Below are 138532 nucleotides of genomic sequence, written 5' to 3'. Positions count from 1 at the left end.
TCCACAACTTCCAGTTATGAGAGAGGGTGAAAACTGCCATCTCCAGGAACTCGCATTTGGGTCACATCCATATCATACCTTAAAAGCAGACCCCTGTGGCCAGCGCATCCCCCCCCCCCCGCTGCCGCCAAGAATTCTGGGAACTGTAGTTTGTTCAGGATGCCGAAAGTTGCTAGGGGGCCTACAAACACCCCAATTTCCCCTCCCAGACTGATTTAATGGTCAGTTTCTCTTCTCTGGGAAAGTAAAACACTTGTTGTTGTTGTTTAGTCGTTTAGTCGTGTCTGACTCTTCGTGACCCCATGGACCAGAGCACACCAGGCACCTCTGTCCTCCACTGCCTCCCGCAGTTTGGTCAAACTCATGCTGGTAACCTCGAAAACACTATCCAACCATCTCGTCCTCCGTCGTCCCCTTCTCCTTGTGCCCTCCATCTTTCCCAGCATCAGTGTCTTCTCCAGGAAGTCTTCTCTTCTCATGAGGTGGCCAAAGTCTTGGAGCCTCAGCTTCAGGATCTGTCCTTCCAGTGAGCACTCAGGGCTGATTTCCTTCAGAATGGAGAGGTTGGATCTTCTTGCAGTCCAGGGGACTCTCAAGAGTCTCCTCCAGCACCAGAATTCAAAAGCATCCATTCTTCGGCCATCAGCCTTCTTTATGGTCCAGCTCTCACTTCCATACATCACTACTGGGAAAACCATGGCTTTAACTATACGGACCTTTGTTGGCAAGGTGACCATCACTATATCCCATAATTTCACACTCTACAGATTTACAATTCTACAAATACCTCAATAATAAAATTTCATTGATTGACTTCCAAGATTAAATCTTGTAGCAGCATGGGTGTTTCCGATGCTGCTATAGCGTCAGGGCCAAATCGCCTTTGCAAATATGTGTTTCACTGGTTAATCTGTACTTGACTTGCAAAGCCGTATATTCCACAAATTTGTAATTTGCATCAATTAATTGATTCAATGGCAAACCGCTTTGATTTTTTGTAAATTTTTTGTAAATTTTTATTACCATCCACCAGTGTATAAAACTTGTGAAATAGATGATCTGAAGGATCTGTTTAAAAGATTACCTCTCTGGAAGGTCCTGAAAAGTCTAATTATCCTGACCATTGGCTACACCTGTGACTCTCAGGTGAAACTACCAGGTAGGTTTTCCCCCCAATCAATCACATCCTGTCCATTTCAGGCTGCAAAGTTAAAGTGGATTCCTTCTATTTCCAAAGTGTGTCAGACTTCTTGCAATAAAGGAAATTGATAGTATATTGGAAAGTTTGGGGTGACTATTAACCAGTGCAACATTTTATAACCCTCCCTGCAAACAAATACGAATGAATAATGTGCAATAAATAGCCGATAGCATTTCATCTTGCAAACGAGCCACGGGCTGCAATCTCTCTCTCTTTTTTAAAATAAATCATTTTTATTAATTTTTGCATATGTTTTCCAAACAAAACTTCACATCACATCATCTTCATTTTGGCTATTATAGCCTGAGGCTTCCATCAATTCTGTCAAGTGATTTTCAAATCTGCTATCTATTCTTGCGTTTTGTTATTATAATCAATGCTTTTCAACTTCCTTTCTGAATTATTTCCTTCCGAAATCGTTTTACAATAATTTATACAGTCCCCCTTACAAAACTTCTTGTAAACCTACAAGCGAGGTTACATTAATGCAATTGTCTTTCAAATAATTTATATATTTCTACCAATCCTTAAGAAAGTCCTGGTCTTTCTGGTTTTGAATTCTCCCAGTCAACTTTGCCAGTTCTGCATACTCCATCAGTTTTATTTTCCATTCCTCCTTTGTTGGTAATTCTTCCTGTTTCAATCATTGGGCTAGTAATACTCTCGCTGCTATAATTGCATATAAAAACAGATTTTTGTCTATTCATTTCAGTACCTGCAATGCCAAGTAAAAATGCTTCTGCTTTCCCCCCCACAAATGTATATTTAAACATTTCATTCATCTCATTATATGTATCATTTCCCAGAAGCATTTTACTTTCTTACAATCCCCACCCCATGTGGTAAAAGGTACCTTCTTTTTCTTTACATTTCCAACATTTATACAGTTTGGCCAACTTTACTGGTGTTACGTACGGGCTGCGAGCTCCTTGAGGAATTTTGAGGAATTTTGCTTTTTAATTTTTCTTCTTTTATGTGTCAAATGTGTTGAATACTAAATGGTAAAACCTAATAATAATAATAATAATAATAATAATAATAATAATAATAATAATGGGAGGTGGCTTCTTCAGTGGATTAGAGCATATTGGGGAACCTGTCTTTCAAATACTCCAAATGACCTAGTTCTCTGTCCAGTTCTGGGCAGCACAATTTAAGAAGGAGATGGACAAGATGGAAGGTGTGTAAAACCTAATAAAAATTATTAATAATGAAGAGTCCTGCGTTACAGGGGACCAAATGAGCCTTGGACTCCCTTCAAACAATTCTACGACATGACGGAAGGCAGATAGTCTGTAAATGAAATAAATTTACATGTGGAATGATATTTTTTAAACCAGCAGCTGTAGAAATAATTGTTTATTTGATTATATTACTAACGTAATTACCTGGATGTAGTTGAGGCTGTGGTTTTTTTTGGGGGGGGTAGGGGGAAACTGTATTTGATTGCTTGTATTGGATTATATGTTGTTAAATTCAACTAATAAAATATGTTTTTTTAAAAAAAAAAATGAAATTATTTCCAAAAGCGGCAGGTGATTCTGCGCCACAGCTGTCAACGTTTCCCTTTTTTTAAGGGAAATCCCCTTATTCCGAATAGGATTCCTCGCAAGGAAAGGGGAAAGTTGACAGCTGTGTCCTGAGCACAGACCATACGAGGTCCTGTGTGAGTGCCTGGAGGCGGTTGGCGGATGGATGGCGGCTAACAGATTGAGGTTGAATCCTGACAAGACAGAAGGACTGTTTTGGGGGGACAGGAGGCGGGCTGGTATGGAGGACTCCCTGGTCCTGAATGGGGCAACTGTGCCCCTGAAGGACCAGGTGCGCAGCCTGGGAGTCATTTTGGACTCACCGCTGTCCATGGAGGTGCAGGTCAGTTCTGTGTCCAGGGCAACTGTCTACCAGCTCCATCTGGTACGCAGGATGAGACCCTACCTGCCCGCAGACTGTCTAGCCAGAGAGGTGCATGCTCTGGTTATCTCCTGCTTGGACTACTGCCATGCGCTCTATGTGGGGCTACCTTTGAAGGTGACCCGGAAACTACAACTAATCCAGAATGTGGCAGCTAGACTGGGGACTGGGAGCGGCCGCCAAGACCACATAACACCGGTTCTGAGATCTGCATTGGCTCCCAGGACGTTTCCGAGCACAATTCAAAGTGTTGGTGCTGACCTTGAAAGCCCTAAATGGCCTCGGCCCAGTATACCTGAAGGAGCGTCTCCACCCCCATCGTTCTGCCCGGATACTGAGGTCCAGCTCCGAGGGCCTTCTGGCGGTTCCCTCACTGCGAGAAGCGAAGTTACAGGGAACCAGGCAGAGGGCCTTCTCGGTAGTGGCACCTGTGGAACTCCCTCCCACCAGATGTCAAAGAGAAAAGCAACTACCAGACTTTTAGAAGACATCTGAAGGCAGCCCTGTTTAGGGAAGCTTTTAACGTTTAATACGTTATTGTATTTTAGTGTTTTGTTGGAGGCCGCCCAGAGTGGCTGGGGAAACCCAACCAGATGGGTGGGGTATAAATAATAAATTATTATTATTACTATTATAAAAAAAACCCTGCGGGTTTTAGGACCCTGGGGGAATGAGGGCAGGACAAGGCGGGTCTTAATTGCTTGAGTCAGCTGACTGTGGGCGGAGTCAGAAAGCAGTATAAAAGGACAATCACTTGGCTCTCGGCTTCATTGCGTACCGGGGCTGCAGCTATGGGGCAGGAGTTTGCGATGGGGCTGCTTTTGCTGTGGGGCGTTTTTTTCTGCCAGGGGGCTTTTGCTGACCCCCAGAGTCCTGCCTGGTGGCAGCCAGAGACCTCGGATAGTGACCCCTTGCCCCCTTCCTCTGTTTTTTCCAGGGCCGCTCCTGCTACGCCCCATGCCGTGAAGGTTTCCTGTGAGCCCCATCGCCTGGTGGTGGCCGTGCACCGCGATCTCTTTGGGGTGGGCAGGCTGGTGGCCCCCACAGACCTGACTTTGGGGGCAGCCTCTTGCGCCCCGGTGTCCTTCGCCGCTGGCACCACCGACGTGGTCCTCTTTGAGGCGGGTCTCCATCAGTGTGGCATCACGGTCCAGGTGCTTTGGGTTCTCTGGGATGGAAGGGTTGGGGGGGGTTGTGGGTTTTTTGGGAGGGGTGGGTCCAGCTTCAGGGGTGCAGCTCAAAAATGGGGTGCTAGGGGGTGTTGAGCAACATGGGGCAGAGCCCCCTGGGAGGGTGGGTCTCCCAAGCCAGCCCCATGGAAAGGAGCAGGAGGCTTAATTTTTATATAGCATTTAATTATCCTTAATTAATAACTCTTTTCATAATCTTTCTTGTAATATTTCAAATACTCCACCTCACAAAACTTCTTCTTTTTTTTCTTATTTTCCAAATAGTTTTTTAAACAAACAAACTTAAATCTTCACCTTATTAAATCAAACTTAATTACATTGTGACCTCACAAAACTTCTTGCAATCCTACTAGCTTAATCTGTCTTGCAAGGGCTAAACTCAGTGATTGCTGCATTGATGGGAGTTTACTAAAAACAAGGAATTGTGTTTTTGTCAACTTTGGGTTTTTTTGCCTCAACGTTTATACGCAGTAGTGTCCAAACTTTTTTTCAAAGAGGGCCAGGTTTGATGAAGCGAAGGGCCGTGGGGGCCGACCAAAGTTGTTGACTTTTTCTGGGATTGAAGTTGTTGGGCTTTATTTAGGATTTTACCCCAAAGGTGTTGGGCTTTTTTTTAGGATTGAAGTAGTTGAGGTTTCTTTAGGATTTTACCCTGGGAAATTAACTGCCTCAAGGGCCGGATTAAACCGGCTTTTGGGGGCCGGATTAGGCCCCCAAAACGGACTTTGGACACGCCTTGTTTATAGCATGAGTAGGCAAACTGAGGCCCGGGGGCCGGATCCAGCCCAATCGCCTTCTAAATCCGGCCCACGGATGGTCTGGGAATCAGCGTGTTTTTGCATGAGCAGAATGTGTCCTTTTATTTAAAATGCACCTCTGGGTTATTTGTGGGGCATAGGAATTCGTTCATTCCCCCCCAAAATATAGTCTGGCCCCCACAAGGTCTGAGGGACAGTGAACCGGCCCCCTGCTGAAAAAGTTTGCTGACCCCTGGACTTTATAGGAATGCAAGAAGAGGCTTTGCAGGATCGGGCCACCAGCTAGCCCAGCGCCCTGTCCCCACGGCGGCCAACCAGACGCCCTTACTGGGAAACCCGCAGGCAGGATTCGAACCCAAGACCCAACGCTCCCCTCCTGCGTTTCCCGGCCACTTTCATTGCTGCCTCCAGCTGTGGGGTAGCCACTCGACGATAGCCTTAATCCTCCACAAATAGCCTTCTCCTCCCTGTCTCCCCCTCAAAAAAGAGGCTGCAGGATCAGGCCCTTGACGGCCACAAACAGCCCTTTGCTCCTCCATGAATTTGCCCAGTCCTTGCCATTTCAGTCAGCAGTCGCCGCCGCCACCTCCTGTGGCAGGGAGTTCCGCAGGTCAACCCTGAATTTTAATGTTGTATTTTAATCTGGTTTTTTAAGTGGCGTTTCAATCCATTGTTTTATATCTGGTGTTAGCCGACCTGAGTCCGGTCTTGGCTGGGGAGGGCGGGGTATAAATATTATTATTATTATTATTATTATTATTATTATTATTATTATTATTATTATTTAATATTCCGTTGGAAGCTGCCCAGAGTGGCTGGGGGATAAATAAGTTGTTGTTGTTGTTGTTAATAATAATAATAATAATAATAATAATAATAATAATAATAATAATTAATAATAATAATAATATTTATTTTCTTCCTGAGCCCCATAGCTTTCAGTGGGGCTGGCTGGGAAACCGTCCCAGGGGATGGGGGCCTTTCGGTGGGGCCTAATCCTTTGCCAAAAAGAGCCAGCAAGGAGCCACCTTGCTTCTGGGAAAGCTAAAAGTTCTCAGGATGTACGGATCCTGCAGCAAGTCCTATTAAGAGCTCTGAAAGTCGACCCATCTCCCTTTGCTTCCAGATGACTCCGGAAATGCTGATCTACCGAACGAGTCTCTTCCACAAGCCGTCGCCTTCCGCCAATCCCATAATAACCAGGACCAACGCTGCAGAGATACCCATTGAGTGCCACTACCCCAGGTGAGGAAGGCTGCCAGTTGGGTGTGGGGTGAAGCAAGGCTTTTTTCACCTTTGCAAGCCCTTGGCTTTTGTTCATAGACTTGCAGAATTGTAGGATGTGAAGGGCCCTCCAGAGGCCATCCAAACCAACCCCCATCAATGCTAACATAGCGCCGCTTCATGGGTGGGAGAGGGTCTGGAAAATTGTTCCTGTGCCTTTAAAAGAGCGGTAGATCAGGCAGAAATCTAACAGGTGAAGTTCTTGCCCTAATAATAATTATTATTATTATTATTATTATTATTATTATTATTATTATTATTATTTATTATTTATACCCCGTCCATCTGGCTGGGTTCCCCCAGTCACTCCGGGCGGCTTCCAACAAAACACTAAAATATTAATAATAATAATAATAATAATAATAATAATAATAATAATAATAATAATAATTTATTTATACCCCGCCCATCTGGCTGGGTTTTCCCAGCCACTCTGGGCGGCTTCCAACAGAATATTAAAATACAACAAGGCCTGAACCAGGCAGAGGGCCTTCTCGGTGGTGGCTCCCACCCTGTGGAACTCCCTTCCACCAGATGTCAAGGAAATAGATAACTATCTGACTTTTAGAAGACACCTGAAGGCAGCCCTGTACAGGGAAGTTTTTAATGTCTGGTTATTTCTTGTGTTTTTAATATTTTGTTGGGAGCTGCCCAGAGTGGCTGGGGAAACCCAGCCAGGTGGGCGGGGTATAAATAATAATAAATTAGCATGGGGGAAACGGAGAGAATACGTCACAAAACAGTGCCCTAAAATACATCCCTGGCCTTGTTTTGATTAATATCTGCAGGAGACTTTGTGGATATCTAAGTTATAATTAATCTTAATAATTATTCATAAAGGAAATGGCTTATAAGCAGTAAATAAGGAGGCCAGATACAAGATAAATGAAGTCTTTTATTTGGTTGTTTGTATTGTTGTATGTTATATTTATTGTATTTCTGTATTGGGGAGGGTTTGTTACGTTGTAAAAAAAAGTTCCAATAAAAATTATTTTATTATTATTATTATTATTATTATTATTATTATTATTATTAATTATTAATTTATTCTGGTGCTCTTGGGAGCTGGGAGCTGCCTCCCATCAACCCCTCCCAGCCTGCTGCATGATGGGAGTTGTAGTTCAGCCGCATCCAATGTGCTACAATTCCCAAAGTACCCTGGGCAAGAGGTCTTGCTAGTTAAAGCGCTCTGGGAATTGTAGTTCTGAGAGAGAGAGAGGGTTCTTTCTCCTAACATCTCTTGGCCCCCTTAGCAAACTACAACTCCCAGAATTCTTTGGGGGAAGCCTGGATGGTTTAAAGTGGTCCGATCCCTCTTTAAATGTCTGTGGGTGGAGGCCTTTAGCTCCTCCCATTATTGGCTGTGGCTCCTCCCGCTGTGGAGGATCCCTACCTTCTGCCCTGCCAACCCCAAAGGCGGAGCAACCCCCTAGATGTCTGGGAGCAGCAAGGGGTAATGGGCGGATCAGGAAGCGATTTCTCGCTCCCGAGGGTGGCGGGTCAGTCTGGATGGTATCTAGGTGCCCCACGGTCTTTGGACTGAGTTCTCAGCTGCTTCTCTCCCCGTTTACAGGAAAGGCAATGTCTCCAGCCTGGCCATCCGGCCCACCTGGGCTCCCTTCAAGTCCACCGTGTCGGCCGAAGCGAGGCTCGGGTTCTCGTTGCGACTCATGAACGGTAAGGAAGAGGGTGGATTCGGGGTGCGGAAAGGGCCTAGCTCACAGCCCCCAAACAGGTCTGGTTAGGATCCAGGGCTGCCGCGCACCAGGGCTTAAAAGATGCAAAGTTGTGCGTTAGCCCAAGTGTCCTGCCTCCGACAGGGGACAGCCAGATAACCCCCAAAGCCTATAAACATCGCTGTGGTTTGCGGTCTCCGAAAATGGAATTTCTGCTTGGCCGTTTTGGCTAATAGCTCTTGAACGTAGGATAGCTGCGTCGGCCAAGGTTGCAGGTTCGAACCCTGCATGAAACAGCTGCATATTCCTGCCTTCCAGCAGGTTGGTCTGGATGACCCTCGGGTCCCTTCTTCACAAGCTCTGTTTAGCCCTTTCACTCCTGAAGTTCCTAACCTTTGCTGCTGTTAGGGCAGCAAAATTGTTTTATGAAATGCTGGCTTCTTTCTTGAAGCCGGTAGAAAAAAGACAGTCACGGAACTGCGAAATTACACATGAAATACCATGAAAATCCCTGAAACGAGAAGTAATCGACTAGAAATATTATCTTCTAGAATTAAACTAAATAACAAAAATCAAGAAGTTTAAGGGAAAAATTAGAAAAACCCAGAACTGAACAAAGCCTTAACGGGACGCCGGCTACAAACCTCGTTTCACTGAACTATTCAGTTTCCTCAGAAGGAAATAGAGAAATCATAAACCTTAAAAGTTTGCGTTAAGTTATGAATTAAAAATCATTTTAAGTTAGAGCTTAATAATTACTTCACTATTAATATACTTCTACTTAATTGTATTTCGCTTCAACAATCCCTTTGATAAAATACATATTTTGTGATGTGCAAATGGCTTTTGATACCTGTCACGTCCATAAATTATTTCCGGTAATGCTTATTGATTTTCATACAACTATAACACATACTGTAAAACAAATAAAACAACAAAAAAGAAGAAAATAAAGCAAATAGCAGTAAAAGATACAACATCAAACACATAAACAATACAAATTAATTAGTTAAACTTCCAACCTCATAAAAATATTACTTGACTTCCTCTAGTCCCTCCCATTTGAATTTCCGTGTAACTAAATGTAGCAGTTTTCCAATATCATTATTCAAAAACAATATTCCAATTGTAGTCAAATTTCTTAACTTTTCTTTTTAGGTCCATAAATTACCATAAAGCATATATTCAACAACAAAAAAAGCGAGAATTTGTTGTTGACAAAGGACAGCTGGACATAGAAAGGGCCCCATTACCTTCAGTAGCTCAGGGCCTCATCCATCCTAAATCTGGCCTTCAGGGACCCTCCCTGCCCAGGCTCAAGTGGCAGGCTGTTCCACAGGCTTTGGGCCACTGCAATGAACCACGCTGTCAGCGGGAAAAGTTTATTTCCTTTTCTCTTCTGATACGCTTGCAATTAAAAAAATAAAAAATGATTAACGCATCCATCCTCTCGCGCCGCCAAGATGACTGGAGCGGCGAGCGGCTATCTTCTCGCTTCCAGCTGGGTGAGATCCTGCACCTGCAAGCCCAAGTCACGGCAGAGAACCACCTTCCCCTAAGGCTCTTTGTGGACAGCTGCGTCGCCAGCCCTGAAGCCACTCTGGGGTCTACGTATGCCATTGTCGACTCCAACGGGTAAGGAAATACCTTGCATGAGTGTTTTATTTCGTAAGTTTTATCATAGAATCGTTGGATTCGAACCCGCAACCCTAAGATTCATAGTTTTGCGCTCTACCAGGTGAGCTATCCCCAGTCTGGCTTCTATCCTGAATACCGTATTGGCCCGGATATACGCCGCGCTTTCTCCCCACTCCAAAAAAATTCCGACCCTGAAAAGTTATTAAAGCGGGGCTTGAATTCGCGACCTAACAAAAAATGGCTTTTTCCGATATCGCTGCTGGAACAGATGTACGTTAAAACGGAACAGAAAAATGGTTTCGTTGCCAGTTTGCGAGCTTGAGTACCTGTGGAATTGTCGCAATTGAATAGCATTTTCCATTTTAGCCGATTGTACGGTAACTTTTCTGGGCTTGCGAGACCGAAGGCTTAAATTGGCTCGGAGTTACAATTCTACCAACCGCAGCGATTTTGGGAGCGGCTTATATTCGGTTATTCTCATTTTTGCGGCTTATTTGTGGGTGCGGTTTATAGTCGAGCCAATACAGTAACAACAACAACAATTCTCTGAGCAGTTCACATACAACGGCATTACCCTATTCATTTAAAAGCAGCCAAAAAACCCAAACAAATTGGACTTTTAAACTGATAAAATGTCATAAAATTAACAAAATGCAGGCCAAGTCACCTTCATTGTCCGGGTGCTGGCTTGCCAAAGCGGAAAAGAGATCTGAGGGTGCATCAAGTTGTACAAGGGAGGTGCCTATCTAATATCAAGTGGCAGGGAGTTCCAAAGACCACATGGGAAATGGATGATTAAAGTGCTCCCTGAATGGGGGGAGACGGACTTCCCAAAGCCAGGAATCCCTGTTTCAGCAGCGCTCAGAGCAAAATTGTTATTTCTAGTACCCTCTGAGACTTTGCTTCTGTTGTGATTCCTGCCTTGCGGCGGGTTGGACTGGATGACCTCAGGGGGTCCCTTCCAGCTCCCTCACTTGGGAACATAGGAATATGCCTTCTGTCTGGCTAGTAATCTCTTGCCCAGCAATCTAAAGGCCCCAAGCAGAAAAGCCACTTCCCCGCTAAGGTCTGTGACTTGGGGGATAGAGCGTTTCTTTTGTGTGCAGAGAAGGTTCTGGGTTCGAATCCTGACGGCATCTCTGGATATGTTGGGACTTAAACCTCCCATCAGCACGGTGCGCGGCAAATGGTGCTTCCTAACACGCCTAAAGAATCACAGAGGTCTTATCCAGCCTTCTTTTGTCCTTCTGCTTTGGAAAAATCCACTCTTTAGCGCTCAATCGGCACAAACAGGCAATTCTGGATTGATGTTTGCTCTGATTTAGCACGAAAGAGCAGCTTTTCCTTTGGAAAAGGAAAAAACCCACTTAAATCGCAGGGGAAAACCTGATAAAATCTCAATCCTGTATCCTCAGTGCTGTATTTTTAACTCTCGATTGGGAGCCGCCGAGAGTGGCTGGGGAAACTCAGTCAGATGGGCGGGGTATAAATAATAAATTATTATTATTATTATTATTATCCAAGGGAAAAGGTAGGTGGGAAATCTAGCGTAAAGGCCTACCTCGAGGAGTCTCTGGAAACAGAAATCCGCCATAAGAATTTCCTTTCCTTTTCACCCGAAGGGTGGTCAACAAATTTAATAAATTTAAAATTTAATAAATTTAATAAATGAATGAAATCTGGGGGAAAGTCAATTTTCCACCACCCTCCAGTCCCCAAAGTCGGTGACGATTTCTCCCCTTGGCGCAGGTGTCTGGTGGACGGGAGGCAAGAGGGCGTCTCGTCTGCGTTCCTCGCACCCAGAGTCTCCGAGGAGACGCTACGTTTCACGGTGGACGCCTTCCGGTTTGCTGGGGACTCCAGGAATATGGTGAGCAGGTGGGGTTTGGCGGTGTGGGAGGCCTTATCTGGGCCCACAGGTCTGTGGGAGCGGCGTCCCTAGAGCTTTCGTCCACCCGGCGTGGATGGGAGTTATAGTTCAAAGCGCCCGGTGGGCGACAGGATGGCCTAGGTGGGTTTTGCAAAATGGACTGCACTGCCCCCTGGAGGCAGCATCGTTACTTGCACGGGTCAGAAAAAGCTTCAACTGGGTTTTTGCAATTAATTCTTAAAATCTTTACTCATTTTTCTTTTTCATTCATTACATACATCTCAAATTCTTAACATATAGTATATATTTCTTCCTCCATCCCCTCCTAGCCTTTCCCAACTTCGGCTTCAGAAAAAAGTTATTAATAACATAACATCAAACCTAAAGACATAAAAGTATTTACACCATAATATTTCTCTATCTCCTAAACATTTTCTAATACTAATAATGTGAATGTTTATTTAAATCCTGCCATCAAGTCTATCGACTTTCTTTGTTTCTGCAAGTATAATATGAATGGTTCCCATTCTTTTTCAAAGTCACTGTGGTCGTTTTCTCCTAATCTGTCATTTTTGCCAATTCTGCATAGTTCATCAACTTCTCTTTTGCAATTAATTCTTAGCGGCTGGAATTTTATTTTATCCCTTAGCCGAATCACGCAGACCGCTATTATTATTATTATTATTATTATTATTATTATTATTATTATTATTCTGAGTGTTTTATTTTTTATCGGGGATAGTTTTATGGAGCCAAGTGAAGCTGGGTTTGGGATCCACTGACTTAAATGCTATATAAATCATCTAAACTAAAGAAATCAAACAGTTGTAGGGTAAATGGAGGTCCGATTGGGTCGAGGTGGGTTTCCCCCACTCCTGATGGGCAGCGCTTGTGGGCGTCCCATGCCCTATGCAAGCCCTAAAATTAGAGAGGCAGTGTAGTGCAATGGTTAGAGTACTGGACTAGGACCTGGTAGAGAGCAGGGTTCGAATCCCCGCGCCAACTAGGCCAGGAAGCTCGCAGGATGTGACCCTGGGGGCCGGTCACTGCCTCTCAGCCCAACCTCTATCCCACAATGTTTTTGGGTGGGGATCAAATGAGAACTAGGGCCTCGGAGACCCGGGTTCAAATTTCCACGTGGCCAAGAAGCTCACTCACTGGGAGCCGGTTAGCCTTAGCCTATCTCGCAGGGTGGTTGTGGAAAGGGGAAACCATGCCTGTCTCGTTGAGTTCCTTTGAGAAAAAGGCAGGATATCCATGCAATTAATAAAGATGCAACCAGTTGATTGACACCTGTTGCCACTGTCCCCTCGCCCCAAAAGCCCTTTTTAACCTTTTGCCTTCTCCCTTCCAGCTGTACGTGATTTGCCACCTCAAGGTAACGCGAGCCGACCAGACGCCAGATGTCCGGAACAAGGCTTGCTCCTTTGACGTTGCCAGCAGCACGTGAGTCGCTTGCGAGACATACTGGTATCTTCCCCTTCCTGAAGCCCTTTTCACTATTTACAGGGCCGCCTCTCCTGGTCTGCCCCGCAGAGGACCTTAAGGTCCATGAATAACCATAGTTTAGAGGGCACTAGGGACGCGGGTGGCGCTGTGGGTTAAACCACAGAGCCTAGGACTTGCCGATCAGAAGGTCGCGGTTCGAATCCCCGTGACGGGGTGAGCTCCCGTTGCTCGGTCCCTGCTCCTGCCCACCTAGCAGTTCGGAACTACGTCAAAGGGCAAGTAGATAAATAGGTACCGCTCCGGCGGGAAGGTAAACGGCGTTTCCGTGCGCTGCTCTGGTTCGCCAGAAGCGGCTTAGTCCTGCTGGCCACATGACCCGGAAGCTGGACGCCGGCTCCCTCGGCCAGTAAAGCGAGATGAGCGCCGCAACCCCAGAGTCGGTCACAACTGGACCTAATGGTCAGGGGTCCCTTTACCTTTACCTTTAAGATTAACAAAACCAAGGAAAGGTGTTGTTGTTGAGTCGTTTAGTCGTGTCCGACTCTTCGTGGCCCCCTGGACCAGAGCAGGCCAGGCCCTCCTGTCTTCCACTGCCTCCCGCAGTTTGGTCAAACTCATGCTGGTCCCTTCGAGAACACTGTCCCACCATCTCGTCCTCCGTCGTCCCCTTCTCCTTGTGCCTTCCATCTTCCCCAACATCAGGGTCTTTTCCAGGGAGTCTTCTCTTCTCATGAGGTGGCCAAAGTCTTGGAGCCTCAGCTTCAGGATCTGTCCTTCCAGTGAGCACTCAGGGCTGATTTCCTTCAGAATGGAGAGGTTTGATCTTCTTGCAGTCCATGGGACTCTCAAGAGTCTCCTCCAGCACCAGAATTCAAAAGCATCCATTCTTCGGCCATCAGCCTTCTTTATGGTCCATCTCTCACTTCCATACATCACATTGCTTTTCTCCCTGTACCTTTACAGTTACCAAAACCAAGGAAAGGTGCATCAAAGCTAACTATCATCTTTATGGCCCAGGATGCCTGGCGAAGCAAAAGGCCACTGGTCTGTGTCCTAGAATGCTTATAGGTGCCTGTCAGACGTAAAGAAAGCAAATGGCAGAGGTGGAGAGGCTTGTGGGATTCGGTCAGAAACTATTGTCAATGAATCAAACCCCGTCAACGCAATGCTTTCATCGCGGACACAATGGCTTGCTTCATTTTTCATAATTCGTCATAGCAATCCCACCTGACCCCCACATTAAAGGTAAAGGGACCCCTGACCATTAGGTCCAGTCGTGGCCGACTCTGGGGTTGCGGCACTCATCTCGCTTTATTGGCCAAGGAGCCGGCATACAGCTTCCGGGTCATGTGGCCAGCAGGACTAAGCCGCTTCCGGCGAACCAGAGCAGCGCACGGAAACACCGTTTACCTTCCCGCTGGAGTGGTACCTATTTATCTACTTGCACTTTGACATGCTTTCGAACTGCTAGGTTGGCAGGAGCTGGGACCGAGCAACGGGAGCTCACCTCGTCGCGGGGATTCGAACCGCCGACCTTCTGATCGGCAAGTCCTAGGCTCTGTGCTTTAACCCACAGCGCCACCCGCGTCCCTGATCCCCACATCGGTCTTCTGCAAAAAGGATCACGGGCGTTAAGTGGAGGTGGGGAAGGGGGATCTGCCTGATCTTTAATTCTCTTCCCATTTCTCCCCAAAGCTGGCTTCCTGTTGAGGGACCTCGAAGCATCTGCAGCTGCTGCGAGGCGAGGAATTGCGACCGGGTGCCGGCAGAACAGGCCCCCAGCTTCCTTCCCAGACCCCGAGCCGTGGAGATGAGCTGGCAAAGAAGTCTACCAGGTGAGTGGGTTGTCTGAGGGCTCGGAGGTCGTCTCCTCCAACCCTGCCCCTCCTCACGCCTTTGGTGTCCTCCCCGTATGCATTACTGGGGGTTGAGCGGGATGATAATAATATTACTAATAATAAAAATTATTGTTTATACCCCGCCCATCTGGCTGAGTTTCCCCAGCCACTCTGGGTGGCTCCCAATCGAATGTTTAAAAAAATACAACATTAAATATTTGAAAACTTCCCTAAACAGGGCTGCCTTCAGGTGTCTTTTAAATAATAATAATAAGAGGGTTGGGCAAAATTCATGGAGGAGCGAGAGGGCTATCGATGGCTACTAGTCAGGATGCCCACGCCCTGCCTCTGAATCCCAGTTTCTGGAAGCTGCGGGAAAGGAGAGAGGGGTATTGAGTTCGAATCCTGAAGATTTACCCATCACAGGCCTCTAGTTGGCCACTGTGGGAACATTGGACGTTCGTAACTGACCTGTTTTGTGGCTTCCTCCTGACCACAGCCGAGCTGACCGCACCGCAGGCGCACCTGACGCTGGGACCCTTCTTTGTTTTCGACTCTCCGGAGAACTCTGCAAACTTCCCCGCAGACCCGGCCGGCGCTCAGAAGACGGGAGTGGAAGGTAAATGGGCCTCGCAAAACAGATCTTCTTCTCCTTTTCTAGTTTCTCTTCCTAACTTTCCAAGAAAGGAACTGGAAGATGCTTCCTCGGTAGTTTTTTTAGGGTTTGGTTTCCACCCTCGGCCATTTCCCTGGAAATGCCTTTTTCTGCTGACTTTAAAATCTGAGCTTGCTTCGGCCAAAAACTGCTTTTGGAGCATTTTAACGAAAAAATTATGGTGTGTAAAAAGCAGGAAGTTTGTGGCGCTGCCTCATAAGACGCACGGGGGGGTCATCCAAGGAAGCAGAATTCTGGTTTTCAGGACAAAAAGAGACGCAGCACATAATTTGACCCCCGGAACTCACCGCCACAAGATTAGCGATGGATGGTTTTTTTTCAGGCAAGGAGGGTGAGGTTTGGATGGCTGCTCGTTTCATAGCTGTCAACTGTCCCTTATTTGGCGGGACAGTCCCTTATCCCAGCACCGTGTCCCGCTGCTGTCCCTTATTGATGATGTCCCTTAAATTTCCCGGGTTTCAAAGGAAGCAGCTCCTCTCCTTCCCTCCCTGCTGGCCAGGGAGGAGGGAGGCTCCAACTGTGTTGCTTGGCTGCGTTGCTCACCCAATAAGGAGTCTGAGAACGACTGGGGGGTGGAGCTTGCATGCCTTGTGCCAATCAAATCGGCCGCCTTGCCTGGGGACTCGCCTTTGCTCAGCGCTTCCCAGCGGAGAGGGGATGGTGGTTTTCCTTGCTGCATCCCCTTTGCTGGGTTGCTGCGCTGTGGGAACCACCGCTTGAGGCTTCTTTGGGCTGCTGGCTGGGCTTTCTGCCTTTGGCTCGGAGGGGCTCAGAAGTTGAAGACACCTGTGCTCTGAAAATCCCTTCTTTTGGCTGCTGATCCCTTATTTTCGAGGCTGCTGGTCCCTTATTTTCAAATCTGTAATTTGACAGCTATGGCCTGGATGTGAAGGGTGTGTTTTGATTCCATTATTGGAGGTGGCACGCCCTCAGAGGGTCGGTTTTTGTGAATCTCGGGCGAGGAGAGGGGTGTTGCAAACTGGGTCCCATTTGCAGAATTCCTTTGGGGGGCACCTAGGTAGCCCCGTGCGAAGGGCAGGATCCTGGACCAGCCGAATGGCGCAGCGATTCTCGTCAAAAATATCCAGAGCGCCTTTTCGTTCTTTCAGTGTGTGGCTAGATCAGGGGGCAATGGAGAAACCCAAAATGTCCGGAAAACTGGAATAATTCTGGTTAGCTTAGTTAGATTGCAATGTGGGTGCCAGGTGGGTCTCTATAGGGAAGGCGTTCAATAGAGAGGCTGTTGCCATAGCATAAAAAGACAAAAATATATTTTCTCTGCCCTACCTCTGAAGGAGGGGCACTGCGAAAACTTGTAGAGTGGTACCTTGGTTCTCAAACAACTTGGAACCCAAACACTGTGTTATGTACTGAGTTGAATAGGATCCGGAATGCAGCAGTCTGATTGGCCCTAGAACAATAGGATTCAGAATGCAGCAGTCTAATTGGTCCTAGAACAATAGGGTCCAGAATGCAGCAGTCTGATTGGTCCGCAGGAGCCACCCAATCCAGCTCCAGGTGGATGTGAATCCGCAACCTGATTGGCCTACAGGTGAATCCCGGAATTAGCCAATCACGTGGGGCCCATTGTGTAAATAATGTATATAAAGCAGACCTTTTGGGGGAACTTCCATTCCTCCTCAGCACTATGAGCTGAATAAAGAGCATGAAATCCACACTCGACTCTGAGTATATTTCACACTGCAAACCCGGAAGTAAGTGTTCCGGTTTGCGAACATTTTTCGGAAACCGAACATGCTCAATTTTGAGTGTTACACTTCCAATTTGAGTGCCACGCTTCCATTTTGAGTCTTACGCTGAGGTCTGTCTGCTTTTGCTATTTACGGTATTTTGCATTTTTGATATTGCTGCTTTTTTTGTTTCGTTTTTGTGACTGTGTGGAAACCCAGTTCAGCTACTGATGGATTGATTGTGTGACTGCAGTACATTGTTTATTGCTTTCATTTTATAGATCAGTGGTCTCGTTGGATAGTAAAATTCATGTTAAATGGCTGTTTCAGGGGTTGTTTTTAAAAGTCTGGAACGTTTTGCGGTGCTGGTCTTGACCTTTAAAGCCCTTTGTGGCTTAGGGCCCTTGAATTTACAGGACCGCCTCTCCTGGTCTGCCCCACAGAGGACCTTAAGGTCCATGAATAATCATAGTTTAGAGGGCCCTAAGGAAGTCAGACTATCCTCCACCAGGGCCAGGGCCTTCTCAGTGGTGGCTCCCACCTGGTGGAATGCTCTGTCCCAGGAGACCAGGGCCCTGCAGGATTTAATCTCCTTCCGCAGGGCCTGTAAGACAGAGCTATTCCGCCTGGCCTTCAATTTGAATTCAGCCTGATCTTTTATTCCTCTTCCTTCCCTTTTTATGAAGATTACCCGCTCTGGGATCCCACAGCTAATTCTCCCCTGGCCTCCTCGCTGGCCCAAATAGCACTAATTTAGCCACCTAGCCCTGCTGATCTAATGTTTATTCAATGGATTTTCCCCTAAATTGATTTTTGATTCTTAAATTTATTGTTATTCACGCTTTTATACTGTATTTTATGCTGTTTTTTGTTGTATCACAATTAAGTGTTTTAAATTTGTTAGCCGCCCTGAGCCCTGTTTTCTGAACTGGGAAGGGCGGGGTATAAATAAAAAAAATTATTATTATTACTATCTATGGGAAGGCGCGCCTTGGTTTTGGAACATGCTTTGGTTTTGGAACGGACTTCCGGAACGGATTAAGTTTGAGAACCAAGGTACCGGTGTATATGTCAACTCAGTCGGTAGAGCACAAGAATCTTAAGGTTGTGCGTTCGAATCCCACTCTGGGTAGAAAGATTCCTGTACGGCGGAGGGTCGGACAATGACTCTTATGTGATTCTGGGAAAGGGATGGCTTTATATTTTGAAGGCAAGGGGAAAAGAAAACCCAGCACTATCTGATCCGGCGCAGTAGGGCTTCCAATTTTCATTCTGCGCCCAGGAAATTGCAGAAGATGCAATTATCTCCAAGATTAATTTGGGAAGCCTCAGAGCTCCCTCTAGTGTTGCGGAGCTGGCACTGCCAGAAGCAGGATTTAAATGGTGTTTCCGAATATCGCTAGGGAGGGAGAGAGAGGTTCAATTCAGGTCACCCTGGAAGACGAACGGACTCAATTTGCACGATCCGAAACAAGGCGAAAGCCGAAACGCAGCCCCCTCTGAAATAATAATAATAATAATAATAATAATAATAATAATAATAATAATAATACATTTTATTTATACCCCACCCTCCCCGGCCAGAGCCGGGCTCAGGGCAGCTAAAACCAGTAAAATTACAGTAAAAACATAACGGGGTGGGGGAAACCAAATTAAAATACAGGTTAAAATGCGATTTAAAATGAAGCCTCATTTTAAAATAGCTGATAAATCAAAACTATAAGGGGAGGGAAACATAAGGGTCAGACTGAGTCCAAACCAAAGGCCAGGCGGAACAGCTCCGTCTTGCAGGCCCTGTGGAAAGATGTCAAGTCCCACAGGGCCCTAGTAATAATAATAATAATAATAATAATAATAATAATAATAAATAATTACCCCACCCATCTGGCTGGGCTTCCCCAGCCACTCTGTGTGGCCTTCAGCAAAATATTAAAATGTTAGTCTCTTGTGACAGAGCGTTCCACCAAGTCGGGGCCAGTACTGAAAAGGCCCTGGCCCTAGTTGAGACCAATCTAACCACCTTGTGACTTGGGACCTCCAAGGTATTGTCATTTGTGGACCTCTCCATGGGGCATACCAGCCTGAGTAGCGGGTAAAAAAAAAATGCATATGCTGGGGTTAATCGTGCATAAAAATGCATATGTTGGAGAAGAAATTGGAAGGGGCCTGAGGGTCATCTAGTCCAACCCCCTGCAATGCAGGAAACTTTTGCCAAATGTGGGGCTCGAACCCACAACCTTGAGATTCAGTGTCTCATGCTCTTCCAACTGTGCTGTCTTATGTTAGCTATATTAGTTATATTATTATTATTATTATTATTATTATTATTATTATTATTATTATTATTATCAGTGCTTTTTCCTGGGGGTACACAGGGGTATGCACACCCCTAAACATTTTGCAAATCTTTGTACAGTGGTATCTCGTGTTACAGACGCTTCAGGTTACATATGTTTCAGGTTACACACTCCGCTAACCCAGAAATAGTACCTTGGGTTAAGAACTTTGCTTCAGGATGAGAACAGAAATTGCGCGGCAGCAGTGGGAGGCCCCATTAACTAAAGTGGTGCTTCAGGTTAAGAACAGTTTCAGGTTAAGAACGGACCTCCGGAACAAATTAAGTACTTAACCCGAGGTACCACTGTAGTTTTGTTCGTTTACTATATTTACTCTTCCTGATTTGAACTATAAAATGGTGGTTTTGAGTCGAAATGAGAGTACCCCTAAACATTTTATTTAGGAAAAAACCACTGATTATTATTATTCTATCAATATATTATTGCTTTACGGTTGTAGGTGACCTGGTGAAATGTTTCTGTGGGGCAACTAATCCGTATAATCACAGGGTTGTATTTTTTTTGAGGGACGGACCGGCATTGAAATTAACAAACCTAAATTAAGCAAGTCCAATAATGTCAACACGTCTGCACTGAGCAGGGTCTGCGCTGGGAAAATGACCGATAATACAGTGGTGCCCCGCAAGACGAAATTAATTCGTTCCGCAATTTTTGTCATCTAGCGAATTTTTCGTCTTGCGAAGCACGAAATCCCATAGGTATGCATTGAAAATCAATTAATGCGTTCCTATGGTCAAAAAAAGTCCAAACAAAGCCAAATTTGGTACAACAACAGTTTATTAACTGCTCTTTAAAGTCACACATACTGTAAAGAGCAGTTCAAAAATTGAAGGGAAAATAAATTAACTTTATAAACAAAACATGTCTTTGTTTTTAGACAAAGAAAACAAAGTTGCGAGATGTTTTCGTCTTGCGAAGCAAGCCCATAGGGGAAATTCGTCTTGCGAGGCAAATCGAAAACGGAAAAACCTTTCGTCTAGCGAGTTTTTTGTCTTGCGAGGCATTCGTCTTGCGAGGTACCACTGTAATTATAAATGCGGCATTTTTTTCCTTTCACGTAAAATTTTATTTTCAAATGAGACTGCATCTGGCTTTGTTGTTGTTGTTTAGTGGTTTAGTCGTGTCCGCCTCTTCGTGACCCCCTGGACCAGAGCACACCAGGCCCTCCTGTCTTCCACTGCCTCCCGCAGTTTGGTCAAACTCATGCTGGTCGCTTCGAGATCACTGTCCCACCATCTCGTCCTCTGTCGTCCCCTTCTCCTTGCGCCCTCCATCTTTCCCAACATCAGGGTCTTTTCCAGGGAGTCTTCTCTTCTCATGAGGTGGCCAAAGTAGTGGAGTCTCAGCTTCAGGATCTGTCCTTCCAGTGAGCACTCAGGGCTGATTTCCTTCAGAATGAAGAGGTGTGATCTTCTTGCAGTCCATGGGACTCTCCAGAGTCTCCTCCAGCACCAGAATTCAAAAGCATCAATTCTTCGGCCATCAGCCTTCTTTATGGTCCAGCTCTCACTTCCATACATCACTACTGGGAAAACCACAGCTTTAACTATACGAACCTTTGTTGGCAAGGTGATGTCTCTGCTTTTTAAGATGCTGTCTAGGTTTGTCATTGCCCTTCTCCCAAGAAGTGGGCGTCTTTTAATTTCGGGGCTGCTGTCACCATCTGCAGTGATCATGGAGCCCAAGCAAGTAAAATCTTTCGCTGTCTCCATTTCTTCCCCTTCTGTTTGCCAAGAGGTGATGGGCCCAGTGTGCCACTCTCAGATCAAGCTTGAATTGCTAGCTTTCTTTGCAAGCCTCTGCTTTCCATCTCTTCCCCCACCGACAGATGGATGGATAACTTGCTCACCCTGGTCTAAGGGGTCAGGCCGCTGCTGGCTGCCTCCGTGACAGATCGCGTGCACTCTCTGAGAAGTCGGTGCATCGCAGCTGACAGCTCCACACCCTGGGATTTGCCCCCGTTTATTTACATTTTCAAAAAAAGACTTTTTATTGCAGTTCTGCGCAGAGGAGGAAGTTGCCGCAAAATCATAGTGTCTCTCTCCCTCTGCCCCGTGATGCAACATACCGTATTTTTCGCTCTATAAGACACACCAGACCACAAGACGCACCTAGTTTTTGGAGGAGGAAAACAAGAAAAAATATATTCTGAATCTCAGAAGCCAGAACAGCAAGAGGGATCGCTGCGCAGCGAAAGCAGCAATCCCTCTTGCTGTTCTGGCTTCTGGGATAGCGGCGCAGCCTGCATTCGCCCCATAAGACGCCCACACATTCCCCCTTACCTTTAGGAGGGAAAAAGTGAGTCTTATAGAGCAAAAAATACGGTAATTTCAGAGAATCCCGGCAACTGGGGGAAAACGCACTCTGAAGCAAAGAGTGGACACAAAATTAGAATTACAGTGGTCCCTTGGTTCTCAAACAACTTGGAACCCAAACGCTGCAAACCCGGAAGGAAGTGTTCCGGTTTGTGAACTTTTTTCGGAAGTCGAACATGCTCTGTTTTAAGTACCATACTTCTGTTTTGAGAGAGATAAAACTTTATTCGCATTCGCCAATGGCCATAGCAACAATAAAACATCACAGTATATGCAGAAAAGGAAATCTGCTATAAAAGCACAATTTAAAGTCCTGAATCAGCCGTCAGTTAGTGGCCCTTATTCTGATCGCCCCTACTATGAACCTAGCAACCTTTGCTGTTGTCTGCTCATTTTGATCTGATAGAATAAATGACATTGTGGCAGTGGTTGAGCGCCCTGGGATGGTTAGTACGAGTGGGGTGATGATCTCGTTCCTCAGGTTTTTGTGTTTTTTTTTTGAGAGTACAAGACAGGAGAACGTGTGCCGCTGTTTCGGTGCTACCATCTCCACAGGGGCAAAGACGTTTCTCAGGCGGGATCTTTTGGAATCAACCCTCAAGTACCGCAGATGGCGAAACATCCACAATTTTGTTTCTCATGGTTTTTACCGATAATTTTATTGCTTTGTCCTTTTGGCAAAGGACAAAGTTGAGGGGTCCCTTGGTTCTCAAACGCCTTGGTGCTCAAACAACCTGGAACCCAAACACTTAAAACCCAGAAGTAAGTGTTCCAGTTTGCGAACTTTTTCGGAAATCGAACGTGCTCCGTTTTGAGTGTTATGCTTCCAATTTAAGTGCCACACTTCCGTTTTGAGTGTTACGCTGAGATCTGTCGGTTTTTGCTATTTATTTTGCATTTTTGCGGCTCTTTTGTGTGACTGTGGAACCCAGTTCAGCTACTGATTGATTGATTGTGTGACTGCAGTACCTGCAGGGGTCAGCAAAAACAAAGTGAATATTTCAGAGAAATTTGCAGGGAAATGCTGATGTTTTGTCCTTTAAATTACAAACCTTTCTGATGGACCAGGCTAGTGCCTGAATGAAACGCCTTCCTTGGTTCGTATTTCAAGTTCTACCGTTCTTGCCACTTTCAAAGCTGTTTCCTTCGATCACATTTGTGGCATTTGTGGATTCTGAGTTGCCACAAGGCAGCCTATTATTGGTCACAGCTATTTATTTTCTTATAGATTAGGTGAAGGTTTGTCCGTGTGTGGCAAGTAGTAATACATAAATACTTCATGCTATGAATCTGCTGCAACCATGTGTGAGTAAGGGTGTGTAAGAATAATTTCCGTGCAATATTCCTTTGCTGGTTTTTATTGTGTTGCAATAAAAATATTGTCTTCCTTAGTGGTTTCTGCAAACTGTTATTCTGAATAATACTTTTTTTATCGGGCATGGAAAGGGGAATTGCGGGTGAGTTTATGGAACCAAGGACGTGGGTGGTGCTGTGGGTTAAACCACAGAGCCTAGGACTTGCCAATCAGAAGGTCGGCGGTTCGAATCCCCGCGACGAGGTGAGCTCCCGTTGCTCGGTCCCTGCTCCTGCCAACCTAGCAGTTCGAAAGCACGTCAAAGTGGAAGGAGATAAATAGGTACCGCTCCGGCGGGAAGGTAAACGGCGTTTCCGTGCGCTGCTCTGGTTTGCCAGAAGCGGCTTAGTCCTGCTGGCCACATGACCCGGAAGCTGGACGCCGGCTCCCTCGGCCAGTAAAGCGAGATGAGTGCCGCAACCCCAGAGTAGGCCATGACCTGACCTAATGGTCAGGGGTCCCTTCACCTTTTTATGGAACCAAGAAGGCGGTGGCCAAAAAAAGGTTTGTGAAATAATGGTTCATAAAATTATGCCTTGCATGGAGAAAGTAGATACAGAAGAGTTTTTCTCTCTCCCTCATAGCACGAGAACTTGGGGACATGCAATGAAGGCTGAATGTTGGCATATTCAGGACAGATGAAAGTCCCCTCTGCTCATAGCTAGACTGTGGAACTCCCTCCCACAGGAGGCAGTGATAATTGCTGACATGTTGTTGTTTAGTCGTTTAGTGGTGTCCGCCTCTTCGTGACCCCCTGGACCAGAGCACGCCAGGCCCTCCCGTCTTCCACTGCCTCCCGCAGTTTAGTCAAACTCATGCTGGTAGCTTCGAGAACACTGTCCCACCATCTCGTCCTCCGTCGTCCCCTTCTCCTTGTGCCCTCCATCTTTCCCAACATCAGGGTCTTTCCAGGGAGTCTTCTCTTCTCATGAGGTGGCCAAAGTCTTGGAGCCTCAGCTTCAGGATCTGTCCTTCCAGTGAGCACTCAGGGCTGATTTCCTTCCGAATGGAGAGGTTTGATCTTCTTGTAGTCCATGGGACTCTCAAGAGTCTCCTCCAGCACCAATTGCTGACATAGATGCCTTTAAACATAGGGCCTTCTTGGTGGTGGCGCCCGCCCTGTGGAACACCCTCCCACCAGATGTCAAAGAGAACAACAACTACTAGACTTTTAGAAGACATCTGCAGACATCCCTGTTTAGGGAAGCTTTTAATGTTTGATGGATTAGTGTATTTTAATATTTTGTTGGCCGCCCAGAGTGGCTGGGGAAGCCCAGCCAGATGGGCAGGGTATAAATAATAGATTATTATTCTTATTATTAAAAGAGGATGAGGCTAATTCACGGACGAGAAGGCTATCGATGCCTCCTAGCCACAATGGCTCGGCTCGTCCTCCACGTTCAGAGGCAGCGATTCTTCTGAAAACCACAGGAGGAGAGAGGGGTCTTGGGTTCAGGTCCTGCTCAGCTGGGCCGTCCGGTTGGCCACTGTGAGTGAAGGATGCTGGACGAGACTTGTTAACGTTTAAGCAAAAGAAAAAGTTGAGGCCCCTGGCCTGATCCTGCAGATCTCTTTGTAAAAAGTTTTTATGAGCCGCTGCTCTCGACAAAACACAGCTCCTTTTTCTGTTTCTTGGCAGAGTTCATGCCAGCGATGGAATCGAAGGTGGATGTAATGAGAACCCCTGTGCCCTTCAAAGACCCGGGAAGGTCTGCCAACATCTCGGAAGAGAAGGAGGATAATCCTGAGCTGCCGTTGGATGGTACGTGCCGGGCGATGGTGTTGATAGCACAAGCTGTGAAAAAACACACATTGCCCTGAGAAGGAAGAGCAATTCGATTTAGAAGCTAGGCTGCTGGGTTTTATTTAACTCCCTAAAGCGGTATACGGAAATAGCATTAAAAAGAACGAGGCAGCGTTGCAGAAAGAGGAATGATGAAAGAGCGTGGCCCAAACTTTGTGGATCAGGGGGGAAAGTCTGGGTCAGCAGTTCCCAAATTCATGGCGGAGGGCTCTGGGGGGGCTATGCTCTGGCTCAGTGGCATAGCGTGGTTTGCTAGTGCCCGGGGCACAAAGGGGGAACAGAGCCTGTGCGAACCCAGCGCACACCGGCAAAGTGACCCCCACAAGTGTTGGTGCTGACCTTGAAAGCCCTAAATGGCCTCAGAGGCCCAGTATACCTGAAGGAGCGTCTCCACCCCCATCATTCGGCCCGGACACGGAGGTCCAGCTCCGAGGGCCTTCTAGGGGTTCCCTCCCTGTGAGAAGTGAGGTTACAGGGAACCAGGCAGAGGGCCTTCTCGGTGGTGGCGCCCGCCCTGTGGAACGCCCTCCCTTCAGATGTCAAGGAAATAAACAACTATATGACTTTTAGAAGACATCTGAAGGCAGCCCTGTTCAGGGAAGCTTTTCATGTTTAACAGACTATTGTATTTTAATATTCTGTTGGAAGCCGCCCAGAGTGGCTGGGGAAACCCAGACAGATAGGCGTGGTATAAATAATAAATTATTATTATTATTCATGATACTTGGCCAACTTTCCTTGAGCAGACCCAAGCGTGGCAGCCAATGCTTTCTAATTCTTTGCAGTGTACCTGAGGAGAGGCCCCATCTTCATCAGTGAGGCGGAAGAGGGATCTGGGTTTCCGGACTTAATAGAAGCAGTGAGGCCAGGTACGGAGTCCCCCCAGAATTGCCTTTATTGATACGTGCTTGTATGTAGCATTTGAGAGCAGGAGAAGGTCGTGCCTATCTCCTGGGTGGCAAGATGGCCGAGTCCATGCAAAAGCTCTGCTCCAGTTGCTCGAGTTCTGCAGAGCGTTGGATCGTAGGGTTGGGAGGGACCCCCAAAGGTCATCCAGTCCAACCCTTCGATGCAGGAATCTCAGCTAAAGCATCCGTGACTGATGGCCGTCCAACCTCTGTTTAAAAACCTCCAAGGAAGGAGAGACCATCACCTCCCAAGGGAGCTAGTTCCACTGTTGTTGTTGTTGAGTCGTTTAGTGGTGTCCGACTCTTCGTGGCCCCCTGGACCAGAGCACGCCAGGCACTCCTGTCTTCCACTGCCTCCCGCAGTTTGGTCAAACTCATGCTGGTAGCTTCAAGAACACTGTCCCACCATCTCGTCCTCTGTCGTCCCCTTCTCCTTGTGCCCTCCATCTTTCCCAACATCAGGGTCATTTCCAGGGAGTCTTCTCTTCTCATGAGGTGGCCAAAGTCTTGGAGCCTCAGCTTCAGGATCTGTCCTTCCAGTGAGCACTCAGGGCTGATTTCCTTCAGGATGGAGAGGTTGGATCTTCTTGCAGTCCATGGGACTCTCCAGAGTCTCCTCCAGCACCAGAATTCAAAAGCATCCATTCTTCGGCGTTCCACTGTAGAACAGCTCTTAATTCTCTGCCCCTTCCTCTTAACTGGGTGGGGTGTTGCATTCCAAAGGGAGGGGAGAGATTCCCAGTTATCAAGGGACACTCAGGTGGGTTGGACAACCGAAGCATCCCTGGCACACGGCCATCCAAGCTCTGCTTAAAGCAAGGTTACCAGGTTTTTTCCAAAGAATCCAGGGACACTTTTTTTTTTAATAAGAGAAAAAAAGTAATTAAACAAAAGTTACTTAAACAAGAGGGGACACAGGTAACACCAATTCGAATCCATTGCTTCGGGTCCTGCCCTCTGGATCTGGGTTCGAGTTCTGCCCCAGAGCTCTCTTTGTGCCAAAAGATGGCGCAGCTCCTTGGACTAACCTGCCCCTTTCTGCCCCCGCAGAGGCAAGGAAAGCGCTGGAACTGAAGGCTGAGGTTGTCACGATGACCATCGAAGGTGCCGTCTCCAGGGCGGAGAACCGTACCACCTCCAGGACTGGGGAACTCACTGCCACTACATCGACAGCTGCCCCCAAAACAGGTGAGGCAAGGGGCTTCTGCAAATGTGACTCTGGACCTTGTAGTCTCGGAGTTTGGGATATTTTTCGGCGATGGTCTTCCATAAACAAGGTTTTAACAATGAGTCCGCAAGTGACTGTGGAGGCCAATTCTGGATCCACACGTCCTTCCACAGTGGGGACATCGGTTTCCGGGCGGGAGTTGATCACGGTGTGAGTTTGCCAAGCGTGCCTTCCTCCTAGCACATTTCTCCCTTGCGTCCTGAGTTCGAGTGTCTTCAAAGCCCACAACACCTTTGGTAAAGGCTGTTCTCCAACTGGAGCGCTCACAGGCCAGTGTTTCCCAGTTGTCGGTTTTTATACTACATTTTAGATTTGCCTTGAGACAGTCTTTAAGCTTCTTTTGTTGACCACCAGCATTATGCTTTCCATTTTTAAGTTGGGAACAGAGTAGTTGCTTTGGGAGACAATCGGGCATCCGCACAACATGGCCAGTGCAACAAAGTTGATGTTCAAGGATCATTGCTTCGACACTGGTGATCTTTGCTTTTTTCCAGCATTAAAGTTGACCCCTGACCATTAGGTCCAGCCGTGGCCGACTCTGGGGTTGCGGCGCTCATCTCGCTTTACTGGCCGAGGGAGCCGGCGTACAGCTTCCAGGTCATGTAGCCAGCATGACTAAGCCGCTTCTGGCGAACCAGAGCAGCGCATGGAAACGCCGTTTACCTTCCCGCCAGAGCGGTACCTATTTATCTACTTGCACTGGTGTGCTTTCGAACTGCCAGGTTGGCAGGAGCAGGGACTGAGCAACGGGAGCTCACCCCGTCGCGGGGATTCGAACCGCTGACCTTTTGATCAGCAAGTCCTAGGCTCAATGGTTTTACCCACAGCGCCACCCGCGTCCCCAGTAGTAGACTAGCATTAGAAGAAGAAGAGTTTAGATTTGATATCCTGCTTTATCACTACCCGAAGGAGTCTCAAAGCGGCTAACATTCTCCTTTCCCTTCCTCCCTCACAACAAACACTCTGTGAGGCGAGTGGGGCTGAGAGACTTCAGAGAAGTGTGACTGGCCCAAGGTCACCCAGCAGCTGCATGTGGAGGAGCGGAGACTCGAACCCGGTTCCCCAGATTACGAGACTACCGCTCTTAACCACTACACCACACTGTCTCTCACACTGGCCTGTCTTCCCAAGTGAACTTTGGGTGTACCTGACCCGGCCGCCCCATCTACTAGTAGCGGCTAGTCTCACAAGCTGATGTGTTAAAGCTATGGCACAGCTTCTGTCTCCAACGCACCTCATTCCTTGCCCCCTCTCTCGCTCCAGGGTGGATGCCCGATTTCCAGTTCTGTGCCATGGTGGTGCTCATCATAGAAGCCACCGTTCTGCTCATCCTCTTGGTCATTCGCCTGTGCCCCAGACACTACGGCCGTCCATGTGTTTCAATGCACAACGAGATCCAACGTTTTTAAGCATCTTCCATGCAAACTGTTACCAAATAAAGCACTTTAAAGAAAATCACGTACGCAGCACCCTTTTGCAGTTTCCGCTCATTTTTGGGGATTTGGGAGGAGGGATCTGAATCCATGAATGCAGCCTTCGTCCCCAGGCTGGCATTATGGGGGACCCATAGCCAAGGTTTTTCTACCACATAGCAGTGCAGTGGTACCTCGGGATGCGAACTGGATCCGTTCCGGAGCCCCGTTCGCATCCTGAACAGAACGTAAGATGTGACTGTGTTGGTCGCGTTTCGCCGCTTCCGTGTGACACGATTTCGACTGCCTGCGCGAGCGGCGAAACCCGGAAGTAACGCGATCCGTTACTTTGGGGTCGCCGTGGAGCGCAACCCAAAAATACTTATCCTGAAGCGTATTTATCCCGAGGTATGACTGTAATGGGGATGCGGGTGGCGCTGTGGGTTAAACCACAGAGCCTAGGACTTGTTGATCAGAAGGTCGGCGGTTCGAATCCCCGCGACGCGGTGAGCTCCCGTTGCTCGGTCCCAGCTCCTGCCAACCTAGCAGTTCGAAAGCACGTCAAAGTGCAAGCAGATAAATAGGTACCGTTCCAGCGGGAAGGTAAACAGTGTTTCTGTGCGCTCTGGTTTCCGTCACGGTGTCCCTTTGTGCCAGAAGCGGTTAGGTCCTGCTGGCCACATGACCTGGAAAACTGTCTGCGGACAAACGCCGGCTCCCTCGGCCAGAAAGCGAGATAAGCGCTGCAACCCCATTGTCGCCTTTGACTGGACTTAACCATCCAGGGTATGACGTGGGTGGCGCTGTGGGTTAAACCACAGAGCCTAGGACTTGCTGATCAGAAGGTTGGCGGTTCGAATCCCCACGACGAGGTGAGCACCCGTTGCTCGGTCCCTGCTCCTGCCAACCTAGCAGTTCGAAAGCACCTCAAAGTGCAAGTAGATAAATAGGTACCGCTCTGGCGGGAAGGTAAACGGCGTTTCCGTGCACTGCTCTGGTTCGCCAGAAGCGGCTTAGTCCTGCTGGCCACATGACCCGGAAGCTGTACGCTGGCTCCCTCGGCCAATAAAGCGAGATGAGAGCTACAACCCCAGAGTCGGCCACGACTGGACCTAATGGTCAGGGGTCCCTTTACCTTTACTGTGAATGTAATACTGGACCACCTTGAGTCAGGCCACAACTGCTTGTGAGTCCTGATCCCGCACTTGCATATATCCTCCGACATTTCTCTGATGAAAATAGGGACGTCTTACTCAGTGCTATTTAGAGGTGCCAGAACTCACCATGAACGCCTCCCTTGATCTGTTATAATGGCAGTGGTGCCCACCTGAGACGTGCCAGAACTGAAAAAGTGTTCTGGTCCTATTCCATATTCATAATTTTATTAGTTATACCCCACCCATCTGGCTGGGTTGCCCAGGGGCCAGCAGACTTTTTCAGCCATGGGCCGGTCCACCGTCCCTCAGACCATGTGGGGGGCCAGACTATATTTTGGGGTGGGGGGGATGAACGAGTTCCTATGCCCCACAAATAACCCAGAGATGCATTTTAAATAAAAGGACACATTCTACTCATGTAAAAACACGCTGATTCCCAGACCGTCTGCTGGCCGGATTGAGAAGGCGATTGGGCCAGATCCGGGCCTTAGTTTGCCTACCCATCAGGCATCACCATTGCTATACTCTGACACCTGCTAAAAACGGACCTACCCAGATATTTAGCAATCTGTACATTCATCTTTATCGTCAACACCCTAATAGTGAAAGATTCATTCTATTCCAAATTTGCAAATTTCTTTTATTCTCTTCCCAAGTTTTTAAATAATTACCTTTTACAAATTTATATTATGTTAAATTATACTCAACCTTTCTTTCAATCTTTAAAGCAGATACGTCTTGTAATTTGTTTTTACTCTCATCATTCATATTTTTAACCAAGAGTTTAGTTTAATCGTTATTGATCTGAAGACCTGCTATCTCGCCATTTTTAAAAAATCTCTTGTAATACTTTTGGGATTGACTCTATTGGTTCTCCTACAGATATATGGTGCAAGTTTAAATCTGTTTTTAGCCTCCTGTCGTTTTATATTTTCAAAGGTCGTGGTTGTTAATTTTGCCGCTTGATCATTTCATACACCCGATGAAGCGGTGTAGAAAATGACAGGAAATAAATACATAAAGGCGTCCAAAGAGAGGTCGGGCGATCATCTGTCAGGAATTCTTTATAGCTGAGATTCCTGCATAATTGCAAGGGGGTCAGACTGGATGGCCTTTGGGGTTCCCTCCACCGCTTGTTAGAATCCTTCTGTCTCGAGAGTGAGCGACCGGCCCAAATTCACGCCTGCTAAGCTTTCTGGCTGAATGGGGATTTGAACCCCCTTCTCTCCTAGATCCTATTCTGACACTGTCACACCAATTCGAATCCATTGCTTCGGGTCCTGCCCTCTAGATCTGGGTTCGAGTTCTGCCCCAGAGCTCTCTTTGTGCCAAAAGATGGCGCAGCTCCTTGGGCTGACCTGCCCCTTTCTCCCCTCAGAGGCGAGGAAAGCACTGGAACGGAAGGCTGAGGTTGTCACCATGACCCTCCAAGGTGCTATCACCAGGGCGGAGAACCGTACCACCTCCAGGACTGGGGAACACACTGCCACTGCATCGACAGCTGCATCGACAGCTGCCCCCAAAAAAGGTGAGGCAAGGGGCTTGTGACTCTGGACCTTGTAGTCTCAGAGTTTGGGATGTTCTTCTTCTTCGGCGGTCACTCGTAGCAGAGTAAGATAGTCTTCCATAAACACGGTTTTAACAGTGAGTCCGTAAGTGACTGTGGAGGCCAATTCTGGACCCACACGTCCTTCCACAGTGGGGACATAGGTTTCCAGGCGGGAGTCCATCACGGTGTGGATTTGCCAAGCGTGCCTTCCTCTTAGCATGTTTCTTCCTTGCGTCCTGAGTTCGAGTGTCTTCAAAGCCCATGACACCTTTGGTCAAGGCTGTTCTCCACCTGGAGTACTCGCAGGCCAGTGTTTCCCAGTTGTCAGTGTTTATATGACATTTTTTAAGGTTTGCCTTGAGACAGTCTTTAAACCTCTTTTGTTGACCACCAGTATTACGCTTTCCATTTTTAAGTTCGGAATAGAGTAGTTGCTTTGGAAGACGATCATCAGGCATCCGCACAACATGACCAGTCCAACGAAGTTGATGTTGAAGGAGCACGGCTTCGACACTGGTGATCTTTGCTTTTTTCCAGTACAGTGGTACCTTGGGTTAAGAACTTAATTTGTTCCGGAGGTCCATTCTTAACCTGAAACTGTTCTTAACCTGAAGCACCACTTTAGCTAATGGGGCCTCCTGCTGCTGCCGTGCCAACGGAGCACGATTTCTGTTCTCATCCTGAAGCAAAATTCTTAACCCGAGGTACTATTTCTGGGTTAGCGGAGTCTGTAATGTAACCTGAAGTGTATGTAACCTGAGGTACCACTGTAGTAAGGTAAAGGTAAAGGGAACCCTGACCATTAGGTCCAGTTGTGGCCGACTCTGGGGTTGCGGTGCTCATCTCGCTTTATTGGCCGAGCGAGCTGGTGAACCAGAGCAGCGCACAGAAACGCCGTTCACCTTCCCGCTGGAGCGATACCAATTTATCTACTTGCACTTTGACGTGCTTTCGAACTGCTAGTTTGGCAGGAGCTGGGACCGGGAGCTCACCCCGTCGCAGGGATTCGAACCGCCGACCTTCTGATCGGCAAGTCCTAGGCTCTGTGGTTTAACCCACAGCGCCACCCGCATCCTTTTCCAGTAGTAGACTAGCATTAATTCACCTGTCTTCCCAAGTGAACTTTGGGGTGTACCTGACCTGGCAGCCCCATCTGCTAGTAGCGGGTAGTCTCATAGGCTGATGTGTTAACGCTGTGGCACAGCTTTTGTCTCCAACGCCTCTCATTCCTTGCCCCCTCTCTCGCTCCAGGGTGGAGCCCCACCTTCCAGTTCATTGCCATGATTGTGGTCGTCACCGAAACCACCTTCCTGGTCATCCTTGCGGCTGTGCACCTGCGCTTCAGCTGGACTCCCCATCCATGTTCTTCAGCTCAGCACGACATCCAACGTTTTTAAGCATCTTCCATGCAAACTGTTACCAAATAAAGCACTTTAAAGAAACACATGTACGCAGCACCCTTTTGCAGTCTCTGCTCATTTCAGGGATTTGGGAGAAGTTCGTGGCTCTGTCCTGGGCTCCATCTTCAAGGTCTTTATAAAATTCCTTAGATGCAAGAATTTAGCAGGTGCTCATTCAATTTGCAGATCACACCAAACTGGGAGGGGTAGCTAACGCCACAGAAGAGATAATTGAGATTCAAGGTGGCCTCAACAGATCGGAGGACCGGGACAAAACCAGGGCTTTTTCCCCAGCGGGAACTGTTGTAAACAAAAATTGCCCTTTTCCCTTATGAGGTACCCAAGAGCCCATATAGAGTCCTTACATAGGTTCCCTGTTGGTAGGAGAAGGTTTGTTGTTGTTTAGTCGTTTAGTCGTGTCCGACTCTTCGTGACCCCCTGGACCAGAGCACGCCAGGCACCTCTGTCCTCCACTACCTCCCGCAGTTTGGTCAAACTCATGCTGGTAACCTCGAAAACACTATCCAACCTTCTCGTCCTCTGTCGCCCCCTTCTCCTTGTGCCCTCCATCTTTCCCAGCATCAGTGTCTTCTCCAGGGAGTCTTCTCTTCTCATGAGGTGGCCAAAGTCTTGGAGCCTCAGCTTCAGGATCTCTCCTTCCAGTGAGCACTCAGGGCTGATTTCCTTCTGAATGGAGAGGTTTGATCTTCTGGCAGTCCATGGGACTCTCAAGTGTCTCCTCCAGCACCATAATTCAAAAGCATCAATTCTTCGGCGATCAGCCGCCTTTATGGTCCAGCTCTCACTTCCATACATCACTACTGGGAAAACCAGAGCTTTAACTATACGGACCTATAACTATAACAGAGGCCAACAAGAGAATATTGAGAAGCAAAGCAGCTACTAAGCTTGATCTTTATTGAACTGTTGCAACAGGGTGCTCCCCTCAAACGCAGGAAAGGAGGAGGAGGACCCAGAACAAAGGTGTGCCCGCCCTTATATAGACATTTTAAATTCCCTGCCCTGGAGTCCAAGACCACCCTCAGAAACATCATACATACATCACAGAAAAAGCGGTCTACAACAGAAATTTGAATGTTGTTTTTCTCCTGTCCTTGTTTATCTCCTGTCTGGCAGGTTATTTGATTGGATTGCCTGGGTAGCCTGGCCAGTCTTTTGTAATGATAAATACTTAATTCCTGAGCCAGGTCATGGGCTCACACTATTCAAACACAGACATACCCTTCAGACAGGATTTGTGAAGGAAAAGACAGTGGGGAGGCTTTTCGACTTTGACCTTGCAGAGAAAACATTTGGTCAGTTTGGGAATAAAAAATGGTTCCAGATCGGTCTTCCTGTGCTGATCTATGTACGTGCTTGGTTGGTACGTGTGTGGGTGTCCATTTGGCAGCTCTAGTAACACCTCTATCACTAAAGCAGGTCTTGGAGGTTCCGGCGTGGGCACTTTCACTGCTCTTTGGCCTGGCTGCTGTGCCCCGACGGTGGCAGCCAGGCGCTGGCTTTTACTTGCTCCTTGCCTTCCTCCTCTTTTCCCCCAACAGCTCCCGCCATCCCTTGCCATTCCTTTCTTTGTGGGCAGACCCTGGCAAAGTGACCTGGCTGTTGGCAGAGATAACATTTCTTGGCGCTCTTCCCCTCCTTCTTCCGCCCTTCACTGGGATTTGAAACTGCGCGCGCCCGCGCTGTTCCAATTTCCATCGGCTCTGCCGGCGGGAAAGGTGGCTCTGGAATCTCTGGAATGCTGAAATCCCTCCAACGTTCCCCCTTCCCTTCCCGCTTTTCCAACGCTCTCGCCTCCTGGCGTGCTCCTATGGTCAGCGCGGATTTGGTCAGCTGGTCCATAGACTCCGCCCTGGGCGCCCGGGAAAGTTCATCTTTCACCCCCGAAGAAAGCCCCTCTTCGAAAAGCATTTGTATGGGTTCCGCTGATAGATCCCACCCCAATTTATGGATCAACATGGATCAACTCAGTCCAGTACTCACGGACAGATCGGCTCCCCTGTTTACAAGCCATTAACTGTCTGCGCACCACTCCCTGCTCAATGTCGCTGGAAAACATCAGGTCCATGGCGCGAAAAAACTTCCTCGTGTCCTTTAGGACGTCATTATTCACTGCCATCAGGGGCCTAACCCAGTCTTTCGCCCCCGCTTCGAGATGGCCAATCACAAAAGCCACTCGCGACTCCTCGTCGGGAAAGTCATCAAACTGCAGATTGAGAGCATATTGCATCTCTGTCCTAAAGGCGTGATAGTTCCTGGGATCCCCCCCCCAAACTTCTGCACCAATCCTGGCACCTTTCTTGCGAGCGGGGTGGTTTTTCCCTTTTCTGCATCCTGAGCCCTCCTCTCCTCGAGCCTCGCCGTCTGCAGCGCTAGCTGGACTTCCAACACCCTGTACCTTTCTTCCAGGCTTGGACCCGCTCCAGCTCCTCCTGCTTCTCCGGTTTCGGCTGGGTTGCTCATGATGCCTCTCCCTGCACAAGCTGCTTTCAGGGACTGTTGGATTGCTGTGATGGGATGATGAGCTGCTTGTGCGTAAAATCCTAGTCCCTCAGAGTTTGGTTAAGTCCGCAAACCTCTGTCTATAACGGAGCCCCTTAAGCATGGCTCCGTCAGTCGCTAGCAGAATCCGACAGTGGGCGCTTACGGAATCTCTTCCAACATAAAAGCTCCTTAACGGAAATGCGTCTTCTGGACTCTCGGCGCGACAGTTTCCGGCGAGGAGTGGGTGTCCCTATAGGAGGTCCTGAAACCTCCCCACTGTTTTCGCTGGAAGTGTCTCTGAGCCATCCCTCCGACTCACTTTCCCTTGGAGCTCCTTCTCTCCCCCTGCTGGTTCCCTCCTCAGCTGCTAAGTCTCTCCCAACCTCTGTGAGCCCTTCCACCTCCTGTCCTTCCGATGGCAGTTCCCTGACAGTACGCTTATGAACGTTACCATATATCTAAGACCATAAAATTCCTATCACATAATAAAATTCCTTGGATGAAAGAGTTTAGCAGGTGCTCATTCAATTTGCAGATCACACCAAACTGGGAGGGGTAGCTAATGCCGCAGAAGAGAGAATTGAGATTCAGGGTGGCCTCAACAGATCGGAGGACCGGGACAAAACCAGGGCTTTTTCCCCAGCGGGAACCTGCCAGAACTCAGTTCCGGCACCTCTCAGGTGGGCGCCATCGCCATTATTAAGAGGACAGGAGAGGTGTTTATGCTGAGTTCTGGCACCTCTTTTTCTAGAAAAATACCAGTGGCCAAAACTACCAAGATGAATTTCAAAAGGGACAAATGTCAGGTTCTGCACTTAAGCAGAAATAACCAGGTGCACAAATATAGGATTGTGGGGGTGGGGCACAGGGCCGGATTTAGTTTTGATGAGGCCCTGAGCTACTGAAGGTAACGGGGCCCTTTCTATGTCCAGCTGTCCTTTGTCAACAACAAATTGTCACTGTTTATTGGGTTGAATATACGCTCCATGGTAGTTGATGGACCTCATAGGTAGCTAAAGCCATTTGCACATAACAAAATATGAATTTTATCAAAATAATTGTTGAAATGAAATGCAAGCAGTCCATGCAGAATGTAGGCACCCTATATATAGAAAGGAGTAAACCAGTGATATTTTAGGGAGCAGGCGAGCAGGCGGGGCCCATGACTTACATCACAGGAGCCCACACAACACGAAACACTGTTGCTGTATGTAGGATTTGTTTGTTTTTTATCTTATATTTTGGAAATGTGCATCCAGTTCCCCCCCCCCTTATTTTTTTGGGGGGGGCCAAGAGAGTGGGGGCCTAAGCTATAGCTTGTTTAGCTTATACTTAAATCCGGCACCGGGGGGTGATGCCGAACTTTTCTATTTACAACAGTGGAGGGCACCTAGCTTGCCAGCAGTGCACGTGAAAAGATCGAGGGGTCTTGGGTTTGTAACCACTAGGAAAATTGTATCTCTGTGGGTGGAATAGGGGCCTCCTAACCAACCACGGGAATCCCCTGGACTACAAGAAGATCCAACCTCTCCGTTCTGAAGGAAATCCGCCCTGAGTGCTCACTGGAAGGACAGATCCTGAAGCTGAGGCTCTAATTGGCTTAAATATTCTGAAATCATAGAACAAGATGGTGAAAAAGTAAAATTGCAGAGTTTCGAGAAACTGAAGTCTAAGGTGAGAGATTGGTTACATTATCGACAGATAAATGAAGTATTTAAACAGGACAGAAAGAAAGGCTTCCAAGTGGAGAAGTCAAAACTAGAAACAGAACTGTTAGAACCCAATACTAAAAACTTGTCAAGAATGTACAACTTGCTGTTGAAATGGAATACCCAAGATGAAATGGTGAAATCTAGCATGATTAAATGGGCACGGGATATGGGGCATGACATTGAGCTTGCTGACTGGGAGCAGTTATGGACCACTGGTGTTAAATTTACGGCATGTAATGCCTTAAGAGAAAACATTATGAAAATGATCTACAGGTGGTACATGACTCCGGCTAAGTTAGCAAAGATCTATCATCTGCCCAATAACAAGTGTTGGAAATGTAATGAAACGGAGGGAACCTTCTATCACCTTTGGTGGACCTGCCCGAAGATTAAGGCTTTCTGGGAAATGATCTATAATGAAATTAAAAAAGTTCTGAAGAGAACCTTTATTAAAAAACCAGAAGCCTTTCTCTTGGGCATGGTGGGCCAAATGGTGCCAAAGAAGGATAGGACATTTTTTATGTATGCCACAACAGCAGCAAGAATCCTTCTAGCAAAGTATTGGAAGACGCAAGATCTACCCACGTTGGAAGAATCGCAGACGAAGGTGATTGATTATATGGGTCTGGCAGAGATGACTGGCAGAATTCGAGACCGGGGGAAAGAGGCGGTGGACGAAGATTGGAACAAATTCAAAGTTTATCTTAAAAACTGTTGTAATTTGGAAAATTAGGGGCTCAGGGTAATAAGAGATAAAGAACTACAGTTGTATTAATAACTTATGGAAGTTAAATTTATGAAATATAAACAAGTTTATTACGAAAGGGTTGCTGAAAAATCTTGAAACAAGAATGCAGAAAAGGGGTGGTACGGGGAAGTCGATTTTGTGTTTGTTTATGTTTTTGCTTTGTTTCTTTTGTACTTATGAAAAACTAATAAAAATTTATTTAAAAAAAAAAAGAAAAGACCCTGATGTTGGGAAAGATGGAGGGCACAAGGAGAAGGGGACGACGGAGGACGAGATGGTGGGACAGTGTTCTCGAAGCTACCAGCATGAGTTTGACCAAACTGCGGGAGGAAGCGGAAGACAGGAGGGCCTGGCGTGCTCTGGTCCAGGGGGCCATGAAGAGTCGGACACGACTAAACAACAAACCAACCACGGCTCCCAGGATTCTTAGAGTGGAATCAAAGCATTTTAAATGTACGAAAGTAGCCTGAAAAACAACTTCCAAGAAGTAAGAAGATGCTGTCCTAAGCCTGCTTAACCACTTCCTCTTCACGGAGTCAGCATTATTCAGAAAATAATAGAATCGCAAACCTGTTTACGAGCAAGAGGAAGGGAGCAGCGTCAAACACTTCCGCCCAAGTTATGAAAAAGTAAGGCAGTCAAAGCAACTAGCTGCCACACGTCACCCACTTGGCCGTGACTGTTGCTATTTTCAATCCTACGCTGGCAAATTCCATAGCTTACAGATTTGAAAATAAGGGACCAGCAGCCAAAATAAGGGACCTGCAGCCCTCCAGTCTTCCTGTCCTCCTGCAGTCTGGTCAAACTCATGCTGGCGGCTTCGAGAACACTGTCCAACCAACTTTGTAACCAGAGGTTCAACTGAATAGAATCTGAATCACATGCACCACAAGGCCTATGCAGCCTCAACTTAAGATGGCTCCCCGGCCTGGCTTTGCACTGCAAAGTTTGCAGCAGCACGTGCAACAAAATGGCGTCCAGCATTCAAAAAACCCCTCAGCTTGCATTAACTAGCCACACACAAGGCATGCAAGCTCCACCCCCCAGTCGTTCTTAGACTTCTTATTGGGTGAGCAACACAGCCAAGCAACATAGTTGGAGCCTCCCTCCTCCCTGGCTGGCAGGGAGGGAGGGAGAGGAGCTGCTTCCTTTGAAATTTAAAGGACATCATTTAAGGGACATCCATCAATAAGGGACAGCAGCGGGACATGGCGCTGGAATAAGGGACTGTCCCTTCAAATAAGGGACACTTGACAGCTATGAAATTCAGGTTTTGCCATTGTGGTTGATTGGCAGACCTTGTGCAACAAACCTGGACCATTGTGCAATAAGGAGATTGCTTCCCTTTCCAGGATTTTCGCTTTCATCTCCACGAACAGTACGGAACGGATCAGGGCCGACGGTCACTCCTTCCTACCCTTGCTTTGGTGTAAGGTTTTAAGCGCAGACCAGTTCCTCACACACTGGGGAAGATGGGAGTCTAAGAAGCAGCAGGATTTGGGCTCTCCTAGTCTGAATCTGAATTGGAAATGGTTTTTAAAAAGGTGTTTTTGTTGTTTCATCACTTGTCACTTGCTGTCCTGGGACAAAGCGGGCAGGATATAAATATAGGAAACGAATAACTGCAGGGTCTATAAAGACCCTCAGTTTGTGGATTAGGTGTGGGCACCTGATGAAACTGTTTTCATGAGGAATGTTAAACAGCCTGCCATTTGGTGTGTTATTCTCAACACCGAAGATTGGTCACTATAATTGTAATTAAGCCTTTGACGTAATGATCACAGCCTGTATCCTTTTGCTTCCCTCACAGCTTACCATTTTCTCCTTTTGGGGGGTCTGCTCTCCTCTTATTCCTCCTCCCCTCTCCCAATTAACCTCCGTCTCTAGGGCTTAGTAAGCAATACCCAACCTCAGCCCAGGAGACAGAAGTCATAGCCCTGACCAGAGCACTACAACTCTGCTGGGTGCAAATAATAATAATAATAAAAGTTATTATTTATACCCCGCCCATCTGGCTGGGTTTCCACTAAAATACAATAACCTATTAAACATTAAAAGCTTCCCTAAACAGGGCTGCCTTTAGATGTCTTCTAAAAGTTAAGTTTGGTAGCAAAGTAAACAGATACACAGATGAGGGTGAAGGAAGAAACACTGGGGTGGGCCGCCCCATGGCATCCCTGGGGGGCCGCCCCAAAGTCTCAGGTTTGGGCCCTGATATCTCAAGGTCTGGATGCTCCTGAGCCAGCAACCTTCTCTCCACCTCATTCATTTCAAGCTTGCAAGCTCCATCCCAGCGCAAACATGGAAATGGTAGCACAGACTATGGGGTGTCTGCCCCTCTCCCAATTAACTTCCGTCTCCAGGGCTCAGTGATGGGAGGGAGTGCAGAGGAACAAACAAACACAGAAACAACACATGTATGTGCACCCGCCCTGTGTATTTTGATCGTTTATTTTGTTTTGACATCTCAGAATTAGAGGTTTTAATGAGGTTTTAATGGGGGTGAAAGAGGAGAGTGCAAAATATGGTCTGAAGCTCAACATAAAAAAAAACCCGAAGATCGTGGCCACTGGGCCCATCACCTCCTGGCAAATAGAAGGGGAACAAAAGGAGGCAGTGAGAGATTTTACTTTCTTGGGCTCCATGATCACTGCAGATGGTGACAGCAGCCACGAAATTAAAAGACGCCTGCTTCTTGGGAGAAAGGCAATGGCAAACCTAGACAGCATCTTAAAAAGCAGAGACATCACCTTGCCAACAAAGGTCCCTATAGTGAAAGCCATAGTTTTCCCAGTAGTGATGTATGGAAGTGAGAGCTGGACCATCAAGAAGGCTGATCGCCGAAGAATGGATGCTTTTGAATTCTGGTGCTGGAGGAGACTCTGGAGAGGCCCATGGACTGCAAGAAGATCAAACGCATCCATTCTGAAGGAAATCAGCCCTGAGTGCTCACTGGAAGGACAGATCCTGAAGCTGAGGCTCCAAGACTTTGGCCACCTCAGGAGAAGAGAAGACTCCCTGGAAAAGACCCTGATGTTGGGAAAGATGGAGGGCACAAGGAGAAGGGGACGACAGAGGACGAGATGGTGGGACAGTGTTCTTGAAGCGACCAGCATGAGTTTGACCAAACTGCGAGAGGCAGTGGAAGACAGGAGGGCCTGGTGTGCTGTGGTCCAGGGGGTCACGAAGAGGCGGACACGACTAAATGACTCAACAACAACAACAAGTACACAATGGCCAGTTCTCTGGCAACAACATTGCCAGGGGCCACCCCTGGGTCTCCAAGTCTTTCCCCCCAAAGAATTCTGGGAACTGTAGTTCACCCCACCCAGCACCCCAACAAACTTTTTTATGCTGCGAACCCTAACCCTGAGATCCTCAGCTAAATGGCGGTATACAAATGTAATTAATAATATGTAATAGTTTCCACAGAATTCTGGACTACAATTCCCGACAGCCCCTGCCAGCGCAGGTGTGCTGGATCCCAGGGGCTGACGGGAGTTGTAGTCCGAAAAGCACCTTGAGGGCAGCAGGCTGGGGGAAACCGGCTTTCGGAATACTAGATATTGTCTCCGTATGTGGGATTGTTACGCTCCTGTCGCATTGATATTTATATGTTTTCATTCTTTTAGGGCCCCCCGTTCTCCAGACGCTGATGGACTACAGCTCCCATCGGCCTCAGCCGCAGCGGCAAGCCGCGAGGGGTGACGGGAGTCGTAGTCCGACAGCGCCCGACGGGGTCGCCGCCTCAGGGTTTATGGCAGCTGTGACGTACAAAGAACGCGACGCTGCTCGGAATCTGCAAATGCCCGGATGCAGAGGCTTGCGTCGTGACGTCACTCGGCAAGGAGAGGTGACGCGACGTTGCCCCGCCCCGCCCACCTCCATCGGCGTGGCCCCGCCTAGACGCCGGCTGATGACGCCTTTGGGCGGCGCCGGCAGCCGCGGCGGCTCCTGAGGAAAGGAGGCGGCGGCGGCGGCGCTGGGAGGCGAGGCGTGAGAGAGAGGCCTCTGCCGCGTCCCGCGCCTCTCTCCCCGCTGCGGGACAAGGTGAGGCGCCCCCCCGCGCGCTGAGGGGCCGGGTCTCGTCCCTGGGCCTCCCCGGCCTCCCTCACCGCGGGACCCTCCTCTCCTCGCCCCCCAACCCTCCTTTCCCGTCGTCCTCTGCGGCTGCCCCCCTCGCCCCACACCTCGCCCAGGTTAACCCACCCGGTTATCTCCCCGGCCACGCCCCCTCCCCTCCCCCTCTTTGTATTGGGCTCCCCCCCCACAAACGCTGCCCAGCCACGCCCCCTCCCCACCCCCCACCCCATGGGGTCTTCTGGGGGACTCTTGTTCCAGCACCGTGAGAGGGGCACCTAGATTCCCTTGCAGGCAGGACTCGCCCCCTTCTTAAAGGGCTGAGGGAGGTCAGGGTGCAGGACTGTGCAAGGGGTGGGGGTGGCAGGGAAACTTGGCCTGTTTGTGTCTGGAGAAGAAATTTATATGTGTGTGTGTGTGTGTGTGTGTATATATACATATATGTGTGTGTGTGTGTGTGTGTATATATATATATATGGGACGCGGGTGGCGCTGTGGGTTAAACTACGGAGCCCAGGACTTGCCGATCAGAAGGTTGGCGGTTCGAATCCCCGTGACGGGGTGAGCTCCCGTTGCTCGGTCCCTGCTCCTGCCAACCTGGCAGTTCAAAAGCACCTCAAAGTGCAAGTATATAAATAGGGACCGCTCTGGCGGGAAGGTAAACGCCGTTTTCTTGCGCTGCTCTGGTTCTCCAGAAGCGGCTTAGTCCTGCTGGCCACATGACCCGGAAGCTGGACGCCAATAAAGTGAGATGAGCGCCGCAACCCCAGAGTCAGCCACGACTGGACCTAATGGTCAGGGGTCCCTTTACCTATATATATATATATTTATCTGCTTGCTGCTCAGTGAAGGGGAAGAAGGCATGGCGGGGCAGTGGTTAGAGCACCTGCTCTGCACGCATTGCAGGGGGTTGGGCTGGAGGACCCTGGGGGTCCCTTCCAAGTCTACCGTTCTGTGGTTCAATGCAGGAAGTCCTGGGTTCAACCACCAGCGGCGTCTCCAGGTAAGAGGAGGAAGGAGCCTCCGGGAGGAGAGGACTATGTTGATGGCAGGAGGGCCACTGCTTCGGCTGCATAGTCGGAGGCCGCGATGGTTCTGAATGCTGTTTCTGGAAACTGCTGTAGAGGAGAAGAGCACCACTGCAATTACATTCTGCTTACGGGTTTCTCATTGGTCGGGTGCTGTAAGAACAGGGTGCTGGGCTAGGTGATCCAGCAGGCGTTTCTTCCGTTCTTAGGAAACCCTGGAGAGTTCCTGTGTGTTGTTGAGCCAAAGTGCACACTTCTGGAGGGAAAGGGAATTGGCTCGGGGGTAGTGCATGTGCAGAAGGTCCCAGGTTTGATCCCCAGCAGGGTCTTGAGGTAAGGCTAGGAGAGGCTCCTGCCTGAAACTATGGGATGCCACTGCTGCCAGTCAGAGTACTGAGCTGGATGGAGCCCCCCAAAGGTCTGAGTTGGGCACTTTCCTACCTTCCAGTTGGGACCACAGCAGGTCCTTTGCATTCAGAAAACTTGCTGTCTTAAGCATCTGCAGGTAAAAGACTCTCAGGTGGCCGGATGTCTCCGCCAAAGCAAGGCACTGTCAGTCAGAGTAAATGGCAAGACGGTGTGATTTGGTTCCCTCTCCCCTTTGCACTTCACCCTCCCATCCTTAGTCCCATACTGAAAGCCAGTATAGGAGAGAGAGAGAGAGAGATGGAGTTACACTCTCCTATACAGTGGTACGGGACGTGGGTGGCGCTGTGGGTTAAACCACAGAGCCTACGACTTGCCGATCAGAAGGTTGGCGGTTCGAATCCCTGCGACGGGGTGAGCTCCTGTTGTTTGGTCCCTGCTCCTGCCCACCTAGCAGTTCAAAAGCACGTCAAAGTGCAAGTAGATAAATAGGTACTGCTCTGGCGGGAAGGTAAACGGCGTTTCCGTGTGCTGCTCTGGTTCGCCAGAAGCTGCTTAGTCATGCTGGCCACATGACCTGGAAGCTGTCTGCGGGCAAACGCCAGCTCCCTCGACCCATAGAGCAAGATGAGCGCCACAACCCCAAAGTCGGCCACGACTGGACCTAATGGTCAGGGGTACCTTTACCTTTATACAGTGGTACCTCGGGTTAAGTACTTAATTCGTTCCGGAAGTCCGTACTTAACCTGAAACTGTTCTTAACCTGAAGCACCACTTTAGCTAATGGGGCCTCCTGCTGCCGCTGCGCCACCGGAGCACGATTTCTGTTCTCATCCTGAAGCAAAGTTCTTAACCTGAAGCACTATTTCTGGGTTAGCGGAGTCTGTAACCTGAAGCGTATGTAACCACTGTACTGGCTTTTGCAGAAAACTGAGGGTTTGACCCTAACCTCAGTTTCCCGGGTTACACTTCACTCGGCAAACCGAGGTTTGTGTCAAACCCTCAGTTTTCTGCGATGTCCTCTTGAGTCTGCATTCTTCTACCCCCTTTGCGTGGCATAAGAAGCACCTGTTAAATCAGGCCAAAGAGGACCATATCTAGTCCAGCATCCTCATAGCGGCTAACCAGATGCCTGTGGGAAACCCAAAAGAAGGACCCGAGCATCAGAGCGCACTCTCCTCCGATGGTTTCCAGCAGCTGGCATTCAGAAGGAGGCAGGGCAGAGGCATCATGGCTACTAGCCATCCATAACCCTTTCCTCCTCCATGAATTTGTCCAATTCTCTTTGAAAGCTATCTAGGTTTACAGCCATCAATGCCTTCGGTGGGAGCAAGTGCCATAGTTTTAAGTATGTGTTACGTGAAAAAGTCCTTTTATCTGTCCTGTAACTAAGTTAATAATGAGGTACTGGCCCCCTTGCCTAAGGCTGGGGGGGGGGGCAGGGGGAGGTTGGCATTCGTTGAGCCAGGAAGCCCATCCAAATTTTGCTGCTAGCTCCTGCACCTTCAGATATTTCGGTTGAGCTTTCCAGCCCTGGTTTAGGGACCGTTTTGTTCAGCTCCCTCTTTGGCAGCGGAGTTTTCTGTCACGGGATGTAACGCCCACACCTTGAGTGAAGCCAGCCAGGTATAATGAGCAAGCAGTCCAGTTGGCAGGGGAATGCCAAGCCATCTCAGGTGTGTGGAAAGCTTTCCCCCTAATCTGCCTGAAACATGCGAGACTAGTTTAAAAGGAGCCAGGAATCAGTATTGGGAACTGTGTGCGTACCCCTACTTGAGATGCAGAAGAAGAAAAATGGAGGAACAAATTCCCAAACGGTGACTCAAACTGGAGTCACATTTTACAGATAAAGGTAAAGGTACCCCTGCCCGTATGGGCCAGTCTTGACAGACTCTAGGGTTGTGCGCCCATCTCACTCAAGAGCCCGGGGGCCAGCGCTGTCCGGAGACACTTCCGGGTCACGTGGCCAGCGTGACGAAGCTGCTCTGGCGAGCCAGAGCCGCACACGGAAACGACGTTTACCTTCCCGCTAGTAAGCGGTCCCTATTTATCTACTTGCACCCGGGGGTGCTTTCGAACTGCTAGGTTGGCAGGCGCTGGGACCGAGCAGCAGGAGCGCACCCCACCACGGGGATTCGAACCGCCGACCTTTCGATCGGCAAGCCCTAGGCGCTGAGGCTTTTACCCACAGCGCCACCCGCGTCCCATTTTACAGATACCTTTGTGCAAATATCTTCAGGGGCAAACGTTCTCCCTTGCTTTGAAAGGGAAGGAAAAGGGCATTGAGTTATCTGAACTTTTCATTATTTATTGCCTTTATATACAAACTTTCTAAGTAGCTGAAGGTAGCATATATTGTTCTCCCCATCCCTGTTGGATCATTGCAACAACCTTGTGAGGGAGGTTAGGCTGAGAGGCAGCCACTTCCCCAAAGTCACCCTGTGAGAGCTTCATGGCTGAGTGGGAATTCAAACCCTGGTCCTTCCCACCTCCTAGTCTTGACACTCTTGACACCACACTGGCTCTCAAAACATAACTGCCAGCGTACACCGAGGGTGGGATTTGAACCCATGCTCTCAGAGCCTAGTCCACTGCCTTAACCACTGAGCCACCATGTGTGCAGAAAGGGTAGTCTTGGAGGTATGCAGTCCAGCTTCCGACGTGCTTTGGTGTTTGTGGTTTTTCTTAAATACATTAAAGCACTGTCTGGTCTTCGTGGATGCAAAGTTATTTGGAAAGGTTGCTTGAAGGCAAGCGGGAAGGGCCAGGCAGGAACTGGGTCTTACATCCACCTAAGTATTCCTGCGTTCTGTACAACGTCTCCTGCCTGTGCCTGATTCTAGTTGTGCACACTATGCTAAATCAGCCGTCTCCATGCGTCCTGTCCATGCGCCTGGTTTTCACAATGCGGAAGCCCCTTCTACTCTTCTCCCATGACCGTAATGCAGATCTTCTTTTCTCTCTCTCTCTCTCTCTCCCCCCGCAGCCGCGTCGGCACCATGAAGGAAATGTTTCAAGACGAGAAGTATTGGGGGGGCCCGTCCCCCAGCCTCCGCGACCCCACGGGGCACCGGGACAAGCTGTGCCGCCCCTCCCAGGAGTGGGGCGAGCCGGAGCGCAAGCACGGCGGCTGCTTCGAGGGGAACCGGCGCCTGGCCTACGCGAAGAAGCAGCCCCTGGGCTTCAGCCCCTCGTCCTCCGCCAGCGAGGAGGAAGAAGGGAGGTGGGACCTCCCCTGCATGTCCGGCTGGGAGGTGGCCGGCGTGGGCCCCTCCCACCCAGCCCAGAGCAAAGCCGGCAGGGCGAAGATCCCCCGGAGCGGGGGCCGGGCCTGGCCCTTCGACGTGGCCGCGGGGTCCAGCTCCCGGAGGCGTCCGCAGCTCCTGGGGGCGCCGAGGGCACGCTGCTTCCGCCGCCAGCGCCGGCGTGCCCTGCGGGCCTTCCGCATGCTCCTCTACGCCAAGAGCTCCTCCCTGGCTTTCCATTGGAAGCTGTGGGGCAAGATGGCCTCCAGGGGGCGCCGGCGGGGAGGGGGAGCGGCGGGGGCGAAGCGGGCCCGGTCGTCCCTGTCCCTCTCGCCCGGCTCCCAGCCCGACGACGACCACCTCCCTCTATACAAGAAAAGCTGCCCCCTGCGGGAGGAGGACTGCCGGGGCGGGGCCAAGCGCAGGCCCCGCCCCGCCCGCTTCAAGCCCCGCCCTCCCGAGCCCCACCTGGACTACGACTTGGACGGGGCTTTCCCTGCGTCGTCGTCCTCCTCGCCCCCTCCGGCCTCTTCTCGCCTCAGCCTGCTGGGGGCCCTGATGGACGACGCCTCGCCCTACCCTCAGTACGTGGAGCTGCAGAGGGTCAGCTTCGACAAAGACCCCGGAGCCGCCGAGCTGGAGGAGGAAGCCGTCGGCCTGCTCAAGTACCCTGGCGGAGGGGCCCACGCCTCCCCCAGGACTAGAAAGGGCGGAGAGGCGGAGCACAGCCTGGATGGAGACGGAGGTAAAGCTCATGTTTAGCCGCTGCCCTTCGACCCATCCTGGCGTTGGTGGTGGCTAGCTAATAGCTAGCGCTGTGTGGATTTTGTGTAGCGTGCTGCGTTTCTTGTTTATTCGTGTATTTATTTGGTATTTATTTTATTCGGCCAAAAAAGGCTCCCAGAGCAGTTTGCGCACAATTGGAATGAGACCATCCCTACCCGCAGGCTTAGACTCATAGCAAAAAACACAACAACACACAAGGAAAGAGGGGCAGGGAGGGAAGAGGAAAATAAAAGCTGACTTCCCATTTCCAAATAATAACAACAACAACAACAACAACAATTTATTATTTGTACCCCGCCCATCTGGCTGAAAACTTCCCTGAACAGGGAGGGTGCCACCACCGAGAAGGCCCTCTGCCTGGTTCCCTGTCACCTCACTTCTCGCAGGGAGGGAACCGCCCGAAGACCCTCGGAGCTGGACCTAAGCGTCCGGGCTGAATGATGGGGGTGGAGATGCCCCACTGGCACAGCTCAGGGGCAGGAGGTGCCTGATGGAGCTGGGCAAAGCCGATGAAAAGAGCCTTCCCCGTCCCTTCTCTCCCACTGGGGCATGACTGCTGAGGGTAGGGGAAGCCTACGGTATCTGGTGGAAACTCCTTAGGGAGCCCCTTCCTTTCCTCCTCCTGCTTCGCTGAAGAAGAGGAGTTTGGATTTGGTATCCCGCTTTATCACTACCCGAAGGAGTCTCAAAGCGGCTCACATTCTCCTTTCCCTTCCTCCCCCACAACAAACACCCTGTGAGGTGAGTGGGGCTGAGAGACTTCAGAGAAGTGAGACTGGCCCAAGGTCACCCAGCAGCTGTATGTGGAGGAGCGGAGATGCGAACCCGGTTCCCCAGATTACGAGTCTACCACTCTTAACCACTACACCACACTGGCTCTCAGTGAAGAGGCGCTGCACTGCTCTGCTGAATCCAGCAGAGCTTGAGGGAGAGCTGCACAGCGCCTCTTGGTCTGCTGGCTTCCCAGCGAAGCAGGATGAGGGACGGAAGGGGCTCCGTCCATCCCTCATCGTGCATCGCTGTGAAGGCATCGGAACAAGAGGCGTTGCGCAGCGATCCCTCTCGCTGTTCTGGCTTCTGGGATAGCTGCGCAGCCTGCATTCGCTCCATGAGACGCACACACATTTCCCCTTACTTTTTTAGGAGGGAAATAGTGCGTCTTATAGAGCGAAAAATACAGTGTTTATAGATGCTACGGCAGAGGAGACAATGCACATCTGTTTACGCAGTCGTTACAAAGACCAAGTGGGATGCCTGTGAATGGGGTGGAGGCAGGTGGCAGTCTGTCCTGGCCAGGTCGATGGAGAAGGGGTGTTGCTGTCCCTCCTCTTCCTTAGGGAGGTACCAGGTGGAGAGTGCTGATGACAGGCTCAGTGGTAATAATAATACTAATAATAATAATTTATTATTTGTACCCAGCCCATCTGGCTGGGTTTCCCCAGCCACTCTGGGCGGCTTCCAACAAAGATGAAAAATACACAAAAATGTCACATATTAAAAACTTCCCTGAACAGGGCTGCCTTCAGATGTCTTCTGAATGTCAGGTAGTTGTTTATCGCTTTGACATCTGATGGGAGGGCATTCCACAGGGAGGGTGCCACTACCGAGAAGGCCCTCTGCCTGGTTCCCTGTAACTTGGCCTCTCGCAGTGAGGGAACCGCCAGAAGGCCCTCGGAACTGGACCTCAGTGTCCGGGCTGGACGATGGGGGAGGAGACGCTCCTTCAGATATACTGGACCAAGGCCGTTTAGGGCTTTAAAGGTCAGCACCACTTTGAATTGTGCTCGGAAACGTACTGGGAGCCAATGTAGGTCTTTCAAGACCGGTGTTATATGGTCTCGGTGGCCGCTCCCAGTCACCAGTCTAGCTGCCGCATTCTGGATTAGTTGTAGTTTCCAGGTCACCTTCAAAGGTAGCCCCACGTAGAGCGCATTGCAGTAGTCCAAGCGGGAGATAACCAGAGCATGCACCACTCTGGCGAAACAGTCTGCAGGCAGGGAGGGTCTCATCCTGCGTACCAGATGGAGCTGGTAAACAGCTGTCCTGGATACAGATACAGATTTGACCTGCGCCTCCATGGACAGCTGTGAGTCCAAAATGACTCCCAGGCTGCGCACCTGGTTCTTCAGGGGCACAGTTACCCCATTCAGGACCAGGGAATCCTCCACACCTGCCCGCCTCCTGCCCCCCAAAAACAGTACTTCTGTCTTGTCAGGATTCAACCTCAAATCTGTTAGCCGCCATCCACCCTCCAACCACCTCCAGACACTGAACTTCCTTTCCATGGCAAAGGTTTCAGGTTCAATCCGTACCACCTCAGATTTGGACTGGGAAAGATGGCCCCCTTCAAGGCACTGCAAGGTTTTCTCAAACTCCCGCAGTTGTTGGACATAGTGATGCCAAATTCTCGAGAATAACCTTTTGGAGAATATTCTCGATTAATGAGAATATTAGAGAATTTTCATTTAATATAGGCGAATATTCATTTTAATGCATTGAAAATGATATTTGTTAACGTACTTGTTCAGATGGCGACCAAAAACTGTACGGATACTTTTATTCAATGGGGCGACGCAGTGAATTCACATTCTTTGATAGGCCTAAATTTGAAGCGACCACCATAATATCAATCATACCGGCTATATAAGAGATCACAAAAATTGTAACATTACACATAAAACAGTACAGTAGGCCTACTGCAAATACAAGTAGTTCCTAAAACTGTAGTTGTAGGCCTAAATTTGAAATGACAATATTAATACTGCACACCGGCTACAAAAAACTATAGCATTAAACTTGAAATATTATTACAGTAGGCTCATAGAAGGTCAAAAACTGTATTTTGATTACAGCTCGACTTATTATTTACTAGATTTTACAGTTGTAAAACTGGTTCTTACATTAGAATTTATAGTTTGTGGAGAATATTCTCCGGAGAATTTTCTAGCAGAGAATATTCTCACCTCACATCACTAGTTGGACTACAACTCCCATCATCCCTAGCTAGCAGGACCAGCGGTCAGGGATGATGGGAGTCGTAGTCCATACCCAAGTCTGAGAAACACTGCTCTTGAGAGCTGCTTTCCCTAGGAGTAAATCTTAATGAGCTTAGATGGATCAGTTGTCTGAGTAATAAGGCAACTTCTTCCTTATATTCTTAAGCAGCAGGTACCGTACCAGGTATCGCTCAAGAGATCTAAGAAATCAGTGCAGTTTCAGAGTTGGTGGTTAGAATCAGTGCAGCTTTGAAACGTTCGCTCTGCCAGGGCACAAGACCAGGCAGTGTGTCTGGAGGTCCTGGGCTGCCCGGACGACAAGGCCCCCTCTCACTTTTCCCAAAGGAAAAGCAGAGCAAGACGTTAGGCACCTGCCTGGCTCCAGGATTTGCCAGAAGGAGACTCTCATTTCGAATTTCTCTCTGCCATCTAAATGGCGTCCAGTTGCATCCAAACACAGATTAAAAAAAAACCTGGTCTTTGATCTCAGGAGCAGTCATGAGAAATTTGGTTAAGTCCTCCTCTGTTGTCTCCCAGGATAGGCAGAGGCCAATCAAATCTTAAGAGGCACCCAGTGCATAGCAAAAAGGCAAAACAACAAAAATATTCACTGTAGTAGACTATCGGAAAGTGCCCAGCATTGCCCAGGAATTCTGGGGGTGAGGGGGGGAAATCCTGAGATTTATAAATAGATAATGTACCGTATTTTTCGCTCTATAACACGCACCAGACCATAACTCGCACGTAGTTTTTAGAGGAGGAAAACAAGAAAAAAAATACTCTAAACGAAATAGTGGATATATGATTTTTGTGGTTCATGCTGTGGCCACAGACATGTGATCTGACAGTGAGTTTGGAGTAGCCCAATGCAAAAATCCTCAGAATCCATGTGGATCCATGCTTTGTAACCACGGAGGAGGGAAGGAAGGGGAACCATGGATCCTCTGCTCACGGCTGCAGCAGACCCCCCCCCCCCGGCACCCGCAGGCATTCGCTCCATAACACGCACAGACATTTCCCCTTACTTTCTAGGAGGGAAAAAGTGAGTGTTATGGTGCAAAAAATACGGTAATTTGTTAGTTTCTACGGCTGTGCATGGCACTTACCTGGAGAATACCTGGCCAGGATCTGGTCCCGAATCAAACAGATTCCATTACCATGGGGGCCATAGATGAGAGGTCGCCTGACCCTCAGCACTGGACAAATGGGGGCAGTAGTTGGTTTTTCTGGCCTCCCACCCCTAGTCCTGAGGTTAGAGCTCCTCTTCCTACCAAACCAGTGCACAGCCCTATTTTGCTCTATAAGACTCACTTTTTCCCTCCTAAAAAGTAAGGGGAAATGTGTGTGCGTCTTATGGGGCGAATGCAGGCTGCGCAGCTATCCCAGAAGCCAGAACAGCAAGAGGGATTGCTGCTTTCGCTGCGCAACGATCCCTCTTGCTGTTCTGGCTTCTGAGATTCAGAATATTTTTTTCTTATTTTCCTCCTCCCAAAACTAGGTGCGCCTTGTGGTCTGGTGCGTCTTATAGAGCGAAAAATACGGTCGTTTATTTTCATATTTGGTTAAAAATCAGTGCAGCCCTGAACGTTCCAGCCCACCATCTTGGTCGATGATAACCTCAGAGGTGTCAAAATCGTTTGGAATCGTCTTGGTTCAAAATGGGTTGGGGCAGTGTCCAAACACTGATGAGAACAGTCTTCCCCCGCCTCGTCGCTCCACGAGACAGGTGGAGAAACCGCTTTCCGAAATGTGTAGTAGTTTTGGGGGGTGCTGCTATTAACATCTGTGGGTCCCTGCGAGGCCTCTGAAACCCTCCCGCCTCTCTCTCGCGCTGCAGGCCCCATGGACGCCCTCCCCAACGGCTTTGCCTCCCTCACTCCCGACGGCGACCTCTGCTCCCTCCCCGGAGTCACGGACGCCACCATCCTCATCAGCAACGTCTGTAGCATCGGGGGCCACGCGGCGGAGGAGCTCTTCCAGGGGCCCCGGGACAAAGACAGGCCGCTGGATCCTTCCGGGATCAGGCTCGAAGGCGACCTGGCCGCTGAAGAGAGGACCGGCGAGAAGGCAGCCCAGCACAGCCCCCTGAGAGAAGAACACATCACATGTGTGCACAGTAAGCAGAGGGGGCCAGAATGGGTGGGTGGGTGGGCAAGCAGATGAAACAGTCCCCTCCTTCTCCCCCCCACATGGGATCTCCAAGGCTATTGTCCCTAGACTGTCTTGGACGGTGGTGGTTGCTTCAATCTGGCTCCAGGCCCAGCTGGAGGAGGGAAACAGCCTTGGGTGCTCCGGGGGCCGTGGGGGAGTCCTGTCTGGTTAGTTTCCTCAGGCCTTTTAGCAACATTTGCTACCCTCGGCTACGATACGATACTCTTTATTGTCATTGTCCCATACAGAACAAGGAAATTGAAAATCTACAGCAGACATTCAGAAACCAACAAGCCTGCTATCCCAGCCTGGTTAGCCCCCTAAAAACTCTGATACCCCATAATTAAATACAATGTACTCCCATAGAGACTACCTTACACTGCGATGAAAACCAAAAATCGCATTTGGATAGAAAGTGTTTCTCCTGCGGCTAGTCCTAGTCTCAATAACCCTTTACCTTCTTCCAGAAGGCAGAAGCTGAAAGAGATCATTTCCGGGGTGCGCACTATCCTGCGCCATCTCTGCAGCTTTCTTCCTCCTCGGGGAAAAACCCACAAGAGCCGCACACATGCTCCACGTGGCTCTTTAAAGGGAGCGCTGAGCAGAACCTCCCGCCTGCATTCGCTCCATAAGATGCACACACATTTCCCCTTACTTTTTAGGAGGGCGAAAGTGTGTCTTATAGAGTGAAAAATAAAAAGGTAAAGGTACCCCTGCCCGTACGGGCCAGTCTTGACAGACTCTAGGGTTGTGCGCCCATCTCACTCAAGAGGCCGGGGGCCAGCGCTGTCCGGAGACACTTCCGGGTCACGTGGCCAGCGTGACAAAGCTGCATCTGGCGAGCCAGAGCCGCACACGGAAACGCCATTTACCTTCCTGCTGGTAAGCGGTCCCTATTTATCTACTTGCACCCGGGAGTGCTTTCGAACTGCTAGGTTGGCAGGCGCTGGGACCGAGCAACGGGAGCGCACCCCGCCGCGGGGATTCGAACCGCCGACCTTTCGATCGGCAAGCCCTAGGCGCTGAGGCTTTTACCCACAGCGCCACCCGCGTGTCTCATAGAGGGAAAAATACGGTAATACAAAAAACAGGATTGTGTATTTAGGACTTCCCCTGGCCCCATCTGATCTCCTTCCCCAGCAACTCACTGCCTGCTTTATCGTGATATGGTGAAGGCAATAACTTTCCCCCACGAAAAAAGCACATAGAACTGCAGAAGGAAGCTGGAAGACCAAAGCGCGCTCTCTCTTTCTCTTTCTCTTCCTCCCACTTCCTCCTTCAGCAGAATGTGCTTTACAAGGCTTGGAAGAGAAGCCAAGGACAGGAAGCTCAGTGGGCAAGAGGGGAGAGGGGGGAGGAATCCGGAGGAATGGGAAGAGAGGCAGAAAATAAGGGAGGCATAGAAGTCAGGGAAGGGAGAGAGTGCAAAAGGGAACACACACACACACACACACAATTTCTTTTAAAATGGATGCTCTTAAAATTGCGCACCCCCCTCAGTGGCTGCTCTCCTTCCCATCCAAATCACAGATCAAATCTATCTCCATTGACGGAACACTACAGATCACAGCTTCAGGGCTTTTTAGCTTTAAAAAAGGTAAAGGGACCCCTGACCATTAGGTCCAGCCGTGACCGACTCTGGGGTTGCGGCGCTCATCTCGCTTTATTGGCCGAGGGAGCCGGCGTACAGCTTCCGGGTCATGTGGCCAGCAGGGCTAAGCCGCTTCTGGCGAACCAGAGCAGCGCACGGAAACGCCGTTTACCTTCCCGCCGGAGCGGTACCTATTTATCTACTTGCACAGGTGTGCTTTTGAACTGCTAGGTTGGCAGGAGCCGGGACCGAGCAACGGGAGCTCACCCCGTCGCGGGGATTCGAACCGCCGACCTTCTGATCGGCAAGCCCTAGGCTCTGTGGTTTAACCCACAGCGCCACCCGCGTCCCTGTGTTTAGCTTTAGCATAATGCAAAAACACGGCTCCTAGGGGCTTGAAATTATTTTCAAGGGATCCCCCGCTAAACAACCAATTCCTCATGCCCACAGCTGTCTTCCGTTGTTTATTGGTGGTTCTGCTCTCCTTGGGTTTAATAATAATAATAATAATAATAATAATAATAATAATCCTGAAGCTTCATGAGGATCTGTGCCTTGGACCAGGGCTGGATCTGTAGTTTTGTTCCCTGTGCAGACTACAACGTCCGCTCTAATTTGATGGCTTGTAAAACAGGACGCGGGTGGCGCTGTGGGTAAAACCTCAGCGCCTAGGACTTGCCGATCGCATGGTCAGCGGTTCAAATCCCCGCGGCGGGGTGCGCTCCCGCTGCTCGGTCCCAGCGCCTGCCAACCTAGCAGTTCGAAAGCACCCCTGGGTGCAAGTAGATAAATAGGGACCGCTTACCAGCGGGAAGGTAAACGACGTTCCCGTGTGCTGCGCTGGCTCGCCAGATGCAGCTTTGTCACGCTGGCCACGTGACCCGGAAGTGTCTCCGGACAGCGCTGGCCCCCGGCCTGTTGAGTGAGATGGGCGCACAACCCCAGAGTCTGGCAAGACTGGCCCGTACGGGCAGGGGTACCTTTACCTTTACCTTTAAAACGGGACAGCTAAAATGAAGTCCTTCGTGCAACGGAGTCAAGCTGTGGAATCCTCTCCCCCAGGAAGGAGGGATGGCCAGCAATGTGGATGGATTCCTAAGAGGTCTAGACAAATTCATGGAGGAGGAGAAAGCTATCGATGGCTTCTAGCCAGAATGGCTGTGTCTCTGCCTCCACAGTCGGAGGAAGCAATGCTTCCGAAGGCCAGTTGCTGGAAAACGCAACAGGGGAGACTTGCTCTTGGGGTCGGATCCTGCCTACAGGTTTCCCACTGGGGCATCTGGCTGGCCGCTGTGAGAACAGGATGCCAGGCTGGAGGGACCATTGGCCTGATTCTGCAGGGGTTTCACGACAAACACAGATTAATTTTATTTATCTGTGCCATAAAATTTACACACTGCCGGATGGTAAAAAAAAAGAAAACAGCCCGCCAGCAACAGCCCTCAGAGTGGTTTGTAAAAAAAAGATAAAGCAAAGTTATTGATAAGAAAAATAAGCATTGATAATTTAAGATCAACGCACACAGAAAGTAATTGAATCACAGGTGTACAATACAGTGGTACCTCGGGTTACATACGCTGCAGGTTACATACGCTTCAGGTTACAGACTCCGCTAACCCAGAAATAGTACCTCGGGTTAAGAACTTTGCTTCAGGATGAGAACAGAAATCGTGCTCCGGCGGCGCGGTGGCAGCAGGAGGCCCCATTAGCTAAAGTGGTGCTTCAGGTTAAGAACAGACCTCCGGAACGAATTAAGTTCTTAACCCAAGGTACCACGGTAATAGAATATGGTATCGGAATTTGGAATTCAAGAGGTTCAGTTTTAATTCTGCTGGATATGACCTCATACTGGGACATGCGCACGCGCACACACACAGAGCCCTGTCTCCCATCCACAGAGAGCCCACTTCCTTTTAATATTTAAAACGGGCTTCTGCACCTCCAGGCTATTCTCAGGGGCGCCCAAGCAGTGTCCATCCCTCCCACAATAAACTCTGTGGCTTGGCTCCCTTCAGCCTGCCAGGCTCCCGTGGCTTCAGGTTTCCCCTCCTGTCGTTTCTGCCAGACATCCTGGACGAGTTCCTGCAGACGTACGGCAGCCTCATCCCCATCAGCGTGGACGAAGTCGTGGAGAAGCTAGAGGACATCTTCCAGCAGGAGTTCTCTACGCCCCAGAGGTAGGGCCTCTCTTCCCACTTGGGGGAATTCGACTCCTTCCCCTTCCACTCTGTCTCCAGGTGTGCTGGTCCCGGGGGGGGGGGGGGGGTTACCGTGAGGCATGGTCAAAGTCCGGTCCTGGGTCGAGGGTCTGGAGACTGTCCACCAAGGGGGAAGCGGGGACCAAAGCAAGAAGCCGGGCGTGATCGGGAACTCCGTGAAAACAGGTCTGGGTGCTGGCAGAAACAGGTTTCCAACGTCGCTGCTCCCGCAACCTGGGACTGGGCTGACTGGCCTTTATCTCCTCTGAGGCCAGGGGCGGTCCCGGCCCACCGGTGACCCGCCTCTCCTGGCCTGGAGGCGAGCACTCCTCCTGAGAGAACTTAGTTCCCTCTGCCTCTCTGTCCTGAGCCTCTGCAGCTCAGGAGAGGCTGGAGGGTTACTGTACAGAAGTCATTTTCGGTCACATAGAACAGCAGGATAAAGGTAAAGGGACCCCTGACCATTAGGTCCAGTCGTGGCCGACTCTGGGGTTGCGGCGCTCATCTCGCTTTACTGGCCGAGGGAGCCGGCGTACAGCTTCCGGGTCATGTGGCCAGCAGGACTAAGCCGCTTCTGGCGAAGCAGAGCAGCGCACAGAAACGCCGTTTACCTTCCCGCCGGAGCGGTACCTATTTATCTACTTGCACTTTGACATGCTTTTGAACTGCTAGGTGGGCAGGAGCAGGGACCAAGCAACGGGAGCTCACCCCGTTGCGGGGATTCGAACCGCCGACCTTCTGATCGGCAAGTCCTAGTGTGCTGGTCCCGGGGGGAGGTTACTGTGGGGCGAGGTCCAGGACCTGAGTCGAGGGATGGCAGACAGTCCTCCACGGGCGAAGCGGGGTCCAAGGCGAGGAGCCGGGCAAGGACAGGAACACTGAAGGAACAGGACTGGATGCTGGCCGAAAGAGCTCTTCAACGACGTTGCTCCCGCAACCTGGGACCGGGCTGACTGGCCTTTATCTCCTCTGAGGCGTGGGGCGGTCCCGGCCCACCGGTGACCCGCCTCTCCTGGCCTGGAGGCGAGCACTCCTCCTGAGAGAACCCAGTTCCCTCTGCCTCTCTGCCCTGAGCCTCTGCAGCTCCGGAGAGGCTAGAGGGTTACTGGACCCAGGGGCAGCTTCACCTTCCCCTGACAGGGCTGGGAGAGGCGCACCTGCAGGCAATGGGTCCTCCATCACCTCCGGAGCCAGAATGGATTCACCTGGTGTCTGCTCCTGAGGACCCGGCACAGGTGAGGGCCCTTCAGATTCAAGCCCCTGCCCCGGCTCAGCCGGCCCTGGAGGCGGGGACTCCTGTGCAGGCTGGGATTCCTCAGGTTCAGCCTCTGAGTCCGAATCCCAGGCCATCACACCAGGCAGGGGAGTGGCAGAGAGAGCTGGGTGAGGGCACCCAGTCTCCAGAAATCGAGGCTCCGCATGGCTTTATAGCTGATTGTGAGGAGCTCATTCAGCAGGCCTGGGTTGTTTCTTTCAGCGCCTGGGGCTAAGGTGGGCACCTGATGCCCAGGGCTTAGTAATTTTACAGACCCGACTTCCTCGAGTGGCTTCGGTTAAGACTCTGCTCTGTTTACAACATGACTGCATCTTGCGGGCGTTTGGTTCCAAGGGTTAGGGCGCACACACAAATATTGCGTGCAGTGGTACCTTGGTTCTTGAACATAATCCGTTCCAAAACCAAAGCGTTCCAAAACCAAGGCGCGCTTTCTTGTAGAAAGTAATGCAAAATGGGCCAATCCGTTCCAGGCTTTTAAAAACAGCCCCTAAAACAGCAGTTTAGCATGAATTTTACTATCTAACGAGACCATTGATCCATAAAGGGAAAGCAATAATCAATGCACTGTACAGTGGTACCTCGGGTTACATACGCTTCAGGTTACATACGTTTCAGGTTACAGACTCCGCTAACCCAGAAATATTACCTCGGGTTAAGAATTTTGCTTCAGGATAAGAACAGAAATCGTGCTCTGGTGGCACGGCAGCAGCTGGACACCTCATTGGCTAAAGTGGTGCTTCAGGTTAAGAACAGTTTCAGGTTAAGTACGGACCTTCGGAACGAATTAAGTATTTAACCCGAGGTACCACTGTACTATAAAATGAATAAGGCAGTATTGTAGATGATAAAAATTAAAACTATTTTTTTTCTTACCGGCGCTGATAATAGTCATTGTTCGGATGGGGGGCTTTTATCCATTTCCGGAGTCACACAAACAATCAATCAATCAATCAATCAATCAGTAGCTGAACTGGGTTCCGCACAGTCACAACAAATTAACCGAAAAAGCCTCAAAAATAAAAACTCAAAATAAATAGCAAAAACAAAAGCGCCAAACTTGGTCCATTCCAGAAGTACGTTTGACTTCCGAAATGTTCGAAAACCAAGGTGCAGCTTCTGATTGGTGCAGGCGCCCCGGGAAACAATAGCCGACAGCCGCATTGGATGTTCGGCTTCTGAAAAACGTTCGAAAACCGGAACACTTCCTTCCAGGTTTTCAGCGTTTGGGAACCAAGGCGTTTGAGTATCAAGGCGTTTGAGAACCAAGGTTCCACTGTATACCCAAATTCTCGGAGCCGTCCCCCGTGGCACTTTTGTTCTCACGGTGACCCTCTGGGGGTCTCTCTTTCCGGACCCTGCAGGAAAGGCATGGTCAACCAACTGATCCAGTCTTACCAACGCTTGCCGGGCAATGCTATGGTTCGGACCTTCCGGGTCACTTATAAGCGCCACGTGGTCACCATGGACGACCTGCAGACCCTCTACGGGCCCAACTGGCTCAACGACCAGGTAGGCTGTGCTTTTTTGTTCTGAAGTGGCTGCTAGAAGCCCTGTAGCCCAGGGGTCAGCAAACTTTTCCAGCAGGGGGCCGGTCCACTGTCCCTCAGACCTTGTTGGGGGCCGGACTATATTTTTGGGGGGGAAATGAACAGATTCCTATGCCCCACAAATAACCCAGAGATGCAGTTTTAAATAAAAGGACACATTCTACTCATGTAGAAACAGGCTGATTCCCGGACCAGATTTAGAAGGCGATTGGGCTGGATCCAGGTCCCGGGCCTTAGTTTGCCTTCCAATGCCCTGATCTGTAGGAACTCTGATGCAGGAAATACGGGAGCCCTCTCCCAACCAGTTGTTCAGTGAACCCCCAATTAGAAAGGACCTCTACGAACAAATTCGTAACAAAGCGTATACAGTGGTACCCCGCAAGACGAACGCCTCGCGAGACGAAAAACTCGCAAAACGAAAGGTTTTTTCGTTTTCGAGTTGCCTCGCAAGACGAATTTCCCTATGGGCTTGCTTCGCAAAACGAAGCTTGCCCCGGGGACAGCGGATCTTCTCTTTTGAAGCAAGGGGCGGCAGGGAGATCGCTTCTCCCCACCGCCCCTTGCTTCAAAAGAGGTCTGCCCCCGGACCTCTTTTGAAGCAAGGGGCTGCGGGGAGATCGCTTCTCCCGGTGCTCCGAAGCGGGGTGGGGGGGGCGGGAACACCTGCCCCAGCCGCCGGGCTTCGTAGCGCTGCTGCGAAGCCGGGCGGGGGGCGGGAACACCTGCCCCAGCCACCCCGCTTCGGAACGCTGCTCCGAAGCGGGGTGGGGGGGGGGCGGGAACACTTGCCCCAGCCACCGGGCTTCGTAGCGCTGCTGCGAAGCCGGGCGGGGGGCGGGAACACCTGCCCCAGCCACCCCGCTTCGGAACGCTGCTCCGAAGCGGGGGGGGGGCGGGAACACTTGCCCCAGCCACCGGGCTTCGTAGCGCTGCTGCGAAGCCGGGCGGGGGGCGGGAACACCTGCCCCAGCCGCCGGGCTTCGTAGCGCTGCTGCGAAGCCGGGCGGGGGGGGGGGCGGGAACACCTTCTGAAGGCGGGCGGGGGGCGAAAGTCTTTGTCCCCCCTGCCTGCCTTCCCAGGGGCTTTTAAATCGCCCCGGACAGCGGAGAAGTCCTCCGCTGTCCCGGGGCGATTTTAAAATGCCGCCCGCCAGCATTTTAAGATCGCCCGGACAGCGGAGAAGTCCTCCGCTGTCCCAGGGTTTTTTAAAATGCTGGGGGTGGGAAGAAAAGCCCTTGTCCCCCCCCCCCCCAGCCTTCAGAAGAGGTCCGGGGACAGTCTGTCCCCGGACCTGGTCTGAAGGCGGTTTCCCTAGGAACGCATTAATTGATTTTCAATGCATTCCTATGGGAAACCGTGCATCGCAAGACGAAAAAACCGCAAGACGAAGAGACTTGCGGAACGAATTAATTTCGTCTTGCGAGGCACCACTGTACGGGGTGCTTCTACACAACACACAAAGAGTCGTAAAGCATTCTCCATCGAGGAAGTTCACCGATCATGGGATGTGAAATGTCTGACTCCACACTGGTATCAGCTTATATAAAGGTAAAGGGACCCCTGGCCGTTAGGTCCACTTGTGGCCAACTCTGGGGTTGCAGCGCTCATCTCGCTTTATTGGCCGAGGGAGCCGGCGTACAGCTTCCGGGTCATGTGGCCAGCAGGACTAAGCCGCTTCTGGCGAACCAGAGCAGCGCACAGAAACGCCCTTTACCTTCCCGCTGGAGCGGTACCTATTTATCTACTTGCACTTTGACATGCTTTCGAACTGCTAGGTGGGCAGGAGCAGGGACCGAGCAACGGGAGCTCACCCCGTCATTGCGGGGATTCGAACCGTCAACCTTCTGATCAGCAAGCCCTAGGCTCTGTGGTTTAACCCACAGCACCACCCGCGTCCCTCTATCAGCTTAACTGGGGTGCCCCAAAATGTTTGGTCTCAACTGTCGCACTTTAACCCCCATCGCCTTGGCAACCAGGCCTTCAGTAGGGGCTGTTGACAGTCCAGTCCCTTATCTTACTTCCCTGTCAAAGATCTTCAAGGAGAGATGCTGGATTATCTCCCCCCCCCCCCCCCGATGGTCACTCAAGAGCAGAAATAGCAAAACATCCTGGCTGGCCTTGTTGCTTGTGCCTCTCTTGAGGTCAGATCAGGAGAAATAAGGAATGCAGCTGTAATGGTTCTAGGGGTTGCTTGTGCGTAAATCGGCACCACACCTGGCTGGTTGCCTGAGTGAACCCTTTCTGTCTGGACAGCCACTCGCCCGTGGCTGTCTCAATCGCTGGCAGAATCCGTCAGTGAGCGTTTCTTGAACTTCTTCCAGCAAAGAAGCTCTTTGACGCCTAGTCTCCGCCTACTTTCCCTGCGCAGAAACCTTCTGCGCAGGGAGGGTGTGGGCATCGGAGGACCCGTGCTCTCCCCACTGGTCCCCGGCGAGGAGTCTTGGAGCCACCTCGCCAATTCCCCCATCTGCCCCCCTTCTCCACTGGTGCTACGCTGATTTCCTTCCCCAGAAGATGGGCTGCTTCTCTCCCTCCCGGGACGCTCTTCGGAATCCCTCTGGAGCCCTCCCTCTCCCTCTGGCTCTGATGGCAGTTCCCTGACAGCAGCGTAGGAGGGGGAGGCAGGAGAGTCACAAAACGCAGAAACGCAGGCCGGATACATTCTCTGGGAAAGGTTAAAAGCGATCAACGCTGAAACAAAACCTGTATCAAGAATTCAATAATCAAATTCCAGATTTTTTTATATCGCTGTGAATGGATGTATAAATGCTATCTGGCATAATAAATCTGTAGGGTGGAGCCTAGCAAGGGGTCCTGCCGTTTCCTTTGAGGAGGAGATGGAGGAGATTAAAGAAATATTGTCTGTTGACCCCTAAACTATTTGCCTCCTTTTTTTCTGGGCAGGTAATGAACATGTACGGGGACCTCGTCATGGACACAGTGCCAGACAAGGTGAGCATCGCTATTAACCTCCCAGTGGTCTTCGAGCGAAGGGAGGCATATAACTTTAATAATAATAATAGTTTTTCACGATGCCTGAAAGGGAAGCCTTACATGCAGGAACAGCGGTGCTCTCCCTGCTTGCGATTCCCAGGACATGCTATTCAGGGGTGTTTACTGCCTCCGACAGGACACAGCCATTGCGGCTGGTTTTTATTTATTAAATTTGTACAACCGCCCCTTCACCCATAGATCTCAGGGAAGTTTACAACAAAATTACAAAAAGTGCGATGAAATGATAGCCTCATCCCCTGTGATTTTGTCTGATTAAAACCATCCAAGCCGGTGGCGTCCGCTGCCTCCTGTAGGAGAATGTCGCAGTTTGTTCCTTGCTGAAGTAGCTCCTCTGCCGGAGCTCAGTTAGGCACAGACCAAGAAAGAGGGAGCTTCGTTCTTCCAGCAGGTGAGGGTGACCTGACCTCTCTGGCGAGTCACGCTAGCAGCAGCACTCACCTCATCCTCTTTGTGGCCATGAGAAAGGAGGAGGACGACAGGGAGAGACTAAAAGAGGTGAGAGGAGAAAGGCTGGCCCGTGGGATTATACAAGGTGCCATCCTGCGCTAAAAAGAGGGTGCTGGATCTGGAAAGGTTGTAGACGGTTTGAGCCGATGGACCCGAGCGGCTGTCATTCTCCCTTATCACCACTTGGTGGTGCCCGTGAAACGGTCACCAACCTGCCGCAGCCTTTGCAAACCTCTTTATTATTATTTACAGTATCTACCGTATTTTTCACTCTAAGACGCACCAGACCACAAGACGCACCTAGTTTTTGGAGGAGGAAAACAAGAAAAAATAATAATTCTGAATCTCAGAAGCCAGAACAGCAAGAGGGATCGCTGCGCAGCGAAAGCAGCAATCCCTCTTGCTGTTCTGGCTTCTGGGATAGCTGCGCAGCCTGCATTCGCTCCATAAGAGGCACACACATTTCCCCTTACTTTTTAGGAGGGAAAAAGTGAGTCTTATAGAGGAAAAAAATACGATACATTTATATGCAGGCAGCAACCTTTTTAGGTGTGTCCGATATGTGCACGACTGCTCGCAAGCACATTGCACTGAACCCAGAAGTGAGAGGGGTTCCAGAACGTGACCCCCAAGCAAATTGGTCGCTACTTGCGCCACCTTTTTGTCAAAGGAGCTCAAAGTGATGTACAGTGGTACCTCGGGTTACATACGCTTCAGGTTACAGACTCCGCTTACCCAGAAATATTACTTCGGGTTAAGAACTTTGCTTCAGGGTGGGAACAGAAATCGTGCTCCGACAGCGCGGCAGCAGCGGGAGGCCCCATTAGCTATGCGACGGTCACCTCCAGGCTTGACTACTGCAATTCGCTCTACCCGGGGCTGCCCTTGAAGCTGTCCCAGAAACTCCAGCGGGTACAGAATGCAGCAGCGAGGCTCCTCACGGGGTCTCAGCCATGGAAGCATATTCACCCAGTGCTTTTCCAGCTGCACTGGCTCCTGGTGGAGTACAGGGTCAGATTTAAGGTGCGGCTTTTGACCTTTAAAGCCCTTCACAGCCTAGGACCCTCGTACCTACGGGACCGCCTCTCCCGGTCTGCCCCACGGAGAGCCTCAAGGTCCATAAATAGCAACACCCTAGTGGTCCTGAGCCCTAAGGAAGTTAGATTGGCTTCAACCAGAGCCAGGGCCTTTTCAACTCTGGCCCCGGCCTGGTGGAACGCTCTGCCTCATGAGACCGGGGCCCTGCGGGATCTGATTTCTTTCCTCAGGGCCTGTAAGACAGAGTTGTTCCACCTGGCCTTTGGCTTGGAGCCAATTTGATTCCCTCCCTCCCTCTCTTTCTTTTTTCTTTTCCTTTCTCCTCCTGCGATGAGGCTACATTTTAATATTTTAATGTTTCAATATTTTAATGTTGTATTTTAATTTTGTTTTTAAGTTGCAATCATTCTTCTTGTTTTTATTATTGCTTGTTAGCCGCCCTGAGCCCGGCCTTGGCTGGGGAGGGCGGGGTATAAATAAAAATTAGTATTATTATTATTATTAAAGTGGTGCTTCAGGTTAAGAACAGTTTCAGGTTAAGAACAGACCTCCGGAACGAATTAAGTTCATAACCAGAGGTACCACTTGAACATGGTTCTCCATTTAATTCCCGCAAGAACCCTGTGGGATACGTTAGGCTGTGAGAGGCAGCGACTGTCCCAAGGTGACCCAGTGAGCTTCACGGCTGAGTGGGAATTTGAACCCTAGTCTCCCAAGTCCTAGCCTTCTAACCGCTACACGGCGCTACTGCCTCTGGGCTGCGAGAGTGCCAGATTGGCACAGGCTTGTATACGCACTATAAATGACTGGGATCTAGCAGGTTGGTCCAACTTGGGGGGTGGACACCCCCCTCTTCCCGCTGCTTTGACTTCCTTCCTGCCTTGATGCTTCCCTCCCCTTCGGCCCCACACTGTGCCGCCTCTTTCATGGACCCAAAGCGACTTTGTTTTCTCTTCCACCAGGTTCATTTCTTCAACAGTTTTTTCTACGATAAGCTACGAACCAAGGGGTATGAGGGAGTCAAGCGCTGGACCAAAAACGTGAGTGGCTTCCAAGAATTCTCTACTCCAGTGCTTTTCGCAGGGTGTAGGAGCAAAGAGCGAAAGGGGGGGGGTCAGATTTATTTATTTTTAGAAAAAAACACACCAAATAAATTATATACCACTCGATTTAGGGAGGGTGGAAGGCCTCAGAGGGGTTTCCGAAGAGAATGAAACAATAAAATCACCAGTAAGAAGAGTGAAAGCAACCATTGAAATGTTCAAAAGATTAAATCAGCAATAGACTAAAAAGAGAATAGAAAATACATCCACATTCTAAGCATCTGGGTGGGCCAAGCTGGCAGGAGATGAAGGGAGTTGGCTACCCAAAATTGACAAATACTGAGCTAGGGAAGGGCCATAGATTGGTGGTAGAGTTGCCTTGCAAGCAGAAGGTCCTGGGTTCAAATCCTGACATCATCTTCAGGTATGGCCGGGAGGGACTCCTTGCTGAAATCCGGCAGAGCCGCTGCTGAGCTAGTGTCAGGAGTGAGCCGGCAGCAAATAGCACTGTTCAAGTTGAAGCTTGAACACAATCTGCACGGACTTGGCTGAGCGGCAGGCCTAATGAACACAGCCGCTCACCCCTGGCAGGTCTTGACCCATGGATCAATTGCTGAGACTGAAATCCCCCACCTTCCCCACAGCTGCCTCAGTCCCCTCCTCTCCAGGGAGACAGGTAAAGGTGAAGGGACCCCTGACCATTAGGTCCAATCGTGGCCGACTCTGGGGTTGCAGCGCTCATCTCGCTTTATTGGCCGAGGGAGCCGGCGTACAGCTTCTGGGTCATGTGGCCAGCATGACTTAAGCCGTTTCTGGCGAACCAGAGCAGCGCACGGAAATGCCATTCACCTTCCCGCAGGAGCGGTACCTATTTATCTACTTGCACTTTGAGGTGCTTTCGAACTGCTAGGTTGGCAGGAGCAGGGACCGAGCAACGGGAGCTCACCCCGTCGTGGGGATTCGAACCGCCGACCTTCTGATCAGCAAGTCCTAGGCTCTTGTTACAAAGAAAAAGCACTCCTAGACGTTCCATTGTTGTGCCCTTAACTTAGATTTAAGGTGCCATTGAGCTTCTAGCTTTCATATCTCAGTTTCTAACACTGCTCTGAGCCTTCTTCCCTTGGGGGTTCCCCAGCTAGTTCCCTCCACCATTTCTCTGCGGCCAACCAATCTGTGACAGATAGGAGGGCGAACAGTCTGATTCTGTTCAAGGCAGCTTCCAGTGTTCCTATGAACCAGAGGTCTGGCTTTCACAAAGGGATCTTCAATCCCCAAAGCGTGCGTCTGAGTAGGACAGAGACAGACCCAGAGTCTGGGACTCTGGAGAGCCCCTGCTGCCAGTCTGTGCTGGCAGCACTGAGCTGGAGGCTCCGAAAATCTGAGGTCATACGAGGCAACTTCCTGTATTGCCGAACGTCCAAGAGGAGGGAACGCAGAGGGTTGGACTGGATGACCCTTTGAGGTCCTCAGGGGACGGTGGAGGCAGAGGATAACTTTTTGGGAAGGAGCTGCTGAATCTGACCCAGTGTGCCTGCCCCTTAACAGGTGGACATCTTAAATATTTAAACTTCAGAATAGCTTTGGAAGTGGATATAGGCTGTAGGGTTAGAAGTAGAAGACAGGGTATTTCAAAATAGTATTATTTGTGAGTGATAAAATGTGAAGCTATTTTAAGTATGGTTAAAAAAAAAAGATGGTTATGATATATGTAAAGTGCTAAAGATGAAGTAAAATGAAAATCGGATAGGTGGGACTTGGGGAAGCCAACAACAATGTTTAGAAAAATAAGGATTGTTTGTCTTTTCTGTCTGTGTTTTTTATTTGTGTAATTTGATTTAAACTGATTTTATTGTGAATTGATTTTAGAATGCTGTACAGTGGTGCCTCGCAAGACAAAAAGAATCGGTTCCGCAATTCTCTTAGTTTTTTCATCTTGCGAAGCAACCCCATTAGCGGCTTAGCGGATTAGCGCTATTCGCGATTTAGCGGCTATTAAAGGCTTAGCGGCTTAGCTGCTAAAAGGCTATTAACGGCTTAGCGGCTTAGAAAAAGGGGGGGGAGCGGGGGGAAAATAGCAAGACTAGCAAGACGTTTCGTCTTGCGAAGCAAGCCCATAGGGAAATTCGTCTTGCGAAGCAACTCAAAAACGGAAAACCCTTTCGTCTAACGGGTTTTCCGTCTTGCGAGGCATTCGTCTTGCGGGGCACCACTGTATTATTTTACTGTTGGTAGCCGCTCTGAGCCCGGCTTTGGCTGGGGAGGGCGGGATATAAAATAATAATAATTATTATTATTAGTAGAATAATTTTTTTTTGGAAAAACAAACAAACAGGTGGACATCTTCAACAAGGAGCTCCTCCTCATTCCAATCCACCTGGAGGTCCACTGGTCTCTGATCTGCGTGGAAGTGAAGCAGAAGAAAATCACGTACCTGGACTCCCAGCGCACCCTCAACCGGCGGTGCCCCAAGGTACGGGGCTGGGAGGCCGGGCCATAAGCAAGGAGCCCCTTCCCTTCCTCCTCCTCCTCCTCCTCCTCCTCCTCTTCCTCCTCCTCCTCCTCTGGTAGCTCCCACAGTCGCTGTGCATTTGGACCACTTTGAAACTGGGCCGCCACAGCTTCCGTCAAAGAGCCAAGGTGTGTGGTGGGGGATCCTTTAATAATAATAATAATAATAATTTATTATTTATACCCCGCCCATTTGGCTGAGTTTCCCCAGCCACTCTGGGCGGCTCCCAATCAAGTGTTAAAAACAGTACAGCGTTACATATTAAAAACTTCCCTGAACAGGGCTGCCTTCAGATGTCTTCTGAATGTCAGGTAATTATCTCTGACATCTGATGGGAGGGTGTTCCACAGGGTGGGCGCCACCACCGAGAAGGCCCTCTGTCTGGTACCTTGTAGCCTCACTTCTCACAATGAGGGAACCGCCAGAAGGCCCTCGGCGCTGGAGCTCAGTGTCCGGGCAGAACGATGGGGGTGGAGACGCTCCTTCAGGTATACAGGACCGAGGCCGTTTAGGGCTTTAAAGGTCAGCACCAACACTTTGAATCGTGCTCGGAAACTTACTGGGAGCCAATGCAGATGTCTCAGAACCGGTGTTATGTGGTCCCGGCGGCCGCTCCCAGTCCCCAGTCTAGCTGCCGCATTCTGGATTAATTGCAGTTTCCGGGTCACCTTCAAAGGTAGCCCCACGTAGAGCGCGTTGCAGTAGTCCAAGCGGAAGATAACTAGAGCATGCACCACTCTGGCGAGACAGTCCGCGGGCAGGGAGGGTCTCATCCTGCATACCAGATGGAGCTGGTAGACAGATGCCCTGGACACAGAGTTAACCTGCTCCTCCATGGACAGCGGTGAGTCCAAAATGACTCCCAGGCTGCGCACCTGGTCCTTCAGGGGCACAGTTACCCCATTCAGGACCAGGGAATCCCCCACACCAACCCGCTCCCTGTCCCCCAAAAACAGTACTTCTGTCTTGTCAGGATTCGACCTCAATCTGTTAGCCGCCATCCATCCTCCAACCGCCTCCAGGCACTCACACAGGACCTTCACCGCCTTCACTGGTTCTGATTTGAAAGAGAGGTAGAGCTGGGTATCATCCGCATAGTGATGGACACCCAGCCCAAACCTCTTGATGATCTTTAAGTATTCTCTGGGGGCGCCGTCCCTCACATCCATGCAGTTCCTTGAAGGGCGAGATCCCTGGCTGCTCAGAACCCCCGCCCCGCTATCGGCGAACTCCTCTGGAAAGCAGTGACCGGGAATCGCACTCAGGCAGAGCGTTGCTGTAGGACCCACGTTCTGCTTCTGGCCTTCAACCCTTCTGCTTGGCCCCTGTGAAAACAAGATGTTGGACCAAGTGAGCAGCCTCTGGCCTGACCCACATGCTCCAGGGGCCCTTCTTAGGTTCCTCTTGCATTTATTTCCATCATATACCACCTACGGCTTTCAAGGCCTGTGGGGAAAACCCCAAGCCGCTTAGCTTTTCAGATTGATGTTGAATCCTGACAAGACAGAAGTCCTGTTTTGGGGGGACAGGAGGTGGGTGGGTGTGGGGGACTCCCTGGTCCTGAATGGGGCAACTGTGCCCCTGAAGGACCAGGTGCGCAGCCTGGGAGTCATTTTGGACTCACTGCTGTCCATGGAGGCGCAGGTCAAATCTGTATCCAGGGCAGCTGTCTGCCAGCTCCATCTGGTACGCAGGATGAGACCCTCCCTGCCCGCAGACTGTCTGGCCAGAGTGGTGCATGCTCTAGTTATCTCTCACTTGGACTACTGCAACGCGCTCTATGTGGGGCTACCTTTGAAGGTGACCCGGAAACTGTAACTAACCAGAATGCGGCAGTCAGACTGGTGACTGGGGGCGGGCGCTGAGACCACATAACACCGGTTCTGAAAGACCTACACTGGATCCCAGTACGTTTCCAAGCGGGAGATAACCAGAGCATGCCCCACTCTGGTGAGACAGTCTACGGGCAGGGAGGGTCTCATTCTGCGTACCAGATGGAGCTGGTAGATACCTGCCTTGACTTCAAGGGTAGCAGTGTTGCAAGTGGTTTAATAGTAATAATAATTCTGTTTTTTGTACCCTGCCCATCTGACTGAGTTGCCGCAGCCGCTCTGGGCGACTTCCTTGAGAGGAGGGGGTGAGGGTGGTTGGGCTAACCTGCCCTTTAGGAAGGGGGCTGAGAAATGGACCACGCTTCCCAATGTACATGCTCACACTCAAAACCCGCCTGTTTTCCTCCCCCCCCCCAGCACATCTGCAGATACCTGCAGGCCGAAGCAGACAAGAAGAACCGTCCGGACTTCAGAGACGGGTGGAAAGGGGTTTTTCAGATGGTGAGTAGTATCTCTCCTCCCCATTAGCTCAGCGGAGGGAGCAGAATGGAGCTATGCCCATGCTCCAACCTGCAATAAAAAGGTAAAGGGACCCCTGACCATTAGGTCCAGTCGTGACCGACTCTGGGGTTGTGGTGGTCATCTCGCTTTACTGGCCGAGGGAGCCGGCGTACAGCTTCTGGGTCATGTGGCCAGCAGGACTGAGCCGCTTCTGGCGAACCAGATCAGCGCACGGAATTGCTGTTTACCTTCCCACTGGAGCGCTACCTATTTATCTACTTGCACTTTGACGTGCTTTCGAACTGCTAGTTTGGCAGGAGCAGGGACTGAGCAACGGGAGCTCACCCCGTCGCGGGGATTCGAACCGCTGACCTTCTGATCGGCAAGTCCTAGGCTCTGTGGTTTAACCCACAGCGCCAACTGCGTCCCTTCCAACCCGCAATAACTGGGCCAAAAACGGCTGATTAGCGCAAAGAATGGTGTTACCAGGGTTTGCACCGACGCAGAATGCTCTTAAGAGAAATCGGCAGGATTTCCGGTTTATCTGCGAAGGGAAATGGCGACGCAGTGCAAGTCGCCCGTCTAAAAGACGACCGTCACCGGGGGTTTTGAGCTGTGGGGGTGAGTGCCAGGGTTAGACACCCCCCAAATAAAGCCCCACGGGCAGTGGGGTGTCGAGGCAGCAAAGGGGGTGAAAAGAGAAACAAACCAGAAGCGGAAGTTGGGGGAAGCCCAGGAGGGGAGGGAGGAAGGAATGCGTAGCAAATGTTACGAATATGAGATGCATAGCTGTCAACCGTCCCTTATTTGGTGGGAAACTCCCTTATCCCAGCGCCGTGTCCCGCTGCTGTCCCTTATTGATGACGCCCTTTAAATTTCCTGGGTTTCAAAGGAAGCAGCTCCTCTCCCTCCCTCCCTGCCGGCCAGGGAGGAGGGAGGCTCCAGCTGTGTTGCTTGGCTGCATTGCTCACCCAATAAGGAGTCTGAGAACGACTGGGGGGTGGAGCTTGCATGCCTTGTGCCGATCAAATCGGCCGCGTTGCCTGGGGAATCGCCTTTGCTCAGCGCTTCCCAGCGGAGAGGTGACGGTGGTTTTCCTTGCTGCATCCCCTTTGCCGGGTTGCTGTGCTGTGGGAACCAACCGCTTGAGGCTTCGTTTGGCTGCTGGCTGGGCTTTCTGCCTTTGGCTCGGAGGGGCTCAGAAGCTGAACATACCTGTGGCCTGAAAATCCCTTATTTTGGCTGCCGATCCCTTATTTTCGAGGCTGCTGGTCCCTTATTTTCAAATCTGTAAGTTGACAGCTATGATGAGATGTGTGTAATGAATGAAAAAGAAAAATGAATAAAAAAATTAAAAAAAAAAGAAATGGGGAAATCAGGGGGGCAGGTTTTGGACAGGTCTCTCTTGATTTCCAAGCGGTCGAGGGAACCAGTGACCCAGAGCGGGACTGCAAAGCAGACCTCCCTGCCAGGAGAGGGATAGTCATTTGGTTCTGCTGTTCTCCCTCCTCGCCCTGACCCGATCTCTCTTTCGTTCCTTCCAGAACATCGCCAGGCAGAACAACGACAGCGACTGCGGCGCTTTCGTCTTGCAGGTGAGGCGGTGGGGGGCGGGCAGGAGGGGTCTTGAGGTTTCCAAAAAGCAACAGACACTTTATGGCTTTCAGAGGGGAAAGACGCCATTTTCCCTTGCCTTATCCATCAGCTGCCCCCGGTCCCCTTGGCCATAGGCATTCATGCTGCCCAGGTGGTGGAAATCCAAGTGCCGTATTTTTCGCTCTATAGGACACACTTTTTTCCCCTCCAAAAATTAAGAGGAAATGTGTGTGCATCCTATAGAGCGAATGCAGGCTGCGCGGCTAAGCCCAAAGCCAGAACAGGGAGATGGAGCGCTGCGCAGCCCTCCATCTCGCTGTTCTAGCTTGGGGTTAGCTGCGCAAAGCCTCCGCAGGGAAGTGGGGTGCCTTCACCCCGCTGCCCTGCGAAGGCTATGAAGGCTGTACGAAGGTGGGGGGAATGCTGCAACGCCAGTCCCACAAGCTTGGGGGGCAGCGGGAAGGCGCGCGACACCTTTGCGCTCCTCCCCGACCTGGTTTGGAGGCTGGCGGTGGGGGAAAGCAGCACTTCCCCCCGCCAGCCCCAAAGAGCAGGTCGAAAGGAACCCAAAGCCTCCGGAGCCCAGCGGGAACTCCGGCTGGACTCCGGAGGCTTCGGGTGAACACACCTTGACCGCACAGAACGCACCTTGTTTTACAGGGGGAGAAAAATATATATATATATTTTCCTGTTCTCCCCCTCCTATGGTCCGGTGCGTCCTATAGAGCGAAAAATATGGTAAGCTGAATGCTGGGAAGATTCGGGACCGAGAAAAGAAAGTCCTTCGTCACACAGCGCAGGGTTAGACTGTGGAACTCCCTCCCACCGGACGCAGCGATGGCCAGTGACCTAAATGGCTTTAAAGGGGATGAGACAAATTTGTGGAGGGTGTGGGGAGGGCTATTGATGGCTGCTAGCCTTCACAGTTGGAGGCACCAATTCTTCCGGGTACCAGTTGCGGGAAACCGCAGGAGCGGGTGAGTGGCTCTTGTGTTCGAATCCTGCTTGCGGGTTTCCCACGATGGGCATCTGGTTGGTCACTGTGAGGATTCTGGACTGGACGGGCCACTGGCCTGATCCAAGAGCTCTTCTTATGTTCTTATGGCTGCCTAGGCGAAAAGGAAAAAAAGAAAGAATCGAAAATTTTAAACCAGAAAGCCACCACAGCCTGGATCGACAAATTTATAAAGAGCCAGGGCAGCTTTGAAGGGATAGTGAATTATTGCAGTGTTTCCCAACCTTTTTTGGGCAAAGGCACACTTGTTTCATGAAAAAAATCTCGAGGCACACCACCATGCCAGATGGGGAAAGGTCACTTTTTACTTATGTAAAAAAAATAAAAAAAATAGTAACAGCATAGAAGGTAATGGTTAGGCTAGCATCCCTCTTCCAAATATGCTAGGTTTTTATTTGCAGGGACTGTTCTACATGGGAAAGCATTCAGCACTGTCATTCTCCCATCTGCCATCTGAATTGGTACTATTCTGGGTCAACTTACTCTGCTGCATGTGTAGATGAAAATGGCACCAAGTGTGGGGGAGGGGGCAGAACAGGTTTCAGATACAGGATATTAAGCATACACGTACTTCAGATTGAACTGGTTGCTTGCTTTGCAAGTTTTCATTTCCCAAATGACTGCCTTGGCAAGCGCAATACCTACCAGGCTCAACGCCGGTCTCGCGCTGCCGCTTCCCGCGCTCTCAAGGACCCGGGAGGAGGAAGGCGTGAAGGGAATCCCGAAGGTGCGAAAACCTCTCGCATGGGCAGGCCTTCCGCCTGCGACAGCCCAGTAGGCCGGCCGAAGCGAGCGGCGATGGGATGTGGGAGGGAGCTTGCTCGCCGCCCCGCGTGTGCCTATGTGGGGCACGTTACAGCCCCGTGACGTCAGCGCCACGCAGGCAGCCAGGCAGGCAGACGGCGAGAGCCCCGCGCTGGGCGGCCTCTCCTCGCTGCCGCCGCCCCGCCTCTCGCCGCCCGACTCGCCCGCCTCCCTCCAGGCAACATCTCGCGGCACACCAGGCAACGTCTCGCGGCACACTAGTGTGCCGCGGAACACCGGTTGGGAAACACTGAATTATTGACTCGCACAGTGGTTTCCTTTACAGATAATAAAGACATATACAGTGGTGCCTCGCAAGACGAAATTAATTCGTTCCGCAAGTCTCTTCGTCTTGCGGTTTTTTCGTCTTGCGATGCACGGTTTCCCATAGGAATGCATTGAAAATCAATTAATGCGTTCCTAGGGAAACCGCCTTCAGACCAAGTCCGGGGACAGTCTGTCCCCGGACCTCTTCTGAAGGCTGGGGGGGGGGGACAAGGGCTTTTCTTCCCACCCCCAGCATTTTAAAAAACCCCAGGACAGCGGAGGACTTCTCCGCTGTCCGAGGCGATTTAAAAGCCCCTGGGAAGGCAGGCAGGGGGGACAAAGACTTTCCCCCCCGCCCGCCTTCAGAAGGTGTTCCCGCCCCCGCCCCGCTTCGGAACAGCTTTCCGAAGTGGGGCGGCTGGGGCAGATGTCCCCGCCCCCCCTCCCCACTTCGGAACAGCTTTCCGAAGTGGGGCGGCTGGGGCAGGTGTCCCCGCCCCCCCTCCCCACTTCGGAACAGCTTTCCGAAGTGGGGCGGCTGGGGCAGATGTCCCCGCCCCCCCTCCCCGCTTCGGAACAGCTTTCCGAAGTGGGGCGGCTGGGGCAGATGTCCCTGCCCCCCCTCCCCGCTTCGGAACAGCTTTCCGAAGTGGGGCGGCTGGGGCAGATGTCCCCGCCCCCCCTCCCCGCTTCGGAACAGCTTTCCGAAGTGGGGCGGCTGGGGCAGATGTCCCCGCCCCCCCTCCCCGCTTCGGAACAGCTTTCCGAAGTGGGGCGGCTGGGGCAGATGTCCCCGCCCTCCCTCCCCGCTTCGGAACAGCTTTCCGAAGTGGGGCGGCTGGGGCAGGTGTCCCCACCCCCCCCTTTGGAACAGCGTTTTAAAATGCTGGGGGTCGGGAGCGAAGCGCTGCCGACCCCCAACATTTTAAAATCTCCCCGTGTCCCGGGGAGGTTTTAAAATGCTGGGGGTCGGGAGCGCTTCTCCCGACCCCCAGCATTTTAAAACCTCCCCGTGTCCCGGGACACGGGGAGATTTTAAAATGCAGGGGGTCGGCAGCGCTTCGCTCCCGACCCCCAGCATTTTAAAACCTCCCCGGGACACGGGGAGATTTTAAAATGCTGGGGGTCGGCAGCGCTTCGCTCCCGACCCCCAGCATTTTAAAACCTTCCCGGGACACGGGGAGATTTTAAAATGCTGGGGGTCGGCAGCGCTTCGCTCCCGACCCCCAGCATTTTAAAACCTTCCCGGGACAGAGACTTCTCTGCTGTCCCTTGGAGATTTTAAAATGCTGGGGGTCGGCAGCGAACGCTTCGCTCCCGCCCGCCAGCATTTTAAGATCGCCCCCGGCAGGCGGGGGGAAGGCAGGCGGGGGGGAGCAAAGACTTTTGCCCCCCGCCGGCCTTCAGAAGAGGTCCTCTTCTGAAGGCCGGCTGTGGGCGAAAGTCTTTGCTCCCGACCGCCAGCATTTCCCTATGGGCTTTCGTCTTGCGATGCAAGCCCATAGGGAAATTCGTCTTGCGAAGCGCCTCCAAAACAGAAAACCCTTTCGTCTTGCGGGTTTTCCGTCTTGCGAGGCATTCGTCTTGCGGGGTACCACTGTACCGTATTTTTCGCTCTATAGGACCACAGGACGCACCTTGTTTTAGAGGGGGAGAACAAGAAAAAAAATTATCCCCCTCTCTGCTCAGCGCCCCTTCAGCGATGCGGCAGGAGAAAAGGGGCCCCTTCCATTTCTCCTCCCGCTTGGCTGAAGGGGCGCTGCGCAGCTCTCCCTCTCTGCTGAAGCCAGGAGAGTCTTGCTCTCCTGGCTTCAGTAAAAGGAACCCGAAGCCTGCGGAGCGCAGCGCAACTTCAGCTTCAGGTTCCTTTTGCTGAAGCTCCGGAGGCTTCAGGCGGCTATCCCTATCCTTCAGGCGGCTATTCAGCGAAAGCAACGCGAAGCCAAGGAGCAGGGATGGAGCGCTCCCTCTGCGCTTCAGAGGCTTCGCGTTGCTATCGCTGAAGCCAAGGAGCCTGCATTTGCTCCATAGGATGCACACACATTTCCCCTTAATTTTTAGAGGGGGAAAAGTGCGTCCTATAGAGTGAAAAATACGGTAAGCCACACACACACAAACACAAACACACACACACACACACACACACACACACACACACACACATAAAGCAATCTCTACCTGTCAGTTCCATTATTATAGGGAATAAAGGTTCTATACAGCCTTAAATGAGGCAGACATCTGAATACACTGATGGCACTATGCAGCCATGTGCCTCAATCTTTCTGCAAGAGATAAATCCATGTGATATATTTAAAAAGCTCTGCCCTTCAGTTACTTTTAGTTTGTGAGATATCTTTTCAGAATAGGTGATTTAAAAATAAATATTCAGGCGTTCGAGCTATATGTTGCTGTTGCATTTTCCCTCTGAAGGGCATTTAACCTTTTATAAAGACCCTGCGTAGAAGGGGAGTACCAAACCATGCAGTAACCGTGTCGGATCTTACATATAAGATCTGCTTTCACCCCACCCCGGTTGATAATGCTTTTCCTATTAATTCCTACATGGAAATAACTTCCTTGCTGGGACATTCTGACATGTCAAGTACAGTGGTACCTCGGGTTAAGTACTTAATTCGTTCCGGAGGTCCATTTTTAACCTGAAACTGTTCTTAACCTGAAGCACCACTTTAGCTAATGGGGCCTCCTGCTGCTGCTGTGCCACCGGAGCACGATTTCTGTTCTCATCCTGAAGCAAAGTTCTTAACCTGAAGCACTATTTCTGGGTTAGCGGAGTCTTTAACCTGAAGCGTATGTAACCTGAGGTACCGCTGTAACTCGTCCTTTTCAAAAACCAAGCGCTTCTTTCAAAAGAATGATCTGGAGACTTGGGTCTGGAAAACCTGAAAACCTTCTGCACCACGGCTGTGTTTTCTCTGTTAGCAAGAGTCTATAAAGCTACGACAAATCATTATGTGAAGGCCTGCGAGGTTAAAAGGGAGTTCTCTTGCCCATGAAGGTTGTGAGCCGCTATTCTGCTGCAAAATAACCCTATGCATTTAATTAAATCTACATCCCACCTTTTTCTCCAAAGAGAGCCAGTGTGGTGTAGTGGTTAAGAGCGATAGACTAGTAATCTGGTGAACCGGGTTCGCTTCCCCGCTCCTCCACATGCAGCTGCTGGGTGACCTTGGGCCAGTCACACTTCTCTGAAGTCTCTCAGCCCCACTCACCTCACAGAGTGTTTGTTGTGGGGGAGGAAGGGAAAGGAGATTTTTAGCCGCTTTGAGACTCCTTAGGGTAGTGATAAAGCGGGATATCAAATCCAAACTCTTCTTCTTCTTCCGAAGGAGCCCAGGGTGGCATGGGGTGGGTCGGCAAATGCGCATGTCTGCATACACACACTGCTTTTCAGGTGAACGTCATAAAGGTGGCTTTAAAGCCCTGAACGGCCTCAAAGGCCCAGTAGACCTGAAGGAGTGTCTCCACCTCCATCATTCTGCCCGGACACTGAGGTCCAGCTCCGAGGGTCTTCTGGCGGTTCCCTCCCTGCGAGGTTACAGGAAACCAGGCAGAGGGCCTTCTTGGTGGTGGCGCCCACCCTGTGGAACCGCCCTCCCTTCAGATGTCAAGGAAATAAACAACTACCTGACTTTCAGAAGACAGGGAAGTTTTTAATATTTGATGTTTTATCGTGTTTATAATACAGTGGTACCTCACGTTACATACACTTCAGGCTACAGACTCCGCTAACCCAGAAATAGTACCTCGAGTTAAGAAGTTTTCTTCAGGATGGGAACAGAAATCGCGCAGCGGCGGCGGGAGGCCACATTAGCTAAAGTGGTGCTTCAGGTTAAGAACAGTTTCAGGTTAAGAATGGACCTCCGGAACAAATTAAGTTCTTAACTCAAGGTACCACTGTATTGTGTTGGAAGCCGCCCTGAGTGGCTGGGGAAACCCAGCCAGATGGGTGGGGTATTAATAATAATAATAATAAAATGCAAATAATTCAGGCAAATGAGCATCATCAAATTTGCAGCCAGAAAGCGGGATTTCCCCCTTACCGCAAATAAAAGGGTAGTCAGGATGCAACCTGTTTGCAGCAACGGCAGCTCGTATTGTGGGCAGCACGCGAGGCTGTTCTGCCTTTGTCCCTTCCTCCCGTCTGTCAAGATTTTACTTCGAAACAACAGGCTTCAAAACGCTTGCGTGGTCAGTCCAGGCCTGGCGGAATCTCAGAAGCCGTTTTCTGCGGGTGGGGTGGGTGTCCGGGCAACAGGAACAGTCAGTCCCAGTCCTGGAGGGCGTTTGCGCCTCCCCTCTACAGAGGCCACCCTCCAATGTGCATAATCAGGGCAGGTGGATAGAACCTTCCTGTTTCTCTACGTGGCAAGATTTGAGCTAGATGCTCACAGAACGTTTTCTTCTTTAGTGCATTCATTGTGATGCACTAAGTCCTTAAGAGAGAATGGTGCGACCGCATTTGGAAAAGTTCAAGAGAAGGGCAACCCAAATTAGCAAGGGGGTGTGACGATAAAGGTTGCAGGATTTGGGGGGCCAGAGAAAAGGCGAGTAAGAGGCAACAAGGTGGAAGTTTGTAAAATGATGTGCTGCACGGAGAAAGCAAGGTTTTCCTCCCTCTCGCGCGACACATTTGATGAAGCCGGGCGGTGGAGGGTTCAGGGGAGATACAATAAAGTCCTCCTTCACGCAACACAGAGTTAAACTGTGGAACTCCCTCCCACAGGAGACAGGGTGGCCACCAGTTTGGAGGGCTCTAGAAGAGGATTAGACAAATTCGTGGAGGAGCAGAGGGCTATTGAGGGATAGTAGCCACGATGGGGGAGACGCGGGTGGCACTGTGGTCTAAACCACTGAGCCTCTTGGGCTTGCCGATCAGAAGGTAAAGGACCCCTGACCATTAGGTCCAGTCATGAACGACTCTGGGGTTGCGGCGCCCATCTCGCTTTATTGGCCGAGGGAGCCGGCGTACAGCTTCTGGGTCATGTGGCCAGCATGACTAAGCCACTTCTGGCGAACCAGAGCAGCGCACGGAAACACCATTTACCTTCCCGCCAGAGCGGTACCTATTTATCTACTTGAACTTTGACGTGCTTTCAAACTGCTAGGTGGGCAGGGGCCGAGCAACGGGAGCTCACCCCGTAATGGGGATTCGAACCGCCAACCTTCTGATCGGCAAGCCCTAGGCTCTGTGGTTTAAACCACAGTGCCACCCACGTCCCTAATCCCTTATCTACCCCCCCCCCAAGCTGGGGATAAGGGGGGACCCCAGATCCACTGAGCAGAGGTCCTCACTCTTGGCTGTGTAGATCATGCTCTGGGGGGGGTCTTATTCAATCGGGCAGTTCGACTCCAGCAACACAGCCACCACCTTCCCCTTTCTGCGGAAGAAAAATCAAGCCTCAGCTGTGATTAGGGCTGGAAGTGTTGTTTATTAAGACAAGGCAGCCTCACCGGCAAGACCCTCTTCCGAGCTGATCCGTCGGGTCTCCTGATTACATACAGAACTGAACAGCTTTTATAGGAATGGCCAACTTATCCCAATGAGAAAAGAAATGAGCATTGCAGGGGGAAAAGCACAGGAATGCGTCGCTGCTCAAATCCTCCATGCTGGCTTTGAAAACACGCCAGTGCAAGTACAGCGGTACCTCTGGATGTGAACAGGATCCGTTCCGGAGCCCCGTTCGCGTCCAGAAGCGAACGCAACCTGCGTGTGCACGGGTCGCGATTTGCCGCTTCTGCGCATGCTCGTGACGTCATTTTGAGCGTCTGCGCATGCACGAGTGGCAAAACCCGGAAGTAACGCATTCTGTTACTTCCGGGTCGCCGCAGAGCGTAACCTGAAAACACTCAACCTGAAGCATATTCAACCCGAGGTTTGACTGTAGATAAATAGGTACCGCTGCGGTGGGAAGGTAAACGGCGTTTCCGTGCGCTCTGGCACTCATCATGGTGTCCCGTTGCGCCACATGCGGTTTAGTCCTGCTGGCCACATGACCCGGAAAGCTGTCTGTGGACAAACGCCGGCTCCCTCGGCCTGAACGCGAGATGAGCGCCGCAACCCCAGAGTCGCTTTTGACTGGACCTAACCGTCCAGGGATCCTTTACCTTACCTAACGGGCACATGGCTGGCCACTGTGAGAACGGGGCCATTGGGCCTGATCCACCAGGCTATTACGATGTTCTTAGGTATAAGGCGCTGATCCTCCTTTCCTTTCTCTTCCAGTATTCCAAATTCCTGGCGCTGGGCCTCCCCTTCTCCTTCACCCAGCAGGACATGCCGAAACTGCGCCGTCAGATGTACAAGGAGTTGTGCCACTGCAAGCTCACCGCGTGACGAGCTCACACACGCAGAACACACACACACACACTCATACACACACAACACACACACCCTCCCAAAGACTGACTTGGACGGCCGGACACAAGACTCCTCCTCCAGCTTCACAGCAGACATCCGATTTGGGGTGTACGGAAGGCGGGCAGGGGGGGTCCTTAGGTCACTGGAACTCATTGAGGTTTAACAAGCGGACTCGTTTGGGGGGCGGGGGGTGTCGTTTTTAACCCGCGTTAAATCCCCCTCCCCTTTCTTCTTTTTCTTCTTCTTCCTCCTCCTGGTCTCTCGTTTTTGATTCGCTCGTATTTAAAAACCGACCTCCGGAGGGCTCCTTTCTCCGGGTTGGTTCTGTTGGGGAAGTTGCGGGGATTTTTTGGGTGGGGTGGGGAGACACACAGCGGACGGGTGGGATTGAGGGCGAGCGGGTGGGATTGGGGAAGTTTCTTATCACTGAACATGCCCTCTGCACATGTTCCGCTCCGGATCGGAGGCAGGACTGGGGGGGGGGTAGAGTCCAAAAACGAGGGACCAGGAAGGCGGGCACAGGGGGGGCGGCGGCATAAATTACCCTCCTGGCCCCCCCAACTTCTCCCTCTGCTTTATCTCGCCCTGTTGGTTACTTGTGTTAGTGGATAATGTATGTTCTGGTTTTTATCCCGCCCCCCCCCTCAAGGGAGAGGGAGTTGGAACAGGGAAGGAGGGGCTCTGGTGGGCGGGCAGGGGGGGGCAGGTTTCTACACTGGGGCCGAGATGACGGAAACAAGCATTTTTTTATACGATGGCTACCATTGTGGGTAATAAAAGAAAAAGCATTCTTTGGAGAAAAAGGCATTTTCTAACCTCCTTGCGATGCGTGGCGGTTGCACAAAGGTGTTCTGTGCATTTTTACGAGGCGAGCCAAGAGTTTTGCACCTCCTGCCCTAGATCCGCTTTTTTTAAACAATATATATAGGGAATGAAAAGGACGCGGGTGGCGCTGTGGTCTAAACCACTGAGCCTCTTGGGTCTGCCAATTGGAAGGTCGGCGGTTCGAATCCCCGCGACGGAGTGACCCCCCGTTGCTCGGTCCCAGCTCCTGCCAACCTAGTAATTCGAAAGCACGTCAAAGTGCAAGTAGATCAATAGCTACCGCTTTGGCGGGAAGGTAAACGGCGTTTCCATGCACTGCTCTGGTTCGCCAGAAGCGGCTTAGTCCTGCTGGCCACATGACCCGGAAGCTGTACGCCGGCTCCCTCGGCCAGTAAAGCGAGATGAGCGCCGCAACCCCAGAGTCGTCCACGACTGGACTTAACGGTCAGGGTCCCTTTACTTTTACCTTTTTTATATAGAGAGAAAAACAAAACAAGGTCCTACGCCTTTGTGGTGGAGAACACTGTCAGTGGCTATGCTCTAACTCCACACACAGGGGCAGCAGTGCCTTTGAATCCTGGTTTCCCACTGGGACATCTGGTCAGCCACTGGGAAAACTGGATGAGGCCTCCTTTGGCCTGACCCAACAGACTCCCCTCTCACCCTGCAATAGAGGAGCTTCGACAAGTGTGATAAAACCTCGGGATGGTGGTTTTTTTTTGGGGGGGGGGGCGTTCATCCGGCCTTCTTCGGCTGGAGAGTGCGGGTTCTGTCCCTCCATAGGTCTGCATCCTTCTCTCTCCATGGCAAGCACAATAAATCGGTGTGGGAATCCGGTTTTTTAAATGGAACCTCCAGAGCGCCATTTCTCCAGGTTGATTCTGCTGGGGAAGTTGGGGGTCGGGGGGGATTGCAGGTAAGGGGGTGGTATTGAGCAGGGGGGCTGATTAAGACTGGAGGTCCGAAGGCAGCGCCATTTGTTGTGATCAATCACAGAGCAAGGTAGCTCTCACTTTTCTCTGTCGGCCTTGTTATTCCACCTTTTCCACTGAGCTCAAAGTGGCATATGCGATTCTCCACATCCACCCAATTCTTCATCTTATCTCAACAACCTGTTGTTGTTTAGTCGTTTAGTGGTGTCCGCCTCTTCGTGGCCCCCTGGACCAGAGCACGCCAGGCCCTCCTGTCTTCCACTGCCTCCCACACTTTGGTCAAACTCATGCTGGTAGCTTCGAGAACACTATCCCACCATCTCGTCCTCCGTCGTCCCCTTCTCCTTGGGCCCTCCATCTTTCCCAACATCAGGGTCTTTTCCAGGGAGTCTTCTCTTCTCATGAGGTGGCCAAAGTCTTGGAGCCTCAGCTTCAGGATCTGTCCTTCCAGTGAGCACTCAGGGCTGATTTCCTTCAGAATGGAGAGGTTGGATCTTCTTGCAGTCCATGGGACTCTCAAGAGTCTCCTCCAGCACCAGAATTCAAAAGCATCCATTCTTCGGCGATCAGCCTAGACTAGGCTGAGAAAAGCAGCGGCTGGCCCAAGCTCACCCAGTGAGCAGTGTGGCCAAGAGGGTGGTGGGATTCGAACCCTGGTCTCTCCCTAGTCCAGCACACGAACCACCCCTGGCTCTCTGTTGGAGGAAACGCAGCCATTGTGGGAGAGAGGATAGTGGGAGAGCCATTCTAAAATCGGAGCCAAGCGTTATAAAAGCAGGGGGGCGTGCTCATTTGCGGGGCTGGAGCAAATTCCCCACAATATGTGTGTGGTGCGTTCCAATGTGGATCTCTGCTAAACATACACAGTGTGTGTTTATGGAGCATCTTTCATGGGCATCACAGCCCCCTGGGTGCAAGAAGTCCTGCTGACTATCTGGTTTTTGCTGCATTATTAGTTTTCCTTGAACCCAGTCCTGCCTGTAGTGACTCATCAGCTGGATTGAAAGCCTGTGTGCTTTTTCTCCTCCGCAACGGCTCTGGGAGTGAATCACTCGGGTTACTCAGAGCCAGGAATCTTTTCTAGTCCAGCTCAAAATATTCTGGCCACTGGTTTCTTCCTCTTGGAAGGGCATAGGTCTTGGGTGGCTGTTTCCTGGACAAGGGAGACGGGCCGGGGGCTTTAATTATAAAAAATATTTATGTACCACTGTATCACAAAAAAAGGGATTGAAGTGGTCTGCAAAAATACCTATGTACTGTAAAATCAACTAACAATTGCAGAAAGATAATGGTCTTCATTGCTTGCACATCCCTGGAAGCGCAGAAATGTGTTTAAAAGCTGGCACAGAAGGTGTCAGTGGCAGAGAGTCCCACAGGAACGGGCCAAAGACACAAAAGGCTCGGTTTCTTGTCATTAAAACATGTCTCGCAAATCTAGGGGACAACCAACAAAGTTCCTTCAGATAATCTCAAAGATCAAGCTGAAGTATAAGGCCCCAGGAAGTCCCTAAACGTACGCCATTGAACCTGGCTTGGTTTTAAGGGTAGGGTGGCGCTGTGGGTTAAACCACAGAGCCCAGGGCTTGCTGATCGGAAGGTTGGCGGTTCAAATCCCCGCAATGACGGGGTGAGCTCCCGTTGCTCGGTCCCTGCTCCTGCCCACCTAGCAGTTCAAAAGCACGTCAGAGTGCAAGTAGATAAATAGGTACCACTCCGGAGGGAAGGTAAATGGCGTTTCCGTGCGCTGCTCTGGTTCGCCAGAAGCGGCTTAGTCATGCTGGCCACATGACCCGGAAGCTGTATGCTGGCTCCCTCGGCCAATAAAGCGAGATGAGCGCCACAACCCCAGAGTCGGTCACGACTGGACCTAATGGTCAGGGGTCCCTTTACCTAAGATTGGGCAGCAACCTAGAGCTTCTCAGATGCTAGGAAAGCTTAGGTCTGCCTCTGGTGTTTCCATTGTTGTTGATTTTATAGATTTGTATCCTAGACTGGTGGCAGAGTGGCCAATGAGACCACATGACACCGGTCTTGAAAGACCTACATTGGTTCCCAGGACGTTTCCAAGCACAATTCAAAGTGTTGGTGCTGACCTTGAAAGCCCTAAACGGCCTCAAAGGCCCAGTAGACCTGAAGGAGCGTCTCCACCCCCATCGTTCTGCCCGGACACTGAGGTCCAGCTCCGAGGGCCTTCTGGCGGTTCCCTCATTGCGAGAAGTGAGGCTACAGGGAACCAGGCAGAGGGCCTTCTCGGTAGTGGCGCCCGCCCTGTGGAACGCCCTCCTGTCAGATGTCAAGGAAATAAACAACTACCTGACTTTTAGAAGACATCTGAAGGCAGCCCTGTATTGGGAGATTTTTAACGTCTGACGTTTCACATTTTTTTAATGTTATGTTAAAACAGATGGGCGGGGTATAAATAATAAAATGATGATGATGATGATGATGCCCTTCATCCGAAGATCCCAGGGCGGTTCACAACAGAAACATAGAAAATGAGAACACAAAATAAAACAAAAACACTTGCAAATATGGGAGGAGAGCCTGCTGACCCAGGCCAATGCCTGGTACCCCAGATAATGTGGGGACCCCATCCTTCTTGATTATTGGAGATGCTGACTGGGGCTGATGGATGCTGTCAATTCCAACATTTCCCTCATCTCTCTGCATTTTGCTTTTCAAAAACTGAAAGTGCCTTGGCACCCTGGATCAGTTTCAAGGTGGGCCAAGGAAGTTCAGGCGAGGGCTGTGTTTGGCTGCCTCAACAGCAGATTTTTGGTATGTACAAGGTGCCTGTTAATCGGCAGCGGGCCCCTATATCATTTAATTTAAAAACAGTAAAATATAACAGGTGGTGGTTTGTTTTTAGGAGAGAAATCAGCTGTTGCAGCCCACCTTAGATTGGGCTGCTCACCTATAATAAATAAAATAAAATATTTTGAAATAAAAATGGGGGAGGGGAAAGGAACAGGCCAGTGGAGAAGTGGGGGGGGGGGGGAATCCAGCCCAGTGGGTCAGCAGAAGGGGATCCTGACCAGTGGATCACCAGGGGAGGGATCCGATCCACCCTCTCAGATACAAGAGGGTTTGTGGGGGTGGGGGGAGTTTTCCAGTTTCAAAGGTGTAGGGGTCAGGAAATTTGGCCTTTTTTTGGAGGGAGGGCCTAAATCTTCCTGCCCAGGAACTTCCACAGCACCTAGAAGGGGGCTCCCTTGTAATGGGCCGGGGGTGGCATTTTGCAAAAAAAAAATACTGCAAATTTTTTTTCCCGGGGGGGGGCTCTCAAAAATGCACCCAGTGCTTAAATTTCAGCCCAGCCCTTTTAACTTTTTTTTTGGGGGGGGGGCAAATCTTCCTGCCCAGGAACTTCCACAGTACCTAAAAGGGGGCTCCCTTGTAATGGGGGGGGCATTTGCAATTATTATTTTTTTGCAAATTTATTTTTTTGCAAACAAATTGAGGGGGTTTTTTGGGGGGGGTCTCTGAAAAATGCCCCCAGTGCTTAAATTTCAGCCCAGCCCTTTTAACTTTTATTGGGGGGGGTGATTTTGTCAGCCTCCTCCTGCCACCCCCCCCCCCCAAAAAGGCTTATATCACGTGGTGCTCTGCCCTCCCCGCTGGACAAAGGCAGCAGGCCCAAAATTCAGGCCCCAACGCCTAACCACGTGGGCCTTTTTCCTCTCCCTGTCTCCCCCCCTTCCTTAGAACCCTCCTCCTCCTCATTCGGGCTCCCATTGGCCCGTCGTCTCGACGGACGCGGCCGGGGACCAACCAGAGCCCGGCGCTCCCCGTTGACGTCACGACGCCCGACTTCTTTCCACCTCTCCCTTTCCCCCAACCCCCCACGCTCCCCTCTCTCGGTTTGACGTCAGCGTTAAAAAAAAACCCGCCCGTCACGGATCCCCCTCGTCCAATGGGAAGGCGGCGGCGGCGAGCCGCTGGCCAATGGCGTCTCCGGAAGCGGAGGAGGGGGAAGGCGGCGGGCCAATGGGGGCGAAGCCGGTCGGGGAGAAGCGCGCGGGGCCAATGGCGTGAGGCAGGCGGCTGGGCGGGCTCAGGGGGAAGAGGGCCAATGGAGGAGGGGCCGCGGGGCGGGGCCTCGGCGGGATGTTATAAGGGGGAGCGAGGCGGGCGGGGCTAGGACCTTTTCCCCAGGATGTCTGCGAGTCAAGAGAGCCGGTGAGTGAGCGGGCGAGGGAGAGAAGCGCGCGCGGCAGGGCCTCCCCCCATTTTCCCCACATAGGCCCGTCCAGGCCTCTTCTCCTCCCTCAAGGTTCTATCGGAGGACCGAACCATTACGTGTCAGAAGGGGGGGGGGTTTGAACAGACGAAAGAGAGGCGCTTTCCTCACAGCGAAAGAACCGCGAATTGTTTCCTCCTCCTCCTCGCCTTCCTCCATTTTGTTCCCTCGCTTTTAAGTCCCCCACCTCGCCTCATTCCACGTGGCCGGCCAGGTCCCCCCCCCCCATTTTCGGGAGTGGACCCGTCCTCCCCCCGTAAGGTCTCTGCGGCTTTGGGCCGAGACCATTTTCATCGCGGGGGGGGGGAGGGAAAAAAAGAAAGCCGGAACGGGCCTCACCGGCGTGTGAATAGGAACTTCCTTCGCGAGAAGCGCCGCCATTTCGGCCGGGAGGGAGCGCGGGGCGTCGGTTTCTGTAATGGCGTTGTCTCTTTTTTCATCCTTTGGGGGGGTTTATCTCCCCCAAGTTTTTTTTTCTCGAATGCTCGCGGGCGGTTCCATTTTTTCGAGAAAAACGGGGAGAAAATCTCTTCTTTAAGGCTTTTTTTTGGTGAAGAGGAGGCGATATTCTTTCCGTGCCGAGTGTCCCCCGTCTGGAGGGCGAAGGAAAAAAAAAAAGCGGCCTGTCCCTTTTTTCCTCTCTTCCCCCTCCCCTTTTTTCAGCCATTTTGAGCCTTTCCCTCTTACACAAGTTTTTCCCCCCTCCCATTTTTCCTCAGTGGTCTGCTCCTTTCCCCCCCTCCTCACTTGGACTCGCCCATCCTTTCCCCGCTCCCCCCCCCCCCGGGGGGCAGTTGGGCAATTCCATTTCCGCACCGCGCAGACTTGGCACGGGCGAGCCCATTTTGGAGAAATGGGGGACGGACGGAAGCAGCTCTGCCTTTCTTCCCCCCCCCCCCCGCCGCGGGCGCGTCCATTTCTCCCTTCGTTTCTCTCCCTCCCGCCCTGCCTATTGTCCTGTCGCTTCGCATCCGGGAACTCTGCGCCCGTGACGTCACGGGCCTGTGGCCAGAGGCGCGGGGAGGGAGGAGCCTCTTGCCCTTAAAAGGAAAGCAGGAAGAAAGAGGGAGCGGGAGGCACGTGGGGAGCGGCGGATGGGCCGCCAGGGGACACGCTGAGCTTACGGCATCGCCTCCCTCCTCTCCGGCTAGGACGGGGGTGGCTGGAGCTGAAAAAGGGGCCTGTGGAACTCACAGCCACAAGATCAGGGGAGGAGAGAGCAAGAGCTCGGCCGGATCAGGCATTGCCTTCCTCCTCTCCAGCTATGGGGGGGAGGAGGAATAGCTGGAGCTGACAAAGGGGTCCTGTGGAACTCACAGCCACAAGATCAGGGGAGGAGAGGACAAGAGCTCTGCCGGATCAGGAATAGCTGGAGTTGGCAAAGGGGCCTGTGGAACTCACAGCCACCAGATCAGGGGAAGAGAGAGCAAGAGCTCTTCTGGCTCAGGCCAGTGGCAGTGTACCTCTGGCCAAACAAGGAAAGCCCTGGTGGTGGTGGTGATCAAATTCTGACCTTCCAAGGGGTAAACCCTGATTTTTCACAGTGGGTGCTGGTGTTGCCCTCTACTTGTCACATAAGGCCATTCCTTACATAAGCTATTACAAAACAAAGTGCCTTTTGGAGCCATAATAATATGCAATGGGTGGGGAGTGCATTGGTATTTTCCTGGTTGCTCATTCGAGTGCTTCTGAAATGATATGTTGTTTTTTCTTCCTCTAGACCTAGAGACAATGGCCCCGAAGGGATGGACCCCGATGGTGTCATTGAGGTGAGAAACTACCCATGTCTGGAGTCAGTTGGATAACTAAATAATGGGGGAAACATACCATGATCTCTGTATCCCGACCAACACAATGGCATCTCAGAATACCCTTTTTGGGGCTTGGATGTTTCTTTTGAGAGGTTTGGGGCATGGCTGTGGGAGCTCACCTTTCCCTGCTTCTCCCTACAGAGCAATTGGAACGAGATCGTTGACAGTTTCGATGACATGAACTTGTCGGAGTCCCTCCTGCGAGGAATCTACGCCTATGGTTTTGAGAAGCCCTCCGCCATCCAGCAGCGAGCCATTCTCCCTTGTATCAAGGGTGAGGCTAACTGCTCAAGCACACTTCTTCAAAAAGGGGTGGGGGGCCTTGTGTAGAAGGAGGGGAGTACAGGGAAAGGCAGGCAGCGAAAAATAGAAGACAGTTTACTACTTAGTGCTGCCCTGGCGAGCAAGCATTTAAGCCCTATATAGCAGAATATAGGCAGCAAATGATTTCAAACTGACTTCTGCTTAGATTGCTGCTTCACTTTAAGTTTAGTATTTAGTATTGCCAGAAAAGGGACTCTGCTGCATCAGATCAGCATCCTGTTCTCAGGCCAACCAGATTCCCCAAACAGTAAAATCCCAACACAACTAGCATTCACAGGTTCCCTTTATGCTTCGGGGAGTGACCTCCATAGTTGTGTGGAGAAGTCCGTCCTTCTGTCTGCCTTCCAAAAAATTTGGGCTTTCATTTCCATTAGTCCTCTATCAACGTGGCTGTTCTGGCTAGGAATGATCGGGATTTGCAGTCTTAAAAATCTGGCATGCACCAGTCTGTGGGGGGGGGTGTGATTTTTTTCTGATCAGCAATACTAGGCAGAAAGAAAGAAATTTTGGGAGATCTTTCCAAGTTATTCCCACCCAACACTGCAAATGCAGCTGTCCTGCTTGCATCCGATTCTTTTCTCCATCATCCCCCTTGCTACTGGGCAAAGAGGCACCTCTGAATGTGGTGACTGTCTTATATCTAGCAGGGGGACATCAAATTTACCCTATTCATCCCAGCACAGCGTTCCTCCCCGTGGCTGTCTGCTGGTTCATGCTGGGGAAACACTTGCCCTGTCATGGCTCCCTCTGAGGTTGGCAGGATGTGGTAGTTGTCCTCTTGTGTGTGTGTGTGTGTGTGTGTGACATTGTCCTGCTTTCCTTCTGCCCAGGTTACGATGTGATTGCTCAGGCCCAGTCTGGCACTGGGAAGACCGCCACTTTTGCGATCTCCATCTTACAGCAAATTGAGCTGGACCTGAAAGCTACCCAAGCCCTGGTCCTGGCCCCAACAAGAGAGTTGGCTCAGCAGGTAAGCCTTTCCCCCCTCTTTCCAGCCCATAGTAATAATAATTATTTAGTATTTATACCCCGCCCATCTGGCTGGGTTTCCCCAGCCACCCTGGGCGGCTCCCAACAGAATATTAAGAACACAAAAACTTCCCCAAACAGGGCTGCCTTCAGATGTGCACAGCTTTGTCTTGTATAAAAACACGTGTCCTCTTTTTGCAGGTGGAACTGAGGGCCCCAAAAACAAAACTCCAGAGGTCTCCATTCATTCCTCTGGTTTAATGGGCAAAGAGGCGCCTTTATAAACTGTCTGACAGACAGAACGTGCACAGGTGAAGCTTTATCCATAATTGCATTTCTGTACTAGGAAAGGCTTAACCTGTTGGAGTTTCTGCCTGCCTCACAGCTGTGAAAGGCGCAACGACCCTGCTTCTCTCCCCCCCCCCCCCTTCCACCAAAATCTGAGCAGACGTGTATAATAAATCAACAACGCAGTGAATGAATTTGCTTTCCTGCAGGGCTAGAGGCTTTTTTTAAAAAAAGGTTTCTATTCAATTTATATCCTGATGTAAACCTATGGCCCTTGCTGGATCAAGCCAAGGCCATAAACCTATGGCCCATCTAGTCCCATAGTCCTGTTCTTGCATTGAGTTTCCCCAACCTCTCTTAAAGCCAACTGAGTTGGTGACCTTTGCTGCCTTCTGAGGGAGGGAGTTCCACAGATTAACAGTCCACTGAGTAAAGGAGTGCTTCATTTGTCCCCTTAAGTGACCCTGCTTGCCTCCCAGGCTCCTGTCCTCCCTTTGACATTGGCTCCCAGCCTCTTGTGTCCTGTGTCTCCTTCCCTGGCGTGCAAGAGCATTTTGGGGGGCTTTATTCCATTTCTCCTGGTCTGGTCCCGCTTCACGAAGGGACGCCGAAGAGGCTTGCCGCTGAAGGAAGGAATCGCTGCCTCCGCTCCGACCCTGTTCTTTTCCGTCCGTCTTCCCTCCCCCTGCCAGTTGACGAAAGAGGCACCTTGCAAAAAGTGGGGGCCTCTTTTTCTCCGGCCGGGGGACAGCGACCATCCCTGTTCATCCCAGCGCAGTGTCTCTCCCGTCGCTGTTCGCTGGTTCATGCTGGGGAAACAAAAGTGTTGGCACCAGGAGGCCATTGCCCTTGACCAGCGCCAGGTAAGAGAATCCAGGCCCCGCTAACAACTCTGCCCCTCTCGTCTTCCCACAGATCCAGAAGGTCGTGATGGCCTTAGGAGATTACATGGGCGCCTCCTGCCATGCCTGTATAGGCGGGACTAACGTCCGCGCCGAGGTGCAGAAACTGCAGATGGAGGCCCCCCATATCATTGTCGGGACCCCCGGACGTGTCTTTGACATGTTGAACAGGCGATACCTGTGTAAGTATCTGCATTCTTCAGTTTCCCTCCAGGTAGCAGCGCAATCAGCAACTCATGATCTTACAATCTTTATAATAATAATAATAATTTGTTATTTGTACCCCAGCCACTCTTGGTGGCTTCCAACAAAGATTAAAAATATATTAAAATGTCACACATTAAAAACTTCCCTAAACAGGGCTGGTAAATAAATTCAAAAGGGAGAACAACACAAAGAAAGACTCATAACATTACGGCAGGTTGAAAGCAGCCTATGGTTCAATGTTTGCTTGTTGCAGGACATTGCCCAAAACACCCATTTCCCCCAACATCTGGTCTGCCTGTATTTTTACGTAATAAGTTCGCTTAATTGTAGTTATTACAGATTAAGCTTTCTCAATCCATTTGGCTCTAGTAGGCTGCCATGACCTTAGCAGCAGTTTTAAGGTTAGGCACTATTCGTCGGCCAGAATTTGAATCCGTAGATTCGGGACCTGCCTTCTGTAGCAGCAGAGAACAAGCTTGTTCCATGGGAGATCCCTTGGGATATTTGAAGCAGGGTATTGGGTGGGATAGAAATAATAGGCTATTGGGCAGGGTAGAAATAATAAATTATTATTATAGGTGCCCTCAGTCTTCCCCAGACTAGACACACCCAGAGTTGCCATTTTCATAAGCCAGATCCGCACCGCCCCGTCTTGCTGTTCTATGATGATCTCCCATGCGTGTCATCTGACTCCCATCAACCCCCCATATTTCCCTCCCGGTTGGCGTTCTGCTGTGCTGGGAGAGAAAGGTGCGGGTTTCGGAACTGATCATAGCTCTTAAAAGATTCCTGAGAACAGCAGCTTCACCCAGCCGCCGTCCCATTAAGGAGACACACTGTCTCTACCCCCTCACTTCAAAGTCCTCACCAAGGCTCCTTTTTGTCTCTGCAGCGCCCAAGTTCATCAAGATGTTTGTGCTGGATGAGGCCGACGAGATGTTGAGCCGAGGCTTCAAGGACCAGATCTATGACATCTTCCAGAAACTGAGTGGGAACACACAGGTACGGCAATTTCTCACCTCGCAGGAGCAGAGAGTTCCACAGGGCTTGGCCAACGGTACCAAAAGCTCATCGTCGTCAAATGAGCCTCATTAGGCTCTTTAGATCTCTGCGATGGAAGGTTTAGGCCAGTGGTGGCCAAATTCAGCCCTCCCGTTGTTTTGGGACTATCATCCCTGACCACTGGTCCTGTTAGCTAGGATTTATTCATTTAGACATGGGTATTTATTGAATTCTATCACAAACAATGATACAAATCTCATTCATCACGTTATTTACAATTATTCTCCCTCCCCTCCTCTGGACCTCCCTCAACTCCCCCTCTGCTGAGTAATTTAGTTTTATTTATTGTATCCTGCTTTTCCTACACAAAAATGTTTCCTGCTTGGCAGGGGGTTGGACTCGATGGCCCTTGTGGTCTATTCCAACTCTATGATTCTATGAAAATAAAATCCCTTATCATTTCTCCCCTGATGATGATGGGAGTCCAAAAACAGCTGGATTGGCCACCACTGTTAAGCAAACCTTCAGGTACCCTGGGCCTAAATTGCTGACAGCTTTGTTCAAGGACCTTGAACCCAGTTCACATACTCTCTGCCAGGTGATTTCCCTCCCCCAGTAACCCGACTGCCACATTCATCAGCAGCTGGGACTCCTGAGCCAGACCCAGGGCAGCCCCACACAGAGCACACAGCCTTGAGGGTACCAATGTATTGACCCACAGCCCCTCTCCCCCTTTCCAGGTGGTGCTTCTCTCTGCCACCATGCCCATGGATGTCCTGGAGGTGACCAAGAAATTCATGCGGGACCCGATCCGTATCCTGGTCAAGAAGGAGGAGCTCACCCTGGAGGGTATTAGGCAGTTCTACATAAACGTGGAGAGGGAGGTACGTGGTGACTGCTAGGCGGGGCTCATGGGGTGGCCGGGAGGAGGTGTGGATTTAAATTTGGAGTGGGTTTTCTACTTCGCTTATAACTCCTCCTCCCTCTCGTGCCAAAGGAGTGGAAGCTGGACACCCTGTGCGATCTCTACGAGACCCTCACCATCACCCAAGCTGTCATCTTCATCAACACCCGAAGGAAGGTGGACTGGCTCACCGAAAAGATGCATGCCCGGGACTTCACAGTTTCCGCCATGGTGGGTGAACGAGCCTTTTCTTGCGGGGAGGGGGGAGTCCTGTTCAGGGTTGTCTGGTGGGGATGTCTCAAGTCTCTAAACTTGCTCCTGTGGAAGCCGTGTTAATAGGGTTGTAGGCAAGAAACAGTGGTGGATAAGTGGCAATAAAATATTTTCTTAAAACTAAACTAGATAGTGGTTTTCCCCACAAGCCCAGCCCCACTTCTGTATGCTATAAAAAGCATTGTTCAGAATAGGGGTTTTTGCAACCCGCTGAAATTGAAAGCAGTAGCAATTGCAGTTACTCTAAATCAAATTAAAACTTTAGTTTAATGCAGCAAAACTGTTGAACTTCAAGGAGCAATCACCGGCTTTTCAAAGGCATTTACAGGACATCCTTGCCTCTTTGCACTGTCCTCAATAATCCCCCTGCCCATTGAACTAGATAATTACGGCATCACCTGTATTTCTTCCCTTCCCCCTCCCCTTAGAAAATTTGGCCACCAAGGATTAGGCAGAAGAAAGTCATGCTGTGAAATTTAACGAAAGTGTGGCTTTTAAAATTGTCAATAAATTTAGTTTTCTCAACAACAGGAGGAAATGGTAAAAGTTTCAACCTTCGAATAAGGAAAAAACAGTAATTTAAGCGATCTGAAAAAAAGTGTGCAATTCAGATAAACAATAGTGTCAACACCATGTAAGAAACAAGATTATCCAAAAGTGAGATCAGGGCACAAATCAGATGCTTTGGTAATGTGATGCCAGAAGAAATAAGGAAAAATGGGAATAGTCCCGTTTCCACACCCCAGCAAAATGAGAAAGGGTTGTTGAGTTCTTTTCCATGAACATACAAAGGGAGATTAAGGTGCTGGGGGTGAAAACCAAGTCTCTGGAACCTTTCTACCTTCTTTGCAGCATGGAGACATGGACCAGAAGGAGCGCGATGTCATCATGAGGGAGTTCCGCTCTGGCTCCAGCCGTGTCCTGATCACCACAGACTTACTGGTGAGTGTGGGGCGTGGAAGAGGGACATCCGCTGAACGTTTTCAGGGGAGGTTGAACTGTGGAACTCGCTTCCACAGTGGGCAATAACGGCCAGCGACAAATTCATGGAAAACACCCTTGTGCTCACTGTTGGCTATTTAGTTGCGCTGCAGGGAGCTTGCTGGGGAGACCACACATTACAAGGAACACAAAATAACTTTAGCAAGGTTTTAATAACAAAAACAAAAACTCCTTTTACATTAAATATATCAACAAGCATGGCTTTAAATATATTTTATATTTATAAATATATTTTACATTAAATATATCAACAAGCATTGCTGACACAGCTTAATTGACACAACTTAACAGCACCTGCTATACTGCTTCACAGCTCTAAAACTGAGTCACGTTATTTGCTCTGGCCCTTAAAGACATACACATCTTGTGGAGCAATAATCAACCTTCAAATTTAAAGAGACCATTCAACACCCACGGCGTGCTTGTGGGTCTGCCATGTTTGCCCGGTTGGCTCCCCACCCAAGGAGATTCCCTCTCTGCCTGGCTGGCGCAGTGCTGCTGGCGGATTGTAGCTCCTTGGCACACAAATCACGGGGGCTGCCCTTCCCCACGGCTGGCACCCGTCGCCAAGGTGCCCTGCCACGTAGCAGCCGCCCACAGTTGAAAACTTGCAAGCGCAACGGGGTGATAACTGTTGACGAAACTGCTAAACTGTGTCCACTTCTCATTCCCAGGCCCGTGGCATTGATGTCCAGCAGGTGTCCCTGGTCATCAACTACGACCTGCCAACCAACCGTGAGAACTACATACACAGGTGAGATCCTTGTTTTTCTCCCCATCACTTTCTGGTCCTTCTTGGGCGTCTTAGATTGCAGTGGGTTGGACTTTAGGACCTCTTGGGTTTCCTTTCCAACCCTTCTGTGCTGGGTGATGCCCACCTGCAGTTCTGCGATTCCAGCCCAGTTGGCCAACTGCTTGCCTCCTGCTCCCCCCAGTAAACGCTTCTCTGTCGCGAAATGGTGCACGTCTAAAAAAATGTGTCGCCAGCGTGAAAAGTTTGGAAAGCTCTGGTGTAGGCGCTGCAAACAGCCGCGGTGGTGGCAGCAACAATTTGCAAACCCGAGAACCATTAATCGTACCAAACCTCCCCCAGATATCTGGAACCACCCTTTAATATAATGCAAAACAACAGCCACCACCCCATTGTGGTGCTGTTGCAGTCACGCAGGTGGCGCTGTGGTCTAAAACACAGAGCCTCTTGGGCTTGCCGATCAGAAGGTCAGCGGTTCGAATCTCTGCGATGGGGCGAGCTCCCGTGGCTCAGTCCCAGCTCCTGCCAACCTAGCAGTTCGAAAGCACACCAGTGCAAGTAGATAAATAGGTACCGCTCCGGCGGGAAGGTAAACTGCATTTTTGTGCGCTTTGGTTTCTGTCACGGTGTCCCGTTGGGCCAGAAGCGGTTTGTTCATGCTGACCACATGATCTGGAAAGTTGTCTATGGACAAACGCCAGTTTTCTCGGCCTGAAAGCGAGATGAGCGCCACAACCCCAGAGTCACCTTTGACGACCTAACCGTCCAGGGATCTTTTTAGTGTATTTTTGGTCTTTGTTGGAAGCTGCCCAGAGTGGCTGGAGAAGCCCAGCGAGATGGGTGGGGTACAAATAAAATACTAATATTGATAATATTTATTACCTTTACTTAGCCTAATAGGCACCTGGCTGGCACTCTGAGAACAGGAAGATGGGCCATTGGGCCTGATCCACCAGGCCTTATGTCTTTTACCTGCTCCCCCCAGTAAACACTTTCCTCTTTCTCTCGCACCCCTCCAGGATCGGCCGAGGGGGCCGTTTTGGAAGGAAAGGAGTTGCGATCAACATGGTGACGGAAGAAGACAAGCGCACGCTTCGCGACATCGAGACATTCTACAACACCTCCATTGAGGAAATGCCTCTCAACGTGGCTGACCTCATCTGAGCTGCCTTTGTTAGGGGCTCACTGTGCCTGCGAGAACCCCCCCTTCCCGCCCCCCAATTAGGCACAATCCTCTCTTACCCCCCACCCTTACAAAAAGACCTGCCCTTTTCTATTTTTTTTGAGTTTTCTTGCCTTTTGAATAAATGTCACTCTCTCTGGGGGCAGAATGACCTCTTAGTGTTTACTGGCGCCTTTTCTCTTGTCTCGGTCTCTCCCCCCCCCCCCTTACTTGTCGATTTCATTAGGAATTCGGGGAGCAGATGTAGAAGCCACGATTCCTGGCATCTATAATCTCCTCCCTGCTGTGCCCCACCCCACTCCCCACCGGGGAAAAAAGACGTATTTCATAGTCTCTTCAAAATTGAACCTTTCAACAAAATCGTGGTGCTATAGCAGGAAAGACGACCCCCCCCCCCTTGGAGAATCGAAAGGGTGTGGGTGTTTCTGTTTTCTCCCTGACTTAAAAATCATTGGTTCAGAAAAAGAAAGAAAAATCACTGATTCAAAGCAAATTGCCAAGACGTTTTGTCTCCCCCCTCCTCTGTGTATCTCAGAAATGAGACCTTTCCCCCCCCCAACACACTTTGTTAAGATAAAATCTAAAAAAAATTGAAAACTTTTCATACGGCAAAAAAATCTGTACGTGCAACCTTAAGACCTTTTTTTTTTTGTATAGCTATTATTTATTCAAAAGGAAAGTTACAGTGACCAAAATAAACGTGATCTTGAGAAAACTCTATGCGCCTTGGGTGATTTTTGTAAATTTTTAAGGAAGGGAGGGGTGCCTTACTTGACGGTTTGCCTCCAAGAATATTAGTGCTATCAAAGTGGGGGGGGGGGTTGCTTTTATATAACAAGTTTTTCTTTCAAGGTCTTCAATCCTTTGAGGTAGCTTAGGCTAGACTGGCCCAAATGTGGCAAGGTAGGGATTCGAACCCTGCTCTTCCAGCACGCTAAGGATTTGGACACTGGGTCTAGAAGCTTGCTTTTTTAGGAGGAAGTGGCGGCAAGCTTCCATGCTGTGATAGCTTTTCTTTTAATGGACAGCAGAGGGCTTTGAGATCCTGCTTTAAAGAAAGGTGTGATGCAAAATGAAGGCATTTTATCGCAGGTGCGAAGAACAGGAAATGCTAAGAAAAAGATCAGTAGAAAAAAAAGACAGTCACAAAACCGAGAAGTTGCACAAAACAAATGAAATTCCATGAAACAAGAAGTAATCGACTAGAAATATTATGGAAATAAATTAATAAGAATCAGAAAGTTTAAGGGGAAAAAATTAGAAAAACCTAAAATTGAACACAGCCTTAACGGGATGCCGGCTACAAACCTCGTTTTGAGGACTCGAAAGATAAGTTTCTAATACTGAATTTGTAAAAAAGGTTAGAAAAACTAAATGGCAAGTTTTTGACACAGCTCGGGTTTTGAAGTCTGAAAATGACAACGGTGGTGGTGCTTTGTTTGGGATGTATCCCTTGACCCCCTTAACAGACATTTCCTCAACCTGTTCTTGTTGGGCAAGCAGAGTGGGGTGGTCAGCTGGGTGGGTTTTGCTAATTCACCTGGGAGCAGGTAAAGGTAAAGGGACCCCTGACCATTAGGTCCAGTCGTGGCCGACTCGGGGGTTGCGACACACATCTCGCTTTACTGGCCGAGGGAGCCGGCGTACAGCTTCCGGGTCATGTGGCCAGCAGGACTAAGCCGCTTCTGGCGAACCAGAGCAGCGCATGGAAACTCCGTTTACCTTCCCGCCGGAGTGGTGCCTATTTATCTACTTGCACTTTAACGTGCTTTTGAACTGCTAGGTGGGCAGGAGCAGGGACCGAACAATGGGAGCTCACCCCGTCACGGGGATTCGAACCACCAACCTTCCGATCAGCAAGCCCTAGGCTCTGGTTTAACCCACAGCGCCACCCGCGTCCCCATACTTCCATGTGCAGGTGTCTTAATAATCCAATGCATTTTTAGTCTAAACTTTCCATGCTATCCTTTTGGCAAAGCCCTTTTGACTGCAGACTTTTTGAGTGTCTCTCCAATTCAGTGTTTGGCACATCCCGATTCTCCTCCTGGTCGGCAAGCCCTAGGCTCAGTGGTTTAACCCACAGCGCCACCCACGTCCCTTGGCAGCCTCCAAATGGGGTCCAAGGGCTGCCCCACAAAAAGCGTGCTGCAGTAGTCTAGGCTTGGCTGCCTGGCCTTAAGCCTGAGATAGCAGTAAATCATGTTTCTTGAAGCAAAGGTAGAGGACTTGGGGGGGCAGGTTTGACCCCCCCCAATAGGTAGGCCCTGCTTCCAACCCCAGAGTTGCCCCATATGGGTACCCTTCTGAGGCACGATGGGAACTGTAGTCCAGACTATCTGGAGGCTTAGCATATAATAGCGGTGTGCCAGCTGTTCTTGAAGCCCCAGAGTTATCCTTCCTGCAAAATCCAACATTGCGATTTCATGTTGTGAGATCTTACAGGGTGGCATGCAGATTTGATTGATTAATGAAAACGCTTGATGGAGTACGCTGAAATGGTGAACTCGACTGGAAGACTCAAAGATAAGGACAAAAGAGACTTTTTAAAAAAAGACTGGGAACCTTTTAGGTCATACCTAGAGAAACAATGTAAAGAAATAAACGCACTTGCAGGGTTTGACCAAAAACGTACAATTGGCAAAATAAATAGTGAAAATAGAAAAAGGAGGATAAAATGTTAGGAAGGACCATATTAAGATAATAAGCAGGAGAAATGAATGTGTAAAAAACCAGGAAGGGAAGTCGTGGGGAGGTGGTACTTGAGAATTCATTTTGTGTTTATATTGTTTGTGGTTTTGTTAAAAAAATGTAAACTTTAATAAAAATCATTTACCAAAATAATAATTATGCTAACGAGGCAAGCCGCCTTGGGGCTGTTTTGCTTCGAAAGTGTGGGTTATGACTACTTCGGTTCTATCTAATAGCGTAAACCTTTTGTAAGCCAACAGGTGGCAGGTTCGATTCCCATCATAGGCCGCTGCACATTCCTGCATTGCAATTTATTGTGTATTTCATATTTGTGGAGGGATGTGGGTGGCGCTGTGGCTTAAACCACAGAGCCTAGGACTTGCCGATCAGAAGGTCGGCGGTTCGAATCCTTGTGACGGGGTGAGCTCCCGTTGCTTGGTCCCTGCTCCTGCCAACCTAGCAGTTCGAAAGCATGTCAAAGTGCAAGTAGATCAATAGGTACCACTCTGGCGGGAAGGTAAACGGCATTTCCGTGCGCTGCTCTGGTTTGCCAGAAGCGGCTTAGTCCTGCTGGCCACATGACCCAGAAGCTGTACGCTGGCTCCCTCGGCCAGTAAAGCAAGATGAGCGCCGCAACCCCAGAGTCGGTCAAGACTGGACCTAATGGTCAGAGGTCCCTTCACCTTTACCTAATATTTGTGGGGAGCTGCCAAGAGAGGCCAGGGAAATCCAGACAGATGGGTGGCATGATAAATAGTAAAATTATTATCACGATAGATGACGCTCGTGTTCCCATCCGGTTCCAGAAGCCCCTGCTATCCTCTGTAAAAAGTTGCCCAATTCTCCTTCTGAGCCACCTTGAGCTGTGGTCCCAACCGTCAGGTTGGCGGCTGGGCTGGGCGGAAGAAACTCACTTGGCGCTCATTTTGGGTGTCTTCTCCATCACATGAGTGTCAGACTGTCCTCCTGAGGGCTGAGATGAGGAAGGAGGGATCTGCTGACTCACAGGCCAGCGAGGCCACCATGAGACACAGCCGGGTGATCTGTCTTCTCGGCCCAAGTCGGCTCACAGCTCATCTCCTGCACCAGAGACCACCGCCGCCTGCCTCAAGGCACCCGGTATCGCCAGCAGGATCGAGACCAGGAGGGGAAAGTAACCAAACGAACCCCTGTGTTGCAAAGAGAACGTCAGCAATGTCTAGGCAACGTGATGACCATATGCATACGCAATAGACAATCTTTTATAGAATTCCTTCAAACCATAACAAGTCCAAAATGAAATCTTTAGTCTCAAAGTCTCTGAAAATCTTTCAATGCAGCGAGGTCCTGTTGCAGGAATTTATGTATAGGTTGGAGGGGTGTTTGCCCCTCCAGCAGATATCATGCACATGAAGCCCACTCCCAAAACCAGCACAATCGCTTTTGTGGCTTTTGTGATTTGTCCACACAAAACACTTGGTCACAGTTTCTTCCTATCTATTCAAAGGGCCTTTGCTGCACAATTAACTTGGCTGGGAAACAGGGAAATATAAATATCTCTTTGGTTCCACTTGATGGGTGTTTGGTGGAGGGCAAGGGGAACCATGGGGCAGGGTCCAGGATGCTCAGATTCCTGCCACCAGACCTTCCCTTTCATGATGTATGAATGATGTAGTTTGAGGGGGTGTAACATGGGGATTAGCAGCTAATAAAAGTTTGGGTTCTCTTTTGTTTGGGGCTTCCATCTTGTTCCACCTGGTGGCAGGTGGGAGTCCTGTCGCGACAGTCTCCAATCAAGACCAAGCCTACTGGCTGCTGTTTTGCTCTGGTATCCCTGGCTGGCGTCCTTGCTTTTTGTCCAAGGGAGCCCTCAGATTTCTCCTTTAACAGTCCCAGACTTTGTACGATGAAAAACAAGCTGTATTCAGCAAATATGATGTCCAACACTGAACAGTGATTCCGGATATTGACTACTGTTTTGTAGAATTCTTCATCCTCATGGTGGGAAGATAAAGAATTGCTTCATAAACCCATCTTATTTAGAATGAATGTATGTAAATATCAAATGCTGTGGAACAGTGCTCATGTAATAATGTAGTCAATTCACAGCTTGTCTTTCATTGTACAAAGTCTGGGACCTCGCTTCATTTAAAGATTTTCAGAGACTTTGAGTCTAAAGATTTCATTTTCGACTTGTTATGGTTTGAAGGAATTTTATAAAAGATTGTCTATTGCGTATGTCCTTGGGGGAAAGGGCATATATGGCCACTTACATAAAATTTATACACTGGTTTTTAAAACAAACCTCAGAGCGGTTCACCAAGACGATAAAACGATACAATGACCACTAAGAAAAATTAACAGCGATAATGTAAAAGTTTTGAAAAGCTACCACAGCAAGACAAACCTAGACAGCAGCTTAAAAAGCAGAGACATTACCTTGCCGACAAAGGTCCGTATAGTTAAAGCTCTGGTTTTCCCAGTAGTGATGTATGGAAGTGAGAGCTGGACCATAAAGAAAGCTGATGGCCGAAGAATGGATGCTTTTGAATTCTGGTGCTGGAGGAGACTCTTGAGAGTCCCATGGACTGCAAGAAGATCCAACCTCTCCATTCTGAAGGAAACCAGCCCTGAGTGCTCACTGGAAGGACAGATCCTGAAGCTGAGGCTCCAAGACTTTGGCCACCTCATGAGATGAGAAGACTCCCTGGAAAAGACCCTGATGTAGGGAAAGATGGAGGGTAGAAGGAGAAGGGGACGACAGACGATGAGATGGGGGTTCTTGAAGCTACCAGCATGAGTTTGACCAAACTGCGGGAGGCAGTGGAAGGCAGGAGTGCCTGGCGTGCTCTGGTCCAGGGGGTCACGAAGAGGCGGACACCACTAAACGACTCAACAACAACCACAGCAAGAATGCCCCACTTTGGCCTAATCAACCTGCAGTCCTCTTCTTACGTTCTCACGGTTTCTTTTTGTTTCCTTTTTTTAAAAATACCCCCTTTTTATTTTATTTAGAAGGTTGATACCCTATCCCCCCAGTGCTACCACTTGTGGGACAGAGCGAGGTGGGAAAATGGCAGAATTCGAAAGCACACAAACTCTATACAGCAGAGCAGCAGCTGAACTGGAAAAGCTTCTGGAAATAAATTTCAAAAAGGAATTTGCCTGTTGCCAAAAAGACCTCCCTGGAGGTTGGGCGCCACAAGCGGGGCCCAGCGCCTTGCCTCCAAAGAATGTGGGGAGGAGGATCGCGCCCTGCATGCTAGAATTCCCAAGTTTGATCCTGGGAAGTGTCTCCACACGTTGGACTACAACTCCCATCGTCCACGACAACTGGCTAAGCTGATGCTGGATGATGGGAGTTGTAGTCCAAAGACGCCTGGATGGCATTGTGTTGGCTGAGTAGCTTTAAATCAGGCCTAGGCAAACTCCGGCCCTCCAGATGTTTGGGACTACAATTCCCACCATCCCTAGCTAACAGGGCCAGTGGGTCAGGGATGATGGGAGTTGTAGTCCCAAACACCTGGAAGGCCGGAGTTTGCCTATGCATGATTTAAGTGGTTCGCTCACCTGTCTCCCAGAAGCCACTGCACCTGTCCTGTCCTGGGCAGGGCGATGAACCCGCCTGTCTCCCCCCAACCCCAGGTTAATTGTGGCTTTCGGTTTTTATTTAAAAAGTAGGAAAAGTTGCAGAGCTCAACAGTGGCGACAGAGAAGGTTCAGCTGCCGCCTGCGTCGTGTGTCAGGGGGAAGCAAAACTCCCCCGGATCCCGTGGCTACTGGGTATTTCGCAATTCAGCACCCCAACTGAGTCACTGGTTGTGAAGGCAGCAAATTTCATTTCCTTCCCTTTATTTGAGAGCTGCGGGAGCACGAGACAGAAGCCAGCAGAGGCTCCCAGGGCGAGAGGCGGGAAAGGTGCAGCGGATCGAGCCCCGTTCGGAGAGATGGGACCGGCAGCGATGTCTTCAATGTGGCTCATCGGATGCTTCTTGCTGGCAGGTTGGTGTACATATATATTTGTCCGTACCTGGCCTCCAGGTTCCCTTTGTCGTGTGGCAGCTAGGCAGCAAGAAACAGAGAGTTGCTGTGTTCGGAGGGACCCCAAAGCTCATCCAGCCCAACCCCAAGAAATGCAGGAATCTCAGCTAAGCGGCCATGAGAGTCAGCCATCGAACCTCTGCTTAAAAACTTCCAAGGAGAGCCCACGTTCGCCTGAGGTCTGAAAAACCTGTTGACTCCTCTCCAAAAGAGGCAGCGTGGTTTGGATGTTGGACTAGGGGGAGACCCGGACCCGGGTTCAAATCCCACACCAGTTCAGCCACGAAACCAACCTTGGCCTGCCTTGTGTGCATTAATTGAGGAAGAAGAACCATGCGAACAACCTTGAAAAAATGGTGGGACGGAAAGGCGATAGGTTTTGATTCAATTAATAAATTCAGTGGTACCTCGGGTTAAGAATACGTTCCGGAGGTCCGTTCTTAACCTGAAGCACCACTTTAGCTAATGGGGCCGCTGCACTGCTGCCGCACGATTTCTGTTCTCACCCTGAAGCAAAGTTCTTAACCCGAGGTACTATTTCTGGGTTAGCGGAGTCTGTAACCTGAAGTGTCTGTAACCCGAGGTACCACTGAAGGTCGATCGGAGAGGTGTTGTTGCGCTGGGGTTAGGGGCTAGGGAGGCTGGAAGCTTGGCTGTCACCCATGGGTGCCCAGAACTGATGTTTCCATCTCTCTCTCTCTGCCCAGCTTACAGCTCTGCTCAATATACGGAGACGTCCCAAGTGGCCATGAAAGAGACGGGATTTGTGGAGTCTCCGCTGTGCTCTGGCGCCGATGGCTCCGACCCAGGCTGCCCGCGCCGCAAGAAGTCGGTTACGCTGCTGCCCTCGTTCACCAAGACCACGGCGCACCCCACGAAACACACCACAGGGCACCCCACGAAACACACCACGGCGCACCCCACGAAACACACCACTCCGCACCCCACGAAACACACCCCACCGCACCCCACGAAACACACCACGGCGCACCCCACGAAACACACCACGGCGCACCCCACAAAACACACCACACCGCACCCCACGAAACACACCACAGCGCACCCCACGAAACACACCACAGCGCACCACACGAAACACACCACGTCGCACCCCACGAAACACACCACGGCGCACCCCACGGCGCACCCCAGGAACCGCACCACCCCACACCCCGCCCCCACCCACCAACCCACGCAACCACCCGTTGTCCGCGTTGGAGATTATGCGGTCCCAAAGGGCTCGAACCCGTGTTTGCGGGTTCAAGCAGCGCTGCAGCTCCGAGTCCGCTATACCGACAAGGCTAAGCAGGAGGTAAGAGATCCGGGCGGCTGTTGGGGAGATGGCGATGCCGTGACCTCGGGAGGCTGTGGCCTGTCCTCCGTCAGAGGCTTTCAAGCCGAGGTCGGGACGGCTGCCTGTCAGGGGTTCTGGGTTGGGCTGGATAATAATAATAATTATTTATACCCCGCCCATCTGGCTGGGTTTCCCCAGCCACTCTGGGCGGCTTCCAACGGAATATTAAAATACAATAACCTATTAAACATTAAAAGCTTCCCTAAACAGGGCTGCCTTCAGATGTCTTCTAAAAGTCAGGTAGTTGTTTATTTCCTTGACATCTGGTGGGAGAGCGTTCCACAGGGCGGGTGCCACCACTGAGAAGGCCCTGTGTCTGGTTCCCTGTAACCTTGCTTCTCGCAATGAGGGAACTGCCAGAAGACCCTCGGAGCTGGACCTCCGTGTCCGGGCAGAACGATGGGGGTGGAGACATTCCTTCAGGGATACTGGACTGAGGCCTTTTAGGGCTTTCAAGGTCAGCACCAACACTTTGAATTGTGCTTGGAAACGTCTTGGGAACCAATGGAGGTCTTTCAGGACCGGTGTTATGTGGTCCCGACGGCCACTCCCAGTCCCCAGTCTAGCTGCCGCATTCTGGATTAGTTGCAGTTTCTGGGTCACTTTCAAAGGTAGCCCTACGTAGAGCGCATTGCAGTAGTCCAAGCGGGAGATAACCAGAGCATGCACCACTCTGGCGAGACAGTCTGCGGGCAGGGAGGGTCTCATCCTGCCTACCAGATGGAGCTGATAAACCGGGGTCCCTCCCAACGCTACAATTCTGTGGTTGTGTCTGAACGAGGAATGTTGAGCAAGGAGGTGCTGGCGGCCTGGGCTCCTGGGGGACGAGAAGAGACCGAGCAGCTCTGAGTGGTCATTTCTGCTTCCCCTTTTCCCCTTTCCATATTGACACAGGCCCAGCGGCTTAAGCTGGGAGGGGACTGTCAGGGAGTGAATCTCAGTGGTTAGAGGACAGGAAGTTTTTTTCCTGTATGTTGCACCGCCTGCCCTCGGCCTCCTTCCTGCCCCTCTGGTCTTGCAGGGGAAGACGCCATTTCCCTCGGTAAATGTTCCCGATTCAATTTCCCGCAATGTAATAGGAAGCAGAGAGAACAGCTATGGCGTTAGGTGGAGCGAAAAGACGGGAAACGAAACTTGAAAACAAAGGGTTAAAGGGGCAAAGTCCAAGCGAAGAATATCGACATTATCTGGTGGTTAAGTTCCACGTCTGCCAACAGACTTGCTTGAACAGGACGGCTCTGCTGTAATATGTAAAAATGAAGGGAAGGCAGAATCATATAAAATATGCCTGGAGGTTCTAGGCCTCATGAAAATCCCAAATTATATGTGGTTTTATCTAGGATTTGACGGCAAGGAGTTGCAAAGTTTCTGAATACATCTATTAACAGACCTCTTAGGATTGCCTGATAAATATATGTATAGCCCAGTATTTAAATTTTGTGTTTATATTAAAGGGTTTTGTGGGGTTTTTTAGGGAAAAGGAAAATACACATTGTCTGGGCACTTAGAGGAGGTTACTTAATACTGGGGTTTCAATTGCTTCAATTGCCCTCCTATGGCTATCTGCCGTGGATGTTTTAGCTGGAAGTCCTACATTGCAGGCGGGTTGGACTGAATGACCTTTGGGGTCCCCCCCCAATTCTACAATTCCATGATTCTGTGCTTCCAATTCCACAATGCCCTCCCAAATGCAGGGGACCCAATCCTGAGGGTCGTTTGCACCTTTCCCCGTTTACGGCATGCGGCAACCTCTTCTGCTCGCTTGTGCTTTCGGCAGCCCTTAATAAATTGATAAAAATTGTGCATGCTTTAGGAAGTCTGTGGCTTTGCAGTTTAGGCTTGGAAGCCGCAAGATCTTCAGAGGGAAGTGAGACTTGTGGGGTGGGAAGGTAGCAGTGTGCAATCCACAGACAAAAGACGAAACTGGCTATGTAGAAAAAAAACCTGAGCAAAGGCCACAACACAAATGCAGATTATTGATAGATACGATAATCTTTATTGTCATTGTCCCATAGAGTACAACGAAATTGAAAAAATCTACATCAGACATTCAAAAACCAAGAAGCCTGATATCCCAGCCTGGTTAGCCCCCTAAAAACTCTGATACCCCATAATTAAATACTATACACTCCCATAAAGACTACCTTACACTGCGTTTAAAACCAAAAATCGCATTTGGATGGAAAGTGTTTCTCAGGCAGCTAGTCCTAGTCTCAATAACCCTTTACCTTCTTCCAGAAGGCAGAAGCTGAAAGAGATCATTTCCGGGGTGCGCACTATCCTACGCTATCTCTGCCGCTTTCTTATGACACCTGGAAGCATAGATTTGATCCAAGGTGGGAAGTGGGCACCCAATTATTCTCTCTGCAGTCTTTACAACCCTGGACAGCATCAGATAGATAGATAGATAGATAGATAGATAGATAGATAGATAGATGATAGATAGATAGATAGATAGATAGATAGATAGATAGATAGATAGATGAACTCTCCAAAAGGAAAATAAAAACCTGGTGGCGCAGCAATGAAACTGCTGGTACATTTGCAAAGCTAAGCAGGAACTGGTATGGTTTCAAATTGGATGGGGCACGACGTGTTGAGATTCCTGCATTGCAGCGGGTTGGGCTAGATGACCCTATGGTGTCCCCTCCAATTCTACAATTCTGTCAGGACTCACTCTGGGTACCAGCAGGATTATCTGGGCCCAAGCGGTGCACTGCAGGTGGACTGGGGCCCCCAACCCTCTCCTAAGCTGCTGCTTATGTACACGTGGGAAGAAAAACTGGAAGGAAGTTCTTCTCGCAGCTTCCCCTTTGAACTGCGGAACTCCCTCCCACTGGAGGCAGGGGTGACCACCAACACGGATGGCTTTAAAAAGAGGCAAATTCATGGAGGGAGTTATTAGAGCTTTCCCCTTCCCCTGCAACAGCTAAGCTTGCTTTTCAGCTTCAAATCCTCCAGCGGGAGATGCGTGACGACAGCCTTAGCTTTCTATGGCTATAGAAAGAAAGGAGCCTAGACTCTTGGGTCGCTCACTAAACGGGTGCGACGTGGCTGAATGTTGGCTTGTGCCAGTTTCTCCCTCCTGCTCTAGGTCCAAGCTGAATTTTCCTGGGGATTTGTAGGGTCCTGCTCTCTCACACACACCTTCACTCTTCCTCTCTTCCAGCTCTGGGGGGACTTTGCAGTGAACCCCAACCGCACAGAGTTTTCCGGGAACTGTACCAACCAAACAGCCGTCCTCCACCTGCACTTCCTAGAGGGCGACCTTCTCTTTACTTTCAGAAAGGTGAGAAGGGAGGATTGGAGAGGGGGGCTGGCGGGGGTCATGAGAAGGTATATCCCCCAATGCCTGGTCTTTAAAGGTACGCAGCCCCTGACTTTGGAGGTTCTATTGAACGACTGCGGCCAACAACAAGCAGACCTCCTCTCTCTGTGAATTTCTCTGAGCCTTTCCTTCTCTGCAAATTTCTTCTGGTCCCAAAGAAAGAGGGTTGTTAAGGAGACCCCTATCCCACTCCCAGATGCAATTCCCTGAGAAGGGAACCAGTCTGGGAATAGAAGCTCTGAGAGAGCAATAAAGGTACCCTAACAATTCTTAACAAACTACAATTCCCAGCATTCTCTCGGCAAGGGGAGTCATTACCGTTTAAAGTGGTATGGCGCCGGTTTGAACGGACGCTGCCAGAGATTTGGAGCATCTAGCCTTGTCTCTCTCTCTGTGTTTACCTTTGATACTCCTAATCTAATATCTAATCTAAAATTATTATTACCAGGTCCAATTCAAGTTGATATAGTTATTACCAGGTCCAATTCAAGTTGATTAAGTTATTATCGGGTCCAATTCAAGTTGATTGAGTTATTACCAGGTCCAATTCAAGTTGATTAAGTTATTATCAGGTCCAATTCAAGTTGATTAAGTTATTATCAGGTCCAATTCAAGTTGATTAAGTTATTATCAGGTCCAATTCAAGTTGATTAAGTTATTATCAGGTCCAATTCAAGTTGATTAAGTTATTATCAGGTCCAATTCAAGTTGATTAAGTTATTATCAGGTCCAATTCAAGTTGATTGAGTTATTACCAGGTCCAATTCAAGTTGATTAAGTTATTATCAGGTCCAATTCAAGTTGATTAAGTGTGTCTTCCTTCCTGGGTGGGAAAGTTCGGGAATGAAATGGGAATTGGGGGAACAGGAACACCTAACCTATTAAACTTTCCAGCACCATTTCCCTCTCTGTGTTTATCTTAAAATCAGAGCAACGTACCGTATTTTTCGCTCCATAAGACGCACCAGACCACAAGACGCACCTAGTTTTTGGAGGAGGAAAACAAGAAAAAAAGTATTCTGAATCTCAGAAGCCAGAACAGCAAGAGGGATCGCTGTGCAGTGAAAGCAGCAATCCCTCTTGCTGTTCTGGCTTCTGGGATAGCTGCGCAGCCTGCATTCACTCCATAAGACGCACACACATTTCCCCTTACTTTTTAGGAGGGGAAAAGTGAGTCCTATAGAGCAAAAAATACGGTAATTTCTTTTACAAGCTGATGAGTTTGTTTTAAAAGCTGGCTGAGTTCAGCGCATGACTGATGCGCTCATAGCAAACCTAACCTGGCACGAACACCAATGCACAAGTCTTCCTCGAAAGGCGGGTCCTCCGAACATTCCCGCGTGGTACGGACCCACGCCTATCAGCCTGCGGGTTCAGGTGTGTCACGAGTGCAGCCGTGGGCGGCAAGACGACTCCGCTGCAATTTAGGAAGCTGATCTGGCCTGGAAACTCCTGGCTGATCCAAGCCATGAGTCACTCTCTGGCAAAAGGTCCTTCGAGCCGGCGGCATCGGAGGCCGGAAAGACTGGCTTGGCAGAGGCCTGCTGCCGCGGCTGGCGCACACCGACCCCATCCCGAGAATATAATAATAATTTATTATTTATACCCCGCCCATCTGGCTGAGTTTCCCCAGCCACTCTGGGTGGCTCCCAATCGAGTGTTAAAAACAATACAGCATTCAATAATAAAAACTTCCCTAAACAGGGCTGCCTTCAGGTGTCTTTTAAAAATAAGATAGCTGCTTATTTCCTTGACATCTGGTGGAAGGGTGTTCCACAGGGCGGGCGCCACCACCGAGAAGGCCCTCTGCTGGGTTCCCTGTAACCTCACTTCTCACAATGAGGGAAGCGCCAGAAGGCCCTCGGCGCTGGAGCTCAGTGTCCGGGCTGAATGATGGGGGTGGAGATGCTCCTTTAGGTATACTGGGCCTTTGAGGCCATTTAGGGCTTTCAAGGTCAGCACCAACACTTTGAATTGTGATTGGAAATGTCCTGGGAGCCAATGTAGGTCTTTCAGGATTGGTGTTATGTGGTCTTGGTGGCCGCTCCCAGTCCCTAGTCTAGCTGCCGCATTCTGGATTAATTGCACCTTCAAAGGTAGCCCCACGTAGAGCGCATTGCAGTAGTCCAAGAACCTAAGAAGAGTTAGCAGGATCAGGCCCCTCCAGTCCAGCACCCTGTTCTCACAGCGGCTGGCTAGAAGCCGTAACGGGAAGCTCACAAGCGGGATTCGAACACAAATCCCCCTCTGCTTTCAGAAGCGTTTCCTGCCTCCGGCTGTGGAGGGCAGAGTGTAGCCATCTTGGCCAGTAGCCATCCTCTTCCATGTATCTGTCCAATCCTATTCAAGTGGACTGGAGTTCCGCAGTTTGCGCTGCGTGAAAAAGGACCTCCTTTCGCCTGTCCTCCCAACTTTCAGCTTCACAAATTCTAGTTGTTATGAGGAAGGAAAACTTTTCTCCCTCTGCTTTCTCCACGCCACCCAGTTTTTTGTTTCCATTTATTTATTTATATTTGATAAACGCGGGTCACATCGCCACTCCGCTCACCTCTTCCCCAAATTAAAGTGTTGATTTCAACCGCCGCCACTTCCCCTTCGGAGAAATACGTGCCCGGTTGAAGTTCAATCACCACATTGGAGAGGAGAAACAAAACATGATTTTTTAAAGAAGTTTGAAACTTTAAAATGGTTCATTGGGAGGCTATTGCTGCTAGTGCTCAGGGCGGGCAGGGGGTGGGAATTAATCTGGGAACGGGTCTTCCAGCGGGGCAGCGAATTGGCTTTGTCTCGTAAACCTCGCAGATCCTAAGGTGCGGCCTGTGTTACCCTAAAACAGGCGTCGATCAGGAAAAACAAACCCAGATTTCTTTGTTTCCTTAGAATTACACCAGAAATGTATTCTACCTGAGTCGGGTGCAGGCCTACCTAACGTACCAGTTCCATCAGGCTGCAGGTAAGGTCATTTGTGGGGGGCTGGCTCTGAATTCGGGGGTTGCCATCATTGCTCATGGACCTCTTGAGGTGAGGCCTATTCTCCCATGGAAATGCTCAAATCGGGGGCGCTACACCAGTTGGGTTTCTGCCTGCCGTGCAGCTCTTGAAAAAATACCACGTCCATAGTAAGCCCTATAAATGTCATTTTTATGGGGTTCCACCCCAGCCACAAGCCTGTTTACGACGGCTTTGGCCCGTCAGCAAATTTTAGAGGGTGATTCGGAGGCATGAGGGAACAGAAAGCGAATCCTGCCAAGATCCCTTCAGCAGCTAAAGGGATCACGGAGGAACCAGAGGGTGTTGTTCCTCCTTTGTGGGGTGGAGCAAAAAGAGCCATGGGGGTCGGTCACGTTCCGGAGGGTTGGAATAAATGACCCCTAGGTTCCCTTTCCAACTGTACGGTTCTGCGAAGCCGCACGGCGATTCTGCCAGGTAGGCGATAGGCTGAGATTTGCTGTGGCTTCCCAGAGGCGATTATGTCTTAATCCACATGCTGGGTTAAGATTCAAGAAGGGTTTCCGGGTGGTTCAAGAGGCCCCAGACGACTCTCTCTGTCCCTCCAGCGAAATCCTTCAGAGCCGACAATTCCTCTCTCCGCGAGTTCGAGGCCAGACTTGGACACTCTTACCAGTGCCGGAACCGCACCTTGGTCCTGGCAGAAGGCTTTCATCTCAACGCCCTGCAAGAGCGAGTCCAGGCCTTTGAGCTTCAAGGTGGAAAATTTGGGGAAGGTGAGAGACTCCCTGCATCGTACCGCAGGCAGTTCTTTATTTCCTTTTCTTTAAACAGCTATACTTCAGTGTAAAGGGACCCCTGACCATTAGGTCCAGTTGTGGCCGACTCTGGGGTTGCGGTGCTCATCTCGCTTTACTGGCCGAGGGAGCTGGCGTTTGTCCGCAGTTTTTCCAAGTCATGTGGCCAGCATGACTAAGCCACTTCTGGCGAACCAGAGCAGTACACGGAAACGCCGTTTACCTTCCCGCCGGAGCGGTACCTATTTATCTACTTGCACTTTGACATGCTTTTGAACTGCTAGGTTGGCAGGAGCAGGGACCGAGCAACGGGAGCTCACCCCATCGCGGGGATTCAAACCACCGACCTTCTGATCGGCAAGTCCTAGGCTCTGTGGTTTAACCCACAGCGCAACCCGCGTCCCCATACTTCAGTGTGCAGGTGTCTTAGTAATCCAATGCATTGTTAGTCTAAACTTTCCATGCCATCCTTTTGGCACAGCCCTTTTGCCCGCAGACTTTTCGAGTGTCTCTCCAGTTTGGTGTTTTGCACATCCCGGATCTCCTTCCTCTCCTCACTGAATTTCTTCTTTGCCTGTTTCAGCCGAGGTCTGCCCGGAGCAGAGACGCACCCTTCTGGTGCCCATCATTATCGGCGTCCTCCTTCTGGTCCTCATCCTCATCGTGGTGGTGGCCTTTTTGATTGGGCGAGCGCGTGGCCACAGGGGCTATCAAACCATTTAAAGGGGAAGCCGTTTCCCACAGCTGGGCCTAAAGAGAACCAAGAATGGGGCTTTGTTTTTTTTTTTAAAGGGGCGTGTCTTTCTGCAACAGGGGGACAGGGGGTTGACACCCCCCCCTCAGGGGTGGGGTGGGAGTTCTCCGAGTCGCTAGACTCGCACCTGTTTCATTCACTCGCTTGGACTGCTGGTTCGCACAAGACACACCTGGGGGAAGTGAAAAGGACGATACGTTTCTGCACAAAGGTGCAATTTGTGGGCTGAGGGGCAGTTACATCTCACTTCTGTCAGACTGCACTTTAAATCTGGGAGGAGAATCACAGAATTGTTCTGCTGGGATTCCCAAGGGTCATCTAGTCCAACCCGCTCCCGGAATGCAGCTATGGAACCCCTTGACAGGCGGCCGTCCGACCTCTGATTAAAAACCTCCAATCTCAATTGAAACGAGGCTGGGCTTATTTCTGGAGCAACTATCTTGTTAAGATCAAGTGTTTGGGCAAAGTCTTTGCACTGACCACGTAAAGTATTATCCGGGTGTGGGACTCTCCGCAAAAACTTGTATTAAGAACTGGTGCACATACCACCGATATTCCGAAATGGTGTATGCCCATTCCGAAAGTACGCCTTATAAGCTCCTCCAGTTTGCTCCTCCAGCCCTTTAATCTGCTCTGCTCTGCGAACCCTTTAGGGAGACTCGAGACCCCCCTCAACTTCATACGCAAAGTGCGCTGATCCTAAGCTCTTCGGGCGGAACACCCCACCGCTCACAACTAAACAGGTCAAATAAATACCTTTGAAATTGATTCAGGTATTGGTGGTTTCTCTTCCTCCTTGACCCGAGTGCGAGGAGTAGAAAGGGCAGCTCCCAAACGTCAACAATGACATCTCTGGGCTGGGAAGGGTGTACACAGCACAGCTTATTGAAGTCTCATGGCCTCACCAGGATCCTACAAGCCCTCCATCCCCAATCCCATCGCACCTGACATTTGACCAGGTTTCCAAACTTGCCTGGAAATTCACACGGCTGTGACGATACCTCTCCCTTAACTGGACGGAGAGATTAGTTTAGACGTCTCTGGCTTTTATGTGCCTGTACTGTGCCCAGCTGTACAAAGATTAAGCACGTCTCATTTGATCCCCACAACAAACCCTGTAAGGTTAGGCTGAAAGTGACAGACTGGTCCAAGGTCACACACCCAGGGAGTTTCGCGGCCGAGTGGGGATCTGAACCCGTGTCTCCCAGACCCTAGTCTGACACTCTCACCACCAGGCCACAACGGCTCTGGAAATCAGACTCTTTTCCATACACACAGATGCTTCCCGTGTTCCAAGAACTGTAATAGCTTAACCTGAAAAACTACAGACGTAGCAGTTTTTAGCTCAACACAGGAAGCACGTGACATAGAAAGATTTTATTAAAGTCTAGTATTTTATTAAAGACTAGTATTTAATATTTAGTATTTTATTAAAGACTAGATTTTATTAAAGACTAGTCTAGTATTGGAGCTGAGGCTCTAAGACTTTGGCCACCTCATGAGAAGAGAAAAGACCCTGATGCTGGGAAAGATGGAGGGCGCAAGGAGAAGGGGACGACGGAGGACGAGATGGTGGGACAGTGTTGTGGAAGCTACCAGCATGAGTTTGACCAAACTGCGGGAGGCAGTGGATGACAGGAGTGCCTGGCGTGCTCTGGTCCAGGGGGCCACGAAGAGGCGGACACCACTAAACGACTACAGTATTCCCCACTTCCCGCAAGCTCCAAACCCACCTTCCCATCCAATCGGATACGGCACACTCACTTCTAACCTCCAAATTCCAAATATTATTCAGCCTTCCCCAATGCACACACCCCTCTAAGACATCCTGCTTTTCTCCTTTTCCCAACCCACCCTTGCATTTTTGGCACTAGTCCTCAAGATCGGAAACACACATCAGGTGAAATAACTGCTGAAAACATTATCGAGGGAGGTTGATGATGGCGAATGCTGAACTTTAAAATACATGGCGTCCATGCGCCTGCGCCAACCTGCCGCCACTGGGCAGTTTTGGACTCTTCAACTCTTCTCAAATTCCCTGCCAGCCAGGGCAGATTTGCCTGCCGAAACGTTCTGTGTAACCCGACGGCCTGCGGATTCCCGCAGCGACATGAGCTGCTCCGTTCCCAGAGGAGCGTTTTGCAGCTCCTCCACTTCTTCCCCAATCAGCCTCTCAGCGCTGACGCCAGCGCGTCACGGATCGCCACGGCCTCCGCGTCTTCCTCCTCCTCCCCGCCGTCGTCGAACGGGTGTTCGTCCCGTTGTTCGTCAGCGTGGTGCTCCATCCAGCAGGGCTGGAAGACGTCCCCCCGCGCCTCGCAGACGTTGTGGAGGGTGCAGCAGGCGGCAATGAGGGTGGGCAGGAAGGAGACGTCGGTGTCGTTGCGTTTGGTGAGGCAGCGCCAGCGTCCCCGCAGGCGGCCAAAGGCCACCCCCACCACGGTCCGTGCGGCAGTGGCGTACTCGTTGAAGCGGTGCTGGGCGGGAGTTAGGACCTCGTCCCGGTAGGGCCTCATGAGCCACGGGAGGAACGGGTAGGAGCAGCCGCCCAGCAGGTAAACGGGCACCTGCACCCCACGGATGGCTTGGGACGCCCCCGAAAAGAGCTCGCCCTCTTGCGCACGCTGGTACAGCTCCGACGTGCACAAAACCTGGGTGTCCGTCACCCGTCCCGGGCAGCCGACGTTGATGTCCCAGAAGCAGCCGCGGGAATCGACGGCGGCCTGGACCACCACCGAGTGCCAGCCGTGGCGGTTGTAGTAGCCGGCCGCGTTCTCGTTGGGCGCGCGGATGGGGACGTGCAGGGACCCCAGCACGCCGGCCAGCTGGGGCAAAGGGAAGCCGTTGCCCGCAGCCACTTCGGCAGGGTCCGGGGGCCGCACGTAGAGCGGCGTGAGGATGCCCACCACGGCCTCGCAGACGTCGCGCAGGATCTTGCAGACGGTGGAGCGGGAGACGCCAAAGAGCTGCTCCACCGCCCGGTACTCAGTGCAGGCCCCCAGGCGCCACAGCGTCATGGCCAGGCGCACGTCGGCCGGGATGGCACGGCGCATGTTGGTGTCCCGCCTCTGGATGGCTCCGCGCAGCTGGGCGCAGAGGTAGTCGAAGGTGCCCGGCGAGACACGGAAGTTCTCCACCCATTCCCACTGGCTGAAGGCCTTGGCGCGCACGATTTCCCAGAAGGCCGAGCTGCGGGCTTTGCTCCACAGGCGCCGCTCCCGCAGCAGCCGGGGAAGGCCGCCGTCTCCGCCGCTGCCAGGGTCCTGGCAGAAGCCTGCCAGGCCGGGCGCCCGGGCCAACGTCCGGCAGAGCCACAGCAGGGCGAAGCGCTGGCGCTGGCGGGCCTGGGCGCGGCGGTGGCGGGCGGCGCGGCGACGTCGGGCGGCCTCCCTCAGGCGCCGGCCCCGCTGGAGGCGCATGTAGTAGAGGAGGCACAGGGCCACGGTGCCCCGGCTGAGGGTGGGCAGCAGCTGGGGCGCCTCCTCGCCCCTCCCTGGGCCAGGGGTGCCACTTGGGGGGCAAGATGGCTGCCCAGGCGTGGCGGCCATTTTGTCCCTTGACCAAAGTTTGCCCAGCCAATGGGAAAGCGGCACCTCAGCTCAGGGCGCTGGCAAAGGATGCCAGGCTAAAAACGGCGCATGCGCAGAGGAACCACACAATATAGAAGTCCCACAGAGAATGCGCATGCGCGGGTTAAGGCGCCCGCCGCCCGCTGTGCGCACGCGCAGCTCTTTTAATGGCGGCCCGCACGAGGCGCGCCTGCGCATTGGTCGGCAAGGTTGAAATGGCCGCCGGGCAGGTGGGGGACGCCGCGCATGCGCACCAGGGAAAGGCGTTTCTCTCGCTCGCTCTCCGGCGCGTAGGGGTTATGGAGGCGGAAGTTTCGCCCAGCTTCATTCGCTCCCACCTTCGTCAAAATGGCGGCGTCGACGGCTCTGAAGGGCCTGCTGGTCCCGCACGTCCTCCCGGAGAACTGCTACGACGAGCTCTTCCTCAGCCTCAACCTCTTGCACAGTGAGTACCGCGCGCTCTTCGACGCCCTTTTTGTCCTGTCGGGGACCCGTCACGTCGTCGCCGTAGCAACGCCTGGCCTGGCGGAAGTGTCCTGTGGGGGCGACTGGGCGCCATTTTGGTGACGGGCGAAATTTTACCCCGGTGGCCATTTTGGTAGAGGGCGGAAGTGGCCGTCGGCTCCTTTTCCGGGCCTCGTGTCTTCCCTCACCTTGCAGCCGGGCGGAAGTACCACGAGATTTTTAATTTTATTAAGATTTGGCCCTAGAATTACAAATGAAACTATCCTTTTGGGGGTGAAAAGCTTATTTTTTTTTAAAAAAAGCTTTCAATATGAAGATGCTATCCATCGTCTCATAAAAAGTGTCGTGGAAGAAGCACAGTGAAGGCTCTCGGCGCCATGTTGGTTTTGGGCACGAAGTTCATGTGGCTGCCTAGGATCTTTTAAGCTCCGCCCCTTTCCCCTCAAGCAGGGCTGTCATTGGCTAGGCGCCTGTCAGGTAGACTTCTAGCAGGCGAAGTGATGGGGGAAACCTCACCGGTGGAATGTCTGCCTGCCATGCAGAAAGCAAGGCTGCTGCTGCTCCCTCATGGAGCTTTCTGCTCAGTGCAGAAATTGGAATTTATCTCCCGCATCACAGGAGTATTGTAAAAGCAAAAAAGCATCACTGCTAGCAATTAATTATGTTTTGTATCCTTTTGTCTCTCTCCCCCTTTTCCTTCAGTTCCATGCCTCAAAATCTTCATCAGCAAGGGCCTCGGATTCGCCATCGTGGCTGGTTCCCTCATGGGTACGGACACCGGGACTTCCCAGTCAGATAATCTGACTTTTAATATAAACTATAAGGTTTTTTTAAAAGGTTTTTCTGTTTGGTTTTGTGCATATGTATTCTCTGCGGAGTGTGTGTATGTATATGTGTGTGTATATATATGCACACTGTATATATTTGTGTGTCTATGTGTGTGTCATTTTGACTTACATTGGTAAGAAAAAAATCAATAAGTTTAATAAATAGTACTTATAATAATAATACTGAGAATAATAATAGAAGAAGACTTGAGAGGTGAGATAGATAGATAGAGATAGATAGATAGATAGATAGATAGATAGATAGAATTTGTATACTGCCCTATACCTGGAGGTCTTGTTCACAGAACAAGATCAACATAAAAACCGCAATACAGTGGTACCTCGGGTTACATACGCTTCAGGTTACATACACTTCAGGTTACAGACTCCGCTCACCCAGAAATAGCACCTCGGGTTAAGAACTTTGCTTCAGGATGAGAACAGAAATCGTGCTTTGGCGGCGTGGCGGCAGCAGGAGGCCCCATTAGCTAAAGTGGTGCTTCAGGTTAAGAACAGTTTCAGGTTAAGAACGGACCTCCTGAACAAATTGAGTACTTAACTGTATTTTATATATATATATATATATTATATTATATTATATTATATTATATTATATTTTATATATATATATATATATATATATATATATATATATATATATAATATAATATAATATAATATAATATTATTATATTATATTATATTATATTATATTATATTATATTATATTATATTATATTTTCAAAATAAAAACAACAACCCAATAACACACACACACACACACACACACACACACCATCCCCTCCCCTCTCTGTCTCCTCTTCCCTGGCCTAAACACCTCCCGCTTCTCAATATCCTTCTTAAATTATGGCACCCAGAATTGGACACAGGTCTGACCGAGGCAGAATAGAGCAGGACTCTCACTACTTTGACTACTTCTTCCTCCCCCTTTCTGCAGTGAAGCTGCCCCAGATCTTCAAGATCCTGGGGGCCAAGAGCGCTGAGGGGCTGAGCTTCCATTCCATCCTCCTGGAGCTGCTCGCCATCACCGGCACCATGGCCTACAGCATCGCCAACGCTTTTCCGTTCAGGTATGGGCAGCGCCCGAGCCCTTTCTATAGCTGTGATTGAAAACCCGCCAGACAGACACAAAGTCCAATGAGTCTGCCTCCCCTCTGAGAACCGATGGGTCAGTTTCTCCTTCGTTGCTGTATATAAGGTTTTTTTTAACAAAATCAGCTCATAATAGAGTACCGTATTTTTCATCCCATAGGACGCTCCGTCCCATAGGACGCACCTATTTTTTTGGGGGGGGGAAATAAAGGGAATTTTTTTCCCTTTATTTCCCCCCAAAAAAAAACCAGGTCGGGGAAACCAAACCAGGTCGAGGAACAGTGGGATGGCGGTGCTGTGCCTCCCCGCTGTCCCCCGAGCTTGTGGGGCTGGCCGATGTCTGCCCGAAGCGTGGGGCGCTCTGCTTCAGCGCGCCCCGTGCTCTGTGCAGGAGGCTGCTATCCGCAGCCTAGGGAGCCCTGCGGGAACTCCCGCAGGGCTCCCCACGCTGCGGATATCTGCCCGGCACAAGGGGTGCTCTGTTTCAGGGCGTCCTGCGCGCCGGGCGGCAGGCTGCTATCCGCAGCGTGGGGAGCCCTGCGGGAACTCCCGCGGGCTCCCCAGGCTTGCTGATAGCTTCCTGAAGCCTGGAGAGCGAGAGGGGTCAGTGCGCACCGACCCCTCTCGCTCTCCAAGCTTCAGCGAAAGCCTGTATTCGCCCCATAGGACGCACACAGATTTCCCCTTCATTTTTGGAGGGGAAAAAGTACATCCTATAGGGCGAAAAATACGGTACATAAAAACGTCCTTTCGCCCGCTTGAGCCACGACTGAAACGGGCAGCTCTCAGGAAGTGAGTTATCCGTGTCTCGCTGCTAGGTAATTTGGAGTCCTCTCAAACTAAGCGCAACCAGAGGCCCACGCAGACCTTTCGACGGGCGGCGGTGCCGAGTTTGAATCCCAACATTTGTTTTCACGTGCGCGCAATCCCACTAGTTACAGGAGCGCGTGGCCACCTCCTGCTCTCTTAACAACAATCTGATCTGCAGAGGTCTAATCCTTTGCCGGAACGATGTCGCCAGCCGATTGCCGGAGCTGCAGTTTTAAAGGCTTAAGGGCTGATTCCTAAATCCTGCCTTTTTCGGGGAGGGTGGGGCGTTGTCAGTGCTCACGTTTCTGATCCTCTCGCACTCATTTCGCTCCTCTTTGCTGTTGGTGGTGGAAGGAAAACAGCGCCTTGAAGGAGCTGTTACCTGCTTGGAAAAAGAGTTTGGATCAAGAGATTTCATTTCTCCCCTAACACATCTCTTTCCTTCTCCCCCACCCAAACAACAGTTCCTGGGGTGAGGCTTTCTTCCTCATGTTGCAAACCGTGGCCATCGGATTCCTGGTCCAGCATTTTGGGGGCCACACGGGACGGGGTGAGTTTGGAACCAGAGTCTAGAGTACATTTAATTGAATCATAGTTGGAAAGGGACCCTGGGAGGCATCTAGTCCAACCCCGTGCAAGGCAGGAATAGGCAGCTGTCCCACGCAGGGATCAAACCTGCAACCTTGGCATTGCCAGCAGTGCCAACTGAGCTATCCTGCGTTGAAGAGCTATTAGCCAAAACATCCAAGCAGAAACTCCATGTTCAGAGACAGCGAACCGCAGTGACGTCTGTGAGCTTTGGGGGTTATTTGGCTGTCCCCTGTCGGAGGCAGCAGACTTGGGCTAAGGCAGAACTTTGCATCCTTTAAGCCCTGGTGCTCAGCAGCCCTGGATCCTAACCAGACCTGTTTGGGGGCTTTCATCTAGGCCCTTCCCGCACCCCAAAGCCAGCCCCTTCCTTCCCGTTCATGAGCAGCAACGAGAACCTGAGCCTCGCTTCGGCCAACACCATGGACCCTGCTGAGCTATCCACAGGAATTTCGGGAATTCTAAATGCATGCTATATGTGTAGCACATACATTTAGCCCCTTGTGCCTTGTTTTGATTCCGTAAGCTGGGTGGGAGAGACGACGTGATAGAAGTTTACAAAATGATGCCTGGCATGAAGAAAGCTTTTACTCCCCTTCTCATAACACTCAAAGCCTGTAGACGCCCAAGAAGCTGGAATGTTGAAAGGACAAATAAATCTTCTTTTATTCGTGCGGCACAGTTAAACTGTGGAACTCCTTCCTGCAGGAGGCAGCCGCGATGGCCACCAAATTGGAAGGCTTTAAAAGAGGAAGAGAGGCTGCTATTGATGGCTACTAGGCAACACAATTACCATGTACATACACAATAGACAATCTTTATAGAATTCCTTCAAACCATAACAAGTACAAAATGAATTCTTTAGTCTCAAAGTCTCTGAAAATCTTTAAATGAAGCGAGGTCCCAGACTTTGTACGATGAAAGACAAGCTGTGAAGCTTTGTGTATTCAGCAAATGTGATGTCCAACACTGAACAGTGATTCCGGATAGTGACTACTGTTTCGTAGAATTCTTCGTCAGCGTGGTGGGATGATATATAATCGCTTCATAAACTAAACAAGAATTGTAAACGATAATACAAACAGTCATGAAAAAGAGTTCATTGCTGTTTGTATTATAGTTTATAATTTTTGTAAAGTAATTTTTGTATGCAGGTCATCTGTAAAATTTTATTTTCAGTTTATGACGCAATTACCGTATTTTTCACCCTATAGGACGCACTTTTCCCCCTGCAAAAATGAAGGGGAAATGTGTGTGCGTCCTATCGGTGCGCACCGACCCCTCTCGCTCTCCAGGCTTCAGGAACCTATCCGCAAGCAATAATAATAATAATAATAATAATAATTTATTATTTGTACCCCGCCCATCTGGCTGGGTTTCCCCAGCCACTCTGGGCGGCTTCCAACAAAGATGAAAGATACACTAAAATGTCACATACTAAAAACGTCCCTGAACAGGGCTGCCTTCAGATGTCTTCTGAATGTCAGGTAGATGTTTATCGCTTTGACATCTGATGGGAGGGCGTTCCACAGGGCGGGCGCCACTATCGAGAAGGCCCTCTGCCTGGTTCCCTGTAACTTGGCCTCTCGCAGGGAGGGAACCGCCAGAAGGCCCTCGGAGCTGGACCTCAGTGTCCGGGCAGAACGATGGGGGAGGAGACGCTCCTTCAGATATACTGGACCGAGGCCGTTTCAGGAACTCCCGCCAGGCTCCGCAGGCTTGCGGATAGCTGCCTGCAGCCCAAAGCGCGGGGAGCGTGGCGCTGCGCACTCCAAGCCTTCAGAGCCCGGTGGGAGTTCCCGCCAGGCTCAGAAGGCTTGCGGATAGCAGGCAGCATCCCAAAGCTGTTCTAGCTTCGGGACTGCTGCGCAAAGCCTCCGCAGGACTGCGTGGTGAAGGCACCCTGCGGCCCTGTGGAGGCTTGAAAGGCTGTCCCCGAAGCCAAAACAGTGAGACGGGGCGCTGCACAGCCCTCCATCTCGCTGTTCTAGCTTCGGGATGGCTGCACTCCAAAGGCTTCAGGGGATCTTTGAGGTTGGCGGTGGGGGAAAACAGCGCTTCCCCCCACCGCCAGCCCCACAAGTTCGGGGGGCAGCGGCAAGGCCTGCTCTTGAACGCACCTTGTTTTTAAGGGGGAGAACAAGGGGAAAAAAATTCCCTGTTCTCCCTCTCCTATGGTCCAGTGCGTCCTATAGAGCGAAAAATACGGTATATATCATCCCTCCTTATATTCTTAAGCCAGGTTGTGGGGCTGCCTTCGTGACACAACGCCTTTTGTTTCAACCCCTAGGTGTGACCTTCCTGCTCGTCTACTTCGGAGTCCTGGCCCTCCTGCTCTCCTCGCTCACACCTGTGGGGGTCGTGACGGCGCTCCAGGCGTTCAACATGCCCGCCGTCATAACAAGCAGGGTAAGGGGCACCCAGGGGTGTGGGGATCAGAGAAACTGCCCCATAAGCAGGCCCGCTTGCCTGAGTCTCAAACTCTGCAGCGCCCCTTAGACTTCTCGTTCCTCCAAAGATTCCAAACCAGCCTGATGTTTTGTGCTGTTTTGGGGGGCAAAAGGGACGCGGGTGGCGTTGTGGGTTAAACCACAGAGCCTAGGACTTACCGATCAGAAGGTCGGCGGTTCGAATCCGGGGTGAGCTCCCATTGCTCGGTCCCTGCTCCTGCCAACCTAGCAGTTCGAAAGCACGTCAAAGTGCAAGTAGATAAATAGGTACCACTCCGGCGGGAAAGTAAACGGCGTTTCCGTGCGCTGCTCTGGTTTGCCAGAAGCGGCTTAGTCATGCTGGCCACATGACCCGGAAGCTGTACGCCGGCTCCCTCGGCCAGTAAAGCGAGATGAGCGCCACAACCCCAGAGTTGGTCATGACTGGACCTAATGGTCAGGGGTCCCTTTACCTTTACCTTTGGGGAGCAAAGTGGGTGCTACTGTCCTGGGGGTGGGGGCCGCTAAGAGGCAAGAGGTGTGTGCGCTGGAGATGGCTCCCCAAAAGCACACCAATCTCAGAGATCATCAGGAGGTTTGGGCTGGGTGTTCATCAGTATGCGGATGATACCCAGCTCTACCTCTCTTTCAAATTGGAACCAGTGAAGGTCATGTGTGAGTGTCTGGAGGCGGTTGGAGGATGGATGGCGGCTAACAGATTGAGGTTGAACCCTGACAAGACAGAAGTACTGTTTCGGGGGGACAGGAGGCGGGCAGGTGTGGGGGACTCCCTGGTCCTGAATGGGGCAACTGTGCCCCTGAAGGACCAGGTGCGCAGCCTGGGAGTCATTCTGGACTCACCGCTGTCCATGGAGGCGCAGGTCAGTTCTGTGTCCAGGGCAGCTGTCTCCCAGCTCCATCTGGTACGCAGGATGAGACCCTCCCTGCCCACGGACTGTCTTGCCACAGTGGCGCATGCTCTAGTTATCTCCCGCTTGGACTACTGCAATGCGCTCTACATGGGGCTACCTTTGAAGGTGACCCGGAAACTGCAATTAATCCAGAATGCGGCAGCCAGGCTGGTGACTGGGAGCAGCCGCTGGGACCACATAACACCGGTCCTGAGAGATCTGCATTGGCTCCCAGGATGTTTCCGGGCCCAATTCATAGTGCTGCTTTTGACCTGTGAAGATTTAAATGGCTCAGGACCACAATAACTCAACGACCGCCTCTTTCCATATGAACCGACCCGGACCCTGAGATCACCTTCTGACACCCTTCTTTGTGTTTTTCCTCCTTGAGAGGTCCAGAGGGTGGAAACACAAGAACGGGGCCTTCTCTGCAGTGGCTCCCCGTCTGTGGAATGCTCTCCCCAGGGAAGTCCACCTGGTGCCTTCATTACACACCTTTAGGTGCCAGGCAAAAACGTTCCTTTTTCACCAGGCCTTTGGTTGATCTTCTTGATATCCATCCAACACCCTTTTAGAATGTGGTTCCTTTTGGGGGGGGGGTTAAATTGGTTTATTGTTTTTGGTTTGATTTTATATGTTGTACTCTTGCTGTGAACCGCCCCGAGACCTCCAAGTATAGGGCGATGTGTAAGTTGAATAAATAAATAAAACGTCACACCTCTTCCTTGTGCCCCTAACAGCTCCTGCAAGCAGCCACAAACTACCGCAACGGCCACACAGGGCAGCTCTCCGCCGTCACAGCCTTCCTGCTTTTTGCGGGCTCTCTGGCCCGAATCTTCACCTCCATCCAGGTAGGCCGGGGTTCACCTGACCAGGGCGGGTGGGGAGGGCAGAGAGGCGTCATTCAAGTACGTTCCGAGCACAATTCAAAGTGTTGGTGCTGACCTTGAAAGCCCTAAACAGCCTCAAAGGCCCAGTAGACCTGAAGGAGCGTCTCCACCCCCATCGTTCTATCCGGACGCTGAGGTCCAGCTCTGAGGGCCTTCTGGCAGTTCCCTCATTGCGAGAAGTGAGGTTACAGGGAACCAGGCAGAGGGCCTTCTCGGTGGTGGCACCCGCCCTGTGGAACTCCCTCCCGCCAGATGTCAAAGAGAACAACAACTACCAGACTTTTAGAAGACATCTGAAGGCAGCCCTGTTTCGGGAAGCTTTTAATGTTTAACAGACCACTGTATTTTAATACTTTGTTGGAAGCCGCCCAATCTGGCTGGGGAAGCCCAGCCAGATTGGCGGGGTATAAATATTATTATTATTATTATTATTATTATTATTATTATTATTATTATTATTAGGCGGCTAACAGCCTCAGCCCCGAGGTAAAGGAAGGAGTCGTTGGGCTTGCAGGAAATCAACCCCCCCCCCCGTTGCTTTCTGTATTGAGGGTGAGGGTGGGTGGGATCTAGATGTTGTTTTTTTCATTTAAAAAACACTGGAAGCCGCCTCGCATCCCAACTTGGGCAGGCAGTCATCGGGGGGAGAAGTTGGTGCAAATAAAATCAGCAAACCTGCCTCCTTTGCCCCCTCCCCACCCCGCAGGAAACGGGAGACCCCCTCATGGCTCTCACCTACGTCGTGGCCTCGTCCTGCAACAGCATCATCACGGGACAGCTGATTTATTACTGGAACGTCCCCGTGGACAAGCGCAAGAAGGAATAGGAGTCCTGGAGGGGCTCGTGACTCTTCCTGCCCCCCCTCCACAAACCCAACCACCCTCCTGGACAAGAAAAGGGGCCGATTTTCCAGGAAGTTTTTTCTCTCTTCTCTCTCTCTCTCTGCATTCTGAGCCAAGGGACAGTTGCTATCTTTTTCTCTGGGAATCTTGTGGGATTTGTACGCTGGAGACTGGGGTTGCTTTTCTTAACCTGCTGTGATTCCCCCACCCCGCCAGCGGGGCCAATGTGGGGTATGGGAAGGGCTCAGAGGCCTATGAGGAATAATTGTATATTCGGGGAGGGGGTTCTGCCTCCAGACTCCTCCAGTAACCCAAATACAGGTGGGAGAATGTCCTGATTCAGCATTCTGCGTTCTTCTTTAATCCAGCCGTTCGCTCAGAACAGTGAGGACTAGAATCTTGTTCTCTTGCTAGGAGATTTGGCCGTAGCTCAGCGACGAGAGAAGTCTAATGTCCGAACCAAGGGAAGTCATGTTGTCGTTTAGTCATGTCCGCCTCTTCGTGACCCCGTGGACCAGAGCACACCAGGCACTCCCGTCTTCCACTGCCTCCCGCAGTTTGGTCAAACTCATGCTGGTAGCTTCGAGAACACTGTCCCACCATCTCGTCCTCCGTCGTCCCCTTCTCCTTGCGCCCTCCATCTTTCCCAACATCAGGGTCTTTTCCAGGGTGTCTTCTCTTCTCATGAGGTGGCCAAAGTCTTGGAGCCTCAGCTTCAGGATCTGTCCTTCCAGTGAGAACTGAGAGCTGACTTCCTTCAGAATGGAGAGGTTGGATCTTCTTGCAGCCCATGGGACTCTCAAGAGTCTCCTCCAGCACCAGAATTCAAAAGCATCCATTCTTCGGCCATCAGCCTTCTTGATGGTCCAGCTCTCACTTCCATACATCACTAAGGGAAGTTATAGTACCACTCTATCCTGCCTTGGTCAGACCATACCTGGAGTGCTGTGTCCAGTCCTGGGCACTGCAATTTCAGAAGGATATTGTGCCGAGGTGGGCAGCCAAGAGGATCAAGGGTCTGGAAACCATGCCTGATGAGGAACGGTTGAAGGAGTTGGGGATGTTTAGCCTGGAAAAGAGGAGACTGGGAGGAGATATCTTCAAATATTTGAAGGGCTGTCCCATGAAACAGGGAGCGTGCTTTGCTTTCTCCTGCTCTGGACGGCGGGACTCAAACCAAGTAAAAACCAGGAAGAATTTCCCCTCTGGAGGTTGTGGTCTCTCCTTCCTTGCAGGTTCTTAAGAGCAGAGATTCGAAGGCTATCTGTCATGGATGCTTTAGCTGAGATTCCTGGATTGCAGGGGGTTGGGCTGGGCGACCCCCGGGGTCTACAACCAAAGCACCCGCCTTGCATGCAGAAAGTCGCAGGTTCAATCCCTAATGGCGCCTCCGGGTAGGGTTGGGAGAGGCTGCTGTCGCCCAGTGTAGACAATACTGAACTAGGTGGATGCCACTGCCCTGAATAAAAGCCGCTTCCCGTCGCTGCCAGCAGAGGGAGTTCTTGGGTTTGCTCCATCCAGGTGGGTCAACTTAAAGGTAAAGGGACCCCTGACCATTAGGTCCAGTCGCGGACGACTCTGGGGTTGCGGCACTCATCTCGCTTTATTGGCCGAGGGAGCCGGTGTACAGCTTCCGGGTCATGTGGCCAGCAGGACTAAGCCGCTTCTGGCGAAACCAGAGCAGTGCATGGAAACGCCATTTACTTTCCCACTGGAGTGGTACCTATTTATCTACTTGCACTTTGACGTGCTTTCGAACTGCTAGGTTGGCAGGAGCAGGGACCGAGCAACGGGAGCTCACCCCGTCGCGGGGATTCGAACCGCCGACCTTCTGATCGGCAAGTCCTAGGCTCTGTGGTTTAACCCACAGCTGTGTCTCTCTCTCTCACCCAGCTCAGCTCAATCAGCAAAAATACCAAATGCCCTGCAGGGGGGAAGTGAGTGCTTCTCTCTCTGCTTTGTGGGTGATGCTGGCAGGGGGGGGGGCAGCCAGCCAGGGCGGGGCAGGGCATCCTAATTGGGGAGCTTAGCAAGATTTCGCTTCAGGGAGGGAGAGCAGGTGAGTCAGAGCAGATCTGCAGCTGTCTTCCTGGAGTGCAGTGGGGGGGGATGTTATAGCGTTTAAACCTTTGCCAAAGGGTGTTCCCCCCACACACACCGCCCCACCCTTTTACACACACACACACCCCACCGCTTTTAGAATCACAACATCGCTGCAACTAAGCGGCTGAGATTACCTGGATTGCAAAAGCAGCACACATAAAAGCCCAGTGGATCGGGCCCCCTGGCCCGTCCAGTCCAGCTCCCTGTTCTCACAGGGGGCCAAATACCCCTCAAAACATGGGTAGGCAAACTAAGGTCCAATCGCCTTCTCAATCTGGCCCACGGACGAGCGTGTTTTCACATGGGTAGAATGTGTGCTTTATTTACAATGCATCCCTGGGTTATTTGTGGGTCATAGGAATTAATTCATTTCCCCCAAAAAAATATAGTCCGGCCCCCTACAAGGTCCGAGGGACAGTGGACCGGCCTCCTGCTGAAAAAGTTTGCTGTGCCCTACCTAAGAATCTAGGTAGACTGTCTCTGGAGCTGGAGTCTCCATGCTAACAAGAGCTTGGATCAAACCCAGTTTCCCATCCAGTCCAGCGACCTGTTCTCATGGGGGTTGACCAGGTGCCCCAAACGGAAGCCCGCGAGCAGGACCCGAGTGCGAGAGCCACTCTCCCCTCCTGGGGTTTCCTGGAGCTGGGGTTCAGAAGCTTGCAACTCGAGCAATGTATAACCATCACGGCACCTGGAAGCGGTTTTGCTGAATCCTTTTTCAAAGCCCTTTAGGTTGGTGGCCTCTTGTGGGAGGGAGTTCCATTGATTAACTGCCCACCTGCCCTTATCACAGGTGGGTTTAATCCTGCAGCCTGTTTTCAGTGTCCAAAGGGAGCGTCTCCATCTCTTACGAAGGGATTTTTAACCTACTTGGAGCCCCACATTGCATCTTGTGACAACATAGATCTTTAAAGTGAAAAGATGCGTTTCCAGCTGTGTGGGATCCATTGCCCATCACTTAATTAGGATTGTGGAAAGATGGGGGCTCACTTTGCCACCCCAATTCAACAGCCTCTGGGGAGCACTTTTCCCTAACTTGGTTTTTTTGGCTACAGATAAGTAGCCGTGTTGGTCTGCCATAGTCAAAACAAAATTTTTTCCTTCCAGTAGCACCTTAAAGACCAACTAAGTTAGTTCTTGGTATGAGCTTTCGTGTGCATGCACACTTATCTGAAGATGTATCTGAAGAATGTATCTGAAGAAGTGTGCATGCACACGAAAGCTCATACCAAGAACTAACTTAGTTGGTCTTTAAGGTGCTACTGGAAGGAAAAAAATTTGTTTTGGTTTTTTTGGACCACAAACCCCACTCAGTTATACCCAGCGCAACCAGGATGCTAGGAGCCCAAATGTCTGTAGGGCGACAGGCTGCCCTGATGCCCCCTCCCTCCAAAATGACTTGGTGACTACCTCTGGCAACCTCTGGGCTGGACTACTGCGACACTAGCTGCTTGGGGCCACCCCTTGAAGACTGTCCCGGGACTTCAGTTGGTCCAAAATGCAGCAAAAACAGCCAGGTTTCTGGCTGGGCTTCTGTTTAGATCTCATGTAACCCACCCACACCACCGTTTCAATTGTTCTGTGTTTTATATAAAAGGTAAAGGTACCCCTGCCGGTACGGGCCAGTCTTGACAGACTCTGGGGTTGTGCGCCCATCTCACTCAAGAGGCCGGGGGCCAGCGCTGTCCGGAGACACTTCCAGGTCACGTGGCCAGCGTGACAAAGCCGCATCTGGCGAGCCAGAGCCGCACACGGAAACGCCGTTTACCTTCCCGCTAGTAAGCGGTCCCTATTTATCTACTTGCACTTTGACGTGCTTTCAAACTGCTAGGTTGGCAGGCGCTGGGACCGAGCAGCGGGAGCGCACCCGGCCGCGGGGATTCGAACCGCCGACCTTTCGATCGGCAAGCCCTAGGCGCTGAGGCTTTTACCCACAGTGCCACCAGCGCCCCCGTGTTTTATATATACACCATTATAAAATGATAAAGCTCCTGTTTCAAACCAGCTGAGCTGGTTCAGGATGCTCAAATTTGTGTTCGAAACAAAGCGTTCTTATTGGGAACAACATTTGAAAAAAAAAGCCTGCAAGGACTCTCTCAACCTCTGGAAAGTTTTGAAAACCAGGAGCGTTCCTGGGATTGCAGTTACGGAGGCACACGAGATCACTGGACGCTGTTTTGGTGTCGTTTTCCCATTTTTTGAGGTTGTTTCTGGCCCTTTAAATGGGTTTGTGCTGAGACCAGCAGAGAGGGCCTGGTGGAACATGGGGATAAGCTCAAGGGGAGAAGAGGGCCTTTTCTGTGGTGGCCCCTGACCTACAAACCAGAGGTGCAACTGGTGCCTTCATGACACAGCTTCTACCAAATGCCAAAGACCTCTTTACCCTCGGTTGGAGTTTTTGACACTCAAAAGGGTCTATTTTCCAGACCCGGCTTATTTTTACGCTCCAATTTTTAACCGTGTGGCTTTAATGCCGTAGCCTCCAAAAAGTGGGCAGTAAAGAAACCAGCTTTGCAAAATCCGGTGCCCTCGGAGCACAGGACGGAGGCAGCCATTGCAAAGCGATATCCGGAAAGCTGTGCTAAACTTAATAACTTCTCCCCGCACCCAGACTCAAATGCATTTTCTGCTTTTCCTCAAAGGTGACCAACAATTCACACGTTTCGGTATGCAATGAGAAGCAGACACACAGTGGGAATGGAATTAACTGTGCATTATTGCAGGTTTCTAAACTGGCCCACATAGTCGCAACTGGACCAGCACCGGTGGCAAAATGTGACGGGCACCTTGAGAATTTCGAACCGTGTTTTGGGATGGTCCTTTTCCCCTCCTGCAATAGTCTCCTCGAGAGGAGGAAGGGCAACCGGTGTGCCGATTTTGTTTGAGAAAAGCCTTTTGGGGGAAAAATAAAACGCACCGTTTTCACTCAAAGCGGCATCCCAAATTGGAAGGGCCCCCCCCAAAGGTCATCCATCTCAACCCCGCCGGTAATGCAGAAGTCACAGCCGAGAATTGCGCTATTCACAAGGCTTTAAGTCGACCGCATTGTCTCTTGACCCAAAATGCCCCCAAATGCTGCAACCTTTCCTTCTAAGGAGGCCAATCTAAGCAATCCCGCTCGCCCTTTTCGGATCAGGGCTGGAAGGGACATGTTTGAGGGCGGGCGGGGAGCAGGGCTGCCCCCGAAAACTGGGCTCGCTCCGGTTCCCGGGCCTGTGGGTGGCAGCCTGCCCTACCCTTGGCACACACCTGTCCCGGCACGAAGGAGGTGAGTCACCCATCGCCAGAGACTGGCGGGAGGTGGGTACAGAAAGGGGTTGCCTGCGCTGTGCCAGAGGGACCCAGCAGCAGCCAATTCCCTTTTCCTGTAGAAAAAGAGACAGTCACGGAACAGAGAAATTACACAAAACAAATGAAATTCCGTGAAAATCCCTGAAACGAGAAGTAATCGACTGGAAACATTATCTTCTAGAATTAAACAAAAAAACCAAGATCAAAAAGTTTAAGGAAAAAATTAGAAAATCCCTGAAACGAGAAGTAATCGACTGGAAATATTATCTTCCAGAATAAAGCTAAATAACAAAAAACAAAAAGTTTAAGGGAAAAATAGAAAATCCCTGAAACGAGAAGTAATCAACTAGAAATATTATCTTCTAGAATTAAACTAAATAAGAAAAAACAAAAAGTTTAAGGGAAAAAATAGAAAATCTTAGAACTGAACAAAGCCTTAACAGGACGCTGGGTACAAACCTCGTTTCACTGAACTATTCAGTTTCCTCAGAAGGAAATAAGAGAAATCATAAACCTTACATGATTTTAAACTCGAACAGGGCTGAAACGCTCCCCCGAGTTTACAAAAAAGGTCTGGAAACCTAAATGGCAAGTTTTAGCCCTATTTAAAGAAAGCCAAGCAGTAGGAATAAGGAGTTGAGGACTCGGCTGTAAAACTCTAGGATTGCCTTTACAAAAAGGTTTTAAAAACCTACATAGCACAAATTCAAAGAAAGGAATATAAAATAAGCTGTTTTAGATTTTAAACTCAAAAACAGGGCTGAAACGCTCCTTTGGTCTAGATGTCACTGCTGATGTTAATCTAGGTTTTTCCAATTTCTCCCTTAAACTTTCTGATTCTTGTTATTTAGTTTAATATATTTCTATAAGATAATATTTCTAGTCTATTCTCGTTTCAGGGGTTTTTGTTATTTTGATTTTTGTTATTTGGTTTAATTCTATAAGATAATATTTCTAGTCGATTACTTCTCGTTTCAGGGATTTTTGCAGTATTTCATTTGTATTTTTCATTTGTTTTGTGTAATCCCCTTTTCCTGGGCAGGGATCTGAAGGGCATGGGCGTCTGCCTGGCATGCAGAAGGACCCAGTGCCAATGTCCGAGCTGGATGGATCTATAGCGCGATGCGGCAAAAGGCCGCTTCCAGTGACCCTTCGTTCGCAACCATGAGGACTATCAACTTGCTTAGTTTTCAAGGGAACAACCGTAGCTCAGTAGGAGGAGCAGGACAGCTGCTTGGCTTGCAGAACGTCCCAATGGGGATTCCTTTTCTGAAACCCCAGCGAGCCACTGCTGCCCGTGAGCTTGCTCGGTCCAGTATACAGAAGCACTGTTTTGGGGGAGACAGGGAGCAGGCAGGTGTGGAGGACTCCCTGGTCCTGAATGGGGTAACTGTGCCCCTGAAGGACCAGGTGCGCAGCCTGGGAGTCATTTTGGACTCACCGCTGTCCATGGAGGCGCAGGTCCATTCTGTGTCCAGGGCAGCTGTTTACCAGCTCCATCTGGTACGCAGGATGAGACCCTCCCTGCCCACGGACTGTCTGGCCAGAGTGGCGCATGCTCTGGTTATCTCCCGCTTGGACTACTGCAATGCACTCCATGTGGGACTACCTTTGAAGGTGACCCAGAAACTACAACTAATCCAGAATGCGGCAGCTAGACTGGGGACTGGGAGTGGCCGCCGAGACCATATAACACTGGTCCTGAGAGATCGGCATTGGCTCCCAGTACATTTCCGAGCACAAGTCAAAATGTTGGTGCTGACCTTGAAAGCCCTAAACAGCCTCAAAGGCCCAGTAGACCTGAAGGAGCGTCTCCACCCCCATCATCCATCCCAGACACTGAGGTCCAGCTCAGAGGGCCTTCTGGCAGTTCCCTCCCTGTGAGAATTGAGGTTACAGGGAACCAGGCAGAGGGCCTTCTCGGTGGTGGCTCCCGCCCTGTGGAACACCCTCCCACCAGATGTCAAAGAGAACAACCACCACCAGACTTTTAGAAGACATCTGAAGGCAGCCCTGTTTAGGGAAGCTTTTAATGTTTAATAGGTTATTGTATTTTAATATTCTGTTGGAAGCCGCCCAGAGTGGCTGGGGAAACCCAGCCAGATGGGCGGGGTATAAATAATAAAGTATTATTATTATTATTATTATTATTATTATTATTATTATTATTATTATTATCATTATTATCATTATTATTATCATTATCATTATTATTATTAGGCTAGCAGCCTCAGCCCCGAAGCAAAGGAAGGAGGTTTGGGCTTGCATTACTGTATTTTAATATTTTGTTGAAAGCTGCCCAGAGTGGCTGGGGAAGCCCAGCCAGATGGGCGGGGTATAAATAATAATTATTATATCCATGGTCTGACTCTGTACGGGCAGTTCCCTGTGCTTCTATCCCCCTTAAAACTTCCAGCCATCTTTGCACCTTTGCAGCTACAGGTTTCCAGGCACATCCAGACTTCCTCAGCCAGGTTTCGGGGAATTTTCAAGTTGGAAGGGACCCCCCAAGGTCATCCAGCCCAACCCGCTTCAATGCGCAAAGCACAGCAACCCGGAGACACGGCCAGCCGTGAACTTTGCCGGGAAGTTGTGGTCCAAGGCAGCTGAGGGGCACCATTTTGCTGCTCCATAGTGTCCCGGCTGAAATTCCTGCCTTGCGGAATCCGGGGTTGGTCTAGATGATATTTGGGTGTCCCTTTTCCAACTCTACAATTTGCCAAGAGCCCGCAAGCACCCACCACCACCATCGCATCCCACAAACCCAGGTCTTTCACACAAACAGCTTTTATTCCTTTTTTTTTAATATAAAAACTTGTTTAAAAAATGTAATTAGCAAAATATAACCCCCTCCCCTTTACGTTTTTCACCCACCCAAACGAGGAATCCCTGCTAGCAGGAATTGGGACCCACCCACCCTTAAAGAGCTTCCCGTTTCCTTCATTTCTTAAGGTAAAAAAAGAAAAGAAAAACGTCCTGTACAAATTTCCCCGCTTCAATATACGCAAGGCACAAACTTGTGCGCGAGTGAAATTAAGTTTATCCCCTTTTGCACGAAGCTGGGGAAATAAAACAGCCCCCGAACCAACACACACACAGCCAAAAAACCAAATTAAATCAGTCCTTTCTCCGCCACCTTCAAACCAGTTAAAGGTGGGTCAGGGGAGGTGTGTTGCTGAACCCCAAGTAGGGGTGCTGGGAAATGCAGTATTGGGGCGCCCCCTCCGCAGCATCGCACGCCTGCAGGGAATAAGCCGTCATCACGTCGTGGAAGTCGCCGAAGGAGTGGTGAAACTGCTGCAAGCCGGCTTCTTGTTTGATCATCGTGGTCATCACCGGGGAGGGCTGGGCGCCGTACGTCAGGGTGCTGCGGAAACAAAGAGAGAGAGGGTGTTGGGAGTTGTAGCACTGGCCACCAGGATCGCCTCGCAGGCACGAAACCGCACCGTTTCAAGGGGGATCCCCCCAAAGGTCATCCATCCCAACCCGCTCATTTAAAGCACGCCCGGTGCGCACAAACTCCCCCACGGAGACTCAGGAACTGTAGTTTCCCCCTACAATTCCCAGCAGCCGGCACAAACACCGACCGATCTTCTCCAGTCCAGCTCACACTTCTGAAACAAAAGAACATTCATACGCGTACTTGACGTCAGCAGTTCTGCTTGGCGCCTGACACATAAATTTTTTTACAAAAACGCCCCAAAAAGTGGGTTTTGGGAGAGGAGTATTGGCGCCTCCATCCTGGCTAGTAGACCTCTCTTCCTCCATGGATGGCTCCTCCTCTTTTAAAGCCATCAAGATTATTAGTGGCCATCGCTGCCTCCTGTGGCAGGGAGTTCCGCAGGTTAACAGTGCTGCATTAATAAGGACTTTCTCCAGTCTTGAAATCCGTAAATCTCAAGGATCCTCTTTTAACAGGAGGAGGAGCAGGCGAGAACAACATCCGCAGAGGCCCCCAGTGGCCAACTAACTACCCAAGTAAACCCCAGAGGCCAGTCCCCCACCCCATATATACTATGGGTATTCAGAAATAGAACCTCCATTCTCAGGAATAGTCTACCGGGGCTCTCCTGGCAGGCCTGGTTTTTTTAGTAAATCTTTATTACTTTAAAATATAAACGTACAATGAAGGTAAGTACGTTTTCCTTTGTATTTACTCCATATCTATTATTATTATTATTATTATTATTATTATTATTATTATTATTCCCCTAATATAGGCCTGGTTTTCTTATTGCACGGGCCTTAGAAACCCTGGCGATTACGCGGTCTTGGGCTGTGTGGTGCAATGGTTAAAGGCAGGCATAGGCAAACTCCAGATGTTTTGGAACTACAGTTCCCATCATCCCTAGCTAGCAGGACCGGTGGTCAGGGATGATGGGAATTGTAGTCCCAAAACATCTGGAGGGCAGGAGTTTGCCTAGGGCTGGTTTAAGAGAATCAGGGGCTTTGATCTGGGGGCGGGGAAGGGACCCGGGTTCGAATTCCGCACACTGCCATGAACCTCAACTGGATGTGACCCGGGAGGAGCATTCGCAGCACAGCCTGAGCTCCCGGGAGGAAAAAGCCACTATAACAAATGAAATAATGTTAATATACGTAAATAACCCGAGCCCTGAAGCCACACCAGACAGCAAATTCTTGTTACATCTCCAATATTCTTCTCCAAATGAGCAAGTTTCACTAATTCATTTGGATACGGCAGAATATATGAAAAGTGAAATTAAGGAAACGCAGAAAGAGGGGGAAGGAAGTTTTAAAATGTTCCAATGAATCAGTGAAATGTATATATCTGAAAAGTATATAAAAAAATCTCTAATATTGTAAGAAATTGGAGGGGAACTTCTCCAGTTTGTGTGGGAAGGCAACAAAGTGGGTTTTTTTAAATTAAATTTGTGTACCACCCCATAGCCATAGAGCTACATAGTATTGGATTTATTTATTCACTAATTATTATTAGAAGCGCCAGGATGTCAGAACAGGCCCTCGTAAAGACCCGGGTTCAGATCCCCCCACTCAACCCTGAAGCTCGCTGTCGCTGCCTCTCTCAGCCTGTCCTACCCCACACTGCCTCTGGTGGCAGGCAGTTCCGCCGTCTAACTTTCTTTCGCCTGTCCTAAATTGGCCAACCTCCGGGGTTGGGCTGGATGACCTTTGAGGGACCCTTCCAATGCTCACAATCCGGGAGTGTTGTGTTGTGCACTAGGCTGTGAGGTGGCCGTAACCCCAGGAGAGCACCTGCCGGGCCCAGCCCTTCGCCACCTGCGGGAAGAGAGAGAAAGCTAATCCCCTCGGGGCCTGTGGGGCGGGCCTGCATTCCTCGCCAGCCTGTTCTTCCAGTTTTGGCTGAGAGCCCCCAAACCTGTCCGGACCTGCCTGCCTGCCTGCCAGCCAGCCCCTCCTCACCCAGCATCCTCCGCCCGCCTGTCCAGGGGTCCCCGGAATCCGGACCACCGCTCTCCATCTTCAAACCTCTGCCCTCTGTTTGGGGGACCCAGGAGTCCTGCTCCCCTGTTTGAGGGACCCAGGAGTCCTGCCTCTCCCCTCTGTTTCAGGGACCCAGGAGTCCTGCTCTCCCCTGTTTCAGGGACCCAGGAGTCCTGCTCTCCCCTCTGTTTGGGGGACCCAGGAGTCCTGCCTCTCCCCTCTGTCTGGGAGACCCAGGAGTCCTGCTCCCCTCTGTTTCAGGGACCCATAAGTCCTGCTCTCTCTCTATTTGGGGGGACCCAGGAGTCCTGCCTCTCTCCCTCGGCACCCGCAAGTCTTGCCTCTCCCATACCTCCCTCCCTCTCCCCCACACATGCCAAGCGGCTCGGGTGCGAGTGCGAGTTAGGCCACCCTCGGTCACGACCTCAGGGGCAGGGCTCCCCTTTGCGTGTCTGGCGCAGGGCAGGGCGATGATGCACCCTGGAGAGCACCCAAGGAGCTGGCAACCCCCCGGGTGGGGGTGGGGGGGCCGCGCCCAGATTGCCAGGGCCAGCACCCACCCGGCTTTGCCGGGGCATGACGCCGAGACAGATCTGGGGCAGCAAGCCAGGGCGCTGGGGATCGCTCCAGGAAGGAAGGAGGGCAGCCCCGGGGTGGAAGGCAGGACTCCTGGGTCCCCCAAACAGAGGAGAGGCAGGACTCCTAGGTCCCTCAAACAGAGGGGAGGCAGGACTCCTGGGTCCCCCAGACAGAGAGAGGGCAGGACTCCTGGGTCCCCAAAACAGAGGAGAGAAGAACTCGTGGGTCCCCCAAACAGAGGGGGGCAGGACTCCTGGGTCCCCAAAACAGAGGGGGCAGGACTCCTGGGTCCCCAAAATAGAGGGGGGCAGGACTCCTGGGTCCCCCAAACAGAGGAGAGAAGAACTCGTGGGTCCCCCAAACAGAGGGGGGCAGGACTCCTGGGTCCCCCAAACAGAGGGGGGCAGAATTTTATTTTTTGTAAAGGGACATTGGGCAATCTGGGTTCTCAACTCAGGTGGCAGCAAAGAAGGCGGATGCAATTTTAAATCATCTTTTGTAGTCTATTGTTATTTCAACTTGTTTAAAGTTTCGAATCCCAGTTCTTTTTCTGGCTTGATCTCCGCTTTCAGGTTGCGGGGCTGTATCCTTTTTGAACAAACACAATCAAGCAGTGTTTAAATTTTATCATTTAAGGTGGGTAGGGACTCCTAGATTCTCTGCAAAAAAAAATCCCTGCGTTCTTCCCACAAAAAGAAGTTTTTACCTTGCCCTAGAAACAACATTTGGAAGCAGATGTGCGGAAAGGCACCTCCCTCCTCTCCCCCGCCCTCCGGAGAACCCAGGTGTCCTGCTCTTGTAACACAATCAGCAGCTGAAAAGCTTATCTCCAGATGACACTTAAGCCAATTCCGGAAAACCTGCCCCCAGAACTGAATCCTGGACCGCAGGAATTTAGCAGCCAATTGCAGCAGCCTCTGTGTAGGCGCAGCTCTAGTGAGGAACTGCAGCAAGGAGTTCCCCTGTTCCCCATTCCAGATAGAGACGCAATTTAAAGAAAAAATTCACATTTTTTGGGTGATGCAAAAAGGGGCGCTTAATTTGGAAAAACCCAAAACCTGATTTATGAGCCGGTGGCGGTGCACAGTGGTTAGAGCGCAGGGCTAGGACCTGGGAGAAGACCCAGATATAAATGCAATTAAATAAAGAAACGTTTGTTGCACACGTTAAAACATTCCTGCAAATCGGAACACGGGATGGGGGATTTCTGGCTGGATAGGAAACCAAACAGGGAGATTTTCTCTTTTTCTTTTCTTCCCCCTCACTCTTCCCTTCGGTAAAGCAAGAGGAAGGCTCGTCTGGCACGCTCAGCTGAAGGCAAATCCAGGAAGTCCGTTTCGTGAGAAACCGAAATGGTCCCGATCCACCAAGCGCACAGTGCTTAGGCCTGGTTTTTCTCCAGAGTAAACCCTCCCGGCTGCGCTTCCCTGCAGCTTCCTCCGCAAGGAAGCACGCACAGGATCGCAGCCCCCTGCCCCCCCCCCAAAGCTGGAAAGGACACTGCGGAGCTTACTCGCGAGTAAGCACGCATAGGATCGCCTGCTAGGAGGGAGGGAAGGTTTTCTCCACGAGAAGCTCCAAATTTAGTCCAAATTATTTATTGCAGTATTAGTCGCCCTCAACAGAATCACTGCGATGCATCAAACCAAGCCTTGATCGGAGTAGACCCACTAAAAGTAACAGCCATTTTCATTATTTTTAATGGGTCTACTCTGAGCAGAAGCGACTGCTTGATGCAACCCAGTGAAGTGAACTGGCGTTGCTGCCACCCGAAGTCCAAGTGCTTCCGTGAGTCTACTCTTGAGTAGAGACGGCACTGCACGCAGCCCCTTGAAACTGGACATCGCTACCACCCGAGGCCGCAGAGTTTCAATGGGTTTACTCCGAGGAGAGCTTCCCAAACTTCTCGCTGAAATGAGCCAAGTCTTGCTCCGAGAAGGAATAATAGCGCATACAACCCATTGACGTTAAAGGACACCACTAACTCCCAAGGTGCAAGAGCTTCAATGCGCCTACTCTCGAGTAGGGCTCATCTCCAACCCACTGCAGTCTACGGACGTTTCTACCCTAGATCTAAAGAGTTTCCTACTCACGTGCAGGGCTCACCCACAAACCCACTGAAATCTAGGACATTACCTGGGGTCGTTTCCACGCGTTTACTCCGCTTTAATAAAAAGTATTAAAGAAAAAGAAAGTTTACTCAGAGTAGGGCTTACCTACAGCCCACTGAAGTTAACGGACGTTGCTTCCCAGGGTGTAAAAATCCAATGCGCCTCCTCCCGAGTAGGGCTCGCCTCCAACCCACGGAAACCTACGGACGCGGCTACGCAAGGTCTACAGTTTCCACGCCTCTACACCGGAGTAGAGCTCACCTACCACCCAGTGGACGTCGTACGCCCCTTCCAACCTCTAGAGGGTCTACTCGCGAGCAGGACCGAACTCGAAGCGTCCCTCCCTGCGCTCAAAGCGTCCCGAGGGGTCTCCTCCGAGCATTACGCACCACCCCCATCCCCAAGCCACCCATCCCCGCCGCGCGCCGTCGGGGCTGCTCTTCTTGCTCACCTGTAGGGCGCCGGGGATCCGGCCCCGTAGCCTCCTCCTCCGCCTCCGGGTCCTCCTTGGGCGAGCTCGTAAGGGTAGCAGGCGCCCCTGCCGTCGGGGGTCCCTCCTGGAGAGGCGGCGTATGCGCTCCAGGCGCGCGTCTCGGCCGTCGGGGCGCACGGAAAGGTTCCTGGCGAGGCTGCTGCTGCCGGTGCGCCCTTGTCCCGTGCGCGCCCGGATCCGCCCTTGCGCCGGGGCCGGTACTTGTAATCGGGGTAGTCCTTCATGTGCAGAGCCCGGAGGCGCTTGGCCTCGTCGACGAAGGGCCGCTTCTCGGCGTCGGGCAGCAGTTTCCAAGCGGCGCCCAGGCGCTTGGAGATCTCCGAGTTGTGCATCTTCGGGTGTTCCTGTGCCATCTTGCGCCTTTGCGCGCTGGACCACACCATGAAGGCGTTCATGGGGCGCTTGACTTTCTCCAGGGGGTCCTCGGGGGCAGGAGGAGGAGGAAGCGCCCGAGGGGCAGCAGCAGCAGGGATCGGGGCCCCTCCGGGCTCTTGCTGCAGCGGAGCTTCCGCGGGGAAAACGGTGAACATCTCCTCCTTCGATGGGGGCGCGCCGACTAGAGGACCTCGGAGGAGCCCGCTGGCCGGGGAAGAAGCTGCAGGCAAGACGGCATGGGCAAAGCGCAGCGCCGGGGCTTATATAGGGTGGGAGGGCGGGGCATGTGGGAGACACGCCCCCCTCAGCATCGGCCACGCCCCCCACTTTTAACTCTTCGCGCGCCCTCCAATTTGGGAAGCTCCATCCGTTGAACTGATTTTAGAATGAATTGATTTTAGAATGCTGTATTATTTTACTGTTGTTAGCCGCTCTGAGCCCGGCTGTGGCTGGGGAGGGCGGGATATAAATATTATTATTATTATTATTATGAGGAGGAGGAGGAGGAGGAGGCTTCGTCCTAGCCGCGGAACCTCTGTGGGGTGGGCAAGAGTGCCTCTGAGCACGTGCAGAGAGAGAATGAGAATGAGGCGGTTCCCAAGCGCGCACAAGCTGCCGGATGAGGGCAAAATAGCAAATGAAGTTCGCAGGCTGCATTTCATTGATTGATTGATTGATTGATTGATTGCATAATTATTTAGTTGGGTTTTTTTTCCCCTTCCAGAAAGAACTCAAAGCGACTTCTCTTTGGTGCAGTGATTGTTGGCAATGTTCCTTTTTAGGGATTGGCGTTTTGTCTGACTGCCTGCTGTGGTCAGGCGCCCGGGGCAGTGCCTTTATTTCGATAAAAGGAAAGCAGCCGAG

The 138532-nt window shown here is 50.7% G+C and overlaps 8 protein-coding genes and 1 non-coding gene across 10 annotated transcripts in view; 7 read left to right on the top strand and 2 right to left on the bottom strand.

The window, feature by feature from the left end:
• Positions 1 to 15422, bottom strand: part of LOC114582580 (asialoglycoprotein receptor 1-like) — a 33656-nt gene extending 18234 nt beyond the window's left edge. The window contains exon 1 of one of the 2 annotated variants that reach the window (XM_028703706.2): positions 15287 to 15422. The gene's annotated coding sequence lies outside the window, so the exon portion shown is untranslated. The remainder of the gene's footprint in view (positions 1 to 15286) is intronic. The other variant, XM_028703704.2, reaches the window with a different exon arrangement.
• Positions 3784 to 16381, top strand: LOC114583627 (zona pellucida sperm-binding protein 3-like). Its single transcript, XM_077917806.1, has 9 exons — positions 3784 to 4266; positions 6187 to 6305; positions 7918 to 8021; positions 9484 to 9655; positions 11408 to 11528; positions 12883 to 12974; positions 14673 to 14812; positions 15315 to 15434; positions 16365 to 16381. The coding sequence occupies exons 1-9, from the start codon at positions 3904 to 3906 to the stop codon at positions 16379 to 16381; spliced, it is 1248 nt and encodes a 415-aa protein (XP_077773932.1). The 5' UTR covers positions 3784 to 3903.
• An 8466-nt stretch (positions 16382 to 24847) lies between these two features.
• On the top strand, positions 24848 to 32721 carry LOC144325256 (uncharacterized). The gene is made up of 5 exons (XM_077917969.1): positions 24848 to 24970; positions 25798 to 25881; positions 26971 to 27108; positions 31096 to 31245; positions 32518 to 32721. Exons 1-5 carry the CDS (start codon positions 24853 to 24855, stop codon positions 32661 to 32663), a joined length of 636 nt encoding a protein of 211 aa, XP_077774095.1. The 5' UTR covers positions 24848 to 24852; the 3' UTR covers positions 32664 to 32721.
• An 8807-nt stretch (positions 32722 to 41528) lies between these two features.
• SENP3 (SUMO specific peptidase 3) lies at positions 41529 to 80145 on the top strand. The gene is made up of 11 exons (XM_028702604.2): positions 41529 to 41681; positions 46092 to 47095; positions 51970 to 52248; positions 55940 to 56051; positions 58710 to 58857; positions 61801 to 61848; positions 64359 to 64436; positions 66772 to 66909; positions 69198 to 69281; positions 70826 to 70876; positions 79208 to 80145. Exons 2-11 carry the CDS (start codon positions 46105 to 46107, stop codon positions 79316 to 79318), a joined length of 2040 nt encoding a protein of 679 aa, XP_028558437.2. The 5' UTR covers positions 41529 to 41681; positions 46092 to 46104; the 3' UTR covers positions 79319 to 80145.
• A 5052-nt stretch (positions 80146 to 85197) lies between these two features.
• EIF4A1 (eukaryotic translation initiation factor 4A1) lies at positions 85198 to 95673 on the top strand. Its single transcript, XM_028702468.2, has 11 exons — positions 85198 to 85278; positions 87060 to 87108; positions 87292 to 87424; positions 88305 to 88444; positions 89647 to 89815; positions 90733 to 90842; positions 91583 to 91726; positions 91840 to 91977; positions 92872 to 92961; positions 93696 to 93775; positions 94792 to 95673. The coding sequence occupies exons 1-11, from the start codon at positions 85256 to 85258 to the stop codon at positions 94934 to 94936; spliced, it is 1221 nt and encodes a 406-aa protein (XP_028558301.1). The 5' UTR covers positions 85198 to 85255; the 3' UTR covers positions 94937 to 95673.
• On the top strand, positions 90498 to 90637 carry LOC114583775 (small nucleolar RNA SNORD10). Its single transcript, XR_003703604.2, has one exon. It is a non-coding gene; the product is annotated as a small nucleolar RNA SNORD10 (small nucleolar RNA).
• Positions 95674 to 101397: 5724 nt separating the features above from the next.
• Positions 101398 to 111613, top strand: CD68 (CD68 molecule). The gene is made up of 6 exons (XM_077916797.1): positions 101398 to 101624; positions 102371 to 102975; positions 106187 to 106306; positions 109226 to 109298; positions 109903 to 110070; positions 110675 to 111613. Exons 1-6 carry the CDS (start codon positions 101570 to 101572, stop codon positions 110812 to 110814), a joined length of 1161 nt encoding a protein of 386 aa, XP_077772923.1. The 5' UTR covers positions 101398 to 101569; the 3' UTR covers positions 110815 to 111613.
• Positions 111614 to 114724: 3111 nt separating this feature from the next.
• Positions 114725 to 123424, top strand: MPDU1 (mannose-P-dolichol utilization defect 1). The gene is made up of 7 exons (XM_028703081.2): positions 114725 to 114859; positions 115582 to 115647; positions 116665 to 116797; positions 118094 to 118179; positions 120508 to 120626; positions 122298 to 122408; positions 123154 to 123424. Exons 1-7 carry the CDS (start codon positions 114763 to 114765, stop codon positions 123271 to 123273), a joined length of 732 nt encoding a protein of 243 aa, XP_028558914.2. The 5' UTR covers positions 114725 to 114762; the 3' UTR covers positions 123274 to 123424.
• Positions 123425 to 131790: 8366 nt separating this feature from the next.
• On the bottom strand, positions 131791 to 138032 carry SOX15 (SRY-box transcription factor 15). Its single transcript, XM_028703808.2, has 2 exons — positions 137252 to 138032; positions 131791 to 132050 (listed from the first exon to the last, which is right to left on the bottom strand). Exons 1-2 carry the CDS (start codon positions 137821 to 137823, stop codon positions 131831 to 131833), a joined length of 792 nt encoding a protein of 263 aa, XP_028559641.2. The 5' UTR covers positions 137824 to 138032; the 3' UTR covers positions 131791 to 131830.
• Between the last annotated feature and the right edge of the window lie 500 nt (positions 138033 to 138532).

This window comes from Podarcis muralis, chromosome 13 (assembly GCF_964188315.1).
Source record: "Podarcis muralis chromosome 13, rPodMur119.hap1.1, whole genome shotgun sequence".
NCBI classification, from domain to species: Eukaryota; Metazoa; Chordata; class Lepidosauria; order Squamata; family Lacertidae; genus Podarcis; species Podarcis muralis.
The sequence above is the reverse complement of the archived record's forward strand: the minus strand, read 5'-3'. Positions and strand labels throughout refer to the sequence as shown.

What these genes read in the sequence shown, in the direction of transcription:
- LOC114583627 (XM_077917806.1), top strand. Translation starts at nt 3,904, where the DNA reads ATGGGGCAGGAGTTTGCGATGGGGCTGCTTTTGCTGTGGGGCGTTTTT. An exon ending in TTTGACGTTGCCAGCAGCAC is followed by an intron (nt 12,975 to 14,672) that starts GTGAGTCGCTTG and finishes TTCTCCCCAAAG; the next exon opens with CTGGCTTCCTGTTGAGGGAC. An exon ending in CTGGCAAAGAAGTCTACCAG is followed by an intron (nt 14,813 to 15,314) that starts GTGAGTGGGTTG and finishes TCCTGACCACAG; the next exon opens with CCGAGCTGACCGCACCGCAG.
- LOC144325256 (XM_077917969.1), top strand. Translation starts at nt 24,853, where the DNA reads ATGCCAGCGATGGAATCGAAGGTGGATGTAATGAGAACCCCTGTGCCC. An exon ending in AATAGAAGCAGTGAGGCCAG is followed by an intron (nt 25,882 to 26,970) that starts GTACGGAGTCCC and finishes CTGCCCCCGCAG; the next exon opens with AGGCAAGGAAAGCGCTGGAA. An exon ending in GACAGCTGCCCCCAAAACAG is followed by an intron (nt 27,109 to 31,095) that starts GTGAGGCAAGGG and finishes TTCTCCCCTCAG; the next exon opens with AGGCGAGGAAAGCACTGGAA.
- SENP3 (XM_028702604.2), top strand. Translation starts at nt 46,105, where the DNA reads ATGAAGGAAATGTTTCAAGACGAGAAGTATTGGGGGGGCCCGTCCCCC. An exon ending in ACACATCACATGTGTGCACA is followed by an intron (nt 52,249 to 55,939) that starts GTAAGCAGAGGG and finishes CGTTTCTGCCAG; the next exon opens with ACATCCTGGACGAGTTCCTG. An exon ending in GAGTTCTCTACGCCCCAGAG is followed by an intron (nt 56,052 to 58,709) that starts GTAGGGCCTCTC and finishes CGGACCCTGCAG; the next exon opens with GAAAGGCATGGTCAACCAAC.
- EIF4A1 (XM_028702468.2), top strand. Translation starts at nt 85,256, where the DNA reads ATGTCTGCGAGTCAAGAGAGCCG. An exon ending in CAAGAGAGTTGGCTCAGCAG is followed by an intron (nt 88,445 to 89,646) that starts GTAAGCCTTTCC and finishes GTCTTCCCACAG; the next exon opens with ATCCAGAAGGTCGTGATGGC. An exon ending in CGTGAGAACTACATACACAG is followed by an intron (nt 93,776 to 94,791) that starts GTGAGATCCTTG and finishes GCACCCCTCCAG; the next exon opens with GATCGGCCGAGGGGGCCGTT.
- CD68 (XM_077916797.1), top strand. Translation starts at nt 101,570, where the DNA reads ATGGGACCGGCAGCGATGTCTTCAATGTGGCTCATCGGATGCTTCTTG. An exon ending in CGGATGCTTCTTGCTGGCAG is followed by an intron (nt 101,625 to 102,370) that starts GTTGGTGTACAT and finishes CTCTCTGCCCAG; the next exon opens with CTTACAGCTCTGCTCAATAT. An exon ending in AGGTGGAAAATTTGGGGAAG is followed by an intron (nt 110,071 to 110,674) that starts GTGAGAGACTCC and finishes TGCCTGTTTCAG; the next exon opens with CCGAGGTCTGCCCGGAGCAG.
- MPDU1 (XM_028703081.2), top strand. Translation starts at nt 114,763, where the DNA reads ATGGCGGCGTCGACGGCTCTGAAGGGCCTGCTGGTCCCGCACGTCCTC. An exon ending in GCCAACGCTTTTCCGTTCAG is followed by an intron (nt 116,798 to 118,093) that starts GTATGGGCAGCG and finishes CCCAAACAACAG; the next exon opens with TTCCTGGGGTGAGGCTTTCT. An exon ending in CCGCCGTCATAACAAGCAGG is followed by an intron (nt 120,627 to 122,297) that starts GTAAGGGGCACC and finishes TGCCCCTAACAG; the next exon opens with CTCCTGCAAGCAGCCACAAA.
- SOX15 (XM_028703808.2), bottom strand. Translation starts at nt 137,823, where the DNA reads ATGTTCACCGTTTTCCCCGCGGAAGCTCCGCTGCAGCAAGAGCCCGGA. An exon ending in GGATCCCCGGCGCCCTACAG is followed by an intron (nt 132,051 to 137,251) that starts GTGAGCAAGAAG and finishes TTGTTTCCGCAG; the next exon opens with CACCCTGACGTACGGCGCCC.